The sequence below is a fragment of the Oreochromis aureus genome, linkage group 12, assembly GCF_013358895.1.
Source record: "Oreochromis aureus strain Israel breed Guangdong linkage group 12, ZZ_aureus, whole genome shotgun sequence".
NCBI classification, from domain to species: Eukaryota; Metazoa; Chordata; class Actinopteri; order Cichliformes; family Cichlidae; genus Oreochromis; species Oreochromis aureus.
In genome coordinates, this window is record NC_052953.1 from 15,004,391 (window position 1) to 15,148,569 (window position 144,179).

The window sequence follows — 144,179 nt, forward strand, 5'->3', positions numbered from 1 at the left end:
AATACAATATGTCAGATGTTTATTCTAAAGGTGTTGCTTTTTGTGGGTCCACAGAACTGGTTTATAAAACAAATTTTTTCAATACATAATGAACACCAAATTTTTAAATACTTATTAGCAATCTTGCAGCTCCACAATGTTATAAACAGGTTTCTCAAACTTCAGTGATTGACTAATGCTCCAAATTATGAAACACTGCGTGTAATCCATGCTAACAAGTGCTATTTCTATCAAATTAAATAATGAAGTGATCTGAAAAAAATATTTTCCCCTTTTCTGATTTTGTTTTTATCTTTGTCAAATTTAGTTTCTGACCATCAAAGAACTTTAAAATTAGACAAAGATAACCCAGTTAAATACAAAAATGCAAAACCCAAGCAAGTTTCGACAGTAGATCCAACATATCCTGGCAGCAAAAGCACAGCAAACTAAAGTAATCGTTTACTTTAGCCTGCATTCACAGAGAAGTTGTTCATCGCCAGAAAGAAGCTTGTTTCACCTCTTCGTTCATTCAGATTGCTATGGCAAACTGAGTCATGAACACTGATAGTGCCAGTCTGTGGTAGATCTCTCCATAAGGCAACACCAGGATCACAGAGTAATAGCAAAGGATTGTGGAAAGTTTTTCCCTGCATACCTGCCCTCAAAACAGATCCCCATGGTTTATGCACGATTTAGATTTAAATTGATGACTTCATTTATTAGAGAAAAAGTTATCGCCCCCTTGTTAAATCGCAAATTAATTGTGATTAACCACATTTCTTGGAAAGATGAGTTCAATTTCATTAGCCACACCCAGGCTTGATTACTGCCAGACCTGCTGAATCAAGAAATCACTAAAACAGAATTGCGAAAAAGCAACACATCATGCCATGATCTAAAGAAACACAAGATCAGATGAAAAACAAAGTCACTGACATATATCAATCTTGGAAGGGTTACAGAGCCATTTCTAAGGCTTTGGGAATCCAGCAAACCACAGTGTTTTGGTGCTTCAGGACCTGGATGGCTTGCTGTAATTGATGGAACTGTGAATTCTGCACTCTACCAGAAAATCCTGAAGGAGAATATCCTGCCATCATCTCATGCCCTGAAGCTCAACAACACTTGCAATATGCAGTAGGACAAAGATTTGAAACAAACCAGCAAGTCCACCTCTGAATAGCTTAAAAAAATAAAAATAAAAAGGAAGGTTTTGGAGTGGTCTAGTTAAAGTCTGGACTTGAATCTGTTTGAGATGCTTTGGGCTGACATTAAACAGACTGTTCATGCTCAAAACCCTCAAATGTGGTTGAATGAAAACAATTCTGCAAAGAAAAGTGGTCCACAATTCTGCCACAGTTAACACATAACACTTAATTGCACTAGGTTACATAAGCTAATTGTCAATTCATGAAATTAAATTACTTCCATTTTTCCTTTTTAGACTAAGATATAATAAAACACTATAAATCTGACACACACTAAGACACACTTCTCTACTTGGCATTTGACCAAGCTTAAATCCCAACTGTGGCTCCATTTCTACATGCATGACTCTTTCCCCTTTCTCTGTGCACAGTATTTTCAAAACATTCAGCATCTATCTCTTTTCACATCTTACTCTTCACACGTGTGGTATGTTTCAACTGCCCCAGTAGTGTTGCAGAGTCTGTCTTGCATCTGTAAACTGTCTTGGGTCAGTAAATAGAGGTTTCTTCTTCATGACATGGAATCCCCAAGGCCACATGTGCTTGTAGAAGACAAGAGGCAGCTGGAGGTCTGGTACTCATTCACTCTTCCAAAACACTCCCCCACCAACCAACTATTATGTGGAGATGTGTGCTAATGGTTCACAGTCTGCAGCCTGAGTAAACAAACCTTGAAAATATCCTTTCCAAGCAAGTTTCGACAGTAGATCCAACATATCCTGGCAGCAAAAGCACAGCAAACTAAAGTAATCGTTTACTTTAGCCTGCATTCACAGAAAAGTTGTTCATCGCCAGAAAGAAGCTTCTTCACCTCTTCGTTCATTCAGATTGCTATAGCAAACTGAGTCATGAACACTGATAGTGCCAGTCTGTGGTAGATCTCTCCATAAGGCAACACCAGGATCACAGAGTAATAGCAAAGGATTGTGGAAAGTTTTTCCCTGCATACCTGCCCTCAAAACAAATCCCCATGGTTTATGCACTATGTTTTTCCCCCCGTGTGCAGCCTGTGCAAGCATGATCACACATATACACAGAGAGGTACATAGACAAAGATGTAGGTAAGTGTGGCATGAAGACCAGAACAGCAGAACAAGAGGTATATAAAGATAACATGTCAGGGGTCCGTCTATTACTACCAGAAACAGATGAATTACACATGTATACAGTGGCTGACTCTTCCATCATCTCCCTAAAAATAGATATCAACAGAAAAAGAAAAAGAAAATCAATCTGCGCTTCAACTGTGTTCAGCATGGGTTAATGCACCCAAATTGCACCAATCATAGCCTTATTCTAACACTGTAAGCCTATGAAAATGACTACTGAGACTTTTGATGGAAGGCCTGCAGAGAAGGGTAGGGGGGTGCACTTTTATCCATAACTTGTGGTTACCTAGGGGACTAGAACAAAAAGAGCATCAGTGAAGCACATTATCTTGTCAGGCCTTACATCACAGAAAAATGATCCTATTGTTGCCAGCAGAAGGTGTGAACGCCATCACCAGGTAGATGGAATATAACAGTAATGGTAATTTTCAGAGAAAAAAACCCCACACGCGCGCACACAACTTAAGCACATTAATGGAGAGATGTGATGATTTAAGTGCTGCAATTCTAGAGGAATTCAGTTTTAGACATTTCTGCTTAAACCTCAACGTTGTCATTGCAGATTCTATTATATATGTATTTCACGTTTACCAGACATGAAAGAAGCAATATAAGCAATATGTGTGCTGTCATTGGCATTGTGGAGATGCCCATCTAAACTATTTGTCTGTAATAATCCAAACTATCTCTGGGACTGCATACTTTATGGTAAGAAAAAAAATTTTTGTCTTGTGTTCTGTATGTCACTGAAAACTGGATCCATTATTAGTTTGTCAGAAATCTTAAAAGTGGCATGATAGCAGGTAAAAGTCAGGATATTTAAAATTCTAACAAAATGAAAATCAATAGTAAGAAATGCACAGTAGCACCTCCTAGCGGCCAGATGGTATTCTGTCATGATTCAATTCCAGAAAGAAATTCAACAAATACCCCCGTCATCGTTTACATAATATTTAAGGACAAAATGTGACCTACACATTAATAAGAATTATCCAAAAACAGTTTATTTATCATTTGAAAAAGAAGGATTTTCCTCACAACACCGGCAATTCTTATACCATGTGTAAAAGGAAAGAAAAATGTGCAATAATAACAAAAAAAAGATGTAAACAATTAAAATAATAAATACAGCATATATGAAAAAAAAATATTGCTGCATTGACAGAAATATTCTTATGAAGTAAGGCTATTTTTAGTGCTCCATTATTCACAAGGAGCCACTTCAAGTGATCTTTCGCTAGTTAAGCGAATGTGTAAGCCATTACACTATGGAGAAGTAACAAAATTTGAGTTTGAGTAGTAACAAAATTAAGTGGTATCCCAATATTTGCTGGTGTAAATTGGGTGGCTATAAACCTTTGATCAGTAGGCAAAATATTTTGCATGAAAGTTGCATGAGCAGATTTTCTATAGGACAATTCTATAGGAAGTCAGGAGTTAACAGAAATTACCTTTACACCAAAGTCATTTTACTCCATTAAGATTGTGAAAAAGCCTTAAAAATACCATTTATCAAATGTTAAAGCATTCAGACACATGACTAAGTAGTAACTCACTATGCCAGTCATGATAATTAAAAATTAAAGTAGCATTTATGCTTTTAAATGATTATTTACATAAAGTGTTATAGTTAAGTGGTAATTAATTTGATTTGAATATTTTTCCCAATTTTGGACCTAAAGCCTGTCTGACTGTACATTCCTGTTGCTTTGTTCCTTCATCCACCACAAAACCATTAATGCAACTTCATGTATGCATCGCTCTCAAAATAGTGTTAAATGAAAGTAGTCTGTCGAGTTAGTGCACAGCTCCTTCATATGGATCTTTCTGCAAATAATACCAAAGTGTCTTTTAGGTGTCCAAGATCACTGTTTACCCAATATTTTCTTTTGCTTCTAGTCCATATAATTAAACTGCATTGGCAAACCTTCAGTCCTGAACCTGAAGGACTCAGGAAATGTCCTAGTGTGTATTGGTGTCAAAAAAAGACAATAAAGACCGATGTCTGCAGTTCTGATCCATCGTGCAACAGCAGGTGTTAGTAGAGTTTGACTCCAGAACATCTCAGCAGCCAGGAAATGCCATCCAAAAGCCCCGACAGGGATTCTGCCACTGTATCCTGTACCTGTTTATGAAAGAGAGAAATAGGTTGAAAAGCTCCACAAGCTGAACTTTGGATGGAAAAGCTTTCACCTGATCAAATATCAAGCAATTACCATCCATGGGTTAGGCAGGTGGGGTAGGCCGAGTCTCTTTGCCATGTCAACACAGGGAGTTCGACACATGGATCTGGTGCTGGGAGTCCGAACTCTTTCTGGTTGTTCTCTTGAGATGCATGAGAGCACCAGCAGAGGTTTGGATGTGGAACCCCTACTGCAGTTTAGCACAGCTCGAATCTGGACTCCCTCAGACTTCTCACCACCTATTGACAACATGAACCATGAACCTATTGCAAATGTTCTGCATTGATCAGTCAAAAACCATTGAGTATGATGTGTCATTGCACTACACTGCAAAAAAAGATGTGTTATTTTACCTCTCCCAGGTTCTGCATTGGCAACATAGATGAACCCATCCACCACTTGGCACACCTGCTGAACCTGAGGAGCAGGAACACACACTGGGTCCCCTGAGTCGTCATTTCCTTCAAAGGTAAAGAGTTTATTGCTGATGCTCTCCTGTTGCACTCTGGCTCTTTCTCTCTCTGCCCTACAGACACAAAAACACAAAGATTAATAACTGCAAAAAGGATGAGAAACAACTGTGACTCATACAGCAACAAACAAAGTGCTCACCTGTTGGTTGAATACAGAGTGAGGATATTAAATTTGTGTTGGTTATTGAACATGTAACTTATCCCCGAGCCAATACCTGAAATAAACAAAGGTTTACATATGTTTGTTTGTATTCTTTGGGTAGATAAGCTGCGTGTATGTAGTGAGCTAGTGCCATCTAGTGGTAGACAATACACATAGCAAGTAAACTTATCTGTTGATTAATTCTGTGATTAAAATGCACTGATGTAATTTCTGTAACACATTATTACACATTGCCTTTAAAATAATCACATTTTAGTAAGTAAAGAATAAACTACAATTTAAAATTGATTAAAAGGGAAAATCAGCCACTATATTATGCATCATGATGAGAAAAATACCATGAGAAGCTTATCCCTTAGAGCAGTGTTATCTTACCATTTATCTGTCTGTGTGGAGTGCCTGACACAGGAAGTATATCTGGAGCATGCATAAGCCTTGTGACTAAAGAGACATCCAGCTGCTCCATGCCAGGACCAAACATGGCATAACGTGGTTCAGACGCGGGTACCAGGGACTGAAAAAATGAGGTCACCACCTCATATGCTGGTCGTGAAGGAAGCCACTGCTGTCTGGAAGATGGGCAACCTTTCAGGTATCTGTTGACACACAAGGTTTGCTCAGAAATGTTTCCAGGAAACTGACAGTAATGCAGGACAACAGGGGGATACTCACTCAGACATGTAGTCAAATTTCAGTTTTATTCCTTCATTTCCCTCTTCTCTATCGTCCAGGCTCTCGTCTTCACTTATCAGCGGTGCATCCAGCAAGTCTGGATGGGGTATGGTCACATGATCAATGGAGGGCCAGTATGGCATGTCCCGCAATAGGAAGTATCTCCACAGTAATGGATCTCTAACCATGGCACTCCAGTAACGACTTGTGGCTCCAAGGTGGCAGAGATCCGCAGGAGAGAGAAAGGTCATGATCAGAAACTGTACATCCACCTTCGGGAGGAATGACGGAGCACAATTATTTTGATTTTCCTATATCAACAATAAATATTTGTAGATTAAAATTCCTAGTTAAAACAATTGTGTGTATTTATTTAAATATAGATTGGAAGGGGATAATGGACAATCACTAATACAAGCAATTCTATAATCAGCTGATATACTTCAAAGATAAGCCAAAGGAAGTGAAAACTTAAATAACCACATTTCCACTAAGGTGTTGCAGCTCAAGCTAAAGTTAATTATTCAGTTACCAGTTGGTTACTGCTTTTGCGGTAACCAACATAACTAAGGAGGACATAGACTTTAGAGCCGATGAGCCTATGCAGCTCACATTTTGGGAATTACTCCTCATGCCTCACTGGAACTAAAATGAGTTCATTCATTAGCTTGTGCAGATAGTTTCAAAGTGTGACCCTACTTGAAAACTGCAAAACAAACAAAAATGTCTTGAAAATATTCTGTGCTCACAGTCAGCTGTCCCAGTGTATGGTGAGGAAATGTGTCTCACTTTGGCACTTTTCATAATTGTGGCTACAATTACCTATGAGTGTACTACGCGAGTATCTGCAATTGGTTTAAAGTAGTTTGTTTATCCTTAAACTTGTTGTGTAGCCTGTAACGCTAGCCCAAGTGTAAAGGTTTAGTAATCATATAGGATTGACTCTTGTAGTACTCTTTACTCCCATGTTTTTTTAATTGGAATACCAAAGTGACTTGATCCAAATGCCCCCCTCTCAAAGTTGGTAGCAGGAAAAACTACAGAATTTCCCTGTAGTTCAGTTGACACGTTCATTATTACACTGCTTGACTCGGATGCCACTGGCACAAATATGTGCAATTTTTATTTAAAGTGACATTTTCAGTCCTTTTGAGTGGGCTTCTAAAGCCCACTTCCATGTAGAAAAAAAAGGGGGGAGACATGCATTACAGTATTCCTGCTCAGAATGGTGTAGTCGAGGCATGTCAAATCGGGGGGGGGGGGCAATGACAACTACTTTGGAAGCCTACAAGTTGAACGCGACACTTACACTGAGCATCTATCATTTCTTTCTATAAACAGCTTTCGGACTGTGTGCAGAACCTGAAGAGGTCAACATTATCCTTTTAGGCTTGTCCTGTCTGAATGACTGACACATAGGCTACATATAGGTAGAGGTAGACAGACTTCATGTCTCCTGTGAATGACTCTTATGCGACTTACCGGTAAGGTATCCAAAAGTCCGTACTGTTGTTCTTCTTTTCCCGAGTCTCCAACTGCCAAGTCGGCTTCGACAACTTTATCAGGGAAATAGCGGTCTCTAAACCGCCTGAGGCTGCGGATCACCACAGACTCCAGCTGCTGGATCTTTTCAGCCATGTCTTAATTTGTGTGTCATATGCGAATAAACGCTGTGTACAACTAAACACTATGAACCAAGGAAATGCCAATACCGATGTTTTCCTGTCACTTCCTCATTATTGGGCAGCAGTGGAGCATTGTGGGTATTGTAGTTCAGTATCATCAAACAAAACAGCAATACGTAGTAAAGGGAAATATGGAAGGCAAACTAGGAACATTTTCTTAAAACAAAGCACGTTTATTGTCAACAAGGACATAAAACAAACAAAATGATAGATTTTTTTTTGCCCAAACAACACAGTTTCTCTATTAATAGTTACACTATCAATGTTATTCAAGTTGCAGAAAAATGGAAGTTGCAATAGATGAAAATACAAGTGGTGCATTACAAAGCTGGTATGAACAAACCTGAACATACTTTGAATTGGTCATTAATACGTCACTGACAAACAGTTCGAACACCTTTCTTTGCCTTCTGTGTGTATACTTTATACACAAATTCAAATAATGCATATGCTATTTTAATATATTAAAAGCATAACAAAAATGGCAACAAAACAATAAATAAATGTTAATGTGCAATGTCTCATTTCCAGCTGTATTATCTTTAAACTTGTTACAATCTTAAAATGAAAGGTCAATTTTTCTTTTTTATTATTCATAACCTCTTTAGTAATATTAATGCTATTGTGACACATTCTTAGAGCAAAACAAGTGCCCCAATCAACAGTCTGGAATCAGAGTGGCCACTGCTTTTTCAGCAGGCCAGGGCAAATAATTATTCAACAGCCTCTTGTGCAGCCCTATTACAATGCTTGTCTTATACTCTAACTTCTCATTCATCTGCTTTGGCCTGGGCTGTTTGGCATAGGATTAGGTTGCCTGTAGACACTGATCCAGCATCTCCTTTCTTCACATTCACTCTCTCCCTGTGCCTCCCCATAAACTTTCACAAGACTGCACCCCATCCGATGGGCTCCATTTTTATTTGGGATTGACACATTTGAATATTGAACTTTGATCTGTTCCTGAGGGCAATTTTAACAGAGAAGCTATATTTTTCACTGTAAAATACTGAGGATTTCCTTGGCATTCTCTGTGTTCCAGCCCTGGCCTTGGAGAGGGCCCTCACAGGCAAGCACATATTTGTTGAGGATCTGTGTGCCAATGTCCCGAAACTGGAGGCGATCTTCTTTGTGCTCCGTAGTGTCAGCGCTGCAGTCCTCATACTTGACTGCCCAGAAACACATTTCGCCAATGTACATCATTGTCAACAGGTGTGTGTCTGAGAAAATGCCTGACCCAAAAGATAAACCGGTAGTTAGTAAGACCAGCTGGCGACAACAAAACAGATTGTTCAAAAATTTCTGTGTCAGTTTTCAGTCATCCTGGTCATTGTAGTATTAGAAGAAGAAAAACAAAAAGTGAAGGATTTCTTTAACTCTGTTGAAGACTTTTCACGTCTCATCCCAGAGGCTTCTTCACTTTGGCTTCTGTATGTAGAGCCCCCGGTATTTAAACCCTAGTGGGGGTTGTCCTTTAGGAGGTGGTTGCTGACCACTATTAATCATGTAAATCACCAAACAAGCCAAGGTGAGCCATAACCAGATGATATGTTGGGGCAGGTTTTTTCCGAAGTGTCACCTGAAACTTCTGGTGGCAATGATCCACGCCTTTTTTCACATTTGTACACCTAATTCTGTACCTGTACCCATTAATAAGTATGGGACTCTCCATCTTTTGGTTTTAGAATTGAAAAGCCTCTGGGATGAGAGGCAAAGCAGCTTCGACGACTTTAAATAAGTCCAGTTGCTTTTTTTTTAAATCTCCTAAGATTTTCAAAGATATAAGTAGGGTCACAAATTAGAAGTAAAAAACTGTTTTACTAAGGACTTCAGCCCCCAAACCGCATTTAATAATCCCTGCCAATGATTACTCTGGGATGTAATTCTCAGTAACCACATTGATTAGCAAAAACTCTCGTCTCCAAGGACACAAGAGATTCCAGCCAAGCTGTCACGTTTCTCCCCACCACAATATAACACAAACATCCGATCACATAACTGGGGAGGTCGTGGGTTTAAGTGTTTTGCTCCAGTCTATCACGTCTATAATAAATAACATATTTACCTTCAGATAAGATGTTTGCTGTAGCAGTGTCATGTAGCACCACACCATCATTGAGCTTCACAGAATTTCTCACCTGCAGCATCCGCATCAGGTATCGCACACCTTCCTGAATACACTGGGTCAAAAATGTGTTTAGCATTAAAAAAGCAACATAAAAAAAGTGGTAAACGATTGGTTTTAATCAAAGTAAAGTTGTATGGCCAACAATGAATGAAACTCCTTAGATCTCTGCATTGTTTGTTACCTTAAGGAATGTTTCCTTGTTTTTCTTGATCCATTGTTTTCGCTGATGAAGGGTATGACAGTACATATACAGCAGAGCTCCACGTCTCCAGTAGAGACATTCTAACAGCTCTAAACCCAACACAGACTGCACCTAACATAAACCAAAAGACATGAATATCAATATCAGACACTCAATGATGCCTCATCCATCCATCTTTATTTATAAAGCACTTTAAAGCCATGTGTCCAAGTGTGAGTACTGTAACCACAAATCAAAGGGAAAATTCAAGTTGAACTGACGTCCTACTGAAAGTAGGATAATTACTGGATAATTAATCAGACCAAGAAAGAACACATGGACATAATCTTAACAGAAAAAAGGAGCGTCTGCTCCTCTTTTATACCCATTAGGTTGTGGGATTGTGTCCCCATATAGTAACCTTTATAGTCTTATACTGTAATAACCAGACTACATGACAGTTTGTGATTTGATACAAAGTACACTATTCATAAAACGGAGTAGAAGACAACACATCAACACCAAAACTGGTTTGAGACAAACACAAACCTCTTGTGCTGGTGCAAGCCGTGCTGCCAAAACTTCAGGTTCAGTCAGATCTTGAAGAAGCTGCTGAATTTTAAATGGTGAACAGTCCTCAGGGAACTCCTGGTCCACCAGTTTATTCTCTTCATAAAAAGTGATGTCTAGAATCACCTAAATGATGAAAAATAAAATAACAAAAAAAAGGTAAAACTGAATGATGTGTTAAAATTGTCATAAACATTTTGCCTGCTCTATGTATAACTTTGCGAAATAGGATAAAAGGCCTATAATACACCTGCCAGCTGTTGCTCCTTCTTAAAAGTATTTAAGAAAACTATTTAAGGGGAAAAAAACAAAGGTTTGGAGATATCGGTATCTAATCTGGAGCTGTAACACAACATAAGCACGCACAACAAAAATTAAACTGAATTGAATTTAGATCACATAAAGCAATTTCCAATAATGCAGTCACTCATTTTACTGTCCCATCAGATCAGCTGCCTACTCAAAAAGTTTTTTTCTGTCTTTCAAAAAGCTTTAGTATGATACAACTTGAACCTCCTATGAGATGCATTTAGGGGAAATTTATGCCAGTTTGCATTAGACATCATTACAATGTCACACAGAGGCTGTAAATCATTAAAGGAACAAAGTGAACAGAACTAAAATACTCATAATTAGAGGGTTTTTATTTCAGACAAAGTTTCCATGTTTTCCTGATATGAGCTCTGTAATTATGTCAAAATTTAGATAAGAGATAAACAGAAAACAGCAGCAACTGCAAAGACGACACTTTCAATGGACTCATTATAGAAGACACTATGTTAGCAACATTCACTAAGGCTGCAAATAACAATTAATTTGATAGTAGATCAAATCTGCCTAATTTTTCTTTGATTAGTCGATGATTATTTCAGTAATTCTTATCTACACTTCCTGTAGGCAAACCTCTTATTCTAGGCTCCAGTACCTTACCTGCTCAAGTCTGCCCAACTGTGAATACCCTGTTGTCTTGTCCCACAGCAAATTAAAATAATGACCCAGGAAACATATGAATTTGAAAATAATCAAATGGTTCTTTTGACATTACTCAATAGAACCATCAGAATAAAAATGAAATAAATCAAAATGTTAGGTAATATAAATTAATTTGCTAGTAGTATTTAAACAAAGAAAAAATGTGCAAGTAGGAAACTAAAAATGGTTTCTATCCATAAGTTCAAATAAAGCTTTGAGATCTTTGAGATGATGTTCCCAGCTGTTAATAACCATGCTAAAGATGTTCTCTGTCCTGACTTTAGCCATTTGACAGGTGCATTAGCCTCTATACAGGACAAAGTCATCTATACGCCTGTGCTCAACACTTAAGAAAATACAATTCTGCATCAACAAATTTTTATAGTCGATGCCAGTGATTATGGCGACAAATCGTTGCAGCCCTAAAATTCACAGGAAATTATTTTCAGACAGTATAGAAAATTGCTTAGCGTTTATTACTGAATAGATGGTGCATTTTGTCTGTGACAAAACATTTATGTTACACTACTTTACAAACTTAGCTACAATTCTTGACATGTAACTAGCCTTTGCCTGCTCTATGTTCACCTACTCAAGCCAGAGTGAATGTAGATGAGCAGACAGATTTACTTTTTTTATATAAACTCCCTTATTGTACAACTGCATTTTATAACTTGCTTCTAGCTATACATGACAATTTAGTCTGTTACACAGACACTAAACCAACAAATCTGGGTATTCAATCCCCTGGACGTGTGTGCACAGCGCTAAACTTAAACTGTAAAAGTAAAGAGACTGAAATGTGTTCAGTTTTTACTTTGGAGAGATGACCGTTTTTTAGTGGCTGCATAGTGTAGTGGTTTACACGTCCATCTAACAAATAAAAGACCCCTGGTTTGATTTTGGGAGGAGACACAAATCCCCTTGGGGTTGCAAAAAAGTAAAAATATGTGTGTGAGAAACCAACTGTGGTGACCCCTTATGAAAATGGGAACACCTGAAAGTATCTTTAAGAGATGCAGGGTTTATACTAAAATGTAGATACAACAATAACCTACCTACTGCAAACCTGTCACTTTCTGCTTCCGCCTTCTAAAATGTGAGAATGATTTAGACATTTTATATTTGCGTTTAAGACTGCTACGCAGTGTAAGAAAAATTACCTTGTGTTCAGAATAACTGAGTAGGGTATTTTATCCTGCTTTCTGTGGTTTTGGTAAAAAAAATTACTAGTAGTTTAAAAAAAAATGCCTCATGTTACTGACTACTTAAAAAAATTTTACTGAAACGCAAGACATTAAATACATTTTGACGGAAGGAAGTACCTGTGTGTAATCCTGCAGCAGCTTGGATAGGTTGCTACTCTCTCCTCCTTGTCTGTAAAAGCTTTTCAACTTGTCTAGTATGGCAGATGCATTCTGTAAATAGTCATCATCTACGGAAGAACCATATGTTAACATATTACCCAAGTACAAATCTAAACTCATGAAAAATCCCGAGTTACACATGTTAAGGTACGCGATTGTTGATCGAGACTTTATAATCATTCACAATCTTTATCCACCACCATTCGACTCATGCCAAGGAAAAAAAATTATATTTTAGCATAAAACATAAGCTGACTAGCCCATGCGAGCATTCACAGATAAACATAAGGCCAGAAATGCGCACTAACACGGTGGCGTTTGAGGTTGCGATACAAGTTAAAGTAAAAAAGTTAACGACACCATTTAACATTCAATAAGGACAATGCAGATGCTTCGTTGCTTTATTGATGACAGCCGTTTAGCTAGCATTACCAGCCATCATGTGTCATACCTTCACATATGTCAACAATACTGCATTTTAGCTAACGTTAGCAGTTAACTCAAAAAACCCGAGTGAAATACAAACATAACTCCGCGAGTTATGTACATTGTCCTGCAACGTTGCTAACCACTAATTATAATTAACTAACTGCATATGCACTGATGTGTTCAGAAAGGTTTTTGTTTTTATTTTTTGCCAAAATGCAACATTTCACCAGACAGCAGCTGTTGTCATGGTTGCAAGCTAACGTACGCTGGAAGTTAGCTTGATTGCTTGCTTGCTAGTCGATTCCTTAACCAACACTGTTTGCCACGTACTGAATGAATTGCCGAAAGACAAACAAATAAACAGTGTAATCGATACCTTGCTTTTCAGCTCTGAGACTCGAACACTTGATGTCTAACTCAAATATTCTTCTCTCCAACTCGAAACCTTGTCGTCTGTAGTCGTCGGCCATGACTAAAAGTACCAGTCACGGGAGCCACGGATTTTACTCACGTGCTCAAAGAATTTTCAATTTCCGTTTCTGTGCATGCACGCGCACGGCCGTAGCATTATACCAGTAAATCATCCCTGTCTTTGAAAAAAACGTTAACTTTAAACTGTAAACATACGTGTACTTTTAGATAGTGTGGTGGTGCTGACAGCTGAAGGGAGCGTGCGTGCTATAAAGTTAGACGTCTGCTGGGGCGACTTTGGAAAATAATAACTCAAACAGTAGGAAATAAACTGTTGGTAGCCGGTTAGAATAAAAAAAAGGAAAAAAGGGTGGTGGTGGGGGGTTAGTCAGTTTTTAGTTAATTGGTCCTATGCAATGATTCTACCAGGCCAGAAACCGTTTCTATTAGGTGGAAAATACACAAAGTGGAAAAATAAATTTCAAAGGAGGGATGAAAGAAATGATCAGTGGGTTTTCGCTTGAAATGTCAGGGGTGCACGCAGAGGAAAGATATGAGAAATATAGGGGTGAGCTACAGATTTCTGATTGTTGGAGAGGGCATATTGCTGGAACCTGTTTGTGGATACAAATTAAATGAGGAAAATAGAAGGGGAAATTCTGTGCAACATGAGGCAGACTGGGAAAAATCATGGTATTGCAAGAAGTGCGTTGCAAACTGCTGAGACAGACTCCACGGTGTAGGACATCTGCCTTGTGCCTCCTCAACATTGTGTTTTCATGGGGCAGAAGGGCAAATAACTAAAAACTAAATTTTTTTTGAGCTGGGTCACCACAGTGGATCTTCATCATCCATTTCAATCCATCTCTTCCATTCTCTGCTGTCACACCAACCCACTGCATGTCCTCTTTCACTACATCCATAAACCTTGTCTGTGGTCTTTCTCTTTTCTTCCTGTTTGACAGCTCCATAGTCAGAATACTTTAGCCTGTATGCACTATCCCTCCGCATGTGTCCAGACCATCTCATCTCAGCTTTCCTCTCTAACTTTGTCTCCAAATGGCTCCACCTCTTGTCTATGCTTTTCTCTCATTCACACACGTATTCAGTCTTGCATCTACTGACTTTCATCACTCTTTCAATAGGGTTGTTGAAAGCTTCAGAAAAAATATTCTGCTGGTGGAAATGTAGGAAGCTGCAATTAGATTGCTTTGTGCAAATGAAACACTAAAGTTTTATCAAATGAAAAGGCCTAGCCTTTTTGGCAGTTGAGTTCTGGAAGTTTCCAAAGAGTTAATATAGGCTTTCCAAATTCAGAGGAATTGGGTTTTAATGCATCATGATTTGTTTACTATGTCAAAATTCTAATGAAAAAAAAATGAGAATGCCTTCACAATACCACTCTGCATTTAATTAGCTATTATTAATCTCTGTCTCTCTTCCACAGCATGTCTTTTGTCTTGTCTCCTTCCCCTCACCCCCAACTCTGATGGCCGCCCCTCCCTGAGCCTGGTTCTGCTGGAGGTTTCTTCCTGTTAAAAGGGAGTTTTCCTTCCCAATGTCGCCAAAGTACTTGCTCATAGCACGTCGTCTTTTGTCAGTTGTTGGGGTTGTTCTGCATTATTGTAGGGTTTTATCTTTTAATACTAAACACCAGGAGGCAATTTCTGTTTTGAAATATGGTTTCTATATAAATAAAATGAATTTAATCGATTGTGAAACTGTCTTTGTGTGCCAGCAGATGTTGGGATTGAAAGCATTGATGGCGTGGATAAGATTAGGTGGAAAATGTAGATTTGCATGTGCCATTTGGCAGGATCCTGTGCCACTGCATCCTCGGTGAGAGCTGAATCATCAATGGTGAGAATGGGATGCAGTGGGGAAACAGATTGCACATTGCTCTCATGCATTGCATGCTGTGTCAGGGAAATTAATGTTTTATTCGTGGACCTTTGAATATAGTATAGCCCTACTAAAAAAAGAACAAGAGAACAAGGGTAGTATTGGGCTTTCCCAAACGGCAATGACGCTACAGCACCAACAGTAGGCGGCAATGCACTTAAACATGCCTAGCTTACCAGGGGGAAAAAAAGATAACGAAGAAGAGTTTCTCCTTCCATCCTGCTTGAAAACAACAGCCAATAGCGTCGTGGCGCCGAGCGGGGCTTGCGTTTAGCCACATTTTGCGACCCTCAGCTAGCTCGGTTAAAGGTCCAGTCAGCGCTCACCCTGCATCTCCGCCCACCCCAAGTTTGTAGCTCCAAATCATGGCGGCCCTCAAAGCTTTGTGCAGAGCGGAAAATATACTTTTGAAAACCTACCACAGAACCAAATTAAACTTCGCCATCCACCAATTGAGCAAGGTCAGTATAACAGCGACGTTAACCCGTTGTAAGAAGGTTGAGATGATGTTCCTGCAAAAAAGACGACAATATAATAATTAAACTCTCATTAAAGTATTGGTTACATTTGAAATGAAACCATTAACCAAGCTTCGCGTCGTTTATATTTTAAGTTTGCATTTCTGTGTTATTGTGGGCTGACCTCAGCCTGCAGGGCGCACAACCTTGCGGATACGCGCAATACAACACATTTGGCAATCCTTTCAAAAACTGCTGCCAAGATCGAGAAAGGCGTGAATAAAATGATTCAGGTCATTTGATCAGACTAAGGTATGTGTAGTTGTATTGTAGGGAAAAATGATCACAAGTGCGCGTAACTCAACACCACGTAATCTTAGATTTAGATCTAAACACCTGCCACAAAACTTTCAAAAACATGTTCCAATATTATAGAGTCGATAATGTGAAGCTCGTTTTGTTAACTAATAAAAAGCTTATTTGTAACAATGTATTTGTGTGTAATGACAAGAACATTGTGAACTTAAGCTTTCTCTTGAATGCTAGTTAATCATCACCCACACAGTAAGCACCGTGTGATTGCAGCAATCTGCGTGATATCTTAGATTTTAACAGCCCTTCATGGTTGAACTTGCGTTTAACTACTGTCTGAGATATGAGATTTTACAAAAGACAGCAGCTCGCATTGGCCTGACGCAGGGTTTTAAACACATGATTTTAAACCTGAATCCTCTGCTGACTGTTGGTTTTTGGCTCTTGGCTGTGTGCTATCATAATCTCCCCTCCTTTTGTTGCAGGATTTGTTCAACAGTTAGGTTTACTTTTCCTTTCTTCCACAGAATAAATTGGATTTGAACTGTGCAAGCATGTCATTAGGTTTTAAGCCTTATTCTTTTGTGCTTCTATTTAGAATTTACATGTTTGGTTTTTTTTGGTGTTGCTGAAACAGCATTTTTTATGAATGCAAATTTGCTGTTTTTCATGCTTTTGTGCTTTCTACAGACCTGTGGCTCTTACTTTTCCACATCAAGTCAGAAAAATTCAAAGTTCTACTCAGATCCTGTAGAAGCAGTTAAAGATATCCATAATGGAGCTACCATTCTTGTGGGAGGTAATGTATAGTACTTTCACAAACATACTGTAACAAGTCAGATAGGACTGCTTGGTTTATGATGATTTTGTTCACCTAACAATACGTTATGCTTTATATTTTACATACACTCACTGGATACTATGAGGAACCTTGGTATTACTGTGTTAGATCCTCTTATAGCTTCATATTTCTTCATGGCATAGACTCATCAAGGTGCTGGAAACAAAAACAAGCTCCACATCTGTGATGCAAATCTCTCATTCCATCACATCCCAAAAGTGCTCTACTAACTGTGGAGGCCATTTGATTACAGTGATGAGTACTCATTGTCATGTTCAAGAACACAATTATAGGTCATTTGTACTTTGTGGCATTGTTTGTTATCATGCTGGAAGCAGCTATCAGAAGCCCCGTGGTTGTAAAGGGGTGGACACAGTCAACAACAATAATATTCCTGTAGCTTGTGGTAGTGCTGGGCGATATGACGATATATATCGTGTGGACGATAGAAAAGTGTCTATCGTGCCATTTGTCTTCTATCGTTTCTAACCCTAATTTTATAAATTATTACCTAAAATATATCATTAACCCTTTACAACCGGTCGGAGCAGGCACGCTCCGTTTTGCCTAACTATTTTTAAATCCCTGTAGAACTGTAACCACGTAAGGTAGCGCAATAATTTTGTTTGCATATGAAACCGTAGGAGTTGTACTTACATCTTATTCCATTAGCTTGCCCTAGGTCACGGTTTCCTTCCACATATAGCTTTGCAAAAATTGCATAAAAAGCACTTCCATCAACAAAAACATAATATTCCAGAAACACGCTTTGCCGATCTGATCAGCTGTTCATAACACTTCCTACGTTGGAATATAAATCAGCGTGAACTATCGCATGTCCGCCATTACCTGTCCGAAACCGGAAGTTACGTCATTTTCGCGGAAAATGTAGTTTTTTTTACCTTCAAAGCCTATGTTGGTGTTTTTAAAAGTCATGCTTGACTTTATGCTTTTCTGTATCGTTTCTGGGATGCTTAGAAGTCAAATTACACTGTTGGAAATAGTTTATTTTGATGCACATGCTTTTTTTTGCCAATTTGCATTATAATATTTATTTTCATTTTTCCTGTAGTATATAAAAATTAGTGTATCTCAAAAATAAAACTATGAAGACACTCAAAATAAATTTCTCGTGGTTGGAAACTATTTTGTGCAACTTTTTTGCATTAACAGTTTTGAGGGATAAGCCTCTTAAATTTCTCTAACTAGAAATATATGTAAAAAAACAAAACAAAAACGACTTTCAATTTTTTTTTCTAGTTTATTGCACTTTTTTGCAATTTATGTAGTTACTATGGACTTAATGCATACATATTATCCAAATTTGGGCTATAACGGTTGTATTGATGTATAGCAACTTGAAATGCTCCCACAAATGGCACTACAGCATGTAAAATGTAAAGATAAGCTCTGGCGGACTTGGTTCTATGGTAGGTCTTAAAGCAGGGGTGTCAAACTCAAATACACAGTGGGCCAAAATTCAAAACTGGAACAAAGTCGCGGGCTAACGTTAATATTTATTGAAATATATTTATTCCTCCAGATATAAGAATGAATCTTTTCTTATGGACTCAAACACATTTTGCTGAAAAACTGAATATGGAACAAGCAAAGCTTAATACTAAACAATATATATATTAGCTGTATAATACCAGTAGGCCAGCTCTAATAGTAATTTGGTATGGCTTCGCGGGCCAAATGTAATTAGGCTGCGGGCCAAATTTGGCCCGCGGGCCAGAGTTTGACACCTATGTCTTAAAGGGTTAAATAGCCTGTGGCAAATATATTAGTGTTGTCTTCTCACTATACATACTCTTAACTTTATGCAAGAGAAAATAAAGTATAAAAAAAATGATATTTTTCGCAAAGAAACTCCGTCTTGTGTTTTTGACACATGGTGCTGCTTTACGTGCACCCGGATTTGCGACATGCTTTACGGTAACTCAAAACAAAGACTGCACCCTCTCCACTCGCTGTTTACAGACTGCATACTTTCCAGATGACCACAGGTCAGGTGGTATATCGTGATATATATCGTTATCGTGATATAAAATAATTCATATCGTGATAAATATTTTTTCCATATCGCCCAGCACTAGCTTGTGGCATTTAAATGGTGCACAGTTGGTATACCAAGGGTCCTAAAACATGACACGATAATATTTTCCACAATATTAAACCACCACCAGCCTGAGCTGTTAATACACAGGATAGATCCATGGTTATCTTTTTTCTGACTCTACCATCCAAATGTTAGGAGACTCATCAGACTAGAGAATGTTTTTTCAGTCTTCTGTTATCCAGTTTTGTGAGCCTTTTAAAATTTTAGGCTGGGTTGACAGGAGTGGCACCTAGTGTGTTCTTCCTGCTGGAGCCCATCTGCTTCAAGGTTCAGTGTATTGTGTGCTCAGAGATGGTCTTTGTCATACCTTTATCATAATAAGTGGTTATTTGTTGTATTGGTGCCTTCCTATCAGCTCAAAGCATTCTGGTCATTCTCATCTGATTTCAACAGGGTTTTTTTGCCCAGGGAACCACTGCGCAACCAATGGATATTTTCTGTAAACCCTAGTGGAACAATACTGGTACATCAGCCATTTCTAAATTACTCAGGTCAACCTGTCTGGCACCAACAACCATGCATTCATGGTTGTCACTTAAATCACCCTTCTTACCCAGGCCGATTTTTAGTTTGACTTTCAGTGTGTCATCTTCCCCATGTCTGCTTGCCTAAATGCACTTAGTAGCTGACATGTGATTGGCTGATTAGATGTCTGGGTTAATGAGCGGTTGAACACGTGTACCTAATAAAGTGGCAGGTGAATTTATTAGAATAAATTTAATGTCTAATTTGCAATGAAGTAGAGCTGGGCGATAAAACGATAACGATATGTATTGCGAAATAACTTTTTCTCGATAGAAAAATTAAACTATTGCGATAGGCCTCATCTCTCTTGTCCTCTTAGAAAAAAAAAAAAAAGAACAGCCAATCCAAATTAAGTAGCGCAGAGCCGAACCAATCACAGCCGCAGCGTCCACGTCACGTGACTTGTTACGTGCACAGCACAAGCGCCAAAGGCGCACATGTGTATTTGTTTTACAGCCGTGCAGCCGGGTAATGAAGGAAAGGAGTTTGCCGACTAGAGAAAAATCAACCGAGAGCGTGAGCGAAGGTTACCGAAGAAAAAACAGATGATGGTTCCAATTCTGGAGAGCTTGTCGAACGGAAGGGCCATAGAAGTTCCGTAGTGTGAACAGGGCTGGACTGGGACAAAAAATCGGCCCGGGCATTTTGACTAGAGACCGGCCCACCAGGATAGGGATTGAAAATGTGACGTCATTCAGGGGTAAAACCGCAAAGGATTCTGGGAACTTGAGGCAAGAGGTACTAGCGCACGCAGGCTTTCAATTGAACTAAGTTACACAGCGATAAAAAAAAGAAACCCCAAAATGGCAAGAAGCTGTTGTATTATTAACTGCAATAGCCGGTCGCATGACAGTCACGGGAAGCCGAAGGGTAAAGAGATCTTTTTTTTTTTTATCGGATTACGTCGTTGAAGAGAAATTGTTTAAGCCATGTTTCCGAAGTAAAAGCCGACGGATGGTCTGGATATACCAAATATAACGTCTCAGAACACTCCTGCTCACATGTTAGTCTGCTCCAAGCATTCCCACAAAGGTCAGTGTTTTGTAGCAGTTAATATGTCATTTTCATAACATAATTGGTGATATAGGTTACAAGCAAGTGTGGCGCTGAACAGAAATTGTCGCTATGCTCCTTTGTTTAATGTGCATAAATAGTGAATTGTCCTGACACAATATTGCGTTTAACTTCTGTTATTACCACGGTACATTGACAAAAACATATACTTTTATTCACAGGATAAAACAGTTTTTTTGTATCACTAATTGCCCAGTGCGATTACAACATACAATATTATTGTCACTGCTACATTTCTGTAATGCGTACCAGAAATTATTTCCACTACTAATTAATTACCGTTGAGCTCAAAGGTCCTATTAATAAACGGTTAACGATTGTGTATTTATGAAGACGATTTGTGAGACTGGTAAACTTACCTTTGTTTGTACGATGGTCGTTCTACACTGTGCATTTCAAGGTCCTGTACCCATCCGTTGGTAAACTGTACCCGGGCTTGTTGCAGTGACCTGAAGTTACTAAAAACTTCATGAGTGTATGCACTCACTCCAAGAACCGTATAATTATAAATCTGAGCGTGGTGAAAGTTGGGCAGCACGCTAACATCTTTTGTCCACTCTGTGTGCTCATAAGGGTCTGACCCTCTCACTCCTTTGATTTTTTTCCTCGTATCTTTTCTTTGCCTTTTCGTCGAGTGTCTCTTTGTACGGACCGGCATTGTTCTCCTTAGTTTTGTACATTCCTTTTTTGTGCGGCAAAGAAAAACCAAGAAGGTATTGGAACCGGAGAATGAACGTTTTGCGGTGCTGCCAATGCTTGCATTTGATGCGGTACTTGGATTGTTTTGCCTCGAGTTCCCGGCATGCAATGCGCGAAAGTCACGTGATCTGTCAATCACTATAGGAAAAACCTTAAATTAAGACCAAGAACACTAGAGGTGAGACATGATCATTAATTAATATCAAAATTAATAAATGACAGATTTAGTGATATTTTCATAAACACCTCCTTTCCTTTTTTTGTTCTCCATTTTCTTTAGTTCGTCTATAAGATTGCTGAACAAGGGGAGGTGCATCCGCCTCCTCGGCTGTAATTGGTCCAGCCCAGAGTCGATCATGACCAATTGGCCAATCCAACACCTTTCATTATATATACACCCTTCCTAAAAAAAAAAAAAAAAATCCATCGGCCCATAAAAACAAAAAATCGCCAGCGGCCCACCGGGCAAATGCCCGGTATGCCCGATGGCCAGTCCAGCTATGAGTGTGAAGGTATTTCGGCTATTTCAAGTCTGACAAAAAACAGAGTAGCGCGCACTGTAAATTGTGCCGAAAGCAAGTCTGGAAATACAATAAAGCGGTGCATGCTCAATCTCTGACTGAAAGCGCTAATTCATCATTCGGCTTTTGTCAGACTAAAGTCACTGTTAAAACTGTTTGAAAAGCTAAGCTATACAACAAGGAGAGATTGAGAATTTCCTTTTAGTTCTCAGTTTATTTGACATTGACAAAAGTTAGTCAATTTTGTCTGTTCTTCTGTAAAACGAACTAAGATTTATTTTTAGAATTAATATTTTGTTTCTAAGTGGAATTGACAATTTAGTGGTCTGTTTTGTTTGTTCTATTTTGAAACTTAAACGCTTTAGCGGCTGCCTTTTGTGTAGTTTACAATATTTGCCTTTATTTATCTGAAACTGAAGTCTCATGGTCCTTAAGTACATCTACCCTGTTGAACTTATTATGGGAAATAAATATTTTAATTAAAACAAGCTGCTAATTATTTCACATTTTACTTGTGAGCAACGGCACATTTAAATCTTACAAATATAGTTATTTGGCTTATATCGTGATATATATCGTTATCGCCTGAAATGAAAAAAACATATCGTGATATGAAAAAATCTTATATCGCCCAGCTCTACAATGAAGTGATTCCAAACTGTCTGCAGAATGTTGGTTGAGTATCATCCACACACTGAGTGCACACGCATTCCACTGCTCTTATTTATAGTCCTGTTCACAGTGACATTGTTAAATATTTTCCATTATGACGCACTTCTGTCTAAGGGAACACCAGATGAAGCTTCACTTAGTGCAATAAAGGGAATGTTTATAAACTAGAAATACCTGGGCTTGATCCAAGCTGATTGGACTTTGGTTTTTCTGTGTGTTTTGACATAATTAACAAGATCATTGTTTTTGTTTCAGTTTTCTGTTCAAATCTGGCATGTCCCTAATCCTTAGATGTAAATGTGTATTTAAGACATTTTAAGGTCATTAAATGATCTTAAATTTGTCTTAAATATATGTTTGCGAGTAAAATTACTTTACACCATGTAGCATAAGTGCGTCATCAAAGGCCGAGCTATCTTTAGACTTCGATCCAAAATCCAGGAGGAGGGCACTGAATCAGAGTTCAAATCACAACCTAATTCTCACACTGCTATGAACAAATTGGCCTAAAATGTTTAGTTAACATACAACACTTTATTGTAAATTTGTAAGTGGTCTTAATCAATTGTTCTCCAGGCTTTCTGAAGGTCTTTTAAAGTTTTCTTTGGACATCGGCTGCTTTTTCATTCATTTTCAGTCCAGTTCTTGCACATGAGCATTTTCACAGGAATGTTTTTTATGCTTTAAGCCAATTAACTGGATTAGACATTTCTTATTTTTTCCTAGCAAAATATAAGGAAATTAGGGATGGCAGTAAATGCACAGATATCAGCTGAACAAGTGAAGATAAAACACAAAGTCATAACATTTACTGACAACGTAAATACACTGATACATACTTTTGACAGTTTTATTTGAAATTGTGTTTAAATGTGTATCGTTTTCTTTTCTCACAGTGATTCCTTGTTTGTGACGCTTACTTTTTTGTATTCCACCTCAGGCTTTGGATTATGCGGAATTCCGGAGAATCTCATCAACAGTTTACTGAAGACTGGCGTTAAGGGCATCACTGCAGTCAGTAACAATGCAGGGTAAGTATGTACGGAAGGGTACATGATTTGTACATGCTTTTTTAGAATAGTAACATTCATTGTTGGTTTTTTTTTTTTGGTAGAATGAAATAAAAAACATTAAAATTATTACTTTGGTTTAAACCTTTTAACCAAACCACATCCTCACATATAAACTTGAAAGTTTTGCTCTTTGCCTTGAATAGTAGTGTTTCTTTGTTTTGATTTGAGCCTGTGATGGTGTCTAATAGCGGCATTGGCAACCTTGTCACTGTAACACCAAACAGGCAGTGTTGCGCTAGAGAGATGCCCAGAGGCTATTAGATAAGTCATCGGATAAGGTACAAGGAAGAGGTGTGTGTGGTCAGGTGATCTTGTGTGTGATGTTTGTATTTGGTCTCAGTGCAGACTCAGTGTACACATAACAGTCAGCTGATGACCTTAATTCCCATTATTGTACATTTTGTCCTTTTGTACATTTTGTGTAGTGGCAAGAACTAACTAACTAAATTCTAACACTGTTGAAAGAAAAAAGGGAAAAGAAAATTGCAGCTTTCTTGTGAAATCAAAACCTGGCGTGTCACAATCCAGTAAACATTTAACTGCAGTGCTTTTGCAGAAACAGTGAAACTTTAGTCATTCTTACCCTTTTATATCTTTGTATTTATGTCACATACAAAACTATTAAAGGGTAAGAATTACATGTGTATGTTTTCGTATGATAATTTTATAATAAAGCCTTCATGGTGATCATATATCCCAGTCATGGGTGGGAAATCAATTTTCCCAAGGGGCCACATGTGAAACTGGATCTGGGCTGCACCAGAAAGCGTATCAAGAGATAAAGTTAATATTGAGCAGAGTTGAGTTCAGCTTTTTGGTTCGGCCCTGCACAACAGTCCCAGTTTCTTATATTACCCCTTGGGAAAATTAATAGTGCTCTTATATCAGTGGCAGGCAATCAAGTACTGTAATAAAGACTCCTTTTTTTTCAGTGACAGTACTGCATAAGTGTGTTTGCTTGTGAAGCAGTGTGAACAAACTATTTTTTGAATGAAAACTATATTTACTATTTGACAACTAGGCATTGCTAACCTTATTTTGGCAGCAGTGGAAAGAAAGTGTAATTCTAACTTGGGAAATGCTGCCTCATGCTGTTGCCAGGTATGCAGATCTTATCTGAGAGGATAATAGAGAAGTTACCATCCAGAAATATGGGTTGTGTTGTGTCACTTTATTCTTTAAAATGATCCCTAATCAAGGATAAATCTTTAATCTTTTGACTTTTGTAGCAATATAGGAAACATGAGTGTTTTGTCTCACTGCTGTTGGGTGAGAGGAGCGAGACCCTCATATTTTACTTCACATGAAACTGACACAGCTGGCCCTTTATGCCCTCGATGAGATGAGAAGGATTCAGCTGTACAAAAGGAGATTATTGGGCTGTGACAGAACCGCCTTCCCTTGCAGCTTTATACTTACTGTGTAATCAGCTGCTCCAGAATTTGACACAAACCAAATAGATTCTGTATAAAAGGCAGTGACACTTGTGCTCAAGATCACTGCTGGAATCTGCTCTCATGAATGAGCACTGAGTATTTGCCTGAAGAGCTTATAGTCCTCAAACATCATTCCATACAGACCAGCTTCACACGCGAGATCACAAAACATTAAAACGAGTTAATAGTGCCAAAACCTTTGTTTAGTGTTTCCATTGTGTGTTGCATCACCAGTGGTTTGTGTGTGTGTGACAGTGCACTTTGCAGTTATCTGTTTTTGCATTCTGATAACGCATGGCCTGCATATAATTTACGATAACCCGAGATTAGAGTTCCAGTGAGTATAAAGCAGTGGTAGTTGGAGATTAGGAAACAAAATAGGAAAAGCATACTCTCTTTCATATTGGCTGGGGCAGTGTAAGAGAGAGGGAGTTTTTCGTTGTCTGTGCATTAACATAAAGCACATTGAAACTAACTTGATTTGATTGCCATGTGTTTTTCTTGTTTGGTATGAGAGAGCTTTAAAGCCACAAAAAGCCAGTCCTGTCACAGCTAATCAAACAGTTGCTCAAGGGACTCAACAATTTGTGTTTGTCAAAAAAGGCTAGAAAAGCGTATTCACAACTGTCGAGTCGTGATGATTTGTCCAGGTATGGTGATCTAAATACGTGACACCCTATGTGCAGCAGGTGTAAGACAGACTTGACACCAGTGTGAGCATCACAGCTTCTTTCAAGCACAATTATTCCGTGCGGTTTTGACGGACAATAAACAAAGACATGGTCAGAAAAATCCAACTCAGTGGCAACCGCAGGCTCTGCAGCTGTGTTTGATCAAATGTACTGTGATTATGGCTGTGAATAGGCCACAGCTGGACTGTGACTGTCTTTGCTTTGTCTTAAGAACAGAAAAGGGAGCCATATCAGTTTCAGCTTGACTGAGTTACAACATTGAATAACCTCTCTAAGTGTTTACCTTAACAATAAGAAATGCTGGAAATTGCAGGAAGGGAGGACATTGATAGTTTCTTATGAGGAAAAAGAAGCATAGTTGGTAGAGTACTGACAGAATTTTAAATAAAACACAACAAGACACTTGTATGTATGTACCCTTTAGATCAGTGTATATTTATAAAAACTGCTTAAGTTAATTTAATAAACAAAACAAAGCTTAGTAAGTTAGTGCTGTGTGTGTGTTTTCTTAGAGTGGATAACTTTGGCCTGGGCCTGCTGCTCCAGACTAAGCAGATCAAGAGGATGATCTCCTCATATGTTGGAGAGAATGCAGAATTTGAGCGACAGTATCTGTCAGGGGAGCTGGAAGTGGAACTAACGCCTCAGGTTAGTTTAAAAAAAAAAAAAAAAGTCAAGCGACAAGGCTTATACAGTTTTTAACAAACATGCTGTGGACATGTATCTGGATTTCTCTTGTACTCCTCTCATAATCTGTCACTTTTTTTCCCCCACAGGGTACTCTTGCAGAAAGAATCAGGGCAGGAGGGGCTGGGGTTCCAGCCTTCTTCACTGCTACTGGCTATGGTACTCTTATCCAAGAGGGTGGCTCTCCGATCAAGTACAACAAAGATGGTAGCATTGCCATTGCCAGTGAAGAGAGAGAGGTGAGAGTGCTGTCATCCCTGTTGTAGTTTTGGAATTAAATGCTGTAGCTGAACTTCAGTGGGTACATGATAGTATCGTTGAATTGTCCTCATAATGCATGGATTCCCAAGAGCTCTGGTCTGATCTGTTGTAGCGTACAGCAGCACTGAAATCCAGCTTCTTTATACAGTAAATATACACAGTGAGTTGAATAAATCGCCGTTAGGTACTGGTATGCAACACATGTCTTGTGACTGAGGAATGAGCCTCTTCAAAATTTATATTTTAAGTGTAAAAATTATTTTGGAGGTTTCACACAGGTGGTGTAATGTGTAACCCTGAATAGTAGCCATTGCAGATTTATTTAAATGCCACAGAATCTATAGTATGATAAAGTTTAGACTCAGCTACAAAGGCAAAGTCTAAAATGTAAAAAAAGGACTTTAAAACAGCTCACTGTGCTTATCCTCAAGTTCATCCTGTAAGTAACTTCTCACTTTGTTGTACACAGGTGAGGGAGTTTGGTGGCAGGCACTACGTCATGGAGAAAGCCATCACTGGAGATTTTGCACTGATCAAAGCTTGGAAAGCTGACAAGGCTGGAAACATTGTTTTCAGGTAATTAATGAAATGGATTGTTGTGTTAAAATTGTCTTAAGCTTGAGATATTTGAAAATATGAAAACATTCTAATTACTCCATTTTTAGCCTTTATTAACTTTGTCAGCTCTTGTTTGCTCTCAGCCTGTGGGTCTACTTTGGCGCATACATCGTCTTTAATTAGTCAGACAGAATATTTTAGAACAGGACTGGGATTATCATTCATAACTACTAATATAGCTCAGTTCAATTATAGAAATCGATACTGCAAAAGTTAGAAAAATCTAAATAATGCTCTCAGTTTACTCTTGTCTTTAGATATTGTTTTTAGTTATAACAAAGTTTAGGTTATACATAGGTCCTACATGTAGCATGAGTAACATTGAACCAATCCAGTGCATGTCCAAATTGGATGTAGTAAAATTCTTCACCACAAGAGAGCAGTGTCCTCTGGTACTCTCAGTCTAAACTGGCTATAATATAATGGACAGCACATTGAGAGATTTTGAAATCAATTTCTGGTTTATATATTATATTTGCTGCCACTACATTTTATTCAATATGTATGTCTTGCTTTGTGTTAGGAAAACAGCTAGGAACTTCAACCAGCCCATGTGCAAGGCAGCCAAAACCACAATAGTTGAGGTATGTAACTGCAGCATCACAGTCACATGCTTTTTAATGTGTGAACCTGCCTCTTCAAACATTTTCACTAGTGGATTGCATGTGAGTGGAATATACACATAAGTTTCACTTTATTGTTTTACTGCATCCATTGTTTAAGTTTTCATTTTCTAGGCCCACTAGCTGAAAAAGGTAAACTTATAAATAAGTTGTACAAATCAACCGTCAGACACAGTGATGAGTAAACACTGTCCAAATTAAGACACACCTGTGCCCCCTGAATCTCAAACCCTTTGGGCTATTCACAATTCAACAATAACAAATAAAATAAAATAAAAATAGATAAACAAAAGCAACATTTAAAAAAGGAAAAAAATTGATGTAGCATAAAATATTTCTGGTTCTCCCTTTCTCACTGTCCCTCTCTCTCACTTTCTTTCTCTGTGTGTGCTGTCAGTGTCAGAGGCACAACTCTTCAACATGCTATTAATAGTATGCATGTAAGGAGCCTGGTCAGTAAAAAACAGAACTATAAGTTAATGGCAGTATTAACTCTTAACTAGAATCAATTTACAAGGTTATTAGAAAATAGTTTGAAACTAGCAAAGGGCTCTTGAGGTACAAAGGGGGCTGGGAGGAGTTAACCAGTAAGATGAGGGGAGGAGAGTGGGAAGGATAACAGCCAATATGAGAGAGAAGCCAGTTTAGATCAGATGTATATAATTAAATTGTAAATCAGTTTAAGTGTTATGTAATCACAGTGTTATTAGTTTACAGTATATTGGTTATTTAAAATCTAGTGCTTAGGTCAATAATTTATTTAAAATCTAATGTTGATGAAGACCACTGAAATAAGTTTCACCAGCGGAAAATGCTTCATGTTGTGTTGGGTAGAAACAAAACAACTAAAAATGATTGATAGAAGTAAAAGGTCATGTGTGTGTTTGTGAACTGAAATTGTCCACTTGAACGGGGGATATTCTTAGAGTCCCGGCATGAAAAATAAATGCAGTTTTTAGAGCTATGTGACCAGCATTTGAGTGTGTCCAGGTATTTCTGGGTTGTCTGTGACATACGTAGTTTCACTGTGTAATATGGTAAGGTCTTCAAGGTGCCCTGAGATGAATTTTGCTGTGAATAAAACTGAAGTGAAATTGAATTCTGTCTGGTTACCCACCTGTCTAGCATTTGACAGTTTGTTATTGCGTATCTCTTCCCTCCATGTGTATGTGTGTTTGTCTCTTTCTCCGCCTATCTAACACACAGCTTCACACCTCGCATATAGACATGGCTTGCTTCAGAGAGCAGCAGGGAGAAAAACTGTGTGAAAAACCATGAAAAAAATGGCACTTTCTGAAAATAAATTGCTAGAAATGGTCTCTCATAAATCTGAGTGCATTTTCAATTATTCCATTGTGCTGGACCTGAGATTTAATCTGCTGTTGATTAGAAATGTCTGAAAACATATGGGTACATTTTATCACTATGGAGCTGTTATGTGCTCTATTTACCATTGCAGACCAAATTTTAGTGACCAGCCAAACCTTTGAGTATTGATAAATAAAGAACCCATTTCATTTGAACTATTTACTATCCATTTATGACTAATGCTGTTCAGAAACACCCTGGCCGTCGAGCTTGCCCGCAACATCTGATGAAAAGCAGCCAACTACCTGCTCCAGGTTGGGAAGGAGTTGCTGCTCTGAGTAGGGGAGTGAGGCTAGAGTGGAGCAGGAGATTGACAAGCGGGTTGTGTCTGCAGTAATGTAGATGTTGTAATGGTTTGTTGAAGTAAAGAGAGAGCTGAGGGCGTAGGCACAGCTGACGTTTTACAGGTTTATCTATGTTTCTGCTGTCACCTGTGGGCATGTGCTGCATGTAGTGACTGAAAGAATAGAATCACGAATATAAAAGGTAGAAATCCAGTGGTAGAGTTAAGATTGTTCATGCATCTGACAAGTATTCTTCCTAGACATCTCAAGATGTCATGTTTTAGGCATGTTCAATCCAATGCAGAGCCTGGCTTTTGGAGCCTCATTATTCACCCAGAAGAGTAGATGCGGTGGCCAAAATCTGGATATATGATGGAAAATGAATTGATGGAACGACCTAATATTGTGTAAATATCAGTTAATGCTTGGGAATTGGTATAATGCAGTAATTACCAATGTTCAGTTCAGCTGAATTCAATTTTATTTATATTAAATTCTGAACTGAAGCCCCCTGGTGGGCTGCAGAGGTACTGCATATGGGCCGGAGTAATAACAGAAATTTAAATGGTAAATGGCCTGTATTTGTATAGTGCTTTACTTAGTCCCTATGGACCCCAAAGCGCTTTACACTACATTCAGTCATCCACCCATTCACACACACATTTACACACTGGTGATGGCAAGCTACATTGTAGCCACAGCTGCCCTGGGGCGCACTGACAGAGGTGAGGCTGCCGGACACTGGTGCCACCGGGCCCTCTGACCACCACCAACAGGCAAGACACTTGTCCTTGGGCAAGTGTCTTGCCCAAAGACACAACGACCGAGACTGTCGGAGCCGGGGCTCGAACCGGCAACCTTCCAAGACAAACTGCCAACTCTTGGGCCACGATCGCCCCGTTTAGTTTGAAATTACTCAAGTATGGTCTTTTCTTATTTATATAAATTTTTTTAGTTATATAAAAGGTAGTTGGGTCAGACATTTGCCTTAACACTTTGCATATTAATGGGTAATATTAGCAATGTATAGCAAACAACCTGTATTGTTTGTTTTGAAATTTTTATTAAAAAAAACAAGGGAAAAAAAATCACGTTCTCTTGTATTTTGATTAGAGTGAAAATTGAGATTGAGTCGAACCCATGGGGATTTTCTAGTTTTTAAGGGGTCCGTAGCACTCTTGACTTATAGAATGACTGGTATGACTGGTTTACTTATTGAAACATGTTTTTGATGGCCCTGTTACAACTAAGAAATGTGTTACAGGTATTGGATTTAGTAATAATTTGAATAATAATAATCACAATGCTAAGATCTAAGTATAATTGGTTGAACTGAATATTGCAACTATCTTTTTGAGCCTAGAATCACCTAAACAATGTATGAAGTGTTTTCCATAAGATACATTTGTGCCATTTTTACCAACCTTTTTACTTACCTACAGTGATGAGTAGCAGGCATTGGGTGAAAGACAGATTAATCAATGTGAAAAATTGAATGTGGGATTTGGATCACAACAACATAAGCTTCCAGGATGTACTTCACATTGCAAGATCTGAAAACAGTTATGAACATGAATGGCATCTGCAAATTGTCATGGATTGAGAAATTTAAAAAAAAAGGTTACTCTTAATGTTTAGAATGGGATTATTCTAAATTATTAATACTTTGCTTTTCAGTAGAGTACTTGACATATATGGGTAAGCTACAGAAATGTTATTTGAAATGTTCTATTTAGGTTAAGAACTGATGTCAGTCGATTAACCTCTCCTAAAGTGCATTCTCCAATCTGACACCAATCATTTTATTTTAGGACAGAAAGCTGCGCATCTGCATCTGAACTTAATTAATCTTTTTTTAAATGGAATTTGACGTTGCCTGCCAGTAGTAAAACTAGACTGTGTCAAACAACTGTGCCAGTTTCAGACTAGTCTTTGAAGTTTTTTTCTACTTTACTCCTTTTTCATATTGTGCTCTAATTACAAAACGTGTCATCCACATATCAACTTGTTTTTTTATCCAAGAGGCATTCATTGTAATTTGTGATGTGGTCTGATAAATGATATCAGATAGAATTTACATGTTTTGAATCTGAGTCTAGTCCTGCTTTGTTTAATCATTTGATTCACTTGTTTTTCTTTCTTTTTTTTTTTAAATTTTTTATAATAATGACAGTAAACATTGACCTAAAGTGAGCCCCCTTCCTCATTTCTGCTCACCCACATTAAAATTAGTGTGCAGAGTGATAAATAATAACGGTTCCTTATGTTAAATAAATGTCTAACTTAAAATCCCATTATGGCTCTCTGACCACTTAGTTCTATCACAATGATTTGTCAGATGGCCAGTTTTTATGGTCCCTTCTTTATGGCAGTGCAGGTAACATATTAACATTATGACATTTTATTGATGACTATAAAGTGATTGGCCCTATTTAGAGCCTTTTTTCTTGCATAGTGCATATTGGCATAGAGACTAATTACTTGTTTCTATGCCAATAAATTTGTCCTCAGGATTTAGTACATGGTCGGTCATAAATCTGGTGATTTTGGAATCAATATTGACCCTGTTGTCTTGGTGTAAGGAACAGAGAGAGTGAGGTGTTTCTCAAGCCATTCGTTTAACTTGCTCAGCTTTTTAGCTGACGCCATTTCGCCAAGCTTGTGTTGCACATCAACTGTACTGTATTTTTCCACTGAGCTACCTAATAATAAAACTACCCACCTAATACTGTGAAGGGCTTTGCCCCCATAGCTCTAAGCTCTGGTGCATGGACACAGGGCATCTAGGGGTGTATGACATTGAAACTTTAGAATACTATGGGTTACGAGGTGGGACTTTTTGGGATTAGGCTTATTCTAGAACACACCAGAGATTTTTGATCAGATCTGTATCTGTGCGTATGGAGGCTGTGTCAAAACTCTGAGCTCTCTGTAGTCTTCTTTCTGTATTTCCCAAGCAGTTTCTGTGGTGCATGGTAGTGTCTTGTCTGTATGGGGCCTCCTGCTGCCGCCGGGGGAGTGGCATTGCCATCATATTACATCGGTTATCAGTGTTATTTATGTCACCTGTCCGTTGTTTTAATGTTGTGGCTTATTTGCGTATAGAAAGACCAAACTGTGAAGCAATTACTGATGAAAAAAGGACAAAAATGCAGTCAAGAGCTTGACAAGACCCGGGGAACTTTAGGGAAATAATTTCCACACTTTGTAGCTATAACTAAACAACTAGATTGATTTATTAAATGAAATCTAGATTATATTAGTTTAAGTCTTGAAAATACTTAATCATCTGTGAAATTAAGTCCTGTAGTCATAGTCAGACTAAAACCCAAATCTTATTAATGTGATTCTGGTCATTGGCTTTAATTAGTTACTAGAACATCCACACACTTGAGTGTTTCAAAATGAGTTTCATAAGTATAGGCGACTTTCTTCTTCAGCAGTGGCAAAAAGCTTATGTCCATTAATTTGTTGAATAAAGTTTTGTTTAGCTAACCCATTCTTCTTTAATTTTCTTTCCTGTGCTTGAACTGCAGACTAAAAGAAGAAACCTGAAGTATCTGGAATATCTATACTTAATATGCACATAAAATTATAGCTTTCATTAAAAGTATCCCTTTGAACTATTTACATACTGTCAGTAATCAAAGTCATCAAAGTCAAATTTACTGAGGCTCAGTGAATATGTGTGTAATGCATTTAATCCCTGAGGGGCTAACAGAGTTGTAACCTACTGACTCCAATTTTTTTTTTAGAAATTAATGGCAGTTATGGAAAGCAAGTTCAAATGATCTCCTGGTACATATCAATAACCCCGCGGTGGTACCCGGCTGAGTTCATTTCACGCATCTTGGAGATAAATTGATTAACATTTTGTTATATTCTTTAATGGTTTACATTGTTGTAACTCCGTCTCACACATAGCTAACATTAGTGCTCCACGCTGATCGTTGAGAGACGGTTGTAGTTTATGTGCCAGTTTATGCCATCTACTTTTTTTAATGGGATTTATAATCCTGGAGATTGGAAGGGTGCCAGAAAACAAGATAACACACAAGCAAATTACACACACACAAAAAAGAAAAATTACCATTATCATCACTGGCTCCTTCCATGGTTGCTAGGCAACCAAACTCTGCTATTCAATTGTTCTGTGTTCCAGGGTGTCCAGCTGGTCCAGTTATTCCCTTATCACAGGTACAGTGAAAGGCCCCAGTGCATTGTGGGATTCAGTGCACCAGAGACTGAATCAAGCAGTGGTTTCTGCAGTTGTTCGATCATCAGTCACAGTAAATGACTCAGATGTTCTCTTGTGGCAGCGCGGTGTAGTTGTGTGGGTGTTATCGTGCACGCACAGCAATCCAGTCATGCATGAATTAAATTAAGGTATTTGGAAGTGTGTTTTGTTTTTTTGTTTTTTAGCCAGGCAAGAGGTCTAATTGGTAATAAATAACCCCCATGCTCAGATTTCCAGTTCAGCCTCCCACTGGATGTTTGCTGAAACAAAAATTGCAATAACTAAGGGTTTAAACATTGTTTTGTGTATATTGTTTTACTCTTTGAAATTTACCTTTTAATTAAAAGAGGAATTATAGTTTCAATCATAGTTTGGGAACATGTTTTTTATTGGCTGGATAATTAGATTCTTTGTGATTATCCTTCCCTTTTTTTGTAAACACTATATCTGTTAAATTACTTGGCACAAATATTCCCTTGGAATTAAGATGAATTGGCGGTTAAAGGTCAGAGATTAAGGTCACTGTGACCTCATGTCTGGCCGTTGTTGTGAATGTAATTAATTCAGGAAATCGTTCACTTGGATTCAAGCGTGATTGGTATAGAATTCGTTGGTTAAAGGTAAAAGTCACCGATTATAAAATGTCTTTGGCCATGACTCAAAAATATGACTCATATTTGTGATATGATCAATATATCTTTTATAATTAAATGATGAAGTGATTTTTTTTATTTACAAGAGGTCAGCTCTAGACAAACATGGTTGTAAACTGCAGCTTTACTGTTTGCAGAGTTATAAAGCTGCAAAGCTGCAGTTTTAGTTTACTGCTGTGTTTTTCCTCGAAATGATAGGGATTATTGCAACAGACTGGGGACTTGCTGGTGGTGTAACCTGCCTTTTCGCCTAAATGACAACTAGGATAGGCTCTAGGTCCCCCCTCTCTCACGACATTGAATTGGATAAGTGGAAAAAGATTGTTCGATGGATGCATGATGGGTATTATCTTAAGCCGCTGCTGTGGTCTTCTGTAGATCAGAATGCCTTCTGTCTCCTTTAGTAACTGTTGATATTTCGATTACATGATACAGGCAACATTCCTTTTAGCTATTTTGCATAACTTATAATGCCTTGTTGAGTTTTCTAGTCTTGTTCTTGACTTGTGCCCTCCACTGACATCATTACTCAAGCTACTGTTCGCTAGTAATTAGAAACCACTTATTTTCTCCATCATTTCCTGCCTAAGGAGGTTCATGAATTGAATTTTATTTGCAAAGATGTGCAGTTTATTCTTTATGTTCCCATTTTGCACAGCTTATGGGGATTTAGAATGTATATTTGCCACAAGAGGAAATGTGTTATTTGAATGCTAATTGACTAAAAATCTTTAATGTAGATTTTCATAGTAATACTTGTTTTGAACTGATATTTCAAAATGTATTGCACACAGCCCAATAGCAGCTGTCCAGCAGTGTCTTTGGTTTAGTTTTTTGTTATTGTTTCAATTTTGAAGTGTTCTCCTGAACATAATAAGTCATGACTTATTTTAAAGGCTGCCATTGACATTTATAGGAGTAAGTCTGCTTGACATAAACATTACTTCAAGAGCCATGCTGACATTTTTTGATGGCTTATACAAACGCATCAGAAAATGTCACTGACAGTCTATAATATACCTTACTGATTGACAGTCAATAGGGTCTGATGAACTGGTTGAATGTAAAAGCAGAGGGAGAGACTGTGAAAGTGTGATAGAAGACAGATTTGCTGAACATATGCAGAAAACGAATGCCTGACTGTAAGTTTAAAGTTTCCTCACAACTGCCCGTCATCTGAATCTGAAGCACATTGCAAGAAGGCTTATGTGTTAGTCGAAATGTAAACATTGCCATTTGAGCTGTGAGTGCAGAAATCCATTCCAAATGATACAAGGTGCTTTGGTGAGCAATGTGTGGCATCTGAAAAATGTATTTTAAGTTCTGTAATGTTGTCAAGGTTTACATTGGCTGGCTGGCTGCCATTTTCTGGATAGCATAAAATCTGTCACAGGCAAGGCAAGCTTCCACTGAGGAGAAACAGATTGCTCGTGATGTCAGTGCACTAGGTTAGGGGATATAGCCGGAGCTTTGCCCTGAAAGTGGAAACCGTGCGTGGCCAAGTGCACAATAGGAGGAAGATTGAGAGGCTATAAATAAACACAGTAATGAGAGTGTGGTGTCACTGTCATCATCATGCCCTGTTGCCGGTTGCCTGTAGCCACACCTTCTTTCCCTTGACCTTTTGACTGTCACGTTTCAGTTCTTGCATCCCTAAATAAAATAAAGAGATGTAAAGATATAAAACTTTTTTTAATGCCAAATTTGTTTTTAGTTGTTTTGATAAGCCATTTGATTGGGGAAGTTAATTAGCATACAGGCTCCTGTATACCTAACTAGTTAACAAATTTGTTGTCAGTAGCAGGTGATTCCTTATAATGCTGGTGATGCACACACCCTTTCCATCATTGTTTTTGTTTTGTTTGTGTTTTTTTTTAAACCATGATTAAATATATAGCTGTCATTTTCACTAATTCGAACACTTAAAGCAAACACATGCTACACCGAAAGCTCTGATCTGTCTTTTTCTTAAAATAACATCAGACATTCGATTTTAGAATCCTCTCCCTCAAGGTCTTGGAGTGCATGAGAGCACTGTGGGTCACAGAGGGGTGCAGCTGCTCCCTGGTGCAGAAGGAGCATATACTGCAGGATTTTCTCCAGCTGCCACAAATCCCATGGTTAGAAAGTCTTGGTGACTTCTTTGTGAGTAATATTTAAAACTCTGGCTGAAATGGTACTGATAATTCCAGTGTGCTCATAGTGATTTATCTATAGTTTTGCTACATATATTAGCAAGTTCTGCCACAAAAAACTCCCAAAAACCAAAAACATAATAACACATTAAATCGAGTCATTACCTTTAAAATGAAAGTCAAGTTGAGGTTTAAGAAAGGATTACCATGCAATCAAAATTCACCTTTGGAACCAGTCTTAAGCTAGAGTCACATTGGAAGACCATAAAAAGTGAATGACATTCAGTGACTGCAGGCTGAATAACCACTGGCTAAGCACAGTGGGTGTTACCCGAGATGAATTTCTCTCAACTTCCAGGTGACAACGCAGGATACTGTTGATTGATGTATGACCCGATAATAAATACATTTAAGTGTTACCTAGGCAACAGGAGCCTGGAATGTCTGCAAGCGATCAGCCATCAGTACGAGCATTGCTTCCAGTTTGGACGCAGCTTTATGACAATATTCACAAGGTGGCAAAAATATTCACTTCAAATGTAAGTTTCCGTGTGTGGGGAACAACTAAACAACAGTTTATCACTACACAGCAGAATTACTGTCTCTGCTGTCGATGTGTGTAGATGCTGTTGTTGTAACTAATATATAAGACATAAGAATTTGTATTTGCATAACAATTTCTATAAAAATGGCACAATATAAGGAATTTCCATTTATTTACAAGTTATTTATTTCAGTAGTATAGGATATAAGATAGTGTCTGTTGTTTGTTTTTATTTATTTAATGATTGTTATTTCAGTAGTATAAAATTTCCACGATAGCAGCAACAGGTATCTGATGTGTTAAGTACAGAAGGGAGTGTTGTCTGCACTCTTATGGTATTCTAAATGGAGAAATTGGACAGTGCTGTGTGTGTACACTGAGGAATGGTAATGCAGCTGTACTTGTGCACTCATCACTTAGGCTATTAAAAAGGTGCAATTAGCAGTGCTCTTTGTTTATTCCACTCAGTGCCTTTGTAATCAAGGGTGTGATGAACATTGTAGCGTCTCGGACCTATTATTGTGTAACCTTTTTTTTTTAATACTGTGCACATATTTTCATTTGCTGCAACCATTGTAACCACTAAAACAATATAACCGTTATATTTAGTTTATCTTACAGTACTTTTTGTTCAATCAACTTAAAAATGTAATCCATCTATTTTAGTTTTGTTATTCTTTTTACATTTGTATCATATTTCATTAGCATGGCATAGTATTTCAAGTGTCGTTTAGTGAATGAAGAGCGAGGGGTGTGCTCCACATCACTGTTTATGGTTTATTCTAGGAATTTGATAGCACTACACACTGATCAGTGTGAGATTAACGAGATTTGACAAAGCTCACAGCCTAAAAAAGCACAAACTCATGAAAAAACGCTTGCCACGTCCCCAGAGGGCACTTTGATTCCCTCTATCCTCCTGCCAGCTCACTTCATGCCTCACTCCGCTCTCATTGATGTGAAAATCGTTCTACAGATACGGGAATATCAATGTCCGTCCATGTGTGCCTGCTTGCTTGTGCTACGCACCTGCTCATTGTGTGTGTGTGTGTGTGGCTGTGTGTGTGTATTATTTTATTTTAGTGCTTTATCCTTTCACATCCGTTGAACCTTCTGTCTGAACTACATCTGAGCAGTGGTGTAGCCGGGACACATCACATAGATGAAAAGAACAGAGGCTTTTTTTTTTTATGTACACAGCACATTTAAATTGTATGAGCTTGTTATTGTGCTTTGACTTAGCTTTGGGAGGGTAATTGAAAATGGAGCTGAATACATGGTTTGTTTGCATGTGTGAGACCAATGAAACAATATGAGGAAAGCCAGCCTCTTGGGTGTGAATTCTGTGTTTGTTTGTTTTTTGTTTTTCAGGGTCTTACAATTGTATATACTTTTCTAATTAAGGGATTGATGTTGTTTTCATATGCATTCATCTTAAAATTCTTAGAAATTTACACCCCAGATATTTGTTGTAATCCCCCTCCCCCAAGTCTCTCTTGTCATAAGACTTTTTAATTTTTTAATAACATGACAAGCACAATCTTGCTTAATGAAGATGTCTAAGAAAATCATGCTTCTCACCAAGACAGATCAAGCCCCCAGAGATGTGGGTGAGTGTGTGGGACTGCTGCATCAGTCTCATCTTGCATGGCCTCGTTTTCACTCTGGAGCATCAGAGATTTACCATAAACCAGAGTAGAACCAGCAAAAGAGTCTAAAATCACTTTATGGTCCTGAGTGGCCCTAGCTCATGAGAGACCAAAGCCTGTGTATCCATGACAACGCTAAGATGGGATCCACTCTTAGCCATTGACTCCTCTCAGTCAGGGCTGAGTGCTGAGGGAGGAAGTAGAGATAAGGAAAGATTCAATTCAATTTGCTCTGAACGGCTGCTTGCCCCTCATGTAAATAGAATAAGCAGGTTACACTCTGAGCTACACAGGAGTAAAGCACTGAAAAGTAGAAATGAGGGCGAGAATTATGTTGTCATGGCTGAGTCGTCTTTGGTCCCCAGAGGTGTGGAAATGCTTTTCTTTTTTTCCATTTTTCATTTTAATTTTATTATTTCAACCACTTGAAGAATCTCCTGGAAGAAAGAAACGGCACATCCTTCCCATTGAAGTCTCATCTGTTTGACAAAGGAAAATTGGTTCTCGAAAAAAGGCTTTTTGTCAATCCCTCCCCAGCTTTGTTTGAGTCCTTTATTTGAAATCTCTGGGACTGTAGTGTTTAATGCTACAGCCTACTGTAAATATGGATACTGCAAAAAGAGCTAGAGCAGACCTGCATGGGCAGCAAGGCTTAATGGATCCCACACATGCCGTACAAGTCTCCCTGAACACCCTTTGAACTAGGGTGTTCAGGGAGGCTCAGTTTATAGCAAGGAGGAGGAAGCAGGTTCGTTGTTAGGTTCCTATCCTAGTCATGATGACCCAACTCTTTTGAAATCAATAGCCATTTCCATCTGTGTCTTGTTAGTCAGACAGAAAGAATCCCAGATGTATACTCCTCTTCTGCTGCTGTACACTTTCTAAATAAAGGTGGTGCACTTTCTGTCACAGTCAGCAATATACTGCTTGCTACATGTACACAATTTTTATATTGCTGTCATGTTAAGTACGACAATGATCGAGATGGTTTATTCCATATTATCAGAATAAATTGATCTGAAATTTAACCCTTGGAAAAAAGTTTTTGGAACTAACCATTGTTTTCCACATAATGGTGAAAAGGTTCCTTTTGACCTCTATTTTTAGTTTGGCCAGCTTACCCACAGCATGAATATAATCTCTTCCATACACCCCTACTCTCGCTGCTTTTGATCTTAGGATCAAGCTGCATCCCCTGGGCTTGGTGTGTCAGACGATTCCTATTTTCTGTTAGCCAGGCTGACTTTGGGTACACAGACAGCTTTCAATGGGCTCAGTGGAGTTGCTAGATGAATAAATGCAACTTTTTCACAAATATTTACTGTCTCTTCCCTGTGAAAGACATGATAGTAGAATAATTTTAAAACCTCTGAGGCCATATTAGGACAAAAATGTTTTCTTCAGCATTAATGCCACTGATGTTTGAAGCTCAATTATGAATTATAATAGTAACAAACTTAAATTGTCTCATTTTTTTTTACATTTATTTACAGTATTTACATTTTTAAAGCCTTTAGAAATTGTATAGTAACCCTAAAATCAAAAAGAAATCTTCAGATTTGCCTGCAGAGTGGGAAAGCATCTACTGGATTTTTATCACTTCACCTTTTGAATTTCATAGCGTGGTAGGCAAAGGTTATTTTCTGGTGGTGTAATTCCATCTGTGCATGGTTTCTTTATCTGAACTTTAATCTCAAGGATCATGGGACACCTTGCAAGTGAAGTCAGAGCTCATCACTCTGTGTCTCTGTGTAGGTGGAAGAGGTGGTGGAAGTCGGGACTTTTGCTGCAGAGGATATCCACATACCCAGCATCTATGTCCACAGGGTTGTCCAGGGCGCCAGTTATGAAAAAAGGATTGAGGTACAAAATGATACTTTGAAGAGCTCAGACAAGTAGACACATTACATTTGGAAGGCATGCAAAGCATTCTGGATTATGAAATTGTAATGGAAAAAGAAAAAAAGATAAATCCTGCATTGATAGAACTGTAGAGATGAACTTTTTCCAAGCCTTTTCACATTTCTATCACTGTTCAGAAATATACTTTGTTGTTATATTCATGTGTCCTGTTACTCAACCAGAATGAACTTTTCAAGATTATTTTATATTTCCATGTTTCCAGAAACGCACAGTAAGGAAAAGCCAAGAAGAGAAGCCCAAGCCAAAGAAGGAATCTGACATTGTTCGAGAGAGGATCATTCGCAGGGCTGCTCTGGAGTTTGAGGATGGCATGTATGGTATCCTTTGATGGAAATGCAAGCAGTGAGAGGATCAAAAAATCATATACATTTGTGAAGCAGTGGCCTACTTTTAACGCCCACCAGGAAAACCAAACCAAAAAGTATCCAGCTGCCACAGAAGAATGCTTTACCTTGGCTTCCTTTATTATCAAGTTGCATAATAAATGATGCACATAATGTGCTATGCTTTTTTTCTTTTTTTTTCCTCCCTGTGGTCTTTAGTTACATTTTATCGTGACAGCTTCTGCCCTTCCTTGTGAAATCATCTTTAGTTTTTAATTGACTGATCTGTGATTAACCATTCAGTGTTTTTTGGACTTAACATAACTGTTTAAAGGATGCGTGCATTTGTTAATCTTAACACCTTTTTCCCCTGTCAGAAATACAAATATCGTAGCTGCTCTCTTTAACAAAGAATAATACAAGCTAACCTTGGTATTGGTATCCCCATGCTGGCCAGCAACTTTATAAAACCAGACATCACTGTACACCTCCAGAGTGAAAATGGGATTCTGGGACTGGTAAGACACCTACGTTTTTTTTTTGTTTGTTTTTTTTGTCCCCCCTTCAGGTTTCAGCGCTTTGAATCTTGACTAAACAAGCTAACGAGCTACATATTTCTTCATTCTTTGCAAAGACGTTTTTTTTTGAAGTGGCAGTAAATGTTTTTGAACCAAATTGTGCTCTGAGCATGTTTCAAACTGAGTAGCCATTTATTTAACCAGCATCATTCCTAGTTGGGGCCCTCATTTGAAATGTGTTGCGATTGTTACGTAAGAGATTGTAGCAATTTGACGCTTTCTCTTCCATTTTTCTTTCTCATTATTTGCCGGCTGAGCCTTTTAACAAAGGCTGCCGCTGCTATAGAATGGCTCTCCAATCAGTTGTGTTGCCAGAATGTAGGCGCCTATGGTAATTTCTTATTTGTCAATGTTATATTTATGACTGCCAGTTTCAAAAAGGTACCGATCTCTCCACCTCCTTAGTCTCAAAGAATTGCTCTCTTTGTTGAAAGGAGAGAAAATCAATGCCTCATCTAATCGGAGAAATGTGATTGTGCCTCTTTCTTCAAAGACCATGGCCAGTCAGGCTGAGTGAGATGTGTCCTGCCTGCATGTGTGCAAAATTTTTTTTTACCTTTATTTCTTTTTGTGTAGGGTCCCTATCCCACTGAGGATGCAGTAGACGCAGACCTGATTAACGCTGGTAAGGGTTATCCTAATGAACATCTAATTTCCCACGTCCTCTGACAAAATTAGATAATTTATTTAAGAGAGTTAAGTATGCGTGAAAAATGGTCTGGCAAAATAATAGGGAAAATAAGAGCATTTTATTTTACCATTTTTTGCCTGCCTGCTTCATGCTTGGGACAAACTTACTCAGATAATACTTGTTTGTGTCCAGTTATCCAGCATCGTTTTTCCCTCTCTAATTCAGCCTTCCATTTATTTTTTTAATGCCATTGTTGGATGTGTTTCTTTTTTATTTACTTTCTTCATGTTCATCTCTAAAGTGTGTTGCTTTTTGATGTGTTGAGTGTTAAATTCACTGCTATGATAAATGAATTGCAATACTTTGTGTTGCTTTTCTGCAGGGAAGGAGACTGTCACTGTGCTCCCTGGGGCGGCATATTTCTCCAGTGATGACTCATTTGCTATGATCCGAGGGTAAGTCCATAAGACACAAGCTTTTCAAAACTTGTTTGTTGAATTCAAGTAAGATATGCCTAACAGTGGTGGACTTAAATGTAAGTCCCTTAAAAATTATTGAGTCAGTTATAGCTTGGAGGTATACATAAAGTGAGACCTTTAAACACATCATTTCTAATCTATTATTTACTGAATTTTAGAGTCGCAATAATTTCATATTTGCTTATCACCTGCACCGAACACCTGTAACCAGAGGCCAAAATCATGACTCACAATGCTGGACAACACTGTCATCAGTACAACTAGACAGCAGCCTTCCAAATATTCCCAAGGTCTTCGGTTCTTATTGATTTGCCAGCTCACTGTGATTGCCCACCCAGACTCCCTGCAGTATCAATTCTTTTTGTCCTCCCAGCAGGAATTCAATATTGCTCATAAATAATACTGTCCTGTCACACTGGCAGGTACCAAATGGAACAACGCTAAATTTGTCTATGTGTGAGTGTGTCTGCTATTGTGCAGATATGCTGGGAAAGAATTACTCAACATATGGTGTGCTGCGAGCCACATTACCTCAGACACCACACTTATTATGTTACACTTGGGCATTTAGACTTTATCACTTCTTAGTCTGTATGTGTTTGTGTGTGGCCAACACCCACCATGAGCTGCTACATTCTTTTGCAGAAACAAAAAGGATTAAAGTGCTTTATGATTATATAGTAGGCAGCAGTACTAATCTGTGCAGCTGTAGACATCCTAGTGATACCCCTAACTGCCTAAGGGCTGTTGCAGGACTTTACTTTGGACTTTAAACTGCTTATTCTGAAGCGGAGATTGCTTCCAGTGAAGAAAGTATCACACATAAAGAGACAAGTGAAACTTATTTTGTTAATATAGTGGATTATAGTGGTACCTCTAGCAAATAAGAGTGTTTGTTTAAAAAGATGTGAATAAAACATTGGAACAGACCTTTTATCTATGACAAGTACTGCTATCAAAAAAGGCTGAGATGGGAAAATTATTATTGTGAAGGCATTTAATGTGAGAATCAGTCTGATGCGCTTTCATAGTGTCTTGTCACAAAAATGGGGTCACTCCAGCAGTACTGTTGTGTTTTATTTTATATCTGATGGGCGGATTTGTGAGTTCATAAGTGGAAGTGATTCTGGAGTTGACAGCTGTCTTCTTCTGTTGTGTCATTCTCATCAGGGGTCACATCAACCTGACAATGCTGGGCGCCATGCAGGTGTCAAAACATGGAGATCTAGCCAACTGGATGATCCCAGTAAGTTTGGTTTTGATTGCCCACAGCTGTTACCTTTTTTCCACATTTGGTGTTTCTTCAGCACCTGCTGTGGTTCAGCACAGCAGTATAATAAGCGTGCTCCAAATGTTTAATTTGTTGAGGGTTTGCTGATATTTTTTTTTAATTTTATTTAATTATGTATATTTATTGAGTTTGTGTCAGGTGGGTGTTTGGTAATGTAAAAGTTGCAGTTTTATTGTTGCATTATTTTTATTGTATACACACGTCCTTCTGTCAGTATAGTTGTACATATTCATACTCATTCTTTGTCTTTATCTGGCTTTCAAGATCTAAAACACTGAATAATCCATCACTATATAAATAATTAGTTGTTGTAATATTAGTTCAAGCATGTAACTACTCTTTGAATTCTCTTTCACAATGGACACCAGATCATATTAAAAAAAAGCTATATTAGACAACAAGAAACTATATAAATACATATATATATATATATATATATTAGGGATGCACCGATACCGATACTGGTATCGGGTATCGGGCCGATACTGTAAAATGCGCGCGTACTCGTACTCGTAAAAGTTAACCGATACCATGAACCGATACTAATGTAGCCCGGATGGGAATTTGGGAGTAGATACTCATAATTCCCATGGACTTGAACGCCACGGTAACATAAGGTGTTCACAGTTATGTGATGTAACTGTACCCTGAATTTAATTTGCCCTGTAATATGTCACAAGGTAAATACAGGTAATTAATTAGAGCAATCAAACTGTTATGTTAATCATAAAGTATTATTGTATGGTATGTAACTCTGAAGGAGTTAAAATATTGTTCAGAGTTCTAATTTTCTGGAGGCCCGTGAAGGTAGCATATAACGGGACTTGTGTATCTGTTGCAATGGAGGAGGAGAAGAGAACGGCATGGAGAGATGCACGAGGTTAGCTGAGCCAAAGTGAGAGACTCGGCTAGTTTTACTGAGGTTAACTAGCACAAAAGAGTGTGTGACTAGAAAGCTAACCGTGTGGGAGCTTCGCAACAGAGTGTGGGTGAAGTGACTTTTTGTTTCAACGGTAGCACCACCGTGGAAATCTGTGTTTCCAGCTAAGACCGTCGAGGCTAAAGGCTAGCCCGGACTGCTTGGCTGCGCCACGGCGGCAGCCGCTATGGACTGTCGGAGAGCTGGACAGTGACGGGCTAACGCGCTGTAGCAGAGACAGCATCGGGTCCGCAGGGAGTGGATTTAGTGTGGGACTGGTGAACGGCGACCTACCGAGCAACGGAACTGTAAGTCAGACTTTTGTGCTCTTACTGGGGAGAAGAGGATTTTCTCCATCGTCCGGCGTGAGCAGCAAACAGGCCTGCAACAAGTGTGAATGTGAGTGTGTGTGGGGCCCATGTGTGAATATTGTATGTTTAGTGGAGTTATATAACGTGTTTTGGAGTGTATATTAGTGAGTCACTTACCAAAAGGTGATAACATAAGTTGGGTTGTTTAATATAATTTGAAAGGGAATTATGTCATTTATACAGTGTATTTCATTTGGTTAAGGAATTGGAATATCATTTGAGTTTAAAAAGGGATGTGTTGTACAGTATTTGTCTCTGCCCTTACGTTCAGTAAACGTTTCGTTTGTGTTAAAGAGTTGTCTGGGGTCGTTTCTTTACTACTGGTTAAGTTTAACTTGTGTGTGGTAGAAGTATCGGATTTTGTACTCGTATCGGCAAGTACTCAGATCTAAGTATCGGTATCGGATCGGTTTGAAAAAAATTGGTATCGTTGCATCCCTAATATATATATATATATATATATATATATATATATATATATATATATATATATACACATATGTCTATGTATTAGGGGTGCAACAATACACAAAATTCACGGTTCGGTTCGGTTCGATACTTTGGTGTCACGGTTCGATATTTTTTCGATACAAAAAAATGTTCATGCCTTTTTAATTTGTCATTTATTAAAATTATAAATATATATTTTAACTCAAAAGTACAGTTTTTGAATTTAATGTTGCTGAAACAACAAAATAATAAAAAAATAAATAAATCTATCAGATCGAGAAATCACTCATCTTTGGAAAAGAGAGGTTATTACAGAGAAAGGGCTCATTCCAAAATAAAAGCTATACTATACGCTTCTTCTGGGGTATATTCTCAGCAGCATATTAAACATATCAGGTCCCCATAAGGAGAATCATGTGCTAACGGCTGTCTAAATGACAAAGTAAAGTTTGTAGCATGCATGCTTGTTGTTTTTGTCTGCTTCCACTTGTCTTTGCACTAGGATGATGTCGGCGTAAATGTGCAGTCATATTCGTTGTGTTCCCACTAGTGCTGTCAGCGTTAATCTCGTTAAAATGACACTAACGCCATAACGCGGCAAATCTCCGTTAAGGAGTTACAGCGGATCGCCCCGTGCGTGAGGCTGGACGGCGTCAACACCTTAACGAGCTAACTGCGCTAACGCACTAGTTCCCACCAATATAATTGAGCATTGCGTTGCACATCCGACATACTGTTTTACTTTTGTCCATGACGTGCTTACCATCAGGGTCATGCTTCACATGAAAACCAAAATAGTTCCAAACGCTGGATCTGAATGAGTATATATATATATATATATATATGGAGAGAGAGAGAGAGAGAGAGAGAGAGAGAGAAATAGACTTATAGGTGTTTTATACATTTTAGCCTTTCTCAAAGAAAAATATTTCATTTTGAAGCCGATTCACAGTGTTGCAGTCTTCATTGTTATATGAGAGTGAAAGGAAATGCCTGTCAAGGGATTGGGGGAATGTGGTGTTTGTGAGTGCTGCAGCATAATGGGTGTACAACATTATTATTAGATATTACATCAGGTCAGTTGGTCCTAAGACCACAGTGGCCTCAGACCTTGGGAATGATTACTAAGGTCAAGAACCCATTAAAAGCCTCTTTGCCATGTGGGAGGCCTCAACCACAATGCCCCCTGGCCACAGAGTTTTTTTTTTTTGCACTGAAGTGCTGAAGTGTACGTGCATCAACACTACGAGTTGTTTCAGCATGTACATCATTTTATAGACACGTCTCCTCTAAGCGACAAAGTAGAAACTGCCACAGTCTTGGAGACATGCAATTTTACCTTTGATTTCTTGTGTTATTTCCTTTTTTCGTTTTTCCTCTTTAATCTAGTCCTCAAAGGGTTGATGGTTTTGGTTTCCACTAACCATTGTTACATCATTTTTTTCTCAATAAACTAAACAATGTATGTCAGTAAAGATTTTGGGCTTCAATATTTCATTCATCAACAGCCGATGTTCAATTTGAGTATTCCCTTAATTGTTTTGAACAGTGTAAATGACTGCATAACAGCTTGGTGAATATGAATACTGTTGTTGATGGTGAGTTGTAAATTTTGCAGCTTAATTCATTTCATTTTTACCACTTCACTCATACTTGTTTGTCCATGGTAATTGCTAATTAACCAGTGCTTGATTAAGTATCCTATGCAGATTTTGAAGCCCTGCAGTGGAGCTGCTTATAGACAAAGAATTTATTTTGCTCTCTTGTGTAATTCTGGACATTTTGAAAAGCAAAACAATGTGGAAACACTGGCACACATACCTCTGCCCTCACCTACGCTTCAATCTTCATTATCCCCTCTTTAGAAAGGATGGATGATGAGAATTACATTTCCAACCCTTTGTAATAATGAAAATTATTCACTATCTAAAGATTGGTGCATAGCGTGAAATTGGAAATGTTTTACGTAGGAGTTGGGGATGCAGTACTCTCAGCGAGATTATGTTGATTTCAAATGCTTTTAATATGCAAAATGCAGATGAACATTTTCCAGTTGAGGGCTTTGAAACGCTTTTACATCTCCACTCAGGCTGAAACATCTGGAAAAACAATAGTTGAAGTGAAAAGGGGTAATAGAATACAGGATGGCATTATGGTGCTATTTTATCTTTGGCTGCGAGAGCTTTATCAAGTTGTCCTAGATGTAGGGGTTTATTACAGGAGATACACAAAATGCTTCTTGTTATATGCACATCCTTACAGATTTCAAAATGAGAATCATGTCTCTCTTTTATTTACTCCTTTTTTCCAGTGTTATTTTGACCAAGCTCTGTGTCGTTAGTTTTACTCGTTCCTTTAAAACTGAAATGAATAAACAAGCACTTCAGGGCAATCATATAAAGGTTAACCAAAGCATAAACATTTATCTGGTCAACAAAAACATTTTAAAGTTAAATCACTCACAAAAAAGCTGTTAGTATTTGCAAAAAGTTTTTTTCTGGGTTTTACTGCAGTGTGAAGATTAATTGGATTTTTTTAATTAAATAGTTTAATTGATATAGCTTTTAATTGATAAGGCAAGAGAAACATTTTTTAAATTAGATTTTTTTATTATGCACAATTTTGACTGTTATCATTATTATTATTATTATTATTATTATTATTATTACTATTAGAAGTATAGAGTTGAAGAAGAATTCTAACTCAAAGTGAGATATTGTATCTATGAGAATGTGAGTAAGTGCAAGAAAGAGTAATAAGGTTTTGAGTAAGTTACAGTTTCTTTTTTTTACGAAAAAGTGCCCACTTAAGTACTGGTAGGTTAGACTGTGTCTTCATATTGAAAATAGCTGCTTTGGTAGAAGGATAAATGTGTAATTTTGTTATTGTGATTTTGTCTGGAACACTATCATCTTGTTACAGTAACTAAGATGGTTGTTTGACAGAGATGTTTTTAAACTCTCTTTTTTTATTTAAGGAACCAATGGCAGCTTAGGAAAAGAACCTCGTGTCGGAAGTGAAGTTTTAATTGTATTTATCTATTTATTTTTTCAAATATTCATTTTATTTGTTACTAATTATTAATCTATTAAAAGCCAATGTAAGGATTATGATTCATCCTTTCCTTTGTTTGTTCATTGAAGTTTGTATTTTACAGACCAGAATTTGAATTGACAATTGTCGAGCTTAAATGGAGAAAACAGCCGCTGCCTCAGACATATATTTCAAACCCCCAGAGGCTCAGTATAACTGCAGCAAAGTGCAGCAATATTACAAACTACTTACTATTAAAATGCAGTTACTCTCCTAAGTGCTCATAAGATCTGGTGGCAGCTTTAATGAAGCTGCTTAAGAGGATTGTTCTGTTTTATATATTTATTATCATAACAACAAATTAACTTAGACATGACTGAAGGCTTATAAGTTAAAAATGTCCTATTGGGTATTTGTAATGCCACAAATCTCTCTGTGTCTTCTTGTGTATATATTTTTTAAGTTTTACTTTGCTTGGGCTTCTCTGCTTAAAATTTCAGCTTTACAGTGAAATAAATTGCATTACTTATGGTGGATTGGAGCATATTTACCAATTATACACTGTAAACAGTTGTGTTTTTCGGTTGCTTTGAACATGGTGTGCATTGTGTTGCTGTCAGTTCCATCTCTCTGATTCTTGTCATTAGTTGTCTGGGTAACGAAGGCTTGTGGCAGTCTGTTGCTATGTTATTAAATAGAGAGCCGTTTGTATCAGACAGTGGAGATTGTCAGAGAACTGGAGGGGAGAGAAAGGAAGCCAGTTGGTAAGTGGGAACTCTTGGATTGTGAAGGGGGTCATTTTCTGTGGTGTTTCTGCCACTGACTGGAAAGCGAACACTCGCACAACAAATGAGAAAATTGTATTCTGTAGCCATGGCAACACAAAAAAATGCAAGCGTGCCTTAACCCTTAGATGATTCTGAAGACATTTTGTGTCATTCTGTTTTTTATTTTCATTCTTTTTTGGCTTTGCTGAATGAATAAAGCTCATATTTGCCAGAGGATATTAATTTTTTTTATTTTATTATAAAATTGTTGTCCCAGTTCCTTAAATTAGCTTATAATGGCTAAGCTATGAAAAAACTTCACATTTTATCCTAAGGCCAAAAAATTCCCCATTGAAAATCTTTGAAAAATCATTTTTTTAATCCCACATTTATCTTGACATCAAGTAATGCATTCTTTTAAATTAACCTGACCTTAAAATTTACATTTTTATATTTGTCTACCAGGTGGCGCTACTTTTTATTATCCAAAGCATGCACCAAAATTTCACATTTTTCTGTTTTCTGCTAAAATGATAAGTGTCCAAAGCTATTGATGTTGGATAATTGTGTGAGTGTGTGCGTGCATGTGTGTGATGTTCACCTTCAAGTCTTTCCTCTTAGAAGGCCACACTCTGTGTTATAAACTAATTCAGTAATAATAAATGATGAGTAACCTTTCAAAGCTTCAAAGATATCTCAGCAGCAAGAAATAAAACAAAAATTGGACTTTATTTTGGTTCTTCCTCGGGTAGTCTATGCAGCTGCACTGCAGCCATTGTTAGAAGTACAGGCATTTTGGAGATGCAAGACTTTAGAACATACAGGATGCGCTGGAAATGCTCGTGCATGATTAGTGTAAAGATGTCACCTCATCCTCCTCTGAGGATTCACCTGAAGGTGAGAGTAGAGAGGAGATGGTTGAAGCAGTCACAGGGTGAACTTCTTCATCTCCGTATTTTGGTCTCCCACAAAGACTGCAAAGCTCTGCTACGTCCCAGCAGGTTTGATCCTGGGACCTACACACCCTGCTACCAGCTATGCACTGCTGCTGATAGATGAAATCTTGCAGCAAATTGTGACCATGACAAACCTGCATTGGAAACACTTAGTGGCTTATGTGGACACACAGGAATGTTATGTAGGGATGCTTGTCACAATCCGGGTCGCACATCCATGATAAAAACCCGGATTGTCCAAAATCTATTTATTTTAAATAAATAAAACAAAAAAAGAACCCTTACACAAACCATGGCATGTGTAGTCAGTACAATCAGTGGTGTAGATGAGTGCATGGGTGGAAGGATTGTGTATGCAAAGTTTGTTTGCTTGCAAAACGAAACCAAAGGCAAGCAAAATCCAGAGGGATGTCTCAGGGGAACGTGCCACCCAGCAACTGAGCTCTGAAAGCTTTTATAGAGCACTGGCACACTGGGCCCAGGTATTGCCAGCGTCATTAATCAGGCATGAACCACTCCATCCCTCCCATGTCTGCAAACGAGACATGCCACACAAACTGGCCAAAAGGGAGGCAGGGTGAAGTGGGTCGTCACAATCCTCATTTTGGACAGTGTTTACAGGTCAAAAAATTAATTAATTCAAATCTGTTGGGTGCTGCTGCAAGCCCCTCTCATCAGCAAATGTAAGGGCAGTGACTTTTGCATGGACAGAAACAGAAGAGCTGCCAGCACCATGGGAAGCTTACATGCAAAGACCTCAGTCTGTACATTTGCAAACTGTGCTCTACCTTAGCTGGAGTGCATCTTCTTTATACGTCTATAATCCAAAAACTATAATTAATATTTGGTATTTATATTTCAGGCTAAAGTTGTTTTAAAAGACTGTGCCATTTAAAGTAAAAAAAATATTAATACTTTTACAGCCATTTGTGGAAAGGTGGCATTATTTTTATTAGGTTACGCTTTTGTAAAAAAAAATGTGACACTGGAAAAAAATAAGATGGCATTAAAATCAGTGTTGCTGCCCACAAGTGGGACTAATAAAGGTGTTTCTAGTTTGTTTTTTTCTCTATAAAAACAGTGGAGCTATGTAAACATAATGGCCTTTAAAGGGTTGGAATGAAAAGAGCTATAATACATTTCTGATATGTAAATTTCAGTCTGAAGTAGTTTTAAAAGACTGAGTCCATTTAAAGTGGAAAAATAATATTAATATATAATATTTTTACAGCAGTTTTTGGGAAGGTGGCATTTTGTTGTCCTTAGGGTAAAAAGAGTCACGATTTTTAAGGGTCATCTAAGGGTTGAGCATAGTAAGAGAAATAAAGTGCTAGTCAAATTATTCATATATGCCAATACAAAGTTTCTAAATCAATCCTTTTGATTAATAATCATTAAAAAACCCAACAGATTTTTATCTTTCTAGTCATTTTTTCAGATGACACATGACATTAAGTACTAGGTTTTAAGTTTTTTTTGTTTTTGTTTTTGTTTTTGTTTTTTTTAGCATGTTCCTGAAGAGATGGACCAGCAGTTTTGAATGTACAGCAAATCACAGTATAAAAATGTTATAGAATACCAAAGCCCTTTGTTGTCTTTGTTCATGTACAATTAAATTATATTTTCCTTTTTTTCTTTTGTTTTTTTTAGAATAGAATATAAAGCCATTTCAAACTGTTCCATACTTGGTCTAAACAGCAATAGTCTTAGTTGTCTGGCACCTGGGGCTCACTGTGAACGGTGGTTTAGTGAGATAGACTGTGTCATTGTCTATGCTTTTACATATTGTGATAGGTGTCATCTTAGCAAAGCTTCAACTTAAGAGGTCTTATCAGGTTTCTGCACCAGTTATACTGCCCCCGGCAGCCCCACACCCTCCACCCCACCATTAATCACTCATTGTTATAGTTGTGAGCTGTGTTGGGTGAGTGTGTGTGGTATCTCTTGCTAGGATATTTTTACCAGGTCTTTTGTTAAGTAAATTATTAAATGGAATTAATTAACCCACCTACCCCAGTAAAGACTGTTCCCACTGCACTTTGAATGAAGAACAAGATAAATAACCTGCCATCTGTTGTTGAATTGAAGTTCTCAAACTTTCCATGCTGACTGTAACTTGAGAAACGCACTTCAATTATGCCACCTTTGAGGGATGAAACAAATCAATATGTCGGGTTCAGCTACACTGTACAGTAAATACTGCATGTATACTTACTTGTAGATTTGTAACTTACTTGCGAGTGAGCTGTCAGTTTGTTCATGTAGGGCAAACAGTGTTATGCAGCCATGGAAACGAATGGCAGGTTTTCTCCATGTTTCCTCCCTATTTTATTTTCTTACACATTTAGATTCAAACCAGTCTCTGGTTATTACCCCACATGTGACATTAGTTGTCAGTTTTGATTGGCTGTTTAATGTTTTATCAACCTCAATGACTGTACACAGCCAATCAGGAAGATTCCTGTTGTTTAACATTCTGATCTTATGTGTTATTTGGAACCAGGTGGAAAAATTCTGACTGGCTACCATAGCTTTTATTTTGCTTGGATTTTATATGATGAATAACATCTGCAGTTGAACTAGACCATTAATGTAGAACTACTAAAAATCTTAAACCTAACATTGTCTGTTCCTTATGTTCATTTATGTAGAATTTGTTGTTCTCTTCTATATACAGTTGTAGGGTTTTGGGGAGCTGAACATTGCTTAGAAGAGACATGTTTTATGTTTTTGTGTGTTTCTGCTACTGAATTGTTTCCTGACATACTTTTAAGTGTCCTAGTGGCCCTGTGGTGCTACGATTATAGCGGACAAATGGACACAGTGAGAGTGGTGAGGAAATTTAAAAGGAACCAGCCTCAGTCAGACCAACAAGGTTAATATCATTAAAGCTTTGTTAATTAAATGACTAAATTACCCTGCTCTTGTTGGCGGCTTGAAAAGAGGATATTTCCATGGGTGTTGTTCTGAAAGTATGCTTTACAGCATCTGCTGGTCAGAGGCTCAATGCTGTGTGTAGATTTCTCTTCTTCATAGCGTTGATTTTGCAAAACACAAATCTTTAAGACGTCTAACATTGAGAGGCAAGTTATTGTGAGTAGTTCAACATGCGAGTGCCACTCAAAGGTTAGGCAGTTTACCAGAACATAAGTCAACCTAACGCATATATATTAATGTAATGTCAAACTTCAGAGACAAGTTTTAACTGAATTCTAAGCAAAACCTTGTCCAGACAAGGTTGGGCTGACCCCTGTTAACATGGTGAATATGCTAAGTAAGAAAGAGAGCCAGCCTCATGACATAAGGTTCGACATACCTTGATAATACATCCCTCTGGATGGAATAGATTTGCTTTTCCCATCATAACTCGCCATTAATTTGATTTTTTTACACTCTTACAGATCATGTTAATTTAGAGGTTTTGCTGCATACAGCAGTTTAGATCAAAGTAGGCTCAGATAACCTCGTGCAAAGCTGTAAATGAGAGGGGAGGAAATGCCAATCCTCCTAGCAATATAGGTCACTGAGAAACAGAGCATCGACCTTTCTTTAATTTTCCACATCAAACTTTATTTTCTTGCATAATTTCATATTCAACATTTGACCACTTTCACAGAAAGCTGTTGATCCTCTGCTACATTTTTGGTTACAAGAAAATACATCAAATCATTTTCACAGTTAGGGATAAATGTACTGCCCCGTAGCAAAATAAAAATGGGATTTTTCCATTTTATAATTTCCTCCAGAGTTATTGTCTTGATTTTCATTAATCAAAACCATACTAGAATGTTAATACTCATGTGGTTATGATCTCAAAAGACACACCCTTTCGATTAACAGCCTATGTTGTTACATGGAGTACATTAGCAGGTGTCTAGCTCTGCATGGTAGCTGTAAATCACAACTTGCATTTAGCAGGTCAGACAGTCTTATCCCCTTAGGCCTGTGTACACGTCACCTAAGCCCACTGGCTGTCATAAAGTGCATTAACATTGATTATATGAAAAACAACACTGTTTAATCTCAAGTGTCTGTGTAATAAATAAAAACGCTGAAGGAAAAACGCCTGGAGATTAAAAGTCAAAATGGATACAGTTGTATTAAACCTGATATTGGTAGTTTATTTGAGGGTATTGATATGTTGTTATAGCAGGCCACTTTCAATTGGACTACAAACAAGAAAATGAAATTAAATGCTGCCTCTTCAATATCCAATATTCTAACCCACCTCCTGTCTCCCAAACCTCCTTTCTGTTCTCAGTTTATATCTTCTCTCCCCAGCTGGCCTTTCCCACAGGCAGACAGTATCCTTACAATGCGTCACCCTTGGCATACATATCCTCCGGTTATTGAGCAAAAAGCAAACCACGCTCTACACATGATTGATGAGGAAATAGGATTCTAATTCAGTTACTGAGCCGTCACCCTGCGGCCATATGTGCACATCAACCTTCCTTATTCGGAAACCTTCCTTATTGTGACCAATGTTTAACTTGAAGACAGTTTTTCACCCGGCTGACAGATCTCAGATTCCTTTTTTAGCATTTTTCTTTCCCACCTTTAAAAAATAAAAGAAAACAGTTTTGTTTTTATTTGTTATTGAAGAAAATATTCATTGTGACATGACAAAGCTTCAGTACACTGGATTCCTGCACAGAAGCATTCGGTTATGTTTAGTGCAGTTCTAATGCAGGATGCTTTTTCTTCCTGCTCTCTGCATTGCTTACATTTCTTGCAGTTGTCACTGTATTTTTCTGTTGAAAATAACAGACTGTAGTCAGTCATGAGCAGGTATGGATGAATTATTTTAACAGCGCAAGGGTTTACCTGTACTACTAGTGAGACATTCTTCTTTAAGATAAAACTATAATAACTGTCTTGAGAGAACACTCCATTCACTGCACCAGAATAATTCTTATGCTGGTTCTGACTTCAGGACATTGTAATCCTGTTGTTGATCTGTCGTTCAGTACATTACTGCAGCATAACTAGCCCCTATATATCTTCAAAGGGTCACATTGGAATCCCAGGTATGGAATTTGCAGTCCTCAGGCCTCAGTCTGTTAGGTAACCTGCACACCAGCCTGCGGCCAGAGGTTTCAGGCCTCATATTTTGGAATGGTTCCCCAGCAGAGATCTGCACTGCATTATACCAAGTACTGCAGAACTCATTGCGTCAGTGAATAGCAATGTGTGAATGAAACTGCTAGAAACATTAACATAAACGTGACCCATGTCTGAATGTCATAATGTTGTCACTTCAACAGATTGATAATGCCTTCAACGTTATAAGATAAGATAAGATAAGATGGCCTTTATTAGTCCCACAGGTGGGAAATTTGTTTTGTTACAGCAAAAGTGCAAAGTTATGTAGCAGAAATTAGAAAACACTGGAATGCAATAAAATAAAATAAAATAAAATACTATGTACAATAGAATAAAATAGAATAGAATAATATATACAATAGAATAAAATAGAAATACAAATACTATATACAACTGAGTAGGAAAATACAAAAACACAACTTCGTCAGAAGAAGAATTGCACATATAGCAGTCTTATTGCACATGTGTGGGTTTGTGTGTTTGATCAGCTGCAAAAGTCTTTATTGTAGAGTCTGACAGCAGTGGGGAGGAAAGACCTGCGAAATCTCTCCGTCCCACACCGTGGGTGCCGCAGTCTCCCACTGAAGGAGCTGCTCAGTGCCTTCACAGTCTCATGCATGGGGTGGGAGATGTTGTCCATCAGGGATGACAGCTTAGCCACCATTCTCCTGTCACTCACCACCTCCACTGGGTCCAGAGGGCCTCCCAGAACAGAGCTGGCCCTTCGGATCAGCCTGTTCAGTCTCTTCCTGTCCCCGGCAGAGATGCTGCCTCCCCAGCAGACCACACCATAAAAAATGGCTGAGGCCACCACAGAGTCATAGAAGGTCTTCAGGAGTGGGCCCTCCACTCCAAACGACCTGAGTCTCCGCAGCAGGTACAGCCTGCTCTGCCCTTTCCTGTAGAGGGCGTCTGAGTTATGAGTTATGTATCCCGTCACTGAAAAGGCTTAAGAAATGGCCAATGTTTTCTTGTGGCATTTGTTTGGGTTTTCTCAATAAATGTGAAGCATCATTATTAAAGATAGCATTATTTTTACTTTGTGATTCAGTCTATGCAAAAATTGAGTTCTGGGGACACACATGCTGTAGGTGGGACTATCAGAAAAGGTGGCTTGGAGTACTTTGCTGGTGTTTTTTTTTTTTTTTCTTTTGTTCTAATGCTGCATTCCTTTTACATTGGAAGTCAGGTGTGCGTTCCAATAGTAGTAGTCAAGAACGCAAGGAAAGAAAGGCTTTGTTTTGCGCCCTTGGAAAATAGAGCCATTTATCCATCAATATCAATATACTATAATGTTGTTGTTTTTTTGCACTTACAAACACCAATGCAGCACATTTATAGATGGAGCGTGTTAGTGCTTTGTGTATGGCTTATTTACAGAGTCACAAATACACAACAGTAGTAGTACAGATTGTAAGTTTTACTTCTCAGTTTCTGCCATCTTGGATTGTGAAGTCAGGGTTTGTGGGGCTTCTTTGAATTTGAAACTTCAAACTTATAATTGAGGGTTTCTGGCTTCCCACTTCACGCAGCATAACAACACATTGGTGCCACTAACTGGTGTGATCCTATACCAGAATCTAGCTAAACGGTCTTTCTTGTTCTCGCTCTCTTTTTTTCTTTTTTCAACATATGTGTAGCTGTTTCATGGCCTATTGTCGATTAAGCTTTAATGTAAAATGTTTTGGTAATCCCAACTAGGGATTAGACCAAGTATAATTTTGTACTATAATCTCTAGCTAATGTTGTGAAAAATTAGTCAAGTGAAAATATCATTTTGTCCAAGATTAGATGGAATAACTGAAACTAAAGTCTGTTTGTTTTTTCTTCCACTCTTAGGGTAAGATGGTGAAAGGAATGGGAGGAGCCATGGATTTGGTGGCAAGCGCTGGAACTAAGGTGGTGGTCACCATGGAGCACTCAGCTAAGGTGTGTAAACATGTAATGGGGCCAATATGCTCGCCGTGTCATGCAGTGATTTTTAAGTCAAATCGCGTGTCACGCACACAATCTTTGTGGTTTGTCAGCCGGCTGCGCGCCTCTAGATTTCTGTAACTTGGCGTGTTGCGTTGTGGCCGTAGGAACTGGATTGAAGACACGAGTGTACGATCATGACGCTTTTTACCGCCATTTTAAGCTCAGCGATATACAGATATACAGAGGGAGATGTTGGAACAGTTTAAAAACTTGCAACAAAAACCCCACAAACAAGCCTTGGCTTCCTGTTTTGACGTATTTTCCTCCTATTTCAGCGCTTATGTGGCGATATTGTCTCATTGGCGACACCTATCATTCAGGAGAATACTGCAGTGGCTTTAAGTGGCTGTGAGATGAGGTTGCGGCGGTGATAGAAGCGACCATTGCGACCTTCAGGGTGTGTTAGCATGAGCTCTTGTTGTGCTTGTTCTAACTAACATTGCCTTTACGAGTCACTCAAGAGACTTATTTCCTTTCTGTGAGTGAAATTAAATTAACAGCGTCCTTTTCCCGTGTTTATATCTTCACCAGCGTTACTTGTATCTGCTTCCTACAGTAATGAATGTGAGTGCTAGGGCTGATTAAGGATAATTCTGCTAATGGATTGCTTAATATCCCTTTACTAGAGAGAGCTGGCTCATTCTGGTGAGGCACACAATCCACCTCCTGTTTGCTCATCTTCAGTTAATTTAAATACAAGTCTAGAATTGGGCTTAGTGTTTTGAGACGAGCTGATAGTTAGACCAGGGCTGCAGCAAGAGATGACTAATCCCACAGGGGTTCTGACAATTGCAGTAGGCAATCCAGCTGAATTGGTTTACTTTTAGAAAGTCCAAACCAATATGATGCAAGGGCACTGTAACATTCTGCATTTACAAAAGCATGCTGTTTTTTTGCTAATGGGACTCTGTCTGGCGCCCAGCTAAAGTCCAGATGGTGCAGCAGGTGAGCATAAATTTACTCCCCTGAAGGCTGCTTTCATTCATGATGGGGAAGGGGAGTGGGAGAGTGAGCGAGGGTGTGTGATGTATGCCTCTTAGACATCGTTGGAGGCTTTTGGATGTGTTCTCTCTCTCTCTCTCTCCCTCTCTCTCTCTCTCTCTCTCCCCCTCTCTCTCTCTCTCTCTCTCCTTCTTTCTTTCTCTCTCTCCCTCCTTTTCCTTGAAGATGTCTGATGGAGAAACTGAGGCACACACTGTATTTGTGCTGAATGTCCTTTAGGATCAATATAAATACCCAGCTGAAACACTGAATATGCACATATATGTATAACATAAAAGATCCATTCCAAAAACATCGAGATACTGAATAAAGGCAATGATGTTGTCCCGTTCTTTTTAGGGAGGAAAACACAAGATACTGGACAAGTGCAGCCTGCCTTTGACAGGGAAACAATGTGTGGATCGGATCATCACAGAAAAGGTGCACTTTTATCTTTTTGTTTCTATATGTACATAATAGATGCAGATGTGCCTCCATGGATGTAAATGTGAATAGTGGATGGCTAGATGAATGCATGAATGGATGAATGAGCTGTTCGTCATAAACTTCGACTGCTTACTAATGTTTGCTGCATAGACGGTGCCAGTGAGTAAGCTATGACTGAACAGGACTCCTGGCCTAGAAAGGATTTACATGGGGGACATGAGAGTGTTTTGTAGAACTAGTTTTTTAGTATATCTTTAAAAAATGGGGGTTTGGGGATATACTTTATTATATGAATTATATACCTGTGATTTGAATTGAATTTAATGTTAATAGAATCATGTAAAAAATTGATAGCACAGAATACACTTGTGTTGGGGTGTGTATTTATAGGTCAGCCTACTAAAAAGCCACCAAAATCCCCTGCTCGATTACAGCTGAACACAGATTTTTTTCAGAATCTATTTGTTAGATGATGTCATGAGGTACAACTGTAAACGCCATGCTTGTTACTCAGAGTAAAAAGAAGGTCCATCTCTACTGATGTCAAATACAATGTCTGACTGAGCAGAGATGTACTGTGTATAAATAGTGTTGCAGACACAGGTTGGAATCACATTTGGTGTCATTGGCAATAATGAAAAAAATAATAATGCACAAAAGTACACAAAGCACACGTAAACTAGAAGATATTCTCCCAGGAGAAGCTGAGTGTTGATGAAATTTAACTATTCACCATCGATAAGTGATTATCATTTTGGCAGTCAGTGATTTCAATTCCTTTTTTACCACAGCTAATTAGTATTAGTAACAACGAGGGGCACACAGAAGTCCTTAACCAATAAAACACAAGTACCTACACTGTGTATTCGTCAGTCATTACATCACACTCACACACACACACACACACACACACACACACTAACTAACTAATACCAAAGGACTAAAGCTGTGCCGCAAAGCACAAGCTGTATGCGTTGCATAGAAAGCGACCAAGAAAACACAAATGTTACCCAAAACCTATTTAAAAAAGTTCAATTATACTGTTATATATTAGGCCTATAAGAAACTGAATCCACATTTTATACCCAAATTTGAGCTGGAACACTAGTCTCCAGTGAGAAGTCAAAAATGAATCAAGCATAACGTTCAATCGCTAAAACTTTTTTTTTCTTTTCAGTAAATTGTTGTAATTTGGCATATCAATCAAAAAATAATTATGTGCTTTACTGTTTTTTATAAGCTTTTTGTAAAACAGTAAATTATAAAGTTCATGGATAACAATAATAATAATCTTTTAGCATTAAAGATATCATTAACTTTTACAGAATCATAAAAAATGATTTGGGTAATTACCATCCTGTTAATTTAGGGCAACTGTGGCATAAACCTTACGTTCGGTGGTAGTATAATGAATTTGTTAAGCACAAGAACACAATTCAAAAATGAGCAAACAGAAGCATTGTTATGATAAAAGAGAGAGACACTAGTAGATGGAAATTGAATTTGTTCATTTAACCCTAATTCAGTCTATTGATTTTCATAAGGAATCACCTAATTATTGATTTTTTAAAAATGGATTTAGTTATGGTTTTATGATTTTTATTCTTGGGGTTAGGTTTCTCTTTAAATTTATTTTTCGAATATCTTCATCCTCATTTGTTAATGCTTGATGCAGCTGAATATTTTGCACCCTGTCTTATGTTAAAGGGTGGCACACAGTCAGAACAAGAACATCTGTCACTGGTTCTTGTCCGTAGGCTCTTCAGGTTCCACTGACAGACTTTTCCCTGCATGCACCAAAGAAACTATTGGTCTCTCCAACTGATGGTGGAAGCCATTGAGCTGCATCAGCAGCCTTTTATTGCGACAGGCTGAGACAGAAGCATTCATTTTAAGGTTGCCCATCGATCTGTCGGTCGGCATTACTCTCCTGAGCATGATGTTTCAGAAACATTTGGAGGGAATTTCTTTAATTTTGGCAGAATTATTCACATGGACTCAGACGTGAACTGACTTTAAATTGCGAGGTCAAAGGTTAAGTTAATTTCTCAATTAATATGCTAATTATGCCAAATTACACACTTCTAATAGGATAAGATGGTGTTGTGATGGAATTTCACATTCAAAAGATCAAAGGTTAACTTCATTGTGCCATCGTCATTTTCTGCAATATTTTCTTGGGTAGATTTCAAACTGTGCAATGACAATAAAGAGTTATCTTATCTTATCAAACTTCCATTAGAGTTGGGGTATATGTCTCTGAGCTTGCTTTTGAGTGTGTTCGTTCTTACATTATTATGTTAATTATAGTTTATGTTCTCTGGTGTGTGCGTGATGAAAGAATTTGAAAACGTTTGCTTATCTGATGGCTATATCACAGAATTTAGGAACGGATGACAGTTCAAAGGAATGTAAAAAGGAGAAAGGAAGCAGCATAAATGCTGACTAGGAAAAAGGTCTGTGGCAGTTGAGGAAGAAAAGCACAGTGAGGGATTCCAGTAAGTAGAAGAGCTTGGTGTTGATGCAGTTTGTGTCCTCATGTACTCCGGTCAGTTCCGTGTTACCCTCTGGCGGTTACTGCCTTTAGAGGTTGTTCATTGAAAACATGACCTGTCAGGGGCAAAGTCAGACAGTGTGTCCATGCTTCCACCCCCAGTTCTTTTCTGCTCGACTGGCTGCTGTTGTGATTGCACAACATTTCTCAGCAAGCAGATTTCTGTCAACATTTATAAAGGTTAAAGCTCTTTGTATTGCCCCGCTAGCCCTGGTATCACCTCCTTCTTTTCATCCTCCTCATTTTAACTTCTGCTGCTCTCTCTTTCACTCTGTCCATAAGTACTCTTGTATTATATTCTCAGAAATAGAATGAAAGAAAACAATATATGGTGGCATTCATCCATTCCTCTTAGCAAAATTGCAGCCAGTGCTCAATTTCCTTCCTATTTGACACACAATTTTCTTCCTATTTGACACACATATATGAGCACATTTATATGCGTCATTGTCTTTTTGGAGACAGAAGAAATAAAATCAGTCTGGCTTGTTTGAATTCACATCGATAAGATCAGACTAGTGTAGATGAGGTGTAACTTCATGTTATAGATTTCATGGAACATTTTGGCCATGCTGAAACCATGAAAGCAAAGTATATATATAATTTTGCTTTTTTATGTTTTATGGACCAAATAATACCAAAGTAACTCAACTTTCCTTATGCCTACATGCTAACAGAATGTGAGAGGGTGAGATTAGTGATGATGTGAGCTACCTAATGAACATCAGTCTTAAGTGACCTTAAAATGTGACAGACTGCACCTTAAAATGTTTCCCGCATTGCAAGGTGTGGTATTTGTACATCTTGCCACTTGAAGGAAGTCTATACCTGTGTTTCTTCTCACTGAACTCGTCTATAGATCTCCATGGTTCTTCTCTCTTCGAGGTGAGTGTAAGGAAGTGGAACATCCTACATTAGAGGCAGATTGCATGAGTTTGTGTATTAAAGGTCATCCATTATCATGCACATGTGATGTTGGTGTTACTTTCAGATAATAGGAAACCTCTTGAATCAAATGTAATTAATTTTGTCCATGTTGTGTGGTCAAGTTTGAGCAATATAACATTTGCATACTCTGGGAATTATCTAGTATCCTGTGCCTATCAACTGATAGTCCTTCCTTAGCTACAAGTTAAAGATGCTTGTCAAGGCTTCAGCATGGTACTGCATTAGGCAGAGCCTAGTTGTTAGTTGTGTTAGGAGCAGTTTTAAAAAATATTTGAAACATCCAGGAATGTAGACCTAATTTATATTTGTGCTGTTGTTGGTTCTTTTGCTTTTCCCCTGTATCCGGGATAAAAACCTTTAGCATTGCACATGGTTGATGTATCACCGTCCACCTGCCCTAACACATACTGTGTGCCATAGAGAGAACTACATAGATGCAACAGTTCTATTGCTTATCTTCGGGAAAAATGATGAGGGGAGAGAAGATACACAACAGGGACTTTATTTATTTTACTTCCAGCAATAGAACACAGCACTAGTTTTCTCCTCTGCTCTCCGTTTTAGTCTATGTGTGTGAGTTTATGTGCATCTATTTATGCACCTGTTTTACTCCACCATACACGGAGCAGAGAAGATCAACCACACCAGTTATGCTGTCATGCCTGGTAGCCTTCCAGAGCATGTTCAGGGAGCTATGGAGACTGTTTCGTGAGAGGAAATAGTTTCTTCTTCCTGGTGTAATTTTCAGCATAATCAAACTTGCTTTTTCATAAGTTAATAGAGTCCTTGTGGTATAATTTCACGAGCAATAGTTGTAAAAGTAGGTCAATAGTCTGCTCTGCTGCCATTGTTCTCCATAATAATAACAATAATTAAAAACAGCATACACCAATTGTATATGTAGTTCCTCATGTTTAGAGACTCAAGGATATTTCAACAGATTAACACAATTATACATATAAGGATTGTATTTAATACTTGGATAAAAAAAAATCTTTCACAGATGATGACTTCCTGAAGTCTAGAACTTGTCAACTTCACCATATTCTGTGCTTAATTTTTTCGGATGCTCTTCTAGACCTTTACTGCCGCCTCTTTCTGTTACTGCTTGTTTGTGGGTCTCCCTGTCTTCTGTTGGATTGGGGTCATATGACTGTCTAGTCCATTGAGGAATATCCCATTTCTTTGTCTTTAAAAACTCTTGGCGTACTTTTGCAGTGTGCTTTGGGTCAACATTCATTTGCCCTGTGAAGCACCAGGGCTATGGGTTATGGAGCATTTGGCTGAATGTGAGCAGAGAATATAGCCCTGTACACTTCAGAATTCATCCCGCTACTTCTGTCAGCAGTCACCTCACCAACTAACGCTTCCACTGGCAGCCATACATGCTCATGCCATAACATTGCCTCCATTATAATTGACAGATAATGTTTGACAGCTTCAGATCATGAGCTGTTCCTAACCCTCTGAATACTTTTCTCTTCCTACCAAAATGGTGTGAGATAATCTAAATTTAATCTCTTCAAAGATTTATTTGTTTTTTCAGAACTGTGCAGACTCTCTTAGATATTTACTGGTAAAGTCTAATCTGGCCTTCCTGCTTGTGAGTGTGCAACTTGTCATAATTCTTCTCTATTTATATTCATGGAAGCATTGCTTGAGAGAAAATGCATTAGAGTTTGCATTAGAGAAAATGATGCACCTACCTCCTCAAGAGTGTTTATCTAAGGAGAGAACTGGCCATGAAACCGATTGGCACTCCATTGTCTGGGAGACTATTCCTAAATAGTTAATAAAATATTTGTTAAAAGCCTGTGAAATAAATTCTGCAGTTTACTCAGAATTTACAAAATTATATATTATATCACTGTCCAAATACTTACAGACCTGAATGTAAGCTGTAACCTATGGTTGTTTAAAGGAAATACAGCATCCAACCAGTAAAAAGCTGGACTTTTTTTTCTTTTTATTTAGCCCAGAAGACTTTATAATCCTGTTTGTGGACTGTAAGAAAATATGATGATCACAAGAGGTGATAGAAGATATGGATATATTACTTAGTACCTTTAATAAAGCAGATAATGCTCATCTGTACTTGGTTGGTTTCTTTTCTTGCATGATTCTGCCCCAAATTGTTTTTAAAATAAGAGCAGAAACTAAAACCTTTAAAACCTGCCAAATACACTCCGTACACAGACACACGCTGACCTAGCCAATATATTCACACAAACACAGCATCCTCCTTGGCTCAACATGTCCAGGAGGGATAGCAATTCAAGTGTTGTCCTAAATAGTGATGTTATGATTTAAAGCTAAGGGTGGTAGGAAATCGATTGCCTCAGGTTGTGTCTCTGCTGCTGGAATCATTTTTGTACCCCATGTTGCCACTTCTTCACTCTTTACTACTTTGCCTCATTTAACAGTTAGTTGACTTGCAGGAGTTTTATTGCAATGATTTTGTGTGAGTAATTCTTATCACCTCTGTTCCCACTGTTGCTTTACATGCTGCCATGACAAAGGTCTCCACACTAGCTTTGAGTATTTTTCTCATCTTATCAGTTAAATCCTACTTTAAAAATGAGGAAGTAAAAAAAAAATAAAATTGCCCATTCATTTACCAATGAAACACAATGACTCCTGAATTATTCAGTCATTTAATGGGGGCATAAAATCATTACCTTTGGCATTTCCCATAATGACAGCAATACCAGTGATGGCAATTATTTTTCAGCAACCAAATTGAAATTCTTTTATGGTCCTCCTGTGAGCTTTTGTCTGAAAACATCTCAAAAGCTACTCCTTGTAATTGCTGCAGTATATTGACAGGATGCTGGATAAGCTGTTGTTTATTTGTTGGAAGGTCAGGTGCTAATTTCTCCTCCCTTCTTTTCTCTTGTATTCACATTTGTCTAAAACGTTAAGCTGACCGAGAGAGTGTGCCTTAGTGTTGTTACATGACATTCTGCCCACGTCTCGCCAGACAGCACATGGGGAAGACTACCGGCTTCTTAATGACTAACTTGCATCAATCTGGTTAATGATGGTGCTGGCTTTGAAGACTGTGAAGAAAGGTGACTCAACATTTTTATAACAAAAGGCTGCTTTGGAAATGGAGGCACGGTTGGTTATTCATTAGTATAGTGTGGCTATTATAAATGAAATCAGCTCCTAGTTCATTTTAAAATGTGCTTACCCATGCCATTATATGGCAAGCTTTTTTTGCATTGTACAGGGAGTTTCACATTGACATAGCACAGCACCTATCATACGAGTACATTACTGCTGTATCATATATTATACCCTTTGGCACATTTTGACAATTTTTTAATTTCCCCTAATCACTAGCGACATGTGTCACAATTAGAGATGCATGTCAGTGTCTGTGTTATCCATAGACCCCTGTTCCTTGTGACATTCCATCTGTCTTGCTAATACTGGAGTGAGATATCTTCCTCCTGCCCTGTTACTGTGTGTATAGTTCTAATGAGCTGAGAGTCCTGACAGGCTTAGCCTGAATGTGAATATGACTTAGTCTGTCAGGCCCTGCTTAGGGAGGTAACAGGGCCAGCCTCGAAGAGTCTGCGTGTCTATATAAAGTATTTTTGCGTTGTTTGCATAAATAGGGATAATGGCATTTTGCCCTGCATCAGTTTTTAATAGCTATTATATAAACTGTACAGTACGAACCCCTACTTAAGCTGTCATATTAGACATGTGTTGAGAAGTTGCAGTCTGTTGACTGACGATAATGTCACATCCAATTTGAAAAGACAAATTTGACACATTTTATAAAAAAAAAAAACTTGTAGTACACACATAAGAATGCACAAGTATATGAAGTTGGCAAGCTTAAGAATAGAATACCAGGAACAGTAATACGTTTTTGTTAGATTTTTTAGTTAAAAAAATGTACTCATTAATATACATTGATTAGTGTGTAATTATATCTTCCAACAAACTGATGCCTTCTCATAAACTTAGAATTAATCTATTAAAAATACACAGAAGTGGGTGCCAGATTGTGGAAGCTGCCATGTTGCCTCACCATCTTAAAAACAGTTGCTGAGATGGGCTACATACGGCCACATATGTGGTACACCTTATAAAAAGCTCTTTTTAACTATACCATTGAGCATTTGTACATGTATATTTTTATGATCTCTTTCTCTCTGTCTTTCTTCTCTTCTTCTTTTCTCTCCCACCTCATTTCCACCTCATCCCTTTCCTCCCAAACTCAAACCTCATGTCCTAAAGTGAAGTCAGGTCTTTAACACAAACATAAATATGCTGATTTATTCCTGATTGTCACACTTTTGGTCAGCAGATTAGACATTCGACTTTTCCATCTCCAGATATCTGACGACGAGCCTGCTAAGTAAAACCACTACCTGGTTAGAAGCTATTATTATGCCAGCTAATGGTAGGCTTGAGGGTCCTTAAAATCGCACGTCACCTCTGGTAAACAGTTTGAATACATTCAAATATAGAATGAGAGTTTATGCGCAAAGTGTCCAAGTCCAACAATGTTAGATCCGCTTTCAATGATGACAAAAAAGTTCAGGATATCCTCAACAACTCACCTGAGTGTCGCTGTTATAGTGATTTTTATTGACTCATAGACTTCTATCAGACTACTTTGACAAAGTTTAACATGTGTTTTAGACAAGTTTTAGACATGGACACATATTTGCTGCTGAGGTAAACAGCAGTCTGACAGATGAACAGGAGGGGTAAGAAAACAGAATTCACTTGACTGCAATCTATTGATACCTAGTGGTGAGATCTTACACATTGTACCTTTAATGTTGAAACTGAATTATCTTACTCTAACACAGTTTTTTACTAAAACTTGGCATTTAAGATTTGTACTCCTGCATACACTTTCAGTAGCCAGCTGTTAATGGAGCTAAATGAAGCTAGATGGAGAAATATTACATATTGACTTAAAATGGTTAAAGAAAATGTAGCTTTTGTAATTCCTATGCTTAGATACCAATCTTCATTTGCAGAAAAAATTGCAGTGTACTTTTTCACTAATTGTATTTGAGTATATGCAAAAGGGAATCCAAGGTTTGAGATAAGATTACACCTTGAACTGATGCCCACTTACTTGCTTTGAATGCTCTGAACAATTGACTGCGCTAGATGCACATCACAGTAATCCGACATCATCCAGACTTGTGCTTGCTGGAAGGTTAAAGACTGGCTAATGTGAACTCTCATTAGCTTTGTGGCATGCACCTGTTATGAGCAGTGTCTGGAAACTTGGCTACAATGCATGTGTGAAAAGGGTTTTGGCTTATAAAAGAAGGGAAGCTATTAATGGGTCTTCTTTTGGCTACTTTTCAGTAGACAGAACATTAGTTACATTTTCTTTAAATATTCACATTTACTGTATTTTGCCCTTCGGCATGTAAGTTTGGTGGGATTTAACATGGTTATTTTCGGTTCTGTTTTGCAGGGCTAATGCCTTTGGCTGTTACTGTATTTCATTACACTCAGATATTGACATCTCCAAGGGCCTCATTTATGAGTGCACTGTGTGCGCAAATTGTGTAGGCTTGTTTCGAAGCCTGGAGTCTGTTTATCAATTTTTATGTGTCTATTCACAAGTCCTCAAAGTGCACATTCACAAATCCCTAAATGTAGACAAGTGTGCATAAGTACAGTGTAAAATCATCACAGCAACCACTATTTTGAACATTATAGCAAAATTCATATTTTAATCAATAACACAGTATTCTGTTAAAAATGGTGCACCAATTAAAATAAAACTGCTTACTGCTTTGTAGTAGTCCAGCGTCAGATAGCTGAGGACCGCTCTCTGAGGCCTTTCCTGGATGTGTCACCAATAATTGCAGCTATTTTGTCATCTGTTGAATGGATGACACTAAAGTGGTACTCTGGCCCTCTGCCTGTGGCACTGATGTATTTTTCTGGAGGTTGTCTCTTCTGGGTCCCTTTTGATAAATGAGGACCCCACATCCTTGACTGTGACCCAGTGACCAGACGCCATAAGGCTCAAACCTGTCTATCACAGAAGTGCTCATTCTCACTGTTTTGTGTTTGTCTCATCACCCTCCCCCATGTCTCTCCCTCTAAATGTCCCATATTTTTTCCTTACCCCCCTTATTCCTCTCGCTCATTTCTATCCTCTTTCTCTCGTTTTTTGGCCAGGCTGTGTTTGATGTCGATAAGACAAAAGGTCTGACCCTGGTAGAAATATGGGAGGGACTTACTCCCGAAGATATCAAGGGATGCACTGGCACAGATTTTGAGGTAAGTAATGTTAGGCTACCAGCACTATAAAGCATTTTCAGCCTTTGGGTTTATTAAACATGAAACTTCTACTTGTCCTCTGTCTAATGTTTTCTAGGTGTCTCCCAACCTGAAGCCTATGCAGCAAATTTAGAGGAGCTTCCACTGGCCTTAGAGATGTGTTTTTGGTTTGTCAGTTCATTTCTCTGTGATAAACATCAGGTTATTTAACAGCCTGAAATGGGTCAAATAAGCTTTTAAAAAACATACCTGTTTCAGTTTTCTTGGCAATCAGCATGCAGCTGTCAAATATTTACCTCTGTATTATTAACTAAATTGGATTAACAGAAGTCACTGTACACGGTTATTTTTGTGGTCTTAGAAAGAATGGGGAAAATTGCATTGTTGCCTATTACACATTTAAGTTATTAATTTTTTTTTTTTACTTATGCGAGTCTTTTACCAAATCATCAGTTTGAAAATTGCTTTAAAAATATTGATATTATTTTGTTTTTTCCAACTTTGCTAGTATTTTCAAAAGAAATGATGCAAAAACTCTTTTGAATCAGAGTTTCTGGGAAATAAATAAGAAAGGTCAAATATTTCCAACCGTGAGACAATTTCCAGTGTTTTGGCTCTCTACACTATAACAGTAGGTGTTAAAAGTAGCAATCAATATGCAGTCAAGTGGAAACAAGCAGTAATTCAACAATCACAATATATAATATGAAACATTGCAACTTTTTATATCAGCTCCAGACCTCTCCCACCTGCTTCATTGGTGAAGGAACAACAGTGGAATGTGCGACACCATTCATTATTTGGGCGAACGACTACATATTATCCAACTGTAACTTTAATATGATTGATAAACTGAAAAGCGTGCCTGTGTCTAAGGCTACGTTCACACTGCAGGCGAAAGCGCATCAAATCCGATTTTTTTGACCCTATGCGACCCATATCTGATCATGGTATGACAGTGTGAACGGCACAAATCCGATATTTTCAAATCCGATCTGGGTCACTTTCGTATGTGGTACTGAATCCGATACATATCCGATGTTTTAGAAAGCGACTGCTGTTTGAACGGTCATGTCGCATTAAATCCGTCTTTTACGTCACTGACATAAGACAGACGCCAATTATCAGCGCCGGAGAAGCGCCCCAGAAGACATCGCGAACGCTTCCTGGCCATCCAGTGTAGATGTCAGTGAAACTGTTGGGAAGACAACGTGAACATTTTATTTGTACTGTATAATCTGCAGATTCTGACAGAAATCTGCAACTATCCTTTGAAGCACCGCTTCTCTAAAACAGCAATAAGGATAATTTTTAATGTATTTAAATTATTATGTAAATAACAAAATAACTTAAAGCAAAAATTGGGAAACGTAAAGTCCGAAGTCTTTATATTAAGGGCCATCAGTCAAACAATACTGTTGGTCTGGGTCTAAACAGAGCGCGTTGTGTGTGACATCTTCTTTTGCGCATGCGGGCCGCTTTGAGCGTTCACACTAGAGCGCGTTTGCTGTCGCATTTTATTTGTAGTGTGAACAAGCAGACAAAAAATTCGGATTTGATCAAAAAATCGGTATTGAGCATTAAGACCTGCAGTGTGAACGTAGCCTAACTGAAATGTAATGAATGAAAACCAGTGTCCTATAGGTCAAGTGAGTATTCATTTATCGTAGAACAAATATGTATGTAGTTGTTTTAAATTGTGCTGTAACATGAAACAGGAAAAAAAGTTTGTAGATGAGGCTTCCAGTGTTGAATGTGTTTTGTCTTTTTTTTTAATAATGAAGATGATGAGCCATTATTTTACTATCAACCTCTGCCATAATGTAGACTTGTCTATTTTTCTCAACCTCAGGTGTTTTGAAGCAGGTGGGCTTGTCAGATATTTCAACCAGAAAACATGAAGCCTTAATAATTTTTACTGAGACATTTGCTGTTCAGATGCAATTGTGTATAAAATAAAATACAAGCTGGCGTGCAGAGTGAAACAAACTACGTTTTTCTTTCTTTTTGAATAAGAATCTTAAAACCAGCAGATGTGTTTTGTGTGTTCGAGTGATTTAGCTCATCGAGAGTTTTTGATGCACTACAGGTTAAAGCTTTGTGTGTATGGATGGTGGGCTTAAGGTTTACATTCTCGATTCGATTTTTCCACTTGGGTAGAGAGGTGCTGGCATAACCAGAGGCCCGTTACATAACCTGCGAATTCAGCCAGTAGGCTTTTGGGTTCATGGAGATCAACTGGGTTGGATCATCGGGCAGAAAAATGGAAGAAAGTGACAGGGTCTTTTGCCACCGGTTGTTGATGTTAATCCAGCACACTCCTTCATGAGTCAGACCAAAGCAATACCCCATAAGCCTACATTTTGTAACCTAGTTCTCATACTTGTACTTGAATTCACTGAAGAGGGAATTTGAAGAACGCAGCGGGTTTTAGTAGGAACATGTTTCTGAAAAATACAAATGGGTGACCTTGCTTTTGAGTTTTTCAAAAGGGGATATTAAAATGGGTTTTCAAGATTTAGTTAAAGGGACAGAAGTCCTTTTTGGACGCTCAGGTTTGTGGCAACCAACCAACCTGAAATATTGTTAAAAGCTGACTCTGACATTAACAGCTGTCATGAATTAGACATTTTATTTTATATGATGGCAATTCAGCCCCCTTTTTTTATTTTTAAGTATGTATATTGTTCATTTGAACACTGGGTTTATGGTCAACCAAGGCAAAGCCTATTATTTGAGAGACCTATGTTTATACTGGGCGACATGGCAGTGATTAGTGATTATGCACAGTATTTATGGCAATATTGATCTTTTTTCTGTGCTTTTGATGGCAATGGTTTGATAAACCGTTCCTCTCGTGACACTCCTCCAAACACATAATTGTAGAAAACACAACCAGATGGGAAAACGACAACAACAAAAAAACTGATTTTGGCAGAGAACTCAGTCATCTACTTTGCTGCCATTTAGGTAATAAATTCCATGGAGTGTTTGGACATCATGATACAGACCATGAAAGAAAAGGTTTTGTATATTCTCCATCTTTATACCATTACAACCTATTTTCTGAATGACTCATGTTAAGCTGGCCAGCCAACTGATTGTAATCACAATGATTATGCAGAATGGGTCATTTCCATATAGCTTTCAGTGATTCAAGTGCATGACCTTAGCTCAGACATAGGTTAACTAGGAATTAGAATTTAATCTCTGTCCATCTTATTTTAAAACCCTACACTAACTCAACCTTTTCGGATAATTCACATATCCAGTCCCCTAAAAAGATGGCTTTAAATCTCCAAAATGTTCTAACCTCAATAAAAGCACGGCTTGAATTATGGAATCAGCTTGGCAGACCTTTTTGCATAGGCTATTCATATCCAACTATGTGGTTCCAAAATATTTAACATGCTGCCCTCATGTGGGGGTGTTCTGGCAACCTTATGGGTTTGTGTAGTCTAGCATTCATGTTCTGTGCATTAATGCTAAAAACATGAGATGATTATATGTTGCTTTTTATTTTGTAAGTGACTAGTACTGAAACATACACATTGCGGCGTTTAGGCTATGTTACTATTGGGCGACTAACCATATGCCATATTTAGATCCGTCCAACCGCATTTTCATAAATGTGCAACACGCCTATCTGTGCTGCTGGGGGGGGGGCTGACTTCTCGGTCGCGCAGTTGTGTCTGTGTCTGTGTGTGTGCGTGAGATAGGGATGCTGAGAGAAAGTGAGGCAGGGCGCGAGTGTCTGTGTGTAGAGAGAAAGAGAGAGCGCGCGCTCCAGGTTGGCGCAGGCACCGGTCAGGGAGAACGGAGCGTTGTGCAAGGTGGAAGCATGGCTTCGTCTCACGGGAGAAGCGACCTGCGGTTCGCAGACTGGATGGCAAGTTTACCGCAGAGCATGCACACTATCCCGCTCACCAACCTGGCTATTCCCGGTAAGTGTTTTTTTTTTTTTAAGACCTTGTCCAAGTGTAATCGGGTGAGAAGGATGCCCGTGTCTTTTTAACCTCGCGCATTGCGTACAGCTTTTCTAGTACATTAGAAAAGCACAAATTGACAGTTTCAGATTTGTGTTTTACCGCTTCCTAAACTTGAATTGTGCATTCAATACAACCGTCACTTTCGTTGCACCTCGTTGGAACAAAGGGTAAGACCTGTTGCGCAACCAAAGAAGTACTATGTATTTATAATAGTTCAGTTGGTTGTGTTGCGATCACCTGTCTAACGGTTATCATAATACCCAGCTGTCGTGTTCGTTCTCCGGCCGAGTAAGTATGCACTTAGAAAATAACCCCAAAAAAGGGTCATCTAGAACCACTCTATAGGTTCAGAATAGACGAGCCACGCTGCTCTGTTTGTGCTTTTATGCTGGGGTGGTGGCCACAGGGAGACGGAGTGGGATGGGTGCCGTCTGCACACTCAGATGATCACAGCGCATCCCATTGAAAATGTGCTGTCGGACCTTTATCCAATCAGTGCGCCGGTCTTTTTTAACTCCATTCAAATTGGAAATGCTGGTTGTAAAGCCCACCACTGATCTGACTGATAGAATGCCTTATTAGCAGCCAGTTAAATCCATATTCACTGCCTAGCGATTATCACACCTCCACACAAAGCGATTCGATTCTTCATTCTTTTGAATTTCTAATCCTTTGTGCTTCAGTCCCTTTCCCCCTCCTTTCTGTCTCACTTTCACTCTTCCGCTCCCTCAGTCTTTTTCATGCTGAACTCCCAATACCTGAGGTGTTTATCGGTTGGCATGTGCAACAATGGCATTTCACATGCAGATGGCTTAGTGCTTGATGTCCAGGGCATGGCATATGACCAAATCACAGCTTTTAAGGATGCCAAGACACATGCAGTCAAATTAGATGTAATGGAATACAAATAAGGACTGGAACAACATAGTATGCATAATCTACGCTTGTAATTTTGCTGAATCATGTGCTGTGCGGAATCACAGTTCATCCATGCCAAGACAGCATGGGAACATGCTCTGTCCCTTTTAATTAGGCATTAATATCTCGTTGGTTCTGTGGCCTGCAGCTCAGCTGAGGATAGCTCAGTTTATCCTTCATTTGGATACAGATTCTGTAAACATCCACCAAATCTTTGCACTTTCTTGTGTTTGCCTGCACATATTTGCCAAGAAACTCCAGAACACACAGGATTTCTATCCAAGCTCATTATAGCAACAACCATGTGTTCCTATTGGAGTGTACGTCTGAGTTCTTTCAAAAGTGTGCGTCTCATATCACATTCTTTTGTCTCATCATTGAACGCAGCATTAAGCCTTTGTTCAAGCAGGAATAAAACTGGGACAGACAAGAAACAAAAAGGATGGAAGATTCATTTCCTCAAACAAGTCTCATATCTCCACTTAATTGGAAGAATATTATTTCCAGGATGTTACTGGAAAATGCTGCTGTACAAAACTTATTATACAACCGCCGCTGTCTGTTTCTTAGTTTATTTTTCTGTGCTCACTTTTTTAAAATAGCAATTCACCTACCGCAGAGCTTGAAATATCCAGGGAAAAGTAGTACTTTACAGTGTGGGATAATGTGATGGCTGCTACTCCGCTGTTGCCAGAAAACTTCACAGTCTAGCTGTTAGCACACATAACCATCGGAATGATTGACAGTTTATTTTAGGGTACTGTGGTGGCAGATTCATTACTGTCAGATTTTTTTTTATATATATATATATAAATAATGTTTTAACAGCATTTGCTGTGCTTCAAGTAACCGGTTAATGAGCTAATGCTGCCAAATTATTTGTGCATATAGCACATTAAAGATGCTCAAAGTAGCAGGTGTTTGACAGCTACAACAGCTGTATAACAGATGTGTAACAGATTGCATGTGCTTACCTGTTACATTTGAGTGGTTCAACCTGCAAAATTATGAAAGCAGTTTATATGCTACAGTACATATGATGCTGACAGTGATTGTTCACTCATTTTAAATTCCTACTATTTTTTGTTACTTTGTGTGATTGATGGACAATTCAAAAAATTACAATGAGACTGATCCGGTGACGGTAAACTAAGCAATGTCACCTACCTCTGTGAAGTCAACTTAAATATAGGTCTTTCTTAAAAATCTGTTTTCATTTAGAGGCACTTAATGAGATTGCACGGCTAGATCCACATAGTTTTGGACACAGACACAATTTTTGTTCTGTCCATCTGCACTGTAAAGTGTCATCCAATGAATTTCACTGAACCTGGGTTGTTTCTCTGTGTCTTTGTCACATCATCAATGCATACTAAATGACCCAGTGCAATGCATTCCCATGCATAAAGAGCCTCGAACATATTTAATAAATGATGTTGTATACTTTGAATCTTGGACAAAATATTAGGTATATGTTCTCAGAGCAGCCAGAGTAAGAAATGAGGGTTGGAAAAAAAACTGCATTTTTTATCCTGAGAGATGGTTGCAAAGGAAATAAACAAGTATTCCTTAATCTTTTGCTCTTCCAGGTAAGGGGCAAAACACTGCAAAGTCTGATCCTGAATGCCAACAACATGGTTGAGACAATCTGAAATAGAGGAATGATCAATTTTGTCAAACTTAGCAGGCCCAGCTGAATTGCAATTGCATGATTTACCGAGTTCAAAAACACATGTGAATCATTTGACACTTAAAGGAGAGCTGACTCAGTGCGGTTGTGAAACCTGGAGAAAATTTGTCCAGAAAAACAGAGATGAGCTGTGAACAGAGCTTTTTTTTTTTTTCTAGAATTACAGTATATAACAACAGTACTGAGGAAGGATGTTATCTGAGGGAGTCAGATTTAGATGTTTTTAACTGGATGACACTGGGACAGCTCTTGTCCACTTTATTTGGAATAACTGCACATTTCAAATTTGTTTGTTTGTTTGTTTTTTGTTTTATGCTATGACTCATGACTGAGCACAGTTGCGTTGTGGCTGTTTGATTAATTAAGCAAGAATAATACATGGTCTCATTTTCTTAATCCTGCTAATCCACTGCAGGCTACCTTGTTTGAGACCTAAGAACATGGTAGCACTTAGGCATGACTCAGCTTTCTGCATTGTCCCTACATGCCACTTTGGCCTCCGGCTGTGCCGACATATCGAGTCTATAAAAGTCAAATGGCTTGTGCCTATACTAATCGGAACTAGGTTGAAGGGCTGTGCAGGAGAGGAAAGAAAGACGTAGTAGAATATTAAATATTTGGGTCATTGAAGGGAGAGACGGTGAGGGAGAGGGAGCAGCTACCTTTCTTGTTTTACCCAGGCTGATTAGTGTTTGACTCTTTTCCTGTGGCTACTGTTAAATCTGCCAGGTGAGGGCTGCAGACTGCCTGGCTGCGCATTCCTCTCAGCAAGATGGTCAGCAGAAAGGTGTGCTGCCAGAGATACTGTGAATTTCTTTCTCTGTCACCATGAAACGAGCTTAAGAGGGGGAAGGGAAGATCTGTCACGTTTTTACTGCCATAGTAATTAAAATGGATTTTCAGTATTTTGTGTGGTGGTAGGTGTATAATTTGAAGTATGTGCTCACTGGCATGTACAATATCTGTGTCGTGCAGGTGTGCATGACAACTAAATGAATCAGCACTATAGTAGTAATACAGTATTAGTCACTTATTATGAAATGATTTTTATGGGTTTATTTAAGCAGCTAAAATATTTAAATGTATTGTCTTAATAAATTGAACTGGTGAGTGAAACCATATCTTTCTGGATCGTTAAAGCTACATTAATTAATATTCAGCGATTATGAATCAGAAGAACTGCAAAATAGACTGACTAGCATGCAATTTATATACATTATACATTTATTATTTATATTATTTTTGCCTTAAACAAAGACTTTAAAACAGCTTTAAGAACTAGCAGCTTAAACCCATCTACATAGACTTTCTCTATTATTTTAGAAAGCGATGCAATCTCAACTTTTAGGTTGTTTTTTTTTTTACTATTTAGTTCTTATTTCAGAGTACAATGATTAAATGTTGCATCATTCTATTTTGATAATTTGGTCAACACACTTTTTAAGTACTTTATTTACTTCATGCCCATGGCCGGTTTCAAATCACCAATTAACCTAACATGCATGTCTTTGGACTGTGGGAAGCAGCCTGGAGGAAACCCACTGAAACACAGGGAGGACATGCAATCTTGTCCTCCCTGTGTCCTCCCTTGCTGTGAGGCAACAGTACTAAGAACTATAACACTGTGCCATCCCATTCCATTACATGCAGATAATATTGATTATTTTAATACCAGGGAAGAAGGCTGATTTACAGTTCTCTATACTAAATTTTCAGGCTCAGGGGAGCCATTCTTCACCTCCTGAGTAACAGCTCAAGGCTTTAGGTAAGCAATGAATAGCATGAATTACCAAGGGGGATGGGTGAAGGCAGTGGTATTAGGTTAAGATAGTCTTGCAAGAAATAACAACCAATCCACTGTAGAAGAGGCATCTTCAGTTTCAGTGGTTCCCTCTGGATAGAGAAAAAGGCTTGCCCTGGACTTTTAGCTGTAAAAGGCCATTAGTCCCCTGATTAGATCACTCTGACGCCACTTAAACCCCTATAGAGCAAGATGGATGAATGGTATTAGATGCCAAGATAAACACTGGTAGTGCGGATGTTTGAAGAGGGGGAGTCAGTCAACTCAAAGCCACTGAAAAACAGGATATAATGTGCAATACAAAAGCGAAAGGAGGATCTTTGTTAGAGAGATGAAGAGAGAGAGAGAGAGAATGCCCATCTTAGAGCTATTTCCTGCTATGGCTCTTTATCTGTGAATCAAGACCCTCCTTAATCTGAGTAAAATTTTGTTTTGCCAAAGATATTGTGTGCATCTTGCCTGTTTGGAGCTCATGAGGATTTTGCAGTTAGCATTTTGGCAAAGAATTCCCTTGTTTGCAGCATTGTATTATGCTGATGCATGATACTCATAATTAGCCACTCATTAGCTAACGTCATATATTTGTGGAGTTTTCACTTTTTATAAGTTGCTTAAAGAAAATTAAAAATATTGTAGAATCCAAAAGAAATGGTTCAGTGTGGAATTCTCCACTGGCTCGTTTTCCCACCGTTTGCAGTTAATTGCATTTCCAGCAGAGACACTTATCTTAATAGTCACATAGTCTCAAAGTCAAATAATTCAGCCTCATCAGAAATACAGTGTTCACACTAACGCACAAACAAGATGGAGAAAATAAAGTGTTAAGACAGGAGAAAAGGAACCGAAGAGTTTGAAAAATAGATGGATGCTGAAAATAGATGGAAAGAGTAACACTTGAAGAATTACTGTAAAAAAAAAAAAAGGAGTGTAAATGACAAAATTATGAAGAGTCAGAAGCCTATATCTATCTTGCAGTAACATTTAGCTCATCTCCATCCTGTCACTTTTCGTTCCCTTCTCATTTTTTTCTTCTCTTCTCCTCTTCTCCTCTACTCGGCATCCTAAAATAGATCTAAAAAGAGTCCGTGGAGAGTGGTAATGTTTTGTAATGAAAAAGGGCATAAACCACCAGTGGTCCTCTCTGAATGGTCTGCTCTCATTCAGTCAGAATGACTCAGTTAACAAAGGTCAATTCTCTAAGGTAACAGTAGCAGCACCCAGCACCACTGTCATCAACATTGTCATCATCATTAGGTGGCTCGCTCTGTTTCACCTTGTTTAAGTCTTTTTTGTTGTCTCTGTGGCACTCTTGTTCATCTTCTCTCTTTGCAGTTTGAGACTCTTCTTCATGTGTGCGGCTGATATTGACATGTCAGAGAAAAGAGTTCCCTAAGTTTGCTTTCCAATGAAAGTGCTACACAAGTGACATCTACTTGTATTATTCTGGGATATGGTTATTTTCAGGGTGCTTTAGTTTTTTCTGTGTACCCATCTTCAATTTTATCAAAGTTAAAGTGATCAAACAGCTTGACAGTAGTTTGTTTGGATATTGTTTGCGGTAGGTAATTCATATCAAACACTGGACTCTATTCACCATTAATGCCTTTCCCAGTAATTGCATATTTTAAATACAGAGAGGAATGTTCATTCTCATGGGAGTAGCATGAAGGTTTTGCACGTTTGTGTATTATTGTAATTTACTGACTGCATTTGGTGACAAAGATTATCCAGTCTTTTTATTGATTTACCTGCTGCTTTCTATTCATTCATCATGACACTCGATAGAAGTATCACAGTCACCACACATTTGCACTCTGGTAAAAGCTAAGAAACAGCTGTACTTCTTGAGCAAACTTAAGTGCGCTAAATTCCTGTGTCAAGTTCTTGATAACATTTACAGAGGATCAGTGTAAAGCCTGGTAACTGGAAAAATCAGGAACTGGCACAAAATGTGCACACCCCAACACCTGGAGACTCTGCAGGTGATTGGTACTGGTGACATTTGGAGCAGTATTAATCTATGGAACATAGATAACTATATAAGACAACCCACCCCAGTCACAACCTGTTATGTTGTTTTTGTTTCTAAAGCTAAAATGAGAAGTATAAGAAGTTTAAAATCTTACATACAGTTTGAAAGGTGAAGTTTTTTTGTCTCTGTAGACAAGTTTGAAATGACTCAGTTCTGAGCTCCTGTTGTTTGTTTTTGTGAGAATGAAAACTAATTGTGTGGATTGTTTGTTTCAAAAACTGAAATGCTTCCACACATTTCCAAATGAATGTTTTTCCCTTGAGAAATGGCAGACCATCAAGGTGGAGCATAAACAATAATTAATCATGTTCAGGGCTCAGGCATCATAATAGTATTGGAGTGAAGTTCTCACATTTCTGCGCAGTTTTCTCTGCAAATTCTCACAGATGTTCTGCACACTTGGCAAAAGATTTGGCCCTCCAGGGTTGATACTGTCTCAGCTTTTCCTGTGAGATTGTTTCTCTCTGCAGCATGGCATCAACCATGGGCTTTTTGTCATACATATTTATAGAAGTGTTTGTTAGCAATGCAAAACAAACCTCATTAGTTTCCCTCAGGTGCTAGGCTTTCATTAAAAACTAATAAAATATAGTGTGTTGCTAGATCCTTGGGGACTGTTAGATTTAATTTATATATTATAGCTGTTCTTCTTTCCCCAAACAGAACAACACATATCTCAGGCAGAGTGGCCTATGCAGCTTGATGGGTGTGGAGCTATTAGAAGAGTGTGTTGCAAAACTGAAACAATTATTCAGGTTATTGGTTAAAGGTCAGCAGCCACTTCAAGTATAAATTAATTGTTTCAGTGATTTTTTTTCTGTTTAATTAAAAAAGGCCAAACTTACCTTTTCAAACATCTCATATGTGAAGATTTGTATGCAATGTGAAGAGGCATTTGCCTCCTTTCCTAAATTTCTTCTTCTTATGTTATTCATATTTATCAAACAAATGTTAATTAGACAAAATTAACCCAGAACAGTGGTGAACTTTCCCAGGAGTGTCCAGCCTACTAAAATTACTCCAAGAGGTCATCAACAACTCATCCAGTGGTCAAAAAGAACCCAGAACAGCATGTAAAGAACTGTAGGTCTCACTTGACTCAGTTACGGTCAGTGTTTATGCTCTTTACCAGAAAAATCCAGAAGGAGAATGTCCAGCTTGGTTATGGAGCAGGACAATTTATTATTGTTTTGTTTATTCCTGCTGTTGCCATTGCTGCTTAAATTAAATTCTCAATGTGGGACAATAAAGAATTGAATTGAATTGAAACACACCAGCAAGTCCACCTCTCAAAGGCTCAAAAAACTGACTTTGGCCTCAAAATCTGGATTTAAATCTAACTGATATATTTGGTATGACCCTGGTTTCATGTTCAGAAACCAACTATACAGTCATGTGAAAGAGACATTTTCTGTTATCACAAGTGGCTAATCACATTTCTTGCTACTAATGGTTGCATTGCCAGTTATTATGTTTAGGGGGCAATTACTTTTTCACATGGGGCCAGGTAGGTAGGTGTTGCTTCTACCCCGTAATAGATGAAATCATCATCTAAAAACAGCTTTTTGTATTAACTCAGGTTATCGTTGTGTAATATTACAATTTATTTAATGATCTGAAACATGTAAGCATGACAAATATGCCAAAAAAAAAGATGTCAAGATGGGGGTTTAAATAAATTACTTAAATTGTTTGACTTTTTCACCACACTGTAAGGGTAATTTCAGTAACAAGCACCCTGAAGGCATCAGCAGTAGCATAGTTTTCAACATTGACCGGATGACTGGATAATGAAAATAATTTTGCGATGATTAAGATTTGTTGTTGCGCAACTTTGAGCCCTAAAAAGCAAAGATTTTCTGCAGAGGCAGCTGTTGGGGCCGGTTAAGGTCATGCTCTGCTACGCTGTGACCCTGGTGGTGCGGCTTAGCCAGTAGTGATGCGACTTGCTGCCCTGCCCCAGGATTCAGCTGTCTACTCAGCTTATGGTCATTCGCTGTGCTGACTGTGAAGACCTGGCACCGCTATATAGATAGCTGAAGGTCAGTTCAGGCTCTGTGTCAGGGGGTGGTGGTGGTAGAAGGTGAGGATGTGAAATGTAAAGGGGATAATGAAGAAGTTTCAGTGATTATGAGAGGAGCAGGAGATGTTAACTGCTCAAGCAGAACACAAATGAATCACCATTCAGTGTACAGACTGGCTTACACAAATGTATTTTTTTCACCATTTCAATTTTAATACAACTAAGAAAACATCAACTGTATCACTGTTAATAACAAAATAAATATGCTAGTTTTTCACAGATAGCACTGCCTGTATTCATGTCACTTGTTTTATTTTCTGAGGCTTGTAGATGTCTGTATCTAAGATTTTTGCTGCCACTCCAAAATGATTGTGATGCCCAAGGCTCCAAAGATGACATTTGAAAAATTTCACAGCATGTATCTTTTCAGATACCGTTCCAGGGCTTGTCGGGAATACTCTGACAGAAGACATAGACCTTTAAATTTTGATCATTCGGAGATATTGGTGAGAAGCGTAGATGTGTGGAAGCAATTTAATGGGAGGTCCACTTGTTAAGCAAGTGTGTCTGAATTTAAGCAGGAATCCAAGACCAGGCATTTCTCTGTTAGAGGTCTATCCTAGTTTAAAGCTAGGGAGTCTTCATATTCAGAGTGGGTAAAATAGTTGTTATCCAGGTTGTAAATTTGTTAAGTCAAAGGCTGTCATTTTTCTTGTTTTTTAATTTTGCCTTTAATTTACACCAAAACTCAGGTTTTATCGGAAAAGGAAAATAATAATATAAAATGACAAAACTATTAGAAAATGACCATCAGGAATCTGATTTCTTTCTGATTCTGACAGGGACATAACTGGATTTAACTTTAAATTTGAGTATCTACAATTAAGTAACCTATCCATGGTAAGTATGAACAACTTTTCACAAATCTCCAAACAATGAACAAACAATGAAGCAGAAAATCAACAGATCCAAATCAACTATCCATTTTCTGACCTGCTTATCCAGTTAGGGCTTGTAGAACAGACTGATAATAAAAACAGCAGTTAGGGGTGCTGGTATAGCTCACTGGGTCGAACAGGTGATCTGTGTCCTGTACAGCATGCAGAGGCCTGAGTTTGAAGGTGCCCTTAGGGCATGTAAGGCATGGCTTCCCCTTTCTCTTTCTTCCTGGGTTCTCTCCGGTGTCCTATCTCCATAATGTGTATAAAAAACATTACTAAGTCATTGCCATTTGTATTGAGTATTGTAGTACTTAATGGTTACATGAATTTCCCCCAATTTAAGTCATTTTTCATGCTAGGGCAGCGGTTTCTTGGTAGGCTGCTTCCACCAAGATGATTGAATGTTTGGCCTCAAACTGAGGAAATCTATAGGCTAGCATACTTTATTTAGCATGTGCACCATACTGTACCAAGGAGTACATGCCAAATAGTAATTGAAGAGGTAGAGAATAGGAATAACCTACCAACAAGTGCAAAACTAGCAAAATAGCTATGCCTTATAAGGAAATTGTAAACTCACTGCAATGTTTGCCTCAGAGGCTTTTGTTCTGCCTGAGAAATGTGAAGGGAAAAAAATAGGTGTGCACTGGCTTTCTTCTTAAACTTGTCCAAGTTCATGATTTGCAACCTTGCATGCTGTTTTTCGTGTAGTTAGTTTTGTTACCTTGGTTTTGGGCTATTTCTCAGTAATGACCTCAACTTTCAGTCGTCTCCCACCAGAAACAACACCTGCAGTAGTCAGTATGCAGACTCATGTTTGTGTTTCCCCCAGGATCCCACGATTCCTTCAGTTTTTACATCGATGAGGCGTCTCCAGTGGGCCCCGAGCAGCCAGAGACGGTGCAGAACTTCGTTTCTGTTTTTGGCACGGTGGCCAAGAAGCTAATGAGGAAGTGGTTGGCTACACAGACTATGAACTTCATGAGCCAACTGGAGGCTGGGATCCGCTTCTTTGACCTGCGCATCTCCACCAAGCCCCGTGACCCTGAAAATGAGCTGTACTTCGCCCACGGGCTCTTCAGTGCCACGGTCAGAAAAGAGTAGAGTTTTGATGGTTTTTGATGTGATGACTGTTTAGCAATGCTTGTGGTTGCTAAGTGATGTCTAACCATCTCTGTGTGTGTGGCAGCGTATTTATATTTGAGTGTAGACTGAGAGCCTAATTATACAAGGTCCTTCAGAGATTTGAAGTACACAGTTCACAGTCTGTATGTCTAGATTTAATATCATTAAATCACTAAAGATCTTAATAATGTGCATATTTTGCTTCTTTTTTCTTTTTTTTCTTTTTTTTTTAGGTCAGAGAAGGCCTAGAGCAGATCAGCAGTTTTCTGTCAGCTCATGCCAGAGAGGTGGTCTTCCTGGATTTCAACCACTTCTACGGCATGCAGAACCTGCACCATGAAAAACTGGTGACCATGTTAAAGGAGGTGTTTGGAGAGAAGCTCTGCCCTGTTGTTTTTGCCCAGGAGGTATAAATACACTTAACTTTTAACAGGGGGGAGGGGGGGTTAAAAGCAGTTACATGAAGTAGGAGCAGCTGAACATTTTTTCTGATGCTTCTTTCATCTTACCAAGAACATCTTATTTAGCTGAGTTCAAAAAACCTCAAGCAATTATTGTTTTCTCAGCATCGCACAACAGTGATTTTGTGTTTTGATCAGTACCGATGTAGAATTATGGTTATTACATCTCTAATCATAGTTCATTTTTTCACTCAGAACATGCCCATTTGCTTAGGAGACAAGTAGAAAAGTCTCCCTAAGATGAGATTTCACTCTTTGAAGGCTTTTCAGTGTTTTTTTTAGTCTTTTTTCCCATCCAATTGTCGCCCACCTTCATCTCCTGCTCTCCCCTGTAACTGAATAACCTAAAATAAGCAGTACCAGTTAGCCCTACAATTCATGAACTCTCCCACAATCGCTGTCACCACTCTAAGCACCTTCCTGTCTGGTGCAGCAGCTGAGTGAAAGAAAAAGAGGCCAAAAAGGCCAAGAGTGACTAGAAGGTTCTGAGAAAACAATGAGCTTCTCCTCAGTGTTTAATTTCATAGACAAAGACCTGTGACTGTAAGTTTATCTGCTGTTCCCTTGTCACCTCTATAGCCCACAGTTGCTATGCTATTCAAAGTTAATCCACTACAGCAGTCTTTTCCAGCACTTGTTTGGTCTATTTTGAGAAATAATATTCAGCTGCAAGCCCATTTTTCAAAAAAATAAATCAGCTCAAATAATCAGCTGGAAAAGAAGATGTGAAGTGTATGCATCTTGGGATTGTGATGAAAAGGTTTATTTTTGCTGTAATTGACACTCCCTGAGGATCATGTAGCTCATTGCTGTTACCGGTTGCTTACGATTAATTGATATTGCTATCCAGCATTTCTTTCATCAGATGCAGCCAACAAAATGTGCTGCTGATGTCCAGCTATACACATAAGCATGTATTTGTAAGAATGCAACTTGCAGGAGACAGTTTCACTGTTTTTACATCTGTGAAATGCTTTCAGAAATGTATCATCACGTTAGAGTCAATGTGATTCACTTAAAATAGATTTTACATGTAGTTTGGTTCACTTACAGCTCTCTGTTGGTGTTTTATTGAGTCGCTGACTTCAAAAATAACATATCTGACACCTTCTGTGATAAGTCAGTACTGAATGTTGAAGATGCTTCATTCTGAGAGGAATTCATTCATTCAGAATTAATTCAGAACTAAGCTGTCAATAAATCAGCGCCCTGTTTAGGTCGTTTTTTTTTAATGTTCCTCAGTTTATAACATCTTGCTACTATGAACACCTTCCTCCCACACTCAGGTGACTCTGCAGTATCTATGGGAGAAGGAGTACCAGGTGCTTGTCTTCTACCACCATCCCATGGCCCTGGAGGTGCCCTTCCTGTGGCCAGGCCAGATGATGCCTTCTCCTTGGGCCAACACCACTGACCCAGAGAAGCTGATTCAGTTTCTGCAGGCATCTATCACTGACCGCAGGTACATTTAATCCATGAATCCAGTGTCTGCTACACGGAGAATGAAATCGGGTAAAAACTGTCGTGTTCCCCACATAAAATTTTTTAATCACTTTAATTAATGATCCGTGTTTCATTAACTTGGTTTTATGTTTTGTAACTTTACAAATGAGCCATAAGGTTTAAACACAATGGATCATTTTATCATGATGTAGATATATTGCAGTGCTTAGAGGTCTGTACAAATAATTTGACTTGCTTTAGGCTCCTTTGCTTAACTTACTAATTTCATCAGCATGCTGCTACAAGTAAGCAAGCTTTAAAAAGATTAAATGCAGCAAATACAAAGTAATTAATTCAAAGGTAAAGCAGTGCATTATATAAGTAGCACTTCTGTAAAGCAAATATATTATGGTGACTAATAAAAAGGAAGAAAGTTACAGCAAAGATAACATGTAAACCCTCAATGTTTCTCTTGCAGGAGGAAGGGGACGTTCTTTGTCTCCCAGGTGGTTCTGACACCAAAAGCCAGCACTGTGATGAAGGGTGTGGCTAGTGGACTGAGAGAGACAATTACAGAAAGGTGTGCATGCTCGTTTATGTGCGTGTTTTTGTGCTCATGATTGCTATTACGCTAGGCCTAGGAAAAAATGCATTGTTACCACCAACTGTGGCACACAGTCTTCTTCCACACATACACAGACGCTCAGTTTTGTGACCAGAGTTATGGAAACACCTCAGGCACCAGAGCCCACAGAAGTGATTTAGCCGTAACAGCTCGCAACAAAAAATCACGAGCGTGTGTACCCTGACAGATACACACTTTAGGAGTCAAATGTGAGTCATTGTGGCATTTTGTAACTACAACCAAAGGCATGGTGCTTTCTACAGGTATCCCCAGGCATTTGACACTGGCCTAATTCGAGTTATTGTTTTTCTTTCATCTTTTTTTTCTGGAACAGCTGCCATAAACCAGAGGCAATCTCCTTTCTCTTTCTATGTCTCCTCTTTCCAGTTATGGTAGACAACTTTTTAAAAATTTTATTAATTTACCCTTAGCTTTGTGTTTCATTCCCTCTTAATGTCCCCAGTTTGTTAAAAGCGTCAACAGCAAAAGCATCAATTTTCCTGGCATGAATTATTCATTTGATAATTCCACTATCAGCCTCTCTCACCAGGCGTTTAGTTACTTTGATGTAGGCATCCTTCAGAATCCCATCCAAGCGTTTTGCACATAGACTGCCAGAGTTGGACTCAGCGTAACAAGAAAGCAAACAACGAGGAGACAACGCGTAGATTTTATTTTTATTTTTTTTATGCAGAAAGCTACTCTTCTTTGTTGCTCAGCTCACGTGAACATGTCCGATGTGTTCAGAGTGTCCTTCACACAGCTGGTGTCTGGCTCGCAGACATCACATTCAGCATCACAGGGATCTTTTATCTCAGCACGCCCCTCTCTGTGTTTAACCAACTGTGAATCATCCCTTCCTCTCTTCCTTTTTTTTGACATTATTTTTTCCCCTCGCACTCTTTCCACTAACATGATTTTTCTTTTCATTTCTCCCAGGGCTTTACCAGGTATGATGCAGTGGATCAGATCTCAAAGACCCGGGGAGAGCGGCATTAACATCATCACAGCTGATTTTGTGGAGCTCGGAGAATTCATCAGCGCCGTCATCACCCTCAATTATCACCTGGATGACGAAGACGACGACGCGACCTGAGAACCCGCAGCGGGCGTCAAGGAGTGCAGTCACCACCACTAATACTAGTGGTTGCGTCTGTGCTCTCACTCTTTTCTCTTTGGCATTTATTTCAGGAGGGGGAGCTAAACGGCTCCTTTCACTTTATTTAGGGCTATAGTGAGATGAGCGGTCAAATGGAAAAAGGAGATTGAGGAATTTCAAGTTGAGACTGGTAGACATAACGCTGATGTTCGGTTGGAGCACTTTGAGAGTGAGGTTTTGTTTTGTTTGTGTCCAGTTTTAGGGGATCCAAAAGATTTTTGATTTTTTTCTTTGTTTGTTTTTTTTCAGGTAAAATGTTGATTTTCTTTACTCCCTGTGCTGTAAAAATCCCTGCTTTGTCCACTGATCAAATGCACTGTTTTCAGGCTTACCACTTCATCACGGGTAGGTTCCTCAGAGCATATCAACCGTCTGCTAAATGTATTGGTACATCAATCGTGGTATTCTAGTGACAGTGACAGTTTTTTCAGAGGCTGTTTATAATAAGTCTGTGTATCTCAAACTTTAGGCCGGTGTAAGTAGCTAGCAGTTCTATGTCTTGTTTGGCAAATCTGTCCAAGTGAATTCTCTCTCTTTTGTTTTTAACAATATGCATCTTTGGTCAGATCACTGCGGGTGTTTTTGAAAACGCCTCCAGCAGCTTGAAAGCAGAGTGTGATTAAAAAGTGTTGTTCCAATGTGTTTATTCAATACATAGACAAAAACGAATCGTTCCCATTTCTTTTTGAAACTGTAGTCCCTTGTGGGATTTTCACCCAGTAAGTCTCCACTGAAGCCAGCTTGCAGCAATGGCGTTTATTAGACACCTGTGTACTATAAAACTATTTATCGATTGATTAAAATGATTCATGCAGTAATTCAAAACCATATTGCAAGAGAGAGTGAGAGTGCAGCTTGGCTGGCCGACAAGTGTTCCAATCATGTAAGATGGATTCACAGCGGTCTCTTGTGCATGAGCACTAAAACAGTAATTTTCACATTATCTGTTTGATTCATATTGCAAGACAAGCATCAGTTCTCACTGTTGGAAATGAAGTTGATGAAACAAGACATTTCTAATGGGAAGGTATTCAGTGCGACATTTTTTTTTTGCATTCTGTCGTGGGTGTTGAGTCGTGATAGCCAAGTATAAAAATACAGCATATCTGGGTACCACCGTCTGCATTTCCTTTGCTCATTGCTTGCCCCCAGTCTGCGTGTGTTTATCTTTACTGCTACAGTTCAGTGTGTGTGTGTGTGTGTGTGTGTGTGTGTGTGTGTATATATATACATATATATATATATATATGTATGTATGAGTCACCCTGAGCTCCATCACCGTGTCATGTATTTCATAATACTAGGTGATAAAACCTAGTGATAAAACTGGTTGACAGCCACTCAGAGACTTGTTGTATTTAAAAAACCTATCATAATTTAGAGTCAGGGGTCCTGATTTGGCATCAGCGTTTTATCACTAGGAAAATAATACAAGGAATAATCTGTTGAGATATATTTGTAATTCTTTAGCATCTTCTTGTTGCTCATGTTTATGAATCCCTCAATTTCTGCTGTATCGATGTTAGTGCAATACATTAATTTCTTATTTATATTTGATGCATTTCATTCTTTCGCTTCCCGGGTTTAAATCAAGATGGAAAAGTACGTAGAAATGAGATTCAAAAAGACATCTTCTATTGCAAGGTTTTATGCATGGAAAAAACCACACACACACAAACACATACTAGTCAAATATCCACACACCTCATGGTCTGTGTGGTATTTTCTGTAGAGAATGTATTCTGCCAGGACAGTGTTAAGAAGTTCAGTAATGTAAAGCCAAAAACAGAAAACTTTAGTCTTTGGATTGGTGAATGTATGTGTCTCGTGCGTATCTGTGCCATTTCTAAAAGTTTCATGTGAGTGACTGAGTTTCAGCTAGAAAGTCATGTTTGTATTATTATGCTTCAATGTGAAAATGAGTTCAAGTTTTAGAGTTTAAAGATGTGGTTTCATGTTAAAATGTTTTATATTGTGGAGAGTTTCTACATACTGTAACTGCAAATAGTATACTGCCGATAAATTGTAAGATATTTAGATTATTATATCATCACTAACAACATTTTCTTCGTTTTAGTGAGCTACCACACCACCCTCGTTTGTCATATTTATTTTACACTTCATTTTTTTGCATGAACTGAAATCTTCTACATACTATACTGTTTTCCGTACACCTAGAGGGTCCATGAGGTTTGTGCATAAATTTGATTATTTTCTGCATATTGTTGTTAGGAGCATGCGTGCATCTCAGCTGGAAATGTTCCTTCCCTTTAAGACAAATGTCTAAATTGATTTATTTTTTAAAGGTTGCACTCTTACTAGCCCATGCAGATTATGAATGAACCCACACAAATGAGCAGACTTTAAAATGCTTGCAAACCGTGTTGTAAGGACATTTGTGTCTTTCCTGGTCCAAACTGTTGTCACTGCCTTTATGTTCTGATGTGAAGAGTCCTTTGCTGTTGTAAAACTCGGAAACCTTTGTTCAAAGTGACTCTGTTCTAAGTGGAAAATGGCAGATCAAATAAAGCTTCTATGCCTATTAAGTGAAGTATCATTTCCTCAGGAGTGTCTGGCTTGTTGAGTGGTTAGTGGTTGCTTGGTTGCTTAATTGCTTGACTGAAAAACAAAATCATTATTATGGCCATTACAATAAAATTCTAATCTAATTCAATCACTAAATGGCGGTACTCTAGATCTAATGTAGATTTTCAGCTTTTAAGCCAGCATAGCTGCATTTTTTTTACTCTATTTGTGTAGAGGAGCATCCTAAAATCATCCTGTTTCCAGGGTGATGTGGATGGAGGTGGGTGGGCAGCAGCACCCAGGGTGACCTTACTGAGACTGTGTTTTGTAATTCAGCATCTGCCATTCTGCAGTAAGGCGTTGCTCATGAAGAGGAAATAAAGATAACTCAGGTGGAGAGTAGCTCCCTGCATCTGTGCACCTTCGAGAATATCTAATATGATGACTAATATGATGCACTTATTAGTTATTACGATCTTTTTTTGTGAGGTTAATGTTTTTAAGCATGTAGTTATCTGCTTAAAAAAGGTTGGTTTTGATGCAGTTCTCATATTAATGCTGTTTTACTCTTATTAACAGAGGTTAATTGACTGAGTGCACTCAATGCTGTGAGCAGTCATCAACCTTCTCTGGAAGCTGCGGTGTGCAATAGCAGAGTGGTCTTGGTAGCCACAGACTAGCTCAATGAATGGATATTAAGTGCTTTGATTGCACATTACAGTAGTTTTGGGAAGATCTGATCTGAGGATTCTTTAAATGTTCTTGTAGTGTGCTTTTTATTTGCTTTCTAAACCATGTTAATGGACTGATGGATGACATGCCAAGAAAAAAAAATGAACGGAAATAGTCTTGAATGTTATTGCTGCAGTCATTTCCCCCCGAAGAAATGATAAAAACGCTAATGTGTTGTTGCCGTGTGCTTAAAAATGTGTGCATGTTTGGGTCTGTCTGTCTTTTTTTTTCTGTCACGCACGCACAAGCAAATAGACAGATGAAGAGGAGGTAGAGGTGTAGGAGGTAGAGATGATGGCATTCAGACAGTTTAAAGAGGGGCAGCAGTGAAATGCACAGTTTCTGAAAAGTTTGAAATGTGTGGAGGAGGAAGAATAATTTTACCAGCCACTCTTGTTTCTAGTTCTGAAGGTGCATGGATACAGGGTGACAAATGGTCTGCCAGCATTTTTACACCTGTTAAAATACATGTATGTATATATATATATATATATATATATATATATGTGTGTATATAAAAGCAAAACACGACTACAAAATTAATTAAGTCTGTGACATTCAAACGGTAATGAATAGTAAATCCTTTGAATGGAAACTGTTTCTCTCAGGCATGGAGAGGAAATAAAGAATGAAGAAAAGTAATTGGAATGCTACAAACAAACCGAACACAATTTTTCCTTGTCCTAAAAACGCAAGGAATTAGGAATCGGCAGATATCATTCTAGCCTCAGAGATAAAAGCAGACACGTATCCTAACCAAGTGCAAACTCGGTTTTCACAAACAACTGAAAAAAGGAAACAGAATACGTGGTCAGCAATTTATGGGTGAGGCTGAGATGCACTTCAACCTACTGTGTAAAACATGCAACAGAGTAAAGAACAAGTTCAACACTGGGGCAATGGTGGGACGGTAATTAGTACTGTTGCCTCACAACGAGAAGGCCCTGGGTTTGAATCCACTGGCCAGCCGGGGCCTGCTCCCTCCCACAGCCCAAAGGCAGGCATGTTAGGTTAATTGGTGGCTCTAAATTGGCTGTGTTGTAGATGTGAATGTAAGTCTGAATGCTTGTGTCTCTTGGCGTTAGCCCTGTGATAGATGGTGACCTGTGCAGGGTGTGACCAAACTCTTCCCAAGAAAGATGGTTTGATGGACAGATGAATAAATGGTCAACACAAATTTTCAGGTTTCAGAGAACTTAATGACCTTTGAAATGAGACAGAGGAAGCGAAGCTTTCTTAAAAGTCTTGTGCCAAACAAGAGAGGGGGCATGAGAAAGAGAGAGAGAGAGTTGGTCCGTGGCCACTGGTGGTTTATGACCTTTTTGGTCACAACTAATTTTTATAAACAGCCTGCATATAAATATGCCACATCAGCAGCCAACCCATATACTATAGGTTGTTTGCTTTTTTCCTCCATCTTTATTTATATTTAACATTTCTGGTTGGTTGGTTGGTTGGTTGGATGGATGGATGGATGGATGGATGGATGGATGGATGGATGGATGGATTGTGTTCAATTTCTTATTACCGCACATGTCCTTGGATTTATCTGATGATGCCTTTAGTCACAAAAGCACCAGGCTAGGAAGCTCCAGCACATGTACAGTAGGCTTAATTATTTTAAATAGCTGTAATTATGGATGATTTGGGGTTTTTTGACCACTGAAAATCTTGTAATATACTTAAATATTACATTTTTATAACACAATTTGGACGATCATCTGGAGATGTGTATGGATAAAAGCTGCATATTCATTGACTGATGCACCCTGTGTGTGCAGCTTACTAACGTCTCTGGCAAGCCAAACTTCCAGGGCAGATGGCAGTCAAAGATGGCTCTCTGAACATCATGAAAACCACACAAGCAGAACTAATGAAGGAGGGCATGGTCTGGTGGCATATTGTCTGAGCCAAATGTTATTCTAGCCTGAGGTGCTGGGATTTGGCTTGCTGCTGTACAGTAGCTGAGTCATTTAGCATTAGGTGGTCATTTCAGAAATACTGGAAATCACTTTTACATCCATTATTGAAGTCCAAGGCGAAAGATATGCATGACTTCAGTGTGATTGCCTCGAGTTTATATCAAAAACTGAGGTGACACGCTCAGACTAAAGTATTCTCCTAATTATACTTTTCCTTTGATTTGCCATATAATGGTTATTACTACATAATTACCCAATGTAATTTCACCTTCTTGTGCATGAAAAATAAAAATCTTGGGAGATCAGTTTAAATCCAGCCCACATCTGCAGTAACCTTAATGCATAAAGTTGGCAAAATTCATATAGCGAGCCTATAGCAGCATTATATAATGAATGTTTCACCTCTGCTGGCCACAACCATCACCTTCATCTTAAAACTACAGGATGTCTGTCTACTAAGTAGACTTGTAGTCAAGACCGCCTAAACCAAGACCAAGACAATACCAAGACCAGAGGGTATCGAGACCAAGACAAGACCGAGACCAAGACAAGACCAAGACAGACCGAGTCAAGACCAAGACCGAGACCGAGACAAAAAAGTCTTTAAACTGCAGTTTACGGGTGTCAGGCATATTTATGTGTTTTTGCGATGCACTCGCACAGCCCTCTTCACCGCTGTCTACCGTCTCACTCACTTACTGAGAGGACAGACGCACACTCCACTTGACTGTCGCGTCTCTCTCCCTCTCTGTTTTTCATATAATGATATTATCCTATATCCTCGCATGTGATTGGCCACAATATGGAGGTATTGAAGCATAGCTGAGCCACTGTGTGAGAGCTGAGCAGCGAAAGGAAATTAAGTGAGGAGCCGGATCTCGCTCAATGGCAGTCGACTCTTCTGATTCACAACAAAGCACTCTCTAAGCACGGCTCTTAGAGCTGATGCTTTTGTGCATGACACATTATCGAACGTTACGTTGTGTGTCATGGATACTGTTGACTCCAAATCTCCCAACCACTATGTCAATCTGAGACAGCAAGACCAAGACAAGACCGGGGGATCCGAGACCAAGACAAGACCAAAGTCCGGCGAGACCAAGACCACGTAAAAGTGGTCTCAAGACCAAGACCGGTCTTGAGACATCCAACTCTACTACTAAGCTCAAACTGAGACCTAATTTTACAGTACACCGGCCATGTCCTGTGGAGCTAGTTGCTTTAAGAAACTCTAGGAATTTTAAATTCTGTTTTGTCTAACAGTGAGCCAGTGATGAGCAGCTAATACTGGAGAAATATGCTCTCTCTTTATAGACCTTGTTAGTATGCTCACTGTCACATTTTGGATCAGCTGGAGGCTTTGGAGGGAGTTTTTAAAACAATAAGATAGTAAAAAATAGTCCATCCTAAGAATGACAAAAGCATGGACTAGTTTTTCAACATTACTCTTAGACTGGATGTTTCTTTTTTCAGTACTGATCAGATGAAATAAGGTAGTCCTTGAGACGTAGAAACAGTAGAGACGAGAAATAGTAATAAAGATCAGTTCATCACATGTAATAATAAAGGATTAATTGAGGGTAAGACATTTTGCATAGTTCTGTAGGTATGGTATGTGCATAGACATGCAGATAAAAAAAACATTAATAGATTTTTAAATGAAATAATTACCAAGGTTATTTCAGGATGATTTTTAAACGGATGTAAACTGACAGTTTCAGAGACATTTATAAATTAAAAAGATCTAGAGGAAAAGTTCAAATACGGAGAGGAATACTTGTGACTTCTTTACTGACAAACACAAACAAAAACACACACTAGCTTCTTTGGGTACTGACCAGATGCAATCATAGAGACAAAATCTTAAATATCTTGGATACATTTGCAGAATGGATACTGGTGAGCTGCTGGAATAAATTGCGTTTGACATCAGATTGACATCACAAGTGATGTGGAAGAGGTTTGCAAAACTGCTGGGACCAGGTGTCAAATGGATCAGAAGGAATTTGATGTCTAAATCAGAATTAGCACTGTTGCTGAAAAAGATAATGTCCAGACAAGAAACAAGTGACTGAAATGAAACCGATGACGAAAGAGCAGATCACTCTGATCAAATAACTGTAAAATTGCCTGAAACAAGACTCGAGACTTATTCCAAGAAGGAAACTTAGTTTACGTATCCCCTTACACACAAAGATCTCACTGTGAGTTTTAAATGACAATGTTTCATCTGTAACAATACCTAATCATTGGGCATTATTACACATGCCTAATAATCTGTAATGCTATTGCAGATTATTTAGTTAAAGGAATACAAGGCTCGGTAAAACACATCATCTGTGTCATTGCTGCCTGCTCTGCTTTGTGCTGAGGTCTTCCTGTTGCTGCTGCTCTCCCTGCCTGTGGCTTTGCAGTATGCACGTGGAAATGCAGGGAGGCCTCACAACAGCAATCAGGACTTAGTAGTCCTGACTGCAGTAGGTAAATACCACACAATTTCTACTTTGTTCTAAAATTGCTGCACCTGGAAAATGACTTCTAAATAAGGAGGTTACCTTGGGGGAACTTTTGAGTGGATAAAGGGCTGAGATTTTGGGCACTAAGTGTTTGCTCAAGCTTGTTTTTTCTGCTTTATTCCTCTGCTATTGCTATATTCTCATCTCCAATATGTCAGTCAAACTCAAAATCTTACCAAGAGTATTTGTCTTATTTCTAGTCAAAATTATCTCATTACACTTAAAATAAGACAGAATCAGCTAAAGGGCAACATTTCAGTAAGCTAAAGGAACTTGTTTCAAGACAGTAAATCTTAAAACTAGAAAAAAACTAGACAATTTTCACTTGTTTCATTGGCAGATTTTTTTACTTAATACAAGATATTTTAGCTTGAAATAAGTGAAAAAATCTGCCAATGAAACAAGCGAAAATTGTCTAGTTTTTTTTCTAGTTTTAAGATTTACTGTCTTGAAACAAGTTCCTTTAGCTTACTGAAATGTTGCCCTTTAGCTGATTCTGTCTTATTTTAAGTGTAATGAGATGATTTTGACTAGAAATAAGACAAATACTCTTGGTAAGATTTTGAGTTTTTGCAGTGTGCACCATACTGAATAGAGAACCCTTTCCTGTCATTTTACCTTAGTTTCAATCACACTATGCGTTCATTTGACAACCTTAAATTGTAATGTTGTTTGGTTATTGCTAGAATTGATAGGCAGCAGGAATCAATGCACAGCAACACAACCTCGCCTGCGCTGCGACTGCTAAATAGCATTTCGATGCAGCACTCAGTTTTTTCTATCGAGCTGCCACTATGTGATGAATTTGAGCAGTATGAAGCCCTGATTGCCTGAGACAGCAAATATATATTCATAATTAGTAAGAACCTTGACACATATGGGAACAGCTTTTCATAAACAGCAGAAAATCTCAAGTTTAGCTGTGAGATATGTCTCCTTGAAGCTGCAGAGCTGACTGTGATGGACATCACCCAACCTCTCTCTGTCTCTCTTACCATGCATACATGCCAGGAATATTAAGATATGAAGGTATGGAGATATAATCGAGCTCAAAGCTCAAGCAAAATGGCTGTGTTGCAGTTTTCCTCAAAGGTGATAAATACCCCGAGAAACAATCACAAATTTGCTTGAATCAAATTTAACCCAAGAGGAAACAGTTCTTAAATCTCTGTTGCCCTCCAGTGTTTGGTTGGATAAATCACATCTCAGTATGCATCATTACTGTATGTCTGTTTTTACTGTTTCAGAGCTGTAGATGCAAAAACTCTCTCATCTGAATAAGATAAAAATGATAGTAGTCATTTAGATAACAGTTTACAAGGAGAGACACTGAAGCATGGTTAGTAACTAAGGAACAGTTGATAAATAAATCAATAAGTCATTAATCAGTACTGCTGTAAATCGTAATACAACACAAAAGGGTGATGCTATATTAGTGGGTGACTGGGAAATAACTGTTTCATAAATATCAATGAATAAATCTAAATTCTCAGGCATTAATTATATGATTAACGACTAAATAATGCTGAATGGCACAAAACTGTAATTAGATAAGATAAGATAGCCTTTATTAGTCCCACAGGTGGGAAATTTGTTTTGTTACAGCAAAGTGCAAAGTGCACTTCATCATTTTTTCATTAGTAATATGTGTTGCCTTAAGTAATGAGGCATTTTCTTAAAGGAAGACTAAGTAATGGTTAATTAATCTTGTGGTAATGAGGAACTATTATCTAACTATTTAAAGTAACAGAAAAAAGTAACTAATTATTGAGTATTCAGAACAAAACAGGCAATTTAAAATTGGGAATTTAGATTTGTTTTTCTTTGCAAGATTCAGAAGGATGTTTAATGCACATAATCCCAGGATAATTCTCTGAACGCTGTAAGGAAAACAAATAAGTGGGCTTTAAGATTATTTTGCAGCTGTTACTAAAGTGTAATCCTACCACAATTTATGACTACACCAAGGACTCCCGGTCCCAGACTGAGAATATTTCAATCTTATTCAGGTAAAGGACTTTCTCACACCAGAGCTTTTGAGTTGTAATTCAGAGGTACAGCTAAAGGCATTAAAACAGCTGCACTCCATTTAGGCGTTATGCTAATCAGGTCATTGTCTTATGTTAATGTTGCTGGTTTTCTGAAGTCGGTTTGTATTAAACCCTTGTTTTTCCTTCACTGATGATTAAAAGCATCTGTTGTGAGAAAGGTCGGTCTTACTAAAGGAAACTTTGTTCAGTTTCAAAATGACTTCTTTGGAAGAACTTTTTGGCATGAACTTCCAACATATTATTTTCTTGCCTCTTTCACAATTTGGACAGGAAGACATTCCTCTCTCTCTCTCTCTCTCTCTCTCTCTCTCTCTCTCTCTCTCTCTCTCTCTCTCTCTCTCTCTCTCTCTCTCTCTCTCTCTCCCTCTCTCACTCTCTCTCTCTCTCTCTCACTCTCTCTCAAACACACACACACACACATGCTCATAAATTTTCCTGTGAAACCCGATAAGCTCCATGTGTTGTACTTACAACAGCTGGACTCTCTAGGAAGAACGAAACATAAAGATCTTGCTCATCATTCATCTGTTGCTGTGCTTCTCTCAACATGAAGGCAAGTAGATTTTGCATGGATACATTTTTCATTTTTCTGTAAAAGGTTTTCTATCCAGAAAAGAGTAATTTTGCATTGTCATAGCTGTGATATTTCCATGGGAGACTACTTTTACCCAAGTTTTTCTTTTGTTTTGTTTTCTTTGACTTTCTTTTCTTTGCTGTGCTTTTTTGTGTTTTCATTTTCCTCCTCAGAAAGTTGCACAACTCTGTGCAAGAGTCTTACCATGGCTCCTCTTCCTGTTCACTGCCAAGGGGTAAATCTGTTTTTCGTTTTGTGCTTTTAAAGCATAAATATATTGTGCTTGTTGAACTTTATGCGTTGTCATTTTTATCATATTATGTTGATTTAAACGTCATTTTCAAGGATGTGTAACCAGGAAGTTCATTGCCAGTGGGGTCCTTTTGGCAGTTGGTCAGAATGTGATAGCTGCACCAAATTACAGGTCAGGGAGATTCACTGGTAACTAATTTCTTACCCATACAAACTTGCATGCATTTTCACCTACTGTATACAGTACAGTGCAAGAAGGTGTACTTATAATAAAGATTTTTCACCATCAGAAATACTTAAGATTATGTTATTTTTAAAACTTGTAAGGCTATTTTGCCATTAATTAAATTATTATTACTTTATATAAATATTTCTTTGTCATGCTGTGGATGCTACAGACAAGAACCCGATCCATGGTTGTCTACGCTCAGTTCGGTGGAAATCGTTGCTATGGAGAGCGAAGCGAGACGAGGCCCTGTGAAACCACACAAGGCTGCCCTATAGAGGATGGATGTGGAAACAGGTTTCGCTGTCGATCGGGTAGGAATCGAAACTGCCCTCACTTCCATAATCCTACTGAAGTGGTTAAACAATAACTATCTATCTGTCCTTTGACTTGCAGGGAAGTGTGTTAGCCAGTCTCTGGTGTGTAACGGAGATCAGGACTGTGAGGAAGACGGACTCGATGAGCGTAACTGTGACATTTCAGAACACATTGTTTGTTCAAACTCGGTTCCTCCGCCTAGCATTGAAATCCTAGGACTCGGGTAAGAGAAAAGTCTTGATCTAGTTTTTTATTTTTTATGATTCATTCAGACATTAATCTACAATCTCTGTTGTTTCTGTAGGTTTGACGCTGTGTCAGGAAAGAGCAGAGCAAGTGTCATCAATACTAAGAGCTTTGGTGGCCAGTGCCGCACCATCTTCAGCGGTGTTCACAATTCTGCTTATCGACTGCCCCTTAGTACTCTTCAGTACAGCTTTTTGGTTGGTACCTGTGGAAGAACTTGAACTGTAGTTCATACTGATACTTCTTTGGTCACAATTTCTTATAAAGTACCCCTTGGATTTGTCTTCTAGAGTTAAGGAGTGAATATAGCAATATTTTCTACCTATTCTCCTTTTTAATCTATTAAATCACACATTATTACCATCGGCTTGCTGCCTTTTGCTCTTTTTTTGTTGCATTAGGCATTAGGCCATTGACTCACATTTGGTGCCCTCAACTTGACATGCATTCACATCATCTGCAACATCTCATCATCTTGTCTTTATATAGTTAATCAGCTCGTTAGAGTTCACAGGGAATTGACTTTGTTTTGCTGCTGATGGTGTTTTCAGATTTGTGGATTAAAAAGAGATGTCTAAAGTCCTCTCTGAAAAACAAACTAACAAAATCTAAATATATACGTCAACACATTGAAACAATAATTTTTAACCTGTTTTTATTCAAAGTTCAGATTTCTGCTCATTTTTAGACATACAGTGACTCATTTGTATGACTCATTGTAAACATAAGATTTCTGTAAACACAAAAAAATTCACCTGTTTCATCTTGTTCACCTGTAGGGTCTTCCATTAAACATAGTTAAGTTGTCCAGGTGAGCATTTCATATCTCTAAACTAGAGGAAACCAGACATTGTAACCCCTGTCCCGATTCCAGGTTAAAGCCCAGAATGACTTCAGTGATGAGATGTACACCAGCAAATGGCACTATGCAAAGGATATTGTCAAGAGGCAGACAGTAACCGGGACCACCACGGGATATCACAACTATGATTTTCATGAACAACATGACAAGACTCAGGTGAGTAGAAACCTAACACTTTAAATAAAAAATGCCTTTGACAAGTCATCTCATGTTGAAAAGGAACCTTTTTTTCCTTTTCTTACAGACCAAAAAGCTTTTAGTTTTAAAGAATGACATCGAGGTAGCTCAGTTCCAGACTAATGCTCCTCGGTACATCCCGATATCCGAGGCATTTTGGAAGGCGCTGGTCGAACTCCCATCTGTCTATGACTACTCGGCCTACAGGAAGATTTTGGAAAGGTTTGGAACGCACTACCTGTCTGCAGGAAGCTTAGGAGGCTCCTTCAAAGTTATTGCCACAATTGATGAAGAAACTGAAAACAATATTGGTAAGGATTCATAAAACACTAGTGTAATGGAAGAATTTAAAAAGATGGTCATAGTGGGTCATTCTACCCAGTGTTTTAAGGTGCTAAACAACAAGCCACTGTATGTGTCTGTTGCTTGTAATAGTTGTAATATACATACTCAAAAAATTTGTAAAATGTGTTTTTAAAGGTAATCAGTTTGTAATGTAATTAAGTATATATATATATTTATATATATGTAATTAAATCAATATGTATTAATATGTCCGATTTTATTTATTTTTTAAAAATCCAAGTTGTAATTGCAGCTGGATTTAACTATATTACACAGCTGTAAAGTGGTAGTATTTTTCTAATGCCAAGTAAAACAAATGTTGCCATAAAGCCCTGCTTTAGTCCTGCCTCACTTTTCTGACATTGACTTTACTTTTTCCTTTGTTTTCAAGTCAGCGAAAGTGAGCAGTATCACGAATGTTCAAGGACTAAACGCTGGATTCTCATATTCCCCATCACCACAGTGAGGTGTAAGAGTGGCCAGCACACTCACTCATCAAGCACAGGTACAATTTGGATGATAATTTTACATATACCAGTACCTATAAAAGCACTTTACCTCTATAAGTTTTTCTGCCATCCACTATCTCTTCAAACCTTTGAAAATAGGAACCAACAGGAGAAATAATCTGAAAAAAGTGGATGTGGAGGGAGGAGGTGTCTCACATATTGCAGCGTTGAATATGATGAACCTAGATAATCCGGAGAGAAACTGGGAAATGTACTTAAACTGGGCAGAGTCTGTTAGGTCGTTTCCACAGGTCATAAAACAAAAGGTAAAGAGAACGTAAAATCAGCTATTTGTATTTTAAAAAGCAAGATCATAATGTTTAATGAACTTTATATGGATTTCATCTTATCACTTAATGCAACCTTGCATCGCTTTTATTTTACTATTGTTTCTCCAGCTGCGGCCGCTGTCAGAGCTGGTGAAGGAGGTTCAGTGTGCTGGTTTGAAGAAGCTCTACCTTCGCAGGGCCATAGATCAGTACCTTGCTGAAAGTGACCCCTGCCACTGCCGGCCATGCAGGAACAATGGAATGGTTGTCATGGATGGAGATGAATGTAAGTGCATCTGCAAGCCTAACACGTCAGGACCAGCCTGTGAGCAAGGAACTGAAGCGGAAGGGCAGCAGGGTGTGTATTGTCTTTCATACAGGGTCTTTATTACTGTAGTTTTTTAAGCTCACCAATGTTACTTTTAAAGTCTAAAAGGGGCACATTGCAGTGAAAACCCCCTTTAAAAACACAAATGTTCTTTTTCCTTTTAGCTTTTGTATTGTGATTATGCTTAGAGATGCCAAAATAGCCCTGTGGGGCTGGCAGATGTGAGATTGGTGTCAGGCTTACTTTCAGGATGAAAACAAGGAATGTAACAAACTGTTAAATTGGATTAAGTCACTATCGTGTGTGGGGGTAGGATTTAATCGAGGCTAATATCAGACAGACTTTATTATTGTCCTTTATTTCTTCTTATTTCTTATTTTCCATTTCTGGTCATTAAGGAGTGATCCATGGTAGCTGGTCCTGTTGGTCTGCCTGGTCATCATGCTCTGGGGGCCGAAGGTCTCGTAGTCGCTCCTGCTCTAACCCCTACCCTCAGAATGGGGGACAGCACTGTATTGGAGAACCAGCTGAGACGTCCGACTGTGAAGATGAAGAGCTGCAATACTTAAGGTGAGAGCTTAAGTTTGTTTTGTGGGTTTTATGAGTTTTTTGTTTATTTGTTTTGTGTGGCATGAATTTAGTGACATATTTGTAACAAGCACTGTGTTCACTGCATTGAGTTTCCGGTAAGAGAAAGTGTCAAACTGATTTTCATCAATATGTAGTTATACAACACATCATTTTTCTACAGAACTATGGAGCCTCAGTGCTTCGACTATACTCTCCCAGCAAGTCAGAAGTGTGGAACCCCACCTGCTCTGATCAATGGCTACATTCTGGTAAAAATAGAAATTTACACCATGGTGTGGAACAAATGATTGCAAACATTTAGTATTTATTAACCAGACTAACTGCTACTTTTATAGTACTTCAACAGTGTTTTGCACAAAGTCACAGTACAGTGTTAGAAAAAGAGTTATAAGATGACACTTGAAACTGAAGCTCTAATATCTCCTGTTTAAATGAAAGAGAGTCTGCCTCAGTGTTACTGAATTTATTAGTTATCTTTAAGTCTCAGCTCTTTTGCTGAGTTTTATGTTCTCCTCTGTGCTCATCCTCCTTCCATTTTTGGCAAATGGCTGCTCTTCCTGTTGAAAAGGGGTTCTTTTTTCCCACTGCCGTCAGTTGTTCCTCATAGGGGAACTACTAGTGGTACTGTCTTACTTATAACGTGTCTTGAGGTGACTCTTGTTGTGAACATAAATAAAACTGAACTGAGCTGAATTACATACCCAGATCAAAACTAAGAAGTTGAACTTGATGGTCTTATCTTTGTCACATGTGTCACAGGATCCAAAGGACATTTATCTTGTGGGTAGTAAAGTTGAATACACCTGCACTGAAGGTTTTTATCTTGTTGGTCACAGCACCATAGAGTGCACTGCTGATCAAACCTGGTCTGCCCGGCCTGGATTGTGCACAGGTGAGTAAAGAAAGTTTAACATTCAGTGTATCATCATAATGAATTGCTGTGTCACACTGTTAAACTACACATTTTCTTCAAGTTACAAGCTGCCAGATTGGACTCCTCGCAGATGCTGTCATAGCCTCTCCTTTAAAGGAGACCTATGGCATAGGAGAGTCAGTAACATTCTCCTGTCCAGCGGGTAAACAGCTAACAGGAGAAGCCACGGCTATTTGCAACCCCAGTTTGGATTTTTCACCAAACCCAGCAGACGTCAGGTGCATCCAAGGTAAATTTTACATCAAGCTTTATAATCCTTTAGCTGTCTGCTAAAGGACTGTCCTGGATTGCTATGTAACAATATCAAATATGATGAGCTCTACATTTAGTCATTCAGTGTAGAGAATCAGGAGACAATGTGGAACAGTGATTTCTGTGTATTCCACAGACAGCACACTACAACCACGCATTGCTCCTGGAGTGCAGTGTAAACTGTGGGAAAAGCCTTCCAGAGGAAAATGTGTTTGCAAAATGCCTATTGAGTGTGGGTATGTCTATTCTGCTAATAAACAATTTGGTCATGTGAGTTTTGGCAAAGTGGCTGATGATACCTATTTACTTGCAACTGTGTTTTTTGTGCTTTGTGCCCACCGGCCAGTTCATCTTTAAAGTTGTGTGCCACAGCTGGTGTAGATAGAAAATCTGTCCTTCTGGATGTGTGCAAAATGTATGCATTGCAATGTATGGGGAAGAAATATATGACAGCAGAGGACAGCACCTGCATTTGGCCAGAGCGCAGTACAACAGGTTGCACCGGCTGTCACATGTGGGAGAACTGCGATGGTATGAACATGTGAAGTGACAAATGATCTATTATAATGTACAGCAGTTTGTAGTAATTCATGCTGTTTGTCTTCACACAATTTTCTCAGATCAAACCAATGACTGTCGCTGTAAGGACTCTGCAGACTGTGCGAACCCTGGGTATAACGTGTGTGTCCGTGTTGGAGAGGATGAGACTGCGGCCACACAGACCATGAGTGAATGTGAAGCAGGACTTCGGCGATGTAAGGGAGAAAAGGTGTTTGTTGTCAGTATCCAGCCCTGCACCTCCTGAGCATTCAGAGCAGGAGCTGATTGACTGAACTCTCTTATTCGTCTTCTTTTATTATCCCACTTTGAAATATTCCACAAATTGATTGTGGAGCCAGTGTTTTTTGTTTTTTTATGCTAAGATTTAGCACACTTTAAAGGCACATTTTATGCATGTGTAAAAATAGAACAATACTGTATTAACACTAAATAAAAAGCACATCAGTCATGTTTGCTCTTTCTTCTTTTGTATTACTAATATTGAGACCAAGAGATATGTAATATTCTCACAGACAAACATAGCATAATGGACTGTTGGTTGGGTTTGAGAGGTAATGTTTGGAAATCGGTTTTTCAGGCTCGAGAAAGTGTAGGGCTTCTTACAAAAGATGTCTTGTGCCTACTAAACCCGACAAAGCTCATCCTGCGAAGCAAACCCCTGCTGGCAGTCTATTCCTGCCTCTGGCTTGCAGCCCTCGCACAGTGTGACTGCATGTCTGCATGTGTGTCTGAACCTGTCCGTGAAAAGGTGTGAAGACACCAACTACTTAATGTTTTATCATCAATTCAAAAAATACTTACGGTCAGCAGAATGATTCCTAGGTTTTAGATGTTGTTCACAAAGACTGATAGTTGGGGGAAAAGGTGTTAAAAGTGCATCTGAGCTGGCATTCTTGAAGGGATAATGCATACAAATTGATGGTTTTGGGGTGAGACGTGGTAAAAAATCCCTATCTATCTATCTATCTATCTATCTATCTATCTATCTATCTATCTATCTATCTATCTATCTATCTATCTATCTATCAAAGAAGGACAGAGAGAAAAAAAGCACAAATAATGGCATACATGTTTGTTCTTTGAATGCAAACCACCTAATTTGCATTTAACACAGTCAATTTATCTAATTAATTCAGTGTAATTTTACTGTTTGAGCTTTACCAGAACGTGCTAGACAAGTTTGTCTCTGTTGATTGTTTGTCTCCACCTGGTGGACATTTCAGTTCATGCAAGACAATGACAAACACTAGTGGATGAGTTTCAATAACAAAAGTTTTATTAACAATGTAAAATGACCTATATCAGCTTTGACTACTGTACCTTCAGCTTGCCATAAACAGTGATCACTATATTTAATAAGCTGCGCTCTGTCTGCTTGACTGCCCCAGAGAGAGAGAGATGCTCTCTGCTTATACCAACAGCTTCTTTACTAACCACATGCAACCTTGAAAATAATTCAGAGAGCATTGCGTAAAGAGTATGTGTATATACAAGTCTAATGTCTCGATTTATAGATAGATATTGTGTGCAAATAAGTTTTCTTTTGACTATTGTATCATCTATTCCATTTTGAAGCTGGAAAGTTTAAGTTGGGTACAGGTTCTTGTTTTATGGAAGACTAAATTAAGTACATTGAGAAGAAAAACAGCAAGGAACAGAAAACGGAGACTGTAATACACAAACGTATTCTTCACAAACCTGTCATTTCAGCTTAGACAAACGACAGTAAAACTTTGTCATTGCAAGAGCCGTCCTCAGATGTGTGAATGGCATCTGTTCATAAGTTATCACATTATTTCTGACAAAATGGACATTTAGATTCCCTTTTTTAAAAAAATAAAAACATAAATCCACTTCATTCACTCAGGCTTGTGGAAGTAACAGAACATTGATATTATCATTTCAGACAAACTCTCATTCCCTTTTACATCAGACAAGCAGATATCGCACTTCGTTTACCAAAAAAGGGGAAAATCTGTTGCAAAATATCTTAAAATATATGTTCATGACTTTTGTTTTCATTACACTGCAGTTACAATTCTTCTTCGTATTACAAAATAAAATTATAAAATGGGCAGCCGTTAAAAAAAAGAGAAAGAGACAATTTATTTGAAAATGGCAGTAATAGATTGGTGGGAGACACAAGTGGTGAAGGACAGTGGGTAATGGTGTCTTTGTTGCCGCCTCCTACCCACAAAGGCGGGGCCCTTAGCTGGTTACCAGGCAACAGAGCCCAAAGAACCGCCTCTTCCTCTGTCGGACTAGTGGGTAGGGAGTCAGGTTCAGCAAACTGCTGTCATCTGGGCGAAAGAACACACAGACACCACAGCCAAGTCATGCATTTTTCCTCATTTTAGCTACGATGCAGTCCACTTAAACCAGTACCTCTGCTTCACAATGAATAATTCTGAAAGTGTTACTGCTTTTTGCGTTTTCTTTCTCACCTTGGTTCTTCAGTGGTAAAGGCATTGTCTCCCTGAGTTTACTGAGAAGGTTCTTCATCTCCCTCATATCCCTGCAGTAATGCAAATGGCTTTTTATGTTGTGTACATAAAGTATCCATAATATATGCAGTACATACTCACATACAGAAATGCACAAAATCAGGTTTCCATGATTGGATTTTCTGGAGACTTTCTTCCCTAACTCGAACCCTTAACTTAATGTTAACCTAGGGACTGTATTTCAATTTATTTCATACTGTATTTCATAGCAGGAGTAGTAAACACACACGGTGTCTAGAAAAATAAGTAGTAGTAGTAAAATAAGTGTGTATACTTTGTGTTTTAAATGTTGAAGCTTTGACACAAATATCTGATTATTTTTGGTATATTTCTATTGTTTTGTATATTTTTCTCAACAACTCAAATCTTAAATCCAACTGTGAGGTAAAACTATAGACCCACACAAACTACATAAATGTAATTTCAAGAAAGCCTTAGCTTCTAAAAAATATAAATATCGCAATAAATCTTATAATACAACATATATTCCCAGTGCATTAAAATGCCATTTAATGTGATACAATACTTTGCATTATGTTCTTATAGGAAATGTGACAGATTACCCACCAAAATAAATGTGAAATATTTGTTAAATCATAATAAAAATGCAAGTGCAGACACAGCACTTACATACACCCAGAAGGACACAACAGAACACACTTTGTTTACCTACTTTTCTATGTTTTCTATGTCAGTGGCCACCAGCCAGCAGAGCTGAGGACAGTCAGTGGGGGAGGAAGAGGTGTCCTCCAGAATGGGGATGTCTGAGCTTTCCTCCGTTTTACCATCTAAGCCAGGAGGGCCACATGAGTCCTTACCTAAAGCACACAGAGAAATGCCTTAATCGTGTGTCCTTACTAGATACTGACCTAAGTTATTTATGTCATTTGTACACAGGTATTTGAGTTTACTAATCGGTTTAGTGATGGCATTACTGGAATGACAGTGACATTAGAGATACAAAATCCCATTTGTCCACATGTTCCTTTAAAAAAATTCAAAACAAAACAAAGCATACTATCTATAAACTATCCATGAGGCTTGTCTGTGTATTAACCTTTCCTGTGGAGCTGCAGCGATCCCAGCAAGCACACAGATTTGAGCATCTCTGTGATGTACATCTCCAGACAGCACTGCAGCTGGATGAAGAGCCTACAGATCTCAGGGTGGATTTCCCCGTCCTCTGGCCTGAAATGGCACATGAAGAGAACAAAGCTTACCAGCCAGGTGGAACTTGGTAGACAAAATAGTCTCTGCAGTCTCTATGAGCATTTCAGTAGTTGTTAATTCATCTGTGTATGTGCTAATCTTGAGTTTGAAACCAGTAGCAGCCTAAATAAATATTAGTACTAAATCAAAAAGTGAAAACAAAGAAAAATGTATTCCACCCTCAGTATGTGTTACTGACATGTCTAATTTATTTGACTCATTTAAACTGTAAATGCAATATCTGTTGAAGAAATATGATCACCTACATTGGTAACTTATGCACTGCCTGTTCTTGTAATTTCAGGGTGCACATCTTCTGTGTCACATCTGTGACAAATGCGAGTCACATGCTTTTACTTGGAAATATCTTTACTTAAATAAATAAATGAGGACTGGACCTGGTGATACTCATGGTATTTTCTGCGCGTGATTACAGTGAGAAAATCTGTAACCTGAAGAATAACAGCAAATTCTTAATATCAGGTTTTAGAGGTTTATGAACTCAAATATGCATTAAAATGTTTGAGCAGAGTGTTTCCTAATCAAAGCTTAAAGTAAGCTTATAGAGTCTGCAATGATAATAAACATACTGCGCTTCTCATTCATGTTGTTTTACAGCAAAGTTCAAATTGCTACTGTCTCCGTGATTGTGCAAGCGTCTATATGTAGCGCTTACTTAACTCCCTGAGAATATATAAATAAAATGCACTGAAGAGATTCAAGCAACACAAAAGCCCGTCACAATATTTTTCATTCAACCGGAGCTGATCATTAGCTTTTATGAGACACCGCAGTAGCTTCACAACTATATTAATCTGGTTTTCAAAGGGAAACAGCAGGTGATATCCAGTGGGTGTAATATCACATGGGAAAGTGACAGCGATAAAAGGCGTGAAACTTGGTACAAATCTTTCTCACACAAATCATGCTCTAGAATTCACCTCTTCCAACAGCAAGCTTCTCCTTGCCATCACCGTTTTGTCACAGTGCTGCTTTACTGTTGCTCAAGCACAGCTGTCACCAGTGCTATCCCTCTAATCAGCTTTCCCCCTGCACATTGGAGGGACCTCGCATCATTCAAACCATTCTGACACACTGGGTTTATTTTATTAAAGGGGAATGAACTGGTTTAATTCAAGCTCTGTGTCTCTAGTAGTAGAGACAGACACTTAGATGGCCGAGAGAGCTTTTAGGGAAGGGGTTTTTAGAATATGTGCTGGTGATGATTATGGCAATGATGTGGATGCTGTTATCAGTGAGAACTTAAGAGTTCTCTCTAAAGCTGCTGCACCATCTCCATTTAGCAGCAGAAGCTGGAACATTCAAGACCACAGTTTCAATGGCTAATAGTATTTTTTTCTGCAGATACAGGTATAACTGTATTTAGGTGTATAATTATGAGCCATGCAGTTGAAAAAGAACAGTGCAGTGGTTCATTTTCCACCACTGCACTGCTGCATTAAGGAATATTATTATTTAAAGCAACTAAATGCTCCTATTCAAATAAAGTTGCATTCATGATTCATGCATGTGCGCGATGGGAGATGTGCACTGAACATGTTCGGTGTCACGCATCAAACATGTAGTTTTAAAGTCTCACTAAAGTGAATTAAAATAGAAAAGAGTGCAGCTTAACACTTTTTAAAACTGGACCTTGTAAAAAAATATGGTGACATATAATTTCTAATGAAAAATAATTTCTTGTGGTTTGAAATATACAGTATATCCAGTGGAAGGAATATGGCCCATACTGCACGATAAATCCTGATTCTGTTATTGTTCCAGCAGCACCCAGGCTTTGGCAAGCAGCTGGCACTGCAGACGTCCTCCAAATCTCTCTCACCACTGGCTTCAGTCTGTCCGATTGTTATTTAAGTAAGTTTGAGTGTGCCAAGTTGGCTGGCATCTTAGCCTCACTGAGGATCTTAAAATCCCAAGCCTCCCTTTGCCCTTCTTCTACTGGCGCTATTGTAGAGGAGATATTGTGGGCCAAGACAGCAGTCCTTTCAGGCTCCTATAACAGCTGTTTTCCTGTATCTTGAATCAAAACTTTCATCACAAACAAACCACTTGAAATCTAATTTAGCATGAAAATCTACTCAGAATCACTAAACAGTGAACAAACTTAGGATCTAACCACTTTAATTTACTGTTTCATTGTGATATCATTTGTTTTTGATGAGCAAAAAAAAAAAAAAAAACTCCCAAGGATTCTGATTCTTTAAAAAAAATCTGTACTGAAGGACAGAAAATAGCTTCTATTGTCAGAAAACATCCTGAATATTCAAACAACAGTAACAGAGACATAAGTCACAAAACACATACACAGAGAGAGCCACTCTCTCAATAAATTACAAGAAAAAAAAACGTCACTGGCTCCACATTATTGATACTATTATCTCAGATATTAGTCCCGGGAAGCATTCCACTTTCCCTCCACTTTGTGCATTAACGTTTTAGGCTCAGCTAATGGGAAGTGATCAGTTACAGCAGGCTATGTTGTTGTGATTGCTTCCTGGTAAAGCTCTCCCTCCAACAAATTAGAGATTTCATGATTTTTAAAAGCTGATCTCATGTTCTGTTTTCCCACATACTTTGCCCACCACGAAATTTAAAAAAAAAAAAAAAATCAGTCCTTTAATAGGATAAGCATTAGATGACCTATTGAAAGAACATCTTTATATAAAAAAAAACAACTATTCAGCAGCTCAAATGTTGATGCTTATGCAGGTTTACTTTGGTAAAATTAGCTACTTTTTAACTTCCGGTGCTGCAGTTGTTGCAGAGCGTTCAGCCACTGATGGCTCTTCATTTTCAGGACCACGGACAGCGTCTGTGCCAACTCACCCCGATATCAAGGAGAGACTGTGGTGTGCCGCTCGCGCCATTTCGCAGCCTTTGGTTCGGGTCTTGAGCATTTCGGCCCGTAACGAAGGACAGTCGACAGTGATCTCGCCAATTGAGATGACCAGCTCACGGTACAGAGCCACAAGTGTATTGAATTCTTGGACGATCTGCATTACAGTGAAACAATAAGTCACACAGACACAAAAAGTTATTACCTAACGACCCAGACAAGTAAGCATCACACAAATAAAATGCAGGATAGTCTTTATCCTCAGTCCGACCTGTCAACATGAAAACACGTCAGCCAAGAAGGAAATGCTGAGCAGCATTTTACAGCCCCCCCATCCAGCCACCCACCCCAACAGACTAATGGGGACAAATAATGCTCCATGTGCAGTTACACTGTGGTGTGCTTCATCTCAAAAATTGCAGCCTTGCACATGTGCAGTCACAGAAGCTTATCGATCCTTGCGAAAAACGCGGAAAGTGAAGCACAGCCCGCAAAGTAAAAGTGCACGATAAACCAGCTGATTGTTGAATTGGTTGGCTTTCCATCATGCTAAATTTGGTTGTCTGCACAACCACGAAATTTGAGCTTGGGGCACAAGTATTCTGCTCTTTTTGTGCACCTCCTGCATAGCATCCTGCTGTAGTCCTGTAAACGAACAGCGAGGCTCCATGACGATCACTGATGTATGAAAGGGTGAAGTAGGCTTTATCATTCCTGTCAGCTTCTGTCAAAGCACATATGTGCCAAGATCATGCACTCCACCATGGGTAATCTTGTCATTCGGGCAATGCTGAAATCATTCCAAATCACCAGCAGCTTTCCACACTTTAAATGCAAATCACACAGTCAATCTGCACGCCGAGGTGTTCTGTTTGGCTTCACTGCCGACAAAGCAATGCAAATGCATAAAGCTATTTTTAGGCTGCTAGACCGGGTTAGAATCTTTTTTTTTTCTTCTTTTTTCTTTCTTTTTTTTTTTGCAGCTATTAAGAGCTGTCGCCTGTGTAGCGTGCATGCACGGGGTATTGGAACATCCTAAAACAAAGAAAGGTTGGGATAATAGCACTACACTCCTTATCAGAGGCACCATGCAGGCACTGACGTGCCGCAAACCTACCATTCTGCAGTCGGCCACGGCGCGCTGGGCTTTGCGGGTACTTTCGGTGCTCTCCCTCCTTTGTGAGTCTCGATAAGGAGGCTTGCCGATCTGGAAGATGTTCCCGGCGGATCTGGGGCGATTTTTGCGCCCATTCGATGCAGAACTCATGCATACACATCCACTATTAAAACAGCCCTAAGACAGAACGATTTGGTCTTATCCCCCCAAACTCCACCACTTTCTCTCTTCCTGCCTTACCACCCTGCACCTTACTGTTCACCTTATTCTCTCCTCGATTTACGCTCAGTTCACCTTCGCCAGCTATTGGCTGTGTTGAACCTCGAACGCTATTATTGCTCTATGTCTTACGTTCTTTCCTCCTAATGTGGGAAAGGTAGCAATTTTTTCCCAAGAAGAGCCCTAGAGCGCAGGTAAAGTACCGGATGAGCGCCCGTGACTCCTCTCCGCATTGCCTTGACTGCGACGGGGCGCAAGTCACCTTCACTCCAGCAGCACACGGTGCACAGTGAAGACTTCACACCCAACCCGGACTCCAGCTAGCTGAGGTGTCTTTTCTGACGCACCGATGTCAAGAGGGAACGATCGCATTCACGGATATTCTCCAAATGCAACCATTTTTTATGATTGCGCGTTTCCATTAAGCACCAATAAGACGGACGGTAACGGTCTTTTCTTAGCTATACAACCTCCTATTGAGACGAAATAACACGGCCAGTGTCCAAGCCGACAATTTCTAAGCGTACAACTGTGCCGGAAAACGTTGAAAAACTTAATTCCTGCTCTCGCGGTCTCAAGTCGGCTCCCAGTCTGTTTCCTTGAGTGTTTCCAGCTATTAGGAAGGGCCTATATCTAACCTTGGAGAGGCAGTAGAAGAACAGTTGCTACAGGCCTGACGTGGCTGGCAACACTGCGCACCCAAAGGACGCGAATACTAATAGGGCCCATCAACTCAACCCCCCTCCTCCCCCCATGCTGACATATCAACTCCTGTACGTATGAAATTGAGGTCACTGGCCACTTTACATCCACCACAAGTACCGGGTGGAGACAAAAAAAGAATGAATTGAACACTTCCGTTAAAAATGAGCCTAAAGTGGTTCTCTTTAGTTTTGAATATCACAAATTATTACTGCATTTATAATCACATGCAGGTTAACTTAACAAGCGCTTAAGTTTCTGTTATTGCGTGTGTGTCCGTCAACCTTTACAAGAATTTAATTAACATAAAGAATGAAAAGGGTGGGCTATAGCTATATTACCGTTACTTAACTGGAAAAAAGTGCACGCTAAGCTTGTAGATAGTGTATCGTTTATCTTACATTTTGGAAGATGCTTCAGATCATGATAGTTCAAGATTTAGCTTCGTTTCGACTAATAAAAATTTAGTTTTATCATGCCATCCATGGCATGCAGACAGTTGGGGTTGAGATATACATTAAAGTTAAAAATGCACAAAGACAAACTATATATTTTTTACTCTATATTATGAGTATAGATGTGTAACTGATCAATAAACTTTTGTGTGTGTTTCTCTGATTACACCACAAAAGATCATCCAGGAAATACGTTATTTCAGCATGGACACCGCTTTACTATAAGAGTGCCAGAATCAATTACTGGCTGTTGATGAGTGCTTTTCTCTCCTTGCTTTTCACAACCACAAATAGAAAAGTTTGCAGCAGATATTCTATATAAATCAGTGAATGTGTATGGAGTGCTCTTCCTGACATGCATTACCATGAATACAAAGGAAGACTTGCGTGTGGAGTTGAAGAGACACACGCAATCACATATATTAGTGCCATAAAACAGTGGGTATAAGATATTCTGTAGTGACTGTGTGTTTGAGTTGATTACTCTGTGACGTATCTTACTGTTCTTTTGAAAATGAACCGTTCTCCCTGCGTTTTGTTGAGTAAACTCAAATATATTCAGATGGGACTCCTTTATTTCCTGCACTTGTTTTAGGTACTTTGTAGCCACAGGGGTGAAAACGTCCATCCCACATGCTCATTTTCACAGTCAAAGGTTTCCATTAGCTTGCTGTGGCAACATAGCAAGTAGCTTTACCTACATTATAGCAATGGCCAACAAAATTAATATAGTGTTAAGATGCATATTCATACAAAAAGAAAATTGCTTCAAATTCATCCCATAAATACCACTGTATGTATAATACTCCTATAATTAGCCCCCCCAAACATATGAGTAATATGAACAACTACAGTAAAGGTTAAGCAAAAAAACCAAAACTCCCATCCCCCAAAACTCAAAGAGAATCATAACAGCCACAAAAAAACTTGTCCAAAAGGAGGCAAGACAAAAAATGGGAGATGAACGGCTAGAGAGCAGAGACCAATGAAGCAATCAGTTCAATAAAGATTTAAGATTCTCGACAGCTTGGGCCCAGAGTTTAACTACATCTTCTTTAGCTCCGCAGATTAAGGGTATGGAGAGTTTAAGATAAGCACATCCATGAAAGTGAGCAGCCATTGCTGCCAAATGAGCATTTGAAGTTTCCACCTTGTGGCAAACAACTTCTTAGCAGCTCTGAAACCAGCTAAAAACACTCATGTCTGAGCCTTATGCAATCAATGTAAGTTGATCTAAATAATTTAAAATTGAAATGTATGGGGAAAGTGAACCAGAAGTATGTAATAAACACAGATTTTCTTAAACCATCATTTACAGCAAGCTAAGTGGCACTGACTAATGTCTAGTTTTAGAGCTGTGAGCAATGCACCCACATGGAGATTAAAAGCCTGGTGCATACTTTATATGAAGATGCTATAGAAAGAATTAAAACTTGTGGGAAAAGTTCAAATAAAGGAGCTTTTTATATCCCAACTTAAAAGTTTGAAATGTGTGAGATGTGTGAGGAATGAATTAATGAATTCTTTGGCAAAAAATAGAAATCACCTAAAAAGCCTTAAATAATAATTTAAAGTTGCATCTACAAATCTGTATGGAAGTTTTAACGTTATTTCATATAAATTGTAATAAGTAATTAAACTAAACATGTATGTGGCCAATACAGACTCACCAGTTAACCTAACATAGGAAAATGTGGAAGGAAAACCAGAGAGAAGGGAGGGAGCATGAAGGGGAACAGGAAGAACATGCAAACTAAACACAGGAAGTCCTCACCTGACCAGACCATTTGAAACCAGAACCAGCAGTACTGACCACTGCACCACTATCACGGTGCCCCCATCAGGTAAAAGTATTATTAGCATTAGTAATATGTTGGAAAAAGCATTCATGAAACCACAAATGAATGTTTCCACACCTAAAAGCAATTTTTTTGTGTATTTTTCTAATGTTTAGTTTAGTTTTTCTTATTGCGATATCCAACCTCTGTCTTATTAGACCCTCATCAGTCTGTTTTCTTTTAACTAAGATCTGCTCATTATTTTGGTTAATTCCAATTACAGGAATGCAACAAGGATGCAATTTAAGCTTATTTTGCATGGAGTGTTTGCTGCATTACAATATGTTTAATCAACAGTAACACATCTTAAAAATGAAGTGTCTGCAGTGGATGGAAGTTGGTAATTAAAAATTTCACATTGAAATTAATATGTCCTTGTACATTAGAAAAGTAATCACACTGGGAACTGTTCAAGTGGCTGTGCTGTTAAAGAAAAGTTTAGGCATTGAAAAGTGTAATGGGATCATGTTGAAACAGTGCAGTCTAACGTGTTTTATTAACATGCTGTTCATTATGTTGAGACACAGAACTGAGAACACTGGAGTTTCCTTATTTCAGTGATTTATTAGAGACATGAAGTTAGCACACTGATGGTTTTCCTCTACCACACCTTCTCACCTGCTTGAAATTCACTCACTGCGTTTTCATTAAACCTTACAGCTTAAGTTCACCCCCGTTTTTTTAAATTTGTATATGCACTTATGTGCTCGCTGCTTCATGTTTATGTCCTCACTCCCCTGTACCCCCCCTATTCCCCCCTCCAAATTTATCTTCAGCCTTACCTTATTTCTATGTTACCCCAAAATTGCTGTCAGGGCATCAAAAAGAGGGGAAGAAGAGATAGCAAAGAAAGCAGAATATGAAGAACCCAATAACCCAGTTCACTGAGTAGATGTAGATGATGACCATGTCCATGTCAAATCGCCAGCCACGAGTGTCATCCTCGAAATCCATGGTGTCCAGAGGGTAGCCTTCTCCGTGGGGGAACTGGCGTCTAGCAATAGGAGTCGACTGCCTCTGGAAGCCTGGTTTAAATGAGAAATAAGTCATTTCGTGTAGTTAAAAAAGCAACAATTTCCTCTGGGGTAATTAACACATAACCTCAGTGTTTTGATAAATGTTAGACAACAGATTTTAATACAACTAGAGCTGCTATTGAAGACATTTACAAATTCATACAAATGAAAAATGCACCGGATTATTTTTAGTCTTCTGTGAGGCCTTGAGGTACAATTATGATAAATAGATAGCACAGCATACACGTGCCATATTGTCAAAAGTCACAAACAAAAGCGCTCTTTAAGTGCAACTTCAAAGAATACCAGATATGTTTTATATAGTTTTGTTGTTGTTGTTGTTGCAGATGACATTGCTTAAATATGACCCCACTTTAGAGGGAATTAAAAACTTGCCTCCAAAGATGCGGAAGAGTTTTCTGCAGCTCGGGAGAGGCCACTTTGCACAGCTTGCTTTCTGAAAGTTCTGTTTCCGGGAAAGGTACTCCTTTGGAAAGAATGTTCTTGCGGTTTGGTTTAGCTCTATATAAATACATATTTTAAAAAAAGACACAAAGTTAACACAATAAAAAAAACCTGACCATTTTAATCACTTCTTCATAGCTTGGCTAGATATGTTTGATTTAATCAACACATTCACAGCACATGTAGCGTCACTAGCTTCTCTGATTATCTCCTTGTTCTGTGACCTTGGCTTTGGTAATCAACACGACAGTCTAATCTTGTCATCTAATCATTAACAAGAGCCCTCAGTGTTTCTACAGTCCTCCTCATCATCTAATCCATGCCGCTCACTTTCTACTATATACATCTAGAAATAGGCTGGGATGAATAATAAAAGTTTTTCAGTGATTCATAAATTTGACCAAAATCAAACTGGATTATATCTAATAAATTATCCCAAGGTGACAAAATACATTTTTTAGCACACACCACAGAAATATACACCATATATATATTATTACAGTAATAACTTCTATTACACTGCTTAACATTGTGGGGAAAAGGTTTCCCTACAGCTTTAGGGTTCCAAAGAAACCCTAAAACATCTGTTCCTATTATTACAGTTCATTTCCACCCACGGGGAATACTACTTCTTATTTCCATTAGAAAGCACTGAATCAAAGTGTTCAGACTGTGTTTGATTTTGTCTTCTCAGTCTAAGTGACTCATCTGGTCAAAGCTGAACTTAGGTCTACTCTCCTCCCCGTGGGACATCTGCAGCTGGGCCCTCTGAACAATCTGCAGCTTAGATGTTGTGTAGCAGCCAACATAGGAATAAACATATAGCTGAAATCGTTTGTCTTTAAAGTCAGATTTTTACATGAAGTTGTTTGTTTTTTTAAACTTTTCTCGCTTTATTCAGTCTTTAGTGCTGAGGAAGTTTGATTAAGTCGTTATACAGTAAGTGGTCCTTGTTCATCATCTCACCTTTTTGGAAGAAAACATGCGTGATGATTGTTCTGCACAGGGGGCAGGGGGTATTAGTGGGGCTGTTCTTAGCCAGCGTCCTAAGACAGGGCTCACAGAAGATGTGATTGCACGGATGGCACATGTAAGGACTGAAGTACACATCCAAGCATACAGCGCAGATGTAGCCCTCTCTGTCCCCGGTAGTCAGGGCCTCATCGTCCTCACTGCTGCTGCTGGATGGGTTTCCTGTTGAACTCTGGGAGAAAACAGAAGTAGAAAAGAAACATTTTAACTGTTAAAAATATCTTTTCTTGTGTGACCACAAACCTGCTTATGTTTGCATGCGTGCATATTTAAAGCTCCAATATTAGAATGATAAAACCCATTTTTGCACAGTTTTGGCTATGTGGACTAACCTCTCAGATAGTTATATTAGTATCCTGCCTAGGATTGGATAACAGCAATAGGAGAGAGCAATCCAGAGATTTGACCCTTCACATATTAGATGTTAAGTATAAATTATCACTACAAGATGCTACCAGTTAGCACTAAAAATAAGTGAAAATGTCCTCTTTCACAGTTCTCTTCTATTTGAATTTCTTTTCTCTTTTGATGAATGTAACCCTCTTTGACACCCATCCAAACAGCATAATAATATGTGTGAGGACATGAGGGTGTCAGGTGTGAGTTCAGTCAAGTGAAATGTCTGCCTACCTACATTTTCACACATCTTACTGTAAAGCATAAACATTGTTTGTTAGAGAGAGCAGTCTGACCCATTATTGGCATTAATTCAAACTCCTTTTACTTCATAGAAAACCAATAGAGGTGCATCTTAGGATGTGTCACTTTATATCTGTTGCAGTTTGTCAGTTAAGCCCTACTATGAGCCCTCTTAACCTCTACTGGATAAAAACAGAAGGTGGGTTATTTTGGATCTAGTTAGTATTCTCTTTCATCATGCAGAGCATCTGCTACACTCTTTCCTTACTTCCTCTCTTCTCCTCAACAGTTAATTTACCCTCATCCCTCACTTTTTATGGTTCCAAATTTCAGCTATAACTCCATGATGTAACAAAAGCTCTTTTTTAAAATAGTAGCTAGGGCTCTCCAAGTCACCCACTGCCTCCTCAAACACGTGTTGTGTTGGCAGACCCCTGGGAATTGAAGCTTCACTGTTTAAAAAAAATCCTGGGGGTGTTTCCAAAGTAATTACTATTTTCTCACCCTAGGGGAGCTCCAGGGACTTCCCAGTCACATCAGCCCATCCTCCCAAGGTGTGTCATTAAAAGAGAGGAGAGAACACAGAGCACACGGTGTCTAAGTAAGCATAGATGCTGAGGCTCTCCTGGCAACATGTATGGTGGCATGCCAGCTTTTCTAGGTTACAATCATACACTGGTATATAAATGAATAAGAGCGTGCTCTATGACATACAGAACCAAAGTTTAGACTAAAAAAACCCTGCTAATTTATAGATAAAACCTATAACTGAGTGAAGCTTTATTTGATAGCGCTGCTGCACCACAAAAAATTTGCATTTCCTTTACAAAATGTGTTTCTGCAGAATAGCAGCTAAAACCACACTTTAGTTTTTTTTCCAGCAGCTGGAAACAAGCCAACACTAAATGTCTCTGCATTACTCAGGATGAAATCACATCCTGTGGTTTGTTTTTATACAACAGCATCTCCTCTTGCTTTGTCCTACGACACTTTACTCAGAAACAAATTCAAACAAGCCAGCACAAACCAAGAAGGCAGCTGCATGATAAGATGCAGTAAGTGAAGACAGTTTAAAAAGGGGATAAAGAAGTAAAACATTCTGTATTGTACAGAATATTGTTAAAACACATTGTGAAAATCCAAAATCAAAACTGGGGTATCTGACCAGTGTGCCCAATAGCAGTGTGTGTTCTAGGTTTTTATATTCTCCCAATTAAGAATAAGTGCAAAATTTCTGTCAGTAGAAATTTTCACAGAGCTGAGAAATGATTGTAAATAAAGACTCTGATAAATAAGCAAGAACTGGGTACTGGGTATTAAAATGAATTGTTTAAAAAATATTGAATATATGTTGGGTTTTCAATGTCTTAATCAGTCTAAGGAAAAAATGTTTTTTTTTCTGAAAGTTAGCTGAGAAGATCAATATATAAGGGTGTGCTAAGTGTGGAGCAGGAGCAAGGCGACGATTGGCTTAGCTTCGGATAAATGAAGGAAGGAAGGAAGGAAGGAAGAAGCTAGCTGGCTTCATCCAGTGCACACCAAAATGCACCCGCCTTCAAATCTATTTGAAAATCCATCATTTTTTTATTATTAGGACATAATAAAAAAATCATTTGGTTTTTGCTAGAGTCTATCAGCTTCAGATGAACGACAACACATTATATACTACAGTGTCGTTTTCTATTTATCGAGCCTATACAGCAATGGAGACACAGCTTATGAAAAACCAAGCACACCCCCATCATTCAGTAGTTTGCAGAACTATTCTTAGCAGCAGTAAGTTTAAATAATGGTTTTCTGTATGATTTTTATCAGTCTCTCACATCATTGCGGGGGAAATTTGAGCCATTCTTTTTTACAGCGTTGCTACAGTTCACTAAGATTTGCAGGCATTTGTTCATGCACAGCTCTCTCGAGGTCCCACGACAGCATTTTATTTTGGAGTAGGTCTGGATTTTCTTCCTTTCTTTTTCAGCCATGCAAGTAGATTTGCTGGTGTGCTGAGGTCCTGTCGCATGACCCAGTTTATTTACACACCAAGTCCAATGAATAACAAAGAGAAATATCTTAACTAACAACAGCACAATCTGTAGGAGGACAAAGGATTAGGAAATTGATCATACGAAAGTGTCGGAGCAACTAATTTGACTTTCGGTAACAGAGCAGTCAGAGTAATTTCAGTCTGCCAACGTGACTGCAGCTCTGCAGCAGCCAATCAAAATGGAATCTGCTCTTTTGTCTGGTCGGTTTTGAAGGGCTCTCTGCCCAAGCCTCATCATGCAACTAATTCAGATGTAACCCCACTTTAAACCGCGCACACAATGGCTATTGAAATGAGCTGGTTGCTGATATAGCTTTCGAGAGCCAGAGTCTAGATGAAACAAACAGACACACACACATGTGTAAGTCACATGCTGTAATATAAAGTACCATGAGTAAAAGCAGTGAAAAATAGATGCAGTGCAAAAACAAAAACAACAGGCCTATTGTTTGTACCTGTTGTTTTGTACCACATGATCATGTGCGTGCAGCCTCTATTTCTTTATTTATTTACCATGTTGTGCTATAAATACATCTTTAAGTAGATAAATTCAATCATTTAAAGGTGATGTGCCTGAGTATAAATCTCAGGACTTACTCAGTTAAAAACATTTGGTATTTGGTGTGTCTTTAATCCTTAAAGTCCATAAAGACTACATATTAAAAAATATATTATCCTGGGTATTAATTACTGGATCTAGTAATTACTAGATCATTTAGTGATCTAATAACCGGCTCTGTGACTCGTCTTGTGGTGATACTTAAACCTCTGTGATGTCAGTGTACAGTGCCAGTCACCTGTCTGCTCTCTTGCTGTTGACTTTGTCTCCATTTCTCCCTTCTCCGCTGTCTCCTCCGCAGACTTTTAATCCTGTTCCTCTCCCTTTTACTCATCCTCCTCTCACAAGGAACACAAGGTTGCGCCACTGCTGAGGACATGCTTTGACTCATCACCCTTACCACCCCACTGCCTCCTTCATCGCCATCCTCCACATTCTCTTCATCACCCTCATCCTCTTCTTCCCCTCTTAGCTCAGAGAAGGTCAAAGATCGTCCAGTTGCTGACCCTGGTCTCACCTCCACCCAGAAAGGATCTGGCTCCCTGAGTGAACTTAGTGAGTAGAGGTGCAAGTCTCCTGCAGCTGGTCTGGATGAAGGTCTCTGAGGTGACCGAGGTATGGACCTGGTATGAGTAGCAAACCGAGGGGACAGAGCGTTTGAATTGGAAGTGAAGGTCCAGTTGCAGCCAGTGCCCTGGAGTCGAGAGCAGGTGTGTCCTCTCTGCAAGTTGCTCGATCCTTCTCCAAGTTCCAAAATGTTGTTTAACTGAAGATCAGAATTATTACTTGACAAACTTCCAGTGCTTTCTCTTCTCTGTCTATACTGTGCTTCATCTCCCTGTGTTTCATCTCTTTCTGCCATTCTTCTTTCCATGCATTTCCCTCTTTCTCTGCCTCCCAGATCTCCAGCAGTTATTGTCTCCTCACCCCTGTCTTGGTTTTGCTCTCTCCAGCTTCCTTTGTTGTTCTCACTGCAGGTCTTTTTGCGTGCTTTTCCCCCTGACAGCGCAGGTCTCACCAGCACATTGCTTGACCTTCCTTCGCCTGCTGGATTTACACTTCTTTGCCTAGATCTCTCCACCTTTGGTGTGTGAGTCTCATTAGTACTGGTTTCCTCACCAGCATCCTCAGCTTCGCTACATCCATCTCTGTTCGAGCCATTTACACTAGAAGCTCCCACGTGGGAGCTCATCATGGCTCATTCAAAGCACCTCGCCCACCAGTGGAAGACATCTGAAGCAACTTCACCCAGCTAGCCTGGTTTTTCCCCTGTCATCCTTTTCCTGCTCTTCTTTCCCACTTCTTCTGGATGTATAGATTGAAGCTCTTTATTAAGAGCTACAGGGACTGTTCGAGTGCAGAGGTGGTGAGCAGTGGTGCTCTCTATCCTGCCCCTGTTAGCCCACTGGGGCATTCCACTCTGTTGACAAAGACAAAGTCCCCATAGTGAGCCCCACTGCAATAGGTGCACTGTTAAAGGCCTTGCTATTGTCCTTCGTGACCTATAGAAAGCACACCACTATGGAACCAGCAGACTCACAAAAATGAAGTGAAATAGCCAGAGCCACCTTTTTTCCCCTCATGCCCACAACCGTGGTGTCAGCTTTTTTCACTTACTGGTTGATAAGCACAGCACAGTGTGTGTGTGTGTGTGTGTGTGTGTGTGTGTGTGTGTGTGTGTGTGTGTGTGTGTGTGTGTGTGTGTGTGTGTGTGTGTGTGTGTGTGTGTGTGTGTGTGTGTGTGTGCATGTGTTGCTGCTGCTTCCTTGTCAAAGCATTTCAGTGGTCTAGCAAACTTTTAGACTTGAATTAAAATAAAAAATCCTACCATACCAAATAAAATCGTGCTTTGTTCCTTTATTTAAAAAAAGAAAAAAGAAAAGAAGAGAATAAGAAATTATTTACTGCTGTTAACAGCAGAATTTAGTTTTCCTGGGCTGGATCAGAGAAAGACAAGCAAGGAATTGTCTGAATTTGTAAGTAATTAAAAAAGATGTACATGAAAAACATTCAATTAAATGCATTTTTATTTGTATGGGCCCAAATCACAACAACAGTTGCCTCAAGTTGCTTTATATTGTAGGGTAAAGATGTGACAATAATACAGAGAAAACTCCAACAATCAGGACAAAATCCCAACAATTTATGAGTTCTTGGTTACTGGAATTTAAGGAGCCTGCTTTATAACTGAGGTTCTATTAAAAAGGTTATTACATGAAGTTATATATTAGTAGTTATCAAAATAATCATCCTTTCCACCCTTTCCCATTGTGAAGGTGGCTCTTCACACCTCCCTCACCTGTTTTCTATTCCTTCATTCTCATTATATTCTTGCCATTTCCTCTCATCTTTTGCCAGATTGTTTTGTCAGTTTGTTGCATCAGTCTATTGTCTTGTCTCTTTAATGTATTTATCATTTCCTGGCAATCTGATCTTTTATCCATCACTTATAGAGCAGTTAAATGAAAGCACTAAATTTATCCTGATTTTTTTTTCAGCACTTAGCTTTTATTACATGCTTTTATCATTTTTGCAGTGACTGTCATGTCTAATTGTTTCAAAGACAAATGACAAGAAAGGGTAATTTGTATCCTTTTAAAGGTGTCTGTCTTTGATAAAATTGTCATTGTAATAAGTACTTCCGTTACTTAGATTTTGGTTTCGCTGACATTCTGAGAAAATTGAGTGGCTCCCTCAATGCCAAGCAGTCAATCTGGAATTACATCAAGAGACAAATAAAAGTCAGATGTTATACAAAAGAACAGTGGTAAGCACTCAAAGATGCTTTGTACAACCTACCTGCCAAGTACCTTGAAAAAGGAAGAGAACAAGTGCCATTTATGGCACAGTGACAACCCCAAATTTTAATTTGATTTACTCTTTTGTTCTTTCTGATTCCCCACTCTTTGGTTGAAAGTGGTAATATGTTTTAAAACATCCTCGCATACCCTCCCCCTTCAAATTTAACACAAGGCTATATTTACCTGTGTCGTATCAACTGATTTCCACACACACTGCAAGTATTATACAGAAAGAGCATGAAAGTTTAAGACTAATCTTTGTACTGGTATTTCAGGAGCTTCAAGAGATGGGAAAAGAATACACCCATTTTGATTGATAGATTCTTGCAGTTAAAATCAAAGTTAAGTGTCTAAAAACTGAAACCATCGTACAAAAAGAATGCAGAACAATGTTTTTAAAACATAACTCTGGAGTTTTTTTCAAACATGTTGAGTATTATCCTTGGTGGCGGGGGGGCACCTGGAGGCACAGGCTGGAACTAGTGTTGGATGAGTCTTATCCCAAATTAGCTTTAGTGATTTGAAAAAAAATGTGGTGAAAATAATCTTACAATCATGTCACTTTAGAACAACGGTAACCCTTTAGCTAGTCATAAGCTAATTCACTGTAGCATCCACAACAGAAACCAGGTCTGCCAAATTCTGGATTCTTGAGCCATATGCTTTGCACACAGTCTGATGAAAGTGAAAAAAGGTTGGAATACTACTGTCTGGCTATTGCAATGGGAATTGTGATCAGTTTGTAGGAAAAAAACTTATTTCCACAAATACAGAAAATATAATTTGCCCATTATGCGCTCTGTTTATACATATTTTCTTCTCCATTTAAGCTTTTGTCATTTCTAGCTTCTAGCTAGAAAATTCACTTCAGGGCCCTTTTCCCAAATTGACATTTCTCATCTAAATATCTTTTCTTTTTAAATGTTTAATGATCACCTGGCCTTACTGGCCTCTGTGTGGAATTCTAATCAGAACTTTTAAGATTTTTTTTTAACTACGTTTTTTACATTCACTTATCTTCCATACAATCACCTCATAACAGACAGCTCACCCACAGCCTCCATCCCTCCACTTTGAGAAGTTCCTCACTAACTGCGTTATTCAGACTCCACTCTGACTCATTGCTGGCATTATTTGTTGGCTCGAATACACTTGAACACAAGGCAAGGGCTACAGCTGTTTTCAAGGGAACCCCCTCCTTCCTGTAATGTACGCACACAACCTACCCTGAACTCATATGTACTGATGGAGCAACGTCCACCATTTGGTGCAATATCATTCGAGTACAGCAGAGGGCAGCAGCATTCCTTTCAGGACTGCAGAGGAGCTGTCCCTGGTCCTGAAACTATCTTTCTCTCAGCGCTCTGGACATTTTTCAGCGCTCTGGACAACTTTTCTCCTTTTCACATCAAAATTGCAAAACTCCACTCGTGAACACGCTATACGCATTTCTCGGTTGTAGTTTAAACTGTTTTAAAATATATTTTTAAAGATCCGTTTCAAACGAAGTTGTCTTACACAAAAACTTCATGGTAACCGACTATAGATACTCTTTTTAAAAATGTTTCCGTCTTAGGTAGCCCAACGACAAATTTGCTTCATTTGATAGTTAATTTTCTGATATCTCGTTATATTAAAAAAAGAAAAGAAAAAATCCTGTTTACTAGTTCTGGCTGATACCAACCCTTGCCGATGAAGGCTAAAACTAAACTTTAAAAAATGAATAAATAAACAAAATACTTTTGTCAGTGAGTCCAAAGAGTAAAATAAAGGAGATACAAAAAGGACAGTAGCTCTCTGCACCCTCGGCGACGGTCTGTGATGAAAAACTAAGCAACAAGGAGAGTAAAGGCACAAACCTCCAGGACGACCTCCTCCCGGTCTGACGTACCTAAAGCTGTTGGTATAAATGAATTCACGGCGTCACCAAGCTCAGATGATTCGCAGTACCAGTGTGCGCACCCGGCTGTCAACACTCATGGGCTACAACACACACAGCCCCCTCACACGCACTCACAAACACGTCTGCGTCATGCGTCCTGAGAGCGACAGCACGAGCTCGGTAACTCCGATGGACCCGGTAAAACGCACAGCGGCAGCAGCAGTCTGAGGGGGCTGACTGACTCCTGCTTATTCTTCCACTACTCCCCACTACTTTGGGAAAAGTTTCGCTCTGTGTGTGGTTGCATTATGGATTTTATAACCACAAGCTACAACGACAGCAACGCGACCAGTGTTTACCCCAGTGGGGGGGACGTGGTTGCCGACTGGAACGGGGGTGAGAATGGCACGGGGTCCGGGTCTCTTCCAGATCTGGTGCTGAGTTACCAGATTATTACCTCAATGCTCCTGGGGGCCCTCATCCTCTGCTCCATATTTGGCAATGCGTGCGTCGTGGCAGCCATCGCCCTGGAGAGATCTCTCCAGAATGTGGCCAACTATCTGATCGGATCCCTGGCCGTGACAGACCTCATGGTTTCTGTGCTGGTCCTGCCAATGGCGGCCCTGTATCAGGTTTTAAACAAGTGGACTCTAGGGCAGGAGATCTGTGATTTATTCATCTCTCTGGATGTACTGTGTTGTACATCATCCATCCTGCATCTGTGCGCAATTGCTTTGGACAGGTACTGGGCCATAACGGACCCTATTGACTATGTAAATAAACGGACACCAAGGAGAGCTGCGTTCTTGATTAGCGTCACATGGCTAATTGGTTTCTCAATTTCTATTCCGCCTATGTTAGGCTGGAGAAGCGCCGAAGACAGGGCAGACCCCGACGCCTGCATGATCAGCCAGGACCCGGGCTACACCATCTACTCCACGTTTGGAGCTTTTTACATTCCTCTTATCCTCATGTTGGTTCTGTACGGACGAATATTCAGAGCTGCTCGGTTTCGGATTCGAAAGACAGTGAAGAAAGCAGAGAAAGCAAAAGTGTCAGAAAAGTGCTTGAGTGTGTCTCCGGCCATCTTTCACAAGAAAACCAACGGAGAGGCCGGCGGCAAAGGCTGGAAGCGCGGGGATGAGTCTAAATCTAGCTCTCCGTGCGTAAATGGCGCGGTGAAGCATGGAGACGAGGGCGAATCATTGGAGATCATAGAAGTTATCAGCAACTCAAAGACGCACTTGCCTCTGCCCAACACTCCTCAGTCCTCCTCGCATGGCTATGAAAACATGAATGAAAAGAACTCGGGGGCGAAGAGAAAGATCGCGCTGGCCAGGGAACGTAAAACGGTGAAAACACTCGGCATCATTATGGGAACTTTCATCTTCTGCTGGCTGCCCTTTTTCATCGTTGCACTAGTACTGCCTTTCTGTGCAGAGAGCTGCTACATGCCCGAGTGGCTGGGCGCAGTCATAAACTGGCTGGGTTATTCAAACTCTCTCCTCAACCCCATCATATATGCCTACTTCAACAAAGACTTCCAAAACGCTTTTAAGAAGATTATAAAATGCAAATTCCACAGACCATAACCAGAGTAACAAAAGGAAAAAACATTTGCGTTTACTTAAATGCGGATACGTTAATCAGAGAGCGGGAATGTTCAATGACTGTATAAAAACAGCAAAAAGACAAAAAACAACAAAAATACACAGACTTTCATTCAGGGACAGTCCCTTTTAGTCGTGTGTAAGGATGGTGTAAAAATAATCCACCGGTGAAACAAGTCAATATAGAAACTTTCGCTCTTAATGTACAAGCTCATGTTTATTCAGTGTTGTAGCTACAGTATATAGCTTATATGCGACGGCAGCCATCGTTGTATTGCCATGCAAGACGTGTCCTGTGCTGTTTCCATGCATTTTATCATGAGGCACGCGGGGTTTCCGTCCCATGTCATGAGCTGTGTAGCACTGAAACAATAAAAGCAATCAAAGATTGTCACGAAGAAATATGAGTGAATGTTTGTTTAGAAGCAAAAACGAGATAAGAAGAGAGCAGAGGCCCATTATGAAATATCACACTTTCACTTAGGACATGCCTCGTCATATATCTTCATACAGATAATAAGGAATGAGCGATTTTCCTATGTTCTTGAGCAAAGCAGTGGGCAACTTATCAATTTGCTCTGACAGGCCACCACACTGATGATGATGAGTGATGATCAGGTTATCAGTGCATGGTGTATTTAAGGTCTTAAAATAAATGGGTATCAAATGAAGCCCAGTGTCTAGCCGTCAAATCCACCTCAGAGTTGAAAGCAAAAGAAGATGGGCATTTTTCTTCTAAAATGGGAACTGGTATTACGTTTATGATACGATGCATTCTCAATCTCCCTGTGGCTCTTCTCATTTTGGCCTCCTCTCTTCTCTATTTCTGACTCCTGGATTGTCCCTTGAGTGTTAGAGAAAGACAGAAACAACAACAGACTGACACTGAAAGTAAAATTACTCAGAGAAAAACCAAGAGAGGGAGTCAAACTCATTTCTCTTGTATAGGATTGTTGTGCAGTTCTCCATCGAGGCTTATTGAGAACTACATAGACAGCTTGTTACATCATCAACCTCAAGAAAATCTGTGCTAAATTTAGTCCACACACACGCATGCACACACACGTACGCACGCACGCGCACACACACACACACACACACACACACACACACACACACACACACACACACACACACACACACACACACACACACACACACACACACACACACACACACACACACACACACACACACACACGTGTGCACACTCATAATAGCACATAATTTAGAGGGTTACTCAGAAAAATGGGCCACATAATACAAAGAGTTGCAGGAAACCTCCTCACTGTATAACTGCTATCATCTATCAAGCAAATCCCAGACACAAATCCACTTACAGTAGATAGAGAGATAAACACTGTCAGGCATTAAAAGAGGAAGGAGGAAAACAACTTTCAGGAAGACGCCCCAATCAGGCCCGCTTTCTTCACAAGATGGGTGGTTATCAGAAGCGTTGCCGTGGCAACACACCAAGCCCAAGGCATCAAGGTTGGTTAGATATGAAGGCAGGCTGGCTGGGGACAGACAGGAATGTGAGACATACAGTAGCATTACAATTTACAGGTGACACCTGTGGCATGCCAAGTTAGCTGATACTCTGCTGGGTGCACATATGTGAGATAAAACTACAGTATGTCTCATTTTTATCATTGCAAGGAGCCTTTTCACTAAGGATTGCTTTTTAAGTTTTCACTTCAAATTATCTTGAATAATTCCAGGGAAAATTATAACTTTCTTTCCTCTACCTTCTCTTATATTCTTCTCACAAACTTGCCTTTCTTTGAGACTATGTTAGTGATTCTAAAATGTTTTATTAATGTTTTAACGCCTGCAAAGAATGCTGGTGTGTCAACGGCTAATGAATGAAATATAATCCATTAAAACAGCTGCAGTCCCACTTGAGGATATTTGATCACATGCATGGAAAGAAACAGTACTCTGTTTTGTAAACCCCCATTTTTTGCACACGTAAAAATAATAAAGGTCTAATTTATGGGCCAATTGTTGCATTTAATTTAAGGCTTGCAACTATATCTCACGGCCTTCATTAATTAATGTACATTGCAGTAATAATGGTACTAGTACAAGAAAGAAGTAGTCAAATAAATGAAGACTCTATCAAATAATAATGATTATAAGCAATTAATAAATATATTTTCTAGATACAATCAATATCTTGCAAAGAATTAATAAAAACAAAACAGAAAACTGCACTTTATTTTTCATTTAATTTCAGGAAAGTTTTACATGAGGAAACATATATTACTAAATACTGCACACCTACTGCTGCTACACTGTAAAGTAACAGTTGTCAGGCTTGTTTATGAATAAGAGAAAACACACTTATAGTGTGGAGAATGCTGCTTTTGCTTGTATGTGTAACATCTGGTGGATTTAAAAGGGAACTGACAACACAGGCCAATAAAATTTATTTCACATAAGTGATCAAGTATTAAATCAAAATTGTGAAACAAAAATGTATTCTCAGTCTCTTGCCTGTCTCTCTGATGCATTGATTATTGTTCTGATAACTGATATTATGTCCTCATAAATGATGATGGATGATGAAGGCTTGTATGCCAAAAACACAGGGGAGGGGTTTGTTTTAGGTTAAAGATGAGAATAAAGCCATTTAAAATATTATTAGAAAAGAGAATTCCTTGGATTTTTTTGATAATTTAGTTTTCAAAGAGCACCTGAAACAATAAGCTAATAGGACAGGAGGATGTCATACAACCCCTCTGTCTCTCCATGCCCGGGCTTCTCCATCTGATCACTTTGCTCTGTGGCCGGTTAGAGTAACATGAATGGACTTAAAATGCTTTTGGGAAAATTAATCCTCCACCTGTGACCTCTAGGCTCATAACAGGCTCAGAGAAACACATACAGATTGTGGTGTGAGCCAATGAGCAGAAATGAGTATATTTCACAACTGTGAGTCACACTGTGTGTAAGATTATTACTGTAGGATCATTACATTTTGCTCCTGCTGTATGGGATTACAAAGTAGATGACCTTCTTTGAACTATGCTCTAATATCAAAGGGATGGGTTGTGGAAGTGCATTAATCCCACTCACTCTGGGAATCTTAAACGTAATATAGGTATGTGGGTGCACTGTGATGACGCAGGAGCTTTCCTTCAACCCAGCAACAGAGGAGAGGAGAGGAGAGGAGAGGAGAGGAGAGGAGAGGAAAAGAGGGGAGGATGCTTATATAAAATGCTAGCCTATCGATAACAGGGGGATTAGCCTTTACTGCTTTAACTGCCCTCAAGACTAAAACTGTGAAATTTAGCTGATTCTGCCTTTATGTTGTAGTTTGATGCTGATTCTATAGAAGCATTTCAGTATACTGTAGGTTAGAGAATAGCCAAAATCAGTTGTTTCAGCTCTTCTTAAACACTGAGAAGTACTATGACCCATGTCCTCTAACAGCACATGATATATCCAACATTTATAGAGTTTATATGGAGCGTTAAGAGAAAAAAGAAAAGAAAAGAAAGATCACCATCAAACATCTGGGACTTAAAATTGAACATACATTCATTCAAATAAGTTCTTTGAAGGTGGTACTGTAATTTGGAAAGTGCATAAACTGTAAACAAAGAAGTAGGCCTGCTGTTAATGATTAATTACGACCTCTTTTTCTTTTTTTTCCCTCTGATATTTAAGTTGTTTATTTTGAGGTAAGGCAGCAAAAACACTGGACATTTAAAAGGCTAAACCAGAGATTAGGTCATGAGAAAAGAGGTGATCATATGACTGAAAACAGCAGTCCCTTTCAATCACCCAGTGGGAAAGCAAGGCCCATTAAAACCTACAGTCTAAGCCTGGACTGTGTACTGAGAAAAGAAACATTTTAAACCCACAATTTGCACTAATAAATATGGACCATCATTTAAGGTCAGTTTATTAGCTTGTAAGGGATTTCAAAATGGAAAACGGAAAATAAACCAACTTGTTTAGGTTGCATTCGAAGGAAACCCAGCTGATTCAGATGGCAAGTGAATGACATGAAGGAAGTGGAAATAATTTTACCACTTCAGGTAAAGACAGCAGTTTGGTGTTTGATCTGTTTATGATCTCTCTCTCAATAAATTCATAAAGTACATGAACATCATTTGATGTATAAACACACACAAAAGGTCAGTGTTACTATAAAAAGCCAATCAAGCTGTCAGAGCATTCTCCTTCTGATTGACCTCATTAACATGAGGATAACACCTCTCTTTCCTGGAAGGAGGCAGACACTCCTCTGGAGTTGTGTCAGGAAGGGCAACCGGTGTAAAAAAAAATCTGCCAAATCAAACATGTAGAGCTACCCACTGTGGTAACCTCTTGTGAACGAGGGACAAGCTCAAAGTGGCATTATATTAGAGTATAACACAAGGTGGAAAAATGTATAGGCTCTACTGCATGCTAGTTTATTCTGGTGGTGTGTTTGCTTCTGTAGGAACAGAGCGAAACAGTGTTAAGTGTTCGTGTCTAAGTGGATTGAAAGGCAAATTATAGAAAGAAAAGCATGCTGAGTTGTAGAAACGAGTGGATGAGCAGAAACTAAAATAGAAAAAGAAGACTTACATAATACAAAATCTAATATAAGCCCAAATATATAGAAGACTGCGTGAAGGCTTAAAAGGGAATGGTAACAGGAAAAGACAAGGAGAAAGTAAGAGAGACATGGATATGACTGAGCACTCAGCACAACACGTTTCTGCTTCGCCCCCTCCTACTTCAGGGTCTTTTTGATCTGTCATAGTTTTTTCAAGGATCTCACATCCCACAGCCCATCACACACCGGAGGCTCTGAGAAATAACGCCACAAAACCCCCCTCTGACGTGGAGAAATGAGGATTTGGGTCTGTTCAGGTATGGGTTTTGTTTTGTTTTGTTTTGTTTTGAGAACAGAGGTTAGTTAAAAACAGATCATTCCTGTTTCATAGGGTAGTCCAAATGTTGATGGATGAGACTGTCTCTTGCTCACGCTAGCACACTCACACAAACTCATCACAGTGATGGAGGACATGTGTTCAAGGACAGCAAACACAAAAGAATGTAAGAGCAAACAATATCTAATCCATTCTGCCACTTTCTGCTTTAAAAAAAACAAAAAACCCAAAAGTATAAGAGAGATGAAGAGTCGGACCCCATTGTTAGTATTACAGCCAGTGAGGAACACTTCACCTCAGCGTTTGAAATTTGAAAGAACTCTTCTGTCTCTCCTTCAGCAAGCGCCAAACATTTGCTGCTGCTGCCTCATCTGTTCTCCTTTCTGTTTGCTCCTCTTCTCCCAGAGGATCGTGCACTCCTTTTCAATAAGTGATGTTCGGCTAAAACTCTGATAGGATAAAAAACAGTGGACAGACTCTGCACCAAACACGCCTCAGTGACACAAACAGTGACTGCGTGACACAGTCTCTGAAGAAGGCCACTCTAAACAGAACAAGCCCCTCTTAGTTTGCCTGGAGGCTGTTATGACTTTGCACTTGTTTGTGTGCGCACGTCTACTGTAGCAGGGGGAGTCATAAAGGCAGTTTTGACTTTAGCAGCTGTATCTGTCTGTCTGTTTGGATGTGGAGAGATGTGTGTCACAGACCCAGTCGGTCTCAGGTACAAACATTGACAGGTGCGTACCAAATGCATGCATTTAAAGAGGGATTTGGTTTGAGGAAAGAGTGGCAGTAAAGAGGTAGGAAAGTCCTGGGGTCTATAGCCTCTTCCCAAGTTAAACTTAATTTAGTATCTTTACCTGTCAAACACTCACTGGCCACTAAATTAGATACACCGGTTCCCCTCCTCATTAACACCTCATTATTTGTATAAGCCAATCACATGGCAGCAACCCAATGCATTTAGACATGCAGACTTGCTTGTGACAGTTTGTTGAAGTTCAAACTGAGCAACAGAAGGGAGAAGAAAGGTGATTTAAGTGACTTTGAACATGGTCTGAAACTGCAGATCTGATGGGATTTTCATATACAACCATCTCGAGTGTTTGCAGAGAACAGTCTAAAAAAGAGAAAGTATCCATTGGGTGGCAGTTCTCTGGGTGAAAATGTCTTGTTGATGCCAGAGGTAAGAGGAGAAAGACCATACACCGCAGTAACTCAAAGAACCGCTCGTTACAACCAAGTAATGCAGAAAAGCATCTCTGGATGCTGATGAGCTTCAATTTCTGCTAAGACATTGAGATAGTAAGGGCAGAGATTGGCATAGAAAACATGAAAGCATACATCTCGACTTGTAAAAATGGTCTGTGCAGGTGGTGGTAGTGTACTGGTGTGGAAATATGATCTTGACACCCTATCTGAGTGTTGTTGCTGATCATGTCCATTCTTTTTATGACCAGAGTACAGATGGTTTGATGTGCAGGATAACATGCCATGAACATGACTTCACTGTATTCAAATGCCCCTGCTATCACCATATCTCAGTCTCACAGAACACATTTAGGATGTGGTGGAACTGGAGATTTCCATCATGGATACTATCATGCCAGTATGGACCTAAATCTCTGAGGAATGTTTCCAACACTTTGTTGAATTCATGCCATGAAGAATTACGGTCTGAAGGCAAAAGGTGGTTCAGCCCAGTATTAGCAAACTGTAACTAATGAAGTGGTCTGCAAGCATACAAATAAAATAAAATACACAAAAAAGTGTAAAAGTGGGGGTTTGCTGATAACCCAATAGATATGCCTGTCAGGTCAATGTCTTGTTAAAACAATGTGATTTGAGCCACTAATAATCTAAATACTAATATTTGACTTTTGAGAGGCAGTTGAAGGATCCTCAACTCACTTCCACAAAACAGGAGTTTTTGGACCCCACACTACAGGAGATGAACTCAGTGTCAAGGCACTTGACACCCACCATTCACCAAACACAGGTGTGGCTGCCATTATCCACCAACAAAATGTTATTTATCATTTGAAGAGTTTTTAAAGGTAGAAATCATTCAAAAAAATTGTCTGTCTTTTTGACTGATGAAAATAAATGCTCACTGCCTTTTTTATGCCACTAGGAATGCACCTTTTCTCTCTACAAACAGTTTGCCAACAAACTTCACTTCCTTAAATCAGAGGGCAGGAAGACAAGCACAGAAATTATTAAGTTCTATTGTGTTAACCATCATCTCCTCAAGAGAATTACAGCTGTATTTCATCAACCCCTTTAATAACAATCTCTAAAGGTTTTTTTTCTACTAATTGCTACAGCTGTCAAAGCAATAATATTTTCCTATTTTTACTTAAAACGGCACTTCAGCTGCCCAACAGCTCGTGGTCTGCTTTGTCTGGAGCAAAGCAGGTCATACTCTTTTCACCATGGAGGATGCTGTTGGAATTCATGCAGATTAATGCTTGGCATTGTCTTGCTGAAATCAGTAACGCCTGACTTGAAAAAAAGAGTTCAGATCAGGTATTTCTCACTATTAATATTCTGCATTTTTAGGAATGCCTGCTAAGATGTCCCCATTGCAACGACTAATCAATTAGCGGGACAGCTGTGGCTCAGGAGGTAGCGACAGTCTTCTACCACTCGGATAGTTAGTTCCCCATTGGCTACCCGGTTCCTCCAGTCTGCATGGCAAAGTATCCCTGGGCAAGTACGGAATCCCCGATGCATCCATCAGATTGTGAGTGTGTGTGTGAATGTTAGGCAAGGCGAGGGAATAGAACCAAGCTCTTGTGTGAATGTAGGTGTGACTTGCTCAATGAGGCTTGTAGTAAAAAGAGCTTTGAGTGCTGGGTAATAGTAGAAAAGCACTATGCAAGTCCATTTAATCATTTTCCTTCACACATGCTGGATTTTAACTGGGTGCATCCTAAAAGAGGCGGGGGTCAGTGAAAGCATTGTTTGGAGATTGAAAACCCCAACAATCAGACAAACACCTTTAGGTGACTGCTGTTGTAAACTGGGAGTAAAAAAATTAACTGACCTGACTTGAATTGACTCACAATTAGCAGAATCAGGCCTATTTGTAATAGAGCGGCTCCTGAGGGCAGAAGCTCATGGACGTTCAGTATCGGTTTTTGGCCTTGTCCCTTGTGTACAGAGATTTCTCTGGATTTACTAAATCTTCTAATTATATAATGTAGATGATGAAATCCCCAAAGTCTTTGCAATTTAACGCTGAGAAACATTCTTAAATTGTTGACCTTCACTCGCAGTCTTTTTATTTATTTATTTATTTTTGTTGAGCTTGGATTTTAACATCAATATTCAGTTAATTATCTCAGAGTTCTTCATGAAAAATACCACATAGATGCTGTGAGAGTATTTCTCCCAGCGGCTGGATGCAGCAGCAATTCTCACAGAAGATCACGTTAATATACAGTAGGTGTTAATTTGGACCATGCTGCCTGTGGCACCTTGTTAATGGCGACTGAAAACAGAGCAAGAGACAGAGAGTGATAGACTGAGTGAGAGAGAGCTCTTGGAGAGGAAAGATTACTTGGCTTATTGCATCATATCCAGCGCCTGTCAGCAGGCAAAACATGTTGCCAAGAGTAAGATCTATTGCCTTAAAACGAACCCTTTCACAAAAAAAAGCAGCGCCCACCGTCTTCGTTTCATCTGCTGCCAACTCTTGCGAATGCATTTTCACAGCATCTCTCCATGTGTCCTGTAAATATGTTCACAGTCCAAGTAAAAATAACTTAACATGTCAGCTTTTTTGCTTCAGGGACAACATCTAACCTGAAAGACAACACTGCTTTTGGGGGCTTAAGTGTCTCTGCCTTGAGCAACAGTGGCTCCACGGCTGCTTCACAGATCTTTAATAATATCATCTCCGTGCTCGCTGCTCTGGGTCCTCTGAGACAGCATCTTTGCTTTCAGTCATGTTGTTTTAATTGCCAACATGATACTGACACTGGCAGAAAATGTGCACATTAATTGGGCACTTACAAACACACATGCACACACACACATGCACGCACACACGCTTAAGCACAGGCAAAAACACACAGTAATTCCTTTAAGCTCCACTGATAGTTCAGATCCCATCTAATTGGGTGTCTTTAGAACAACCTTTACCTCTTATTGGTCACAACTTAGCAAACTGCTGAGCGATTAACAGAGCGGAACGAGCTACTCTCGCTGATAACGGCAAGAAATATTACTTGGACTACTTGTGTGTGTTTTGTGAGTTTGTTTCTCTTTACTTGTATCAGCCTGCCAGATGAAAACTAGCCTTTAGGCTAAATCTGACAGTGCTGATATATATGTTATAAATAAATTAAGAAAGTGATGCAGTCTAGATGAAGCAGCCTCAAAGCCTGATTTGGATTTGATTGATTTTATGATGGTCAAAAAATAAATAAATAAAAAAATAAAAAGTAAAAAAAACATTGAAATGATTCAGTGCTAAAAATAATCACAGATGATATAAAGCTTCATGTATAGAGAGATATATAATCACTAAAGTATTTATGTTTATAGTTTTTTCTTCTGTTTTTGTTTCCACTAAGCTCTAATCGAATCACATCTTTTTATTACACAGTTGTTTACAGGTTTATTGTTTAGATTGTCTAGTCTGCGTGCTTGCTGAGCAAAGAAGTTTAATGATTTTTGAAGGAGAGATGGCTGGCTGGCTGCCTGAATAATCTATAGTGAGAGCTACATTTCCAGTCACCACTATTAGATTCAGGTAATGTATTCTCTGTATTTACTCAGTGCTTTAAGATAGTTATTCCAATAAAGTACAGACTGAGGGTGGTGAACAAGGAGTCATATATGCCTACATACTGGCAAAAAAAGAAAGGGTGGGTGGAGGGACTGAGAGAGAAACAGAAATAAAACGACATGATTTTTTATTTTTTATGTGTGTTTTTTTCCCTGTTCACTTCTTCATCAGCATGGATCATGTGCATTATCAGAGTCTAGACTCGTAGCTAAGCTAAAAGCTGCACATGAGGAAGCTGCGGCAGTGTACAAGTGCGTATGTGAAGTTATTTCTTATCAAGCTGTATTGAAGTGTGTGTGCTTGGTAATCTGCGCATGAGCAAGCATCCTCGGGGTGTTTATATACCCATATGGGGTTGCTGTATCTTTCTAAACAATTTTTGTGTATGGATGTGTGTAGTATATTTGTGCTCTCTGTAGAGGTTTGCATCGTGTTTATATTCTTATGTATGTGGCAGTCACTGTGTGTGATGTGAGTGCATTCATGCATGTTGTGCGCTGTACTCTAATGTTAGTGGACAGCAGCAGAAGTACCTGTAACAGAGTCCATCCATTTGTCTCTGCCACGGCCCGACTGCAGTTTATGTATCTAAAGGAGCGCTCAGTGACACTTCATCATTCACAAACAGGGCCTTTAACTGAGGCCATTTAGATGCATGCAGTAACAGCAGCCAAGGGGTTTATCTTATGATGCTCTGACCACACCGTTCAGCAGAGAAAAACAGCATATGAGAGTATATCCCCAGACATCCCCAGTCAAGTATGGTTGTTTGTACAAACAGCACCAGGTGTGTATTTGCAACTGTGCAACAGTGTTAGGTGAGAGACATATGGAAGACCCAGATATGAGGAATAATAAACATTGACATTGACTGTGATACTAGTCTGTGTTCAATACTCAACTATGATGTCAATAATTCTGGGATCTGAGCCTGAGATGTTCCCAAATAGTATGTCTATACCTCCAGAGTGTGCTGGGTCTGCCCAAAGGTTTCTTCCCAGTAGGCAGAGGTCCAGGAAAACCTCCACAGGGAAGCATCTTAGAGGCATCCTGATCAATACCTGCTTTTCAGTAGAAAAACATCAAATTCCTATCCCAAATCGCCTGAGTCCCACAGAGAGTTTCTGTTAGATTGATTTAACAGTTTTTTTTCTTTGTTCATTTGTAATTTGCTGCTCATTTACTTCCATGACATAATAATGTGATGAAGATGTCTTTCAGTCATCTACATCACAGCCTAACCCTCGTGTTTTTCTCATCCTTTCCCCTCTTCTCCTTCCCCTTTGTTGTTCTCTTTTTCTGTGCACTTCAGTTTTCACCTTTTCACTCCTCTCTCACTATTCAGTAACTATCCTCTCCTCTTAGCTTTCCACTGTCTGTTCATTTTCCCAGTCTTTCCACTTAACATCAAGAAGAAAAAAAAACAGGTCAGAGAGGAGCAGCACCCACTTGCTGTCTGGCTGGCAGAAATCCTTGACCTTTTGCTCCCGCTCCATTTTTCTGAGCAGTGGAACCTGTCAGATGACCTCTTGTCTTGAATGTTGAGAGACCCTTTAAATGTTATTGGGAGAAACAGAGATCAAGATAGACAGAAGGTGAAAGATGTCATGAAGGGAGGTATGGTTATTTTGTACAGAATTATCTACTCTTGATGATCATTCTAACACCTTTATAGTGCTGTCTTTGAGTATTTTACAGTAATGTGCAAAAGTCTTGAGCCTCCCATTATTTCTTTGTATTTGCTGGGAAAATGGGAATTAGTGCCAATGATATTTTGAAACACAAATATGCAGGATATAAGGCAAAAAATATCAAGACTGAAAGTCAGTATTTGGTATGACCACCTTTATTCTTCAGTACAGGAATAGTTCTCCAGGTTTCTTGAATGGCTTAAGTCAACATCCAACGCTCTTTTTTTAATGCTAGCTGCTTTACTTGCATTCTCTGTCAAGATGATCCCACACTGCATTGGCAGTGTGTTTGTAGACACTTCATATTTCAGATGCTGTTCGTCTGTTCTAGATCTAGATCATCTTTTTGTCATCCACTTGTCCAGTTTCCTCAAATTTTTTAAGAACTCACTGCACACTACGCCAGTTTTTTGCTAATACTGATTAAGATAGGTACATTTTGTAAGCTTGAATTTTTCATATGTCAGTGTTAAGTGGCTTAACAAAAAAAAAAATCCTGTTACAATGTTCAGGTATAAGGACTTGACTGAAAATGAGAGAAAAAGCTCTAAAGTCCAAAGAAAAAAATATGAAAGGCATTTTAGAAAACATGGAGAACTATTACTCAAGATTTTATTTTTAAATTACAAGAAAGTCTTGCTCCTTGGAAGCAAAATATAAAGAAATGAGGGGTAGCTCAAGATTTTTGTGCATTAGTGTTAATGTGTTTTGGTTCAGCTGAAACGCCAATACTAGAGGAAATAAAAACATCACTTGTTGGAAATTAAACAATCAAATCAATTTTTTTTTCCAATTTAAAGTGTAATTTTTCAGCTTTTTATAAATCAGTGTAAATTGGGCAAAAATTGAATTGGAGATGGAAAATTAGAGTGTTTCAATGAAAAAACTATGACATGTAATATGTACTAAACTATGTTCATCCAAACATCATAGCAATTTATGATTATCATCAAAAGTTGTCATCACCGAGAGTTATCTAAAATATTGGTGTTAAAAGGTTTTTTTTTAAAAAAGGAGAATATTATGATAATTTAGTCAAAGTTAATAACAACACACGAGAGATAATGTGTGGTTCAGAAATATGCAGAATAATGATTGTGATCAAACTCCATCAGCTTTTTTTCTGTTCATTTATTTACTGCAAATGTTGTTTCTGTGGGAGACATGAAAGCCTTACTTGATCTGCAGTCAAAAACACAGTGATGAACTATTTTTGTAATGCTCATTATCAAAGCCAGTTTAAATTTCAACAAAATTTGATTCTTTGTTTTAGTCAACAGAGTTTTCTGCAGTGCTGTTTGGGTGAAATGTTGTATTAAAATGTTTCAAACTTGCCTACTGAACAAAAAAAAGTTTAAATTACTGTCGATGTGAGTTGCTTGTCTTTTTCTGAGCACTGTTCATTTGATTAAATCCTTTTTTCTGTGCATGCACAGATAACTTTTTTTTTATTAAAAGGCAACAATATTTCCAGATAACGCTTTGTTTTGAAAACTGAGCTATGATTAAACCATCAAAGGCTGAAATGATTAATTTTCCAAATGGGAAGAATGAGTTAAGATGAGCAAATTTGATTGAAGTAGAGAGAAAGATTCCCGCTGGGAAAATGCTACATAAAAAATGAGAAAGGATAGGGTTTATACAGTATAGTGATAATATATGCCTGTCTCAGCTCTTATTGATTGTGCAGACCCAGGAGAAATATACTATCAACATTTGCAGAGTCAGTACAAATTCTGCCTTACCAGTAGAGTGATCCTTCCTCTTGAAGGATCCCGAAATATTTTCAAATCTTGCACTTTGTTTGTGAATCTATAATTATAAGAATGCATATGTGCATACAAATAATGAAATCATATTAAAAATGTCCAGTGACTTTGAAATTTCCATTGATTTAGATTTCATGCTGTCAGTTTGTCAGACAGCTGGTATGTTAATGCTTATGTACTGCTTTCCTCTCCAGGGTATTGTGCTAAAGTGAGCAGGCAGACGGTATATAATTTGGCGAAAGAGGTCCTGTGATCAGCTTCCAGTATGAACTTCAACATGTTGCCAGAGATTTATCTCTCATCAGCACACAGGCAGCATTCAGAGGCACTAGATTACATAAGGGGAAGAGCTCAATTACTGAAGACTGTAAAATATGGTGCTGCATTTTTGATGCAAAAGGCCTCGGGAAAAAAAACAGCAGTGGATAAGAAGAAAATGCAGACAAACAGCGGAAACCGCCAGTTACCGCGAGGAGGTGATGAAAGCAGCGTGGAAAAAAGGGTCATGACCGCATTTAATGAGAAATGGCAAAAGTGTCACAAGAAAACAAAAAAATAAAAATGCTTTTGGAAAGACTGCTGAATTTGAACTGCAGAAAAGTCAAAAACATTTTACTGCTTCTGTTCAGACAAAAACACACCGGAGGGCATTTTATGCAGCAGGGTTTAAGCTCACACAATCTTCTGAAGGTTGAGCCGCTTTGTAATAGAAAGCATTTTAACTGAAATCATCACAAACTGGTATGTGATGCACTAGCCCAGCATCCAAAAGGCTTTGCAGTGGGTGATTAAAACCCCCAAATACATCACCAACACTTCTACGGAGCATCAGGATGTCGATGAGGTGAGTGTGTGCAGACCCCAAAGGATACTAAAGACAATACCTGTGTTTACTCTGCATATAAAGGCAGAGCAGTTTCTTCCCCTAGAACCTGAGACTACATCACCAAACTCGTCCTCCACACATAAACAGAAATATTAGTGCTATTTATTACCAATATATATTAATTATGACTAAATTATTTATTCATTTTGTTTTTAAGTGCCAAAAGCATCTACATCTGAAATTTATACATGTAGTTTATAAATGAGCGAATCATAATTAATGTTTTTTATTTAAAAAGTGAATAAATAATTGGCATTTATGCCTGAGGTGATGCTTAAATATTGCTCAAGCAATATTTAATGTCTAGAGTATTACTTTGATTGACCAACGGGTTATAAATATTATGGGTTTGTTATTGTGGGTCTTAGTTTTAGTCACTTAGTCAATCACTTAATAAGTTTGGTAAATATATATTTTGACTCATGAAGAGTTATGTTTAGCTCTCTACCGCCAATAAGTGGGACAACTTACAATTCTGTTGCTTACCTATGATAAAATTAGTTATAGTTAATTATAAAAATAAAAATTCTGGCGACTGCAAGTGCTACTGCTCATCCTCCCAGGAGGCACATCTATGGTATCAATTTCAAAACCTACGTTGCCTCGTTCTCAAGTTATCACATTTACAAGACTGGCAGAAGACGTAAACTCCGACCATTTTTTCTCTACTTTTGCGTTTTTCTTAGTGACCTTGTCACTGCAGACAGCATGTGACAGCACCTGCAGCCCGTTAAGGTTACAAAGGTAGACCAGCAGATGTTGCACACAGCACAACATTTGCAGCAACTGAGTGACAATCTTTTACTCTTCCTAACTGACTTCATACTGTGATAATTAAATGTTTTATTTATTTGTTTGGTTGTTTTGTTTTTCTTTTTGTATTGGGCAAAATGTATTATTTTTATCTGCACATCTGTTTATAACTTCATTCGAACATATTATTTCAGTTGTTTATCTCGATGAAAGGGCATGGGTTCCCTCTTTTATTCTGCTATATTTGAATGAACAGAGATTAGCGCACTACATAACATTGTATGGGGAACACGAGTATGTTTTATATTCTTTCATACTGCAGTGTCTTTCCAGTTGTTTTCCCCTGCCTTACTATGTGCCTAAAATGGTTGGATTCACTAAAATTGCATTTTAAAGCCTTCAAATCCCTAGAAGTGAGAATCAAATAAACAGATATATTCAACTACATTTCAGTAAATCTGGACAGAGACATATACATGTTTGGAGATCATCTATTTCCCTCAGCAGAGAGAAGAATTTTAATTCCAGGCATACAGACACTGTTAAAGTCTTTTTTGCATATACAGTGGATACAATATTCAATCTGACAAAATATGAATTATGCAGAGTGGTTTCCTGACTTGTAATTTATTACAAATATCAATACCATACATCTTCTTTGATTGGCTTCCCTTCATGTAAGCCTGGATTCATATTCCCTTACATATTATAGTGCTCTTTTTCAAAAACAACAAACGCTAACATTGCTCATGTCATCATACAACAGATTTGATGTTATGCTAAAGAAAAATTGCAATACATCAGGTGGGATTAAAGTGACGGTGACAAGTTAATGGAAAAAATGTACGAAGGCAGCAGACAGTGAAACAATATCTGATTCTCCTCCTGCTAAGCCAGGACATTCTCTCTCCCCCTGAACAACACTGAGTATCAATAAAGTTGAGCCTCAAGACCCTAGAGGACTCGCCTGCTCTAATCCACCAGGACTAGGCCAGGATTAACAGAGATGTGTGAACAATACACTGCACTGATTGCAAAACTCAGCCTTGCAAAATGACAAGAATTCCCTGAGTGAAACTCCATGGGGAGTGAGACTTCTGTAAACTGGGAACCAGCTATGTTAGGTTTTTAGACTACTTGCTGGCTTTTTTAGTGCACATTATCCATGGATTCATACGCTGTCTTGGAAAACACACTCAGATGTATGGACACACATAACACTGAGGCTTTTCTCTGGTTTCTCTAAAATTCCTTCCTTTTTTAGTGGCCTGCTTTCATGTGCACTTGCTCCATTTACCCTCCAATCATTATCATTTACTGTTTCTCGCTGCCTGTAATTCTCTTTCAGGCTGCGGTCAGTTTGCAGTGCTTCATTTTTTTCCCCTCTCTATCACTTATTCTGTCCTATTTTTCTCCCCTCTTTGCATCTCAAATCAAGTCAATTTATGCAGCCCAAAATCACAACTCTGCCTCAAAGGGCTTTACAAAGTGTACAGCATACAACACTCTCTAAACAATGTTTGATGACGCACACATCCATTCTTGTCTATCTGCGAATTTTTTTTTTTTGGCAGTTAAACAATGTCAACTGACTGCAGATGCTTTTCTTGGGGGTACAAAGAAAAGGCAAAGGTAGAAGGATCCCAAAAATGAAAGAAGGAAAGAAAGAATTATGATTTAGTGATATAAAGTTAATATATAATACACATGTATATGTAAATGTAAATGTGGATTTGGATCAAATTCCAGGTGGAGACAAAACCGGTACAATATGGAACACATATTTTCCTCCCAATCATGAAGACTGGGAGGGCAGAGCACACAAAAATGCAATACACAAAACAAAAGGACGTGGATCTGAAATCCAAAATGTTCTGAACAGGCATTGAGAGCCACTATGATTACTTCCATTAGTTGAGTTGTTAGAATTTTTTATTTACTCCTTCTGCTCTGGATAATTTCCTTTCCTCTCCTCCACATCCTGCTTTAAACCTAGTCTTTTTTTTTTTTTAGTGTCATTAACATGCAATGCAGGGAAAGAAATGCTGGACCAGCCTCCAGAGATATATTCAAGGGTCCATATATAACCAAGAACAAAAATGTCTGCAGACAGGGAGCAATTTCACACAATATGGCTTCATGCTCATTTACTCAGAATGTGTAATAAATCCTCTTTCTACAGAGTGTGCATTCCTGATAAGTTCTTATATATTTTGTCAACAAATCCCTCACCATTTTACTCGGCGTTAAAAGTGAACCCTACTGTGAACAACACTAAACATTCTCTTTGTATGAGCAGTCTCATAGTCCCGGTTATGTGCTCATCTGTTTTACCGGAAGCTGTTCTTCCTGTATCATTTCAGAACATTAATGTGCCTGACTCTCATCACCTTGTAGATATACAATAAAGTTAATTCGGCAGCAAGTCAAAGTCAAGCCTTCGCTGGAAGGCCTGCATTCTCTGCCATAATTGCATTTGGCAATATCCACTGGTAATAACTGCAAAACGTGGGCTGGCCAATTTCATTTTTTGCACTGGAGTGTGAAGAAGATTGTAATTCAAACTGCTTTGACGTATAGTGGAGTTTAGCTTGGTCATCAAGTCTAATATAGGAATAGAGGAGGGGGACTGCTGGGGCTGATGGCTCCAGCAGAATCACAGGCCCTGAAATAATCCACACTGTTGTTCTATGCATTTATTATTGATAATACATGGTGAAATTGTATATAAAGCATGATTGCAATATATGAAAAATGATAGAAAACTAGCAGATGACTGAACAGAAACTGTTAAAATGTTCATTTTATGAAACTTGTGGCTGCACTATCTGCCATCTACAAGGATTGCCTTTCTATCCATCTAGCCAGTGTGGGCATCTATATCTCTCCTGCATGGTTAGGATCAGTGCTATCACATAAAAACCTTTTGTGAACACAGGGAACAAAAACCCACTGATTTGTTTTTTGTTTTTTTTTTCTACATAAGCCCCCACCTCGCTTTCTTTTCAGTCCCTGAACAGTTGGAATCCATTTAAATACCTGTCTCACTCTCTCTATGTCGCTAACTCGCACATAAAAAATATGATCCTTCTAGTTTGCCTCTCATCTCCCGCT

General features: G+C 38.7%; 7 protein-coding genes and 1 long non-coding RNA gene across 8 annotated transcripts; 4 read left to right on the plus strand and 4 right to left on the minus strand.

Moving 5' to 3' along the window:
• Positions 1-3,281: 3,281 nt before the first annotated feature.
• Positions 3,282-7,533, minus strand: fbxo4 (F-box protein 4). Its single transcript, XM_031727379.2, has 7 exons — positions 7,273-7,533; positions 5,791-6,062; positions 5,494-5,714; positions 5,095-5,170; positions 4,836-5,008; positions 4,516-4,721; positions 3,282-4,424 (listed from the first exon to the last, which is right to left on the minus strand). The coding sequence occupies exons 1-7, from the start codon at positions 7,426-7,428 to the stop codon at positions 4,338-4,340; spliced, it is 1,191 nt and encodes a 396-aa protein (XP_031583239.1). The 5' UTR covers positions 7,429-7,533; the 3' UTR covers positions 3,282-4,337.
• A 94-nt stretch (positions 7,534-7,627) lies between these two features.
• Positions 7,628-13,765, minus strand: c12h5orf51 (chromosome 12 C5orf51 homolog). The gene is made up of 6 exons (XM_031727380.2): positions 13,499-13,765; positions 12,652-12,761; positions 10,334-10,480; positions 9,785-9,916; positions 9,541-9,655; positions 7,628-8,707 (listed from the first exon to the last, which is right to left on the minus strand). The coding sequence occupies exons 1-6, from the start codon at positions 13,590-13,592 to the stop codon at positions 8,472-8,474; spliced, it is 834 nt and encodes a 277-aa protein (XP_031583240.1). The 5' UTR covers positions 13,593-13,765; the 3' UTR covers positions 7,628-8,471.
• Positions 13,766-15,651: 1,886 nt separating this feature from the next.
• oxct1a (3-oxoacid CoA transferase 1a) lies at positions 15,652-69,926 on the plus strand. The gene is made up of 17 exons (XM_031727381.2): positions 15,652-15,896; positions 16,896-17,004; positions 23,600-23,690; positions 26,373-26,508; positions 26,637-26,786; positions 27,278-27,384; positions 27,950-28,010; positions 40,675-40,782; positions 41,045-41,159; positions 41,589-41,683; positions 42,320-42,368; positions 42,757-42,829; positions 44,024-44,099; positions 57,586-57,675; positions 59,065-59,145; positions 68,831-68,932; positions 69,030-69,926. Exons 1-17 carry the CDS (start codon positions 15,801-15,803, stop codon positions 69,063-69,065), a joined length of 1,575 nt encoding a protein of 524 aa, XP_031583241.1. The 5' UTR covers positions 15,652-15,800; the 3' UTR covers positions 69,066-69,926.
• Positions 69,927-72,628: 2,702 nt separating this feature from the next.
• Positions 72,629-89,681, plus strand: plcxd3 (phosphatidylinositol-specific phospholipase C, X domain containing 3). Its single transcript, XM_031727300.2, has 6 exons — positions 72,629-72,876; positions 83,159-83,415; positions 83,685-83,858; positions 85,199-85,374; positions 85,834-85,935; positions 86,920-89,681. Exons 1-6 carry the CDS (start codon positions 72,654-72,656, stop codon positions 87,074-87,076), a joined length of 1,089 nt encoding a protein of 362 aa, XP_031583160.2. The 5' UTR covers positions 72,629-72,653; the 3' UTR covers positions 87,077-89,681.
• Positions 89,682-97,307: 7,626 nt separating this feature from the next.
• Positions 97,308-103,780, plus strand: c7a (complement component 7a). Its single transcript, XM_031727382.2, has 18 exons — positions 97,308-97,439; positions 97,634-97,695; positions 97,806-97,884; positions 98,111-98,252; positions 98,335-98,479; positions 98,561-98,699; positions 99,377-99,520; positions 99,609-99,852; positions 100,278-100,391; positions 100,495-100,661; positions 100,794-101,022; positions 101,391-101,562; positions 101,744-101,831; positions 102,343-102,475; positions 102,558-102,746; positions 102,906-103,005; positions 103,116-103,300; positions 103,390-103,780. The coding sequence occupies exons 1-18, from the start codon at positions 97,434-97,436 to the stop codon at positions 103,572-103,574; spliced, it is 2,523 nt and encodes an 840-aa protein (XP_031583242.2). The 5' UTR covers positions 97,308-97,433; the 3' UTR covers positions 103,575-103,780.
• Positions 103,781-103,934: 154 nt separating this feature from the next.
• On the minus strand, positions 103,935-111,850 carry rgs7bpa (regulator of G protein signaling 7 binding protein a). Its single transcript, XM_031727301.2, has 6 exons — positions 111,018-111,850; positions 109,891-110,057; positions 106,892-107,022; positions 106,508-106,652; positions 105,775-105,845; positions 103,935-105,630 (listed from the first exon to the last, which is right to left on the minus strand). Exons 1-6 carry the CDS (start codon positions 111,165-111,167, stop codon positions 105,539-105,541), a joined length of 756 nt encoding a protein of 251 aa, XP_031583161.1. The 5' UTR covers positions 111,168-111,850; the 3' UTR covers positions 103,935-105,538.
• Positions 111,851-124,974: 13,124 nt separating this feature from the next.
• htr1aa (5-hydroxytryptamine (serotonin) receptor 1A a) lies at positions 124,975-126,258 on the plus strand. Its single transcript, XM_031727302.1, has one exon. It carries the CDS (start codon positions 124,975-124,977, stop codon positions 126,256-126,258), a length of 1,284 nt encoding a protein of 427 aa, XP_031583162.1.
• A 253-nt stretch (positions 126,259-126,511) lies between these two features.
• Positions 126,512-127,681, minus strand: LOC120443048. The gene is made up of 3 exons (XR_005615093.1): positions 127,617-127,681; positions 127,034-127,120; positions 126,512-126,639 (listed from the first exon to the last, which is right to left on the minus strand). It is a non-coding gene; the product is annotated as an uncharacterized LOC120443048 (long non-coding RNA).
• Positions 127,682-144,179: the final 16,498 nt, after the last annotated feature.

Coding starts and splice junctions, on each gene's coding strand:
- fbxo4 (XM_031727379.2), bottom strand. CDS start 7,428: ATGGCTGAAAAGATCCAGCAGCTGGAGTCTGTGGTGATCCGCAGCCTC. Junction 5,009..5,094: donor ACTCTGTATTCAACCAACAG/GTGAGCACTTTG, acceptor TTGTGTCTGTAG/GGCAGAGAGAGAAAGAGCCA. Junction 4,722..4,835: donor CAATGCAGAACCTGGGAGAG/GTAAAATAACAC, acceptor TGTTGTCAATAG/GTGGTGAGAAGTCTGAGGGA.
- c12h5orf51 (XM_031727380.2), bottom strand. CDS start 13,592: ATGGCCGACGACTACAGACGACAAGGTTTCGAGTTGGAGAGAAGAATA. Junction 10,481..12,651: donor TGCTGCAGGATTACACACAG/GTACTTCCTTCC, acceptor TTCATCATTTAG/GTGATTCTAGACATCACTTT. Junction 9,656..9,784: donor ACAAGGAAACATTCCTTAAG/GTAACAAACAAT, acceptor TTTTTGACCCAG/TGTATTCAGGAAGGTGTGCG.
- oxct1a (XM_031727381.2), top strand. CDS start 15,801: ATGGCGGCCCTCAAAGCTTTGTGCAGAGCGGAAAATATACTTTTGAAA. Junction 44,100..57,585: donor TAGCCAACTGGATGATCCCA/GTAAGTTTGGTT, acceptor TTCCACTCTTAG/GGTAAGATGGTGAAAGGAAT. Junction 68,933..69,029: donor GCACTGGCACAGATTTTGAG/GTAAGTAATGTT, acceptor AATGTTTTCTAG/GTGTCTCCCAACCTGAAGCC.
- plcxd3 (XM_031727300.2), top strand. CDS start 72,654: ATGCTGAGAGAAAGTGAGGCAGGGCGCGAGTGTCTGTGTGTAGAGAGA. Junction 85,375..85,833: donor GCATCTATCACTGACCGCAG/GTACATTTAATC, acceptor TTTCTCTTGCAG/GAGGAAGGGGACGTTCTTTG. Junction 85,936..86,919: donor AGAGAGACAATTACAGAAAG/GTGTGCATGCTC, acceptor CATTTCTCCCAG/GGCTTTACCAGGTATGATGC.
- c7a (XM_031727382.2), top strand. Junction 97,696..97,805: donor TTCCTGTTCACTGCCAAGGG/GTAAATCTGTTT, acceptor GTCATTTTCAAG/GATGTGTAACCAGGAAGTTC. Junction 103,301..103,389: donor CATGTGGGAGAACTGCGATG/GTATGAACATGT, acceptor CAATTTTCTCAG/ATCAAACCAATGACTGTCGC.
- rgs7bpa (XM_031727301.2), bottom strand. CDS start 111,167: ATGAGTTCTGCATCGAATGGGCGCAAAAATCGCCCCAGATCCGCCGGG. Junction 107,023..109,890: donor AGTCTCTCCTTGATATCGGG/GTGAGTTGGCAC, acceptor GTGCCATTTCAG/GCCAGAGGACGGGGAAATCC. Junction 106,653..106,891: donor GCTGCAGCTCCACAGGAAAG/GTTAATACACAG, acceptor TGTGTGCTTTAG/GTAAGGACTCATGTGGCCCT.
- htr1aa (XM_031727302.1), top strand. CDS start 124,975: ATGGATTTTATAACCACAAGCTACAACGACAGCAACGCGACCAGTGTT.